Here is a 130,225-nt window from a genome sequence, read left to right as displayed (position 1 = left end):
GTTTAAAGACCAAAGCACAACTGATCAGCTTTAGCTCACTGCATTAGGGCACAGTCCCACCCCAATAAGATTGCAGTACTCTTCTCTTAGAAGCTATTTAGCATGAAGATAACACTCCCCAATGACTCCCATCTGGAGCACAGAGAAAGGTGATAGGCAATTCCTAGCGTGTAAATTGGTGCTCCGTTTTAGTTTGTCACTTTAGTCCACAGAAAGCAATTCATTACAGCCTTTTGAGATGGTTAGCATGGAGATGACAGCTTGAGTCAAAAGGCAGACAAAAACAGAGAGCAGGGAGACAGTATGAAGGGAAATTGAAGAAAAGAGGCAAGGTCCTTTTACGATGTGCATAAAAACAAAAGATGGAGGGACTGTGAGCTGATGCTGTGAAATTAATACATAGTCAATGTGTAAATGCAGAAGGGGGCTCTGAGTTGGAGGACAGTGAGAAACTCAAGCCAGAAGTTTGAGACCACAAGAGACAGAATCAGCATAGAAAGCTTGTTACAAGTGTGGGAATATTCCGAGATGCTGGAAAACAGGTGGTGGGATGGGGATGGAGAAGCACAGCTTGTAACAGGGATCTTGCAGAAACTCCACATCAACAAGTGGCTGATTAGGCTGGAGATTAGGAGGAGGACCTTAAGCTTTTGTATTTGCTTCATGCTCCTGTTGGAATTGTTAAAATTATGACAGGTGAAGAAATTCCGGGGCCTTTGAAAGTACCTCTTAATAAGATCACTGGGTTTGGCCAAAAGTGGTATGTAGAAATATAATAATGCATTGAGCAATACTGTATGCCTCACCTAGGAGGGGAAAATCATAAAATTAAATTAAAACACCCTACTGCCCCACCCCCTTAATTTTCAGAAGCTGGACCCTTTTCTCTGAGTTCTTCATTCAAAACCGTTGTTATAAGACATTAGCTGAGAAAAACTACAAATAGACCTTAGGAACCAGCACATCCCTGCTCAGACAGAGCCCTTGGGAGCCTTAAAAATAATAAGTCTTGACTTGTCCAGAGGGATGTGCCTATGTGGCTCAGCAAGCAACTAATATTCCTCATGTGTTGTAATATCTATTTTGCCATGCCTGATAGGGCTGCTTTGGCTGAGACAAAATGGGACACTGTGGTGCATAACAATAAAAAGTAAGTAGGTCATCTGTAGACCTCAAAATGCAAGGCTGTTGTCATTAATGGAAAAAAATAACAACAATTACAAGATGCAAGCTAGCACATTTCACGCCAACAGTGTTAGCAAGAGCTACTCCTTCTCTCTTTGGAGCCCCAAAAAGAGAGTACGTGGACTCAACTTCCATGCATTTTGGGAGCAAAGGTAATTTGAACCACCAAGCAAGTCTGTGAAGGCTGGGAGAGGACAGAAAATGGTTGACCTGCTCATGGCAGGTAAATGATTAACGTGCAGCAGAGGAAAGGCAGCATGAAGGAGACAGCTGTAACCTGCATACACAAAGAAAGCAGAGACACACAGGAAGTCAGAAGCATTTAAATTGTAAAAGAGGGAGTTAGCAGCAAACTGGTTTTCTCAGAGCTTAGCACGCGAAAGCTGCACATGAGATTTCCTGTAAAATTAAGTCATATATTAGGTTGTCTACATTCACTATCCAAGAACAGCACAAGAGGGGAATGAATGTAGACACTGGAGACAGCTCTCCAGATTATACAAGATGCTGAAGACTTAACTCATGGTCTACACTGGAGAACTGAAGAACTGTGCTCGCCATGAATACTGCTAACCAATGCTTTTCCTTATTTTGTAGCCTTACTGGAATCCAAATAGCTCAGATGCTACTCTCCTACTGACTAAAGGATGTTTAGACTGTCGTTCCATTGATGAGACTGTTTTAAGACCCCTTTTGGTGTCTTTGAAGCCTGAAAGGCTTATCAGCAGAATGACAGGAGCCACTCCCTAGTGCACCAACAGTGTTGGGAACTTTAGCTGAAATAGTAACAGTTGTAACCAAACACCGTAGTGATTCAAAGAACACCAGCAGATTATCTGTGCCTGTCTTGACGAGATGCAAACATACCCAAAACCTGTTTGCACGCTTTGCTTCCTGGAAAATATCTGTTTTGCATGTGCACCTGTACAGGTGTTCTGAGTCACAAGTGTAAAACTTGTCCCAGGCCAGCTCAGTTGAAAATGGCCTATATTCCACAGCTGTAAGAGCACAGCGTGTTTGGCATCTGGACTGGAGACAAAAGGGCCCTCTGTGGCCCTTCTCATTTTCCAGTTGGAGTTACTTTCAGACTTTTGCTTACCACTTATTGCAGAAAAAAGATTTAATCATCTGCGCCAGAACAGTGTCTTCTGTGTAACTGAGGCATTCCTGAAAATTTCTCTGCCTAGGTCTCTTCTGGAGATCCATGCATGGGTCCTTGTGTAATGCTGGCAGTGACCTTCCAGGAGCAGTTTCCAAACAGAAGAGAAATTCACAGAATCGCAGAATGGTTGGAGTTGGAGATCATCTAGTTCAGCCCACCTGCTCAAGCAGGTTCACCTAGAGTACCTCCTCAGGTATGTATCATCACTTTTGCCTTGGCACAAGGCAAGGACAGAGTCTCACTCATCTGCCTATGTATAACCTGAGTTGTGTAAAGAGGTTTTCCTCTTCTCTCTCTGTGGACATGCAATGCAGGTAGCTGTACAGAAACAAGTAGCTGTTTCTGGTTTTGCATGGTTTCTTGACAGCATGGACCCACCACAAGCTACTGCAGTATTGTCAAGTCAGCTCTATTTCAACAGTTGCATGTTTACCTACATTTTGAGCTCCAGTTTTGCTGTTTGAACAGCAGTGAATTTGATAAATTTTTGCAAATGTGACAAAGCTATTCAGACAGGAAACTTTCCATATAAACCCACCTATCTCAGGCAACAGCATTAAAATCATTAGGTCCTTACCATAAAAAATTGTTTTACCATCATACAGCTGAGACTAGTGATAGGCTGGAGTGAAGAAAAGTGCTCTAAAAGTAGGGTGAGAAATCGCTCCTGCAAAAGTAGCAGCAATAATCATTAAGTGTATGAAAAAGGTTTTTAAAGGGAATGTTGTACAGAGGTAGTGTCATGGTGTCAGATGTATGATATACATACAAGATACATATCTACATTCTAATTTATATACTTCAACAATAAAAAATTCTTCACTTATGTATTTGTTTTTCTAGAAACATTTGCTAAAAATCTTTCATTATCATACTTCTGTATATAGAAATGTGGACACCCAATGGCTTTCCTTCATTAAAGGACGCACTGTGCAAGTCTGCAGTTACATCCATAACCTATTAGAGTCACAGGAACCCATCTTGCCCACAGCCTCACAGTGCATGTTCAGATGGCGCAGATGTCCTGCAAAGTAGTGATGACAGTCATGAAGAAAACATTGTAGAGTTCTGTTTTAATGTAAAGAGTGATGCCAGTTCTGTTTTAATGTAAAGAGTGATGATCAGTAAAAAGGCCATTTATGTTCCTCTTTAGAGTGACAGTGGAAGCAGGCACCAACCAAAGCAGTTAAATCACGTAGCTGCATGGCAAGATTTTAGAAGGACTAACCTGAAGCATCTTATTTTTTTTTTCCCTAGGACAGGCTACAGTCTTCCAGTCCTTACAAATTATGAGCTGAAACTGTGCAGGAGAGATAGCAAAAAAGGCATATGTGTTCAAACAAAACTTTTGGAGTAAGCTGAGAAAAAATTTCTTATAGAGATACTATCCTTATGGAAATCTGACTAGGACTGCAGGCTCACAGCTTGATCTTTTTCCTGTATTCCTTTGGGGAAACATTGTTTTTAAGGAAACAGAGTTCTACCAGAAAATATACTCCATTGTCTCAAGAGTTTCATTTCTAAAGAAAACTGATATCATTAAGGCCCTAAATGCTGGCTATATGCTGTACCCCAAAGAAGAATGGTCACGGACAAAAGTAGCTGAACAAGCCTTAGTTTTTTCTGACTTTGGAGCAAGTTCATTGATTCAGACAATTTTCATAAACTTTGTAATAATTATCAGCAAAAATTTGCCAAGAGTTGGAGTTATTGTATATTTTGATCCAGAAGAATGGCTGAAAATAATATTAAGTGATACACCTTCATCCTGTGTAAGAAAGATCAATAAGAGTTGAATGAAAAAACAGTTCTGGCATTTCTTAAACACCTAACTCTACAGCTGCAGCAAATCACACTTCCCTGGCAAGAAGTGCAGCAGTGGATGCGCTGAGTCTCTCTAGTCAGTTATGCATCGTCCCAGTGCACAAGCTAGGAAGATCACAGCTCTGTTACACACCAGGCTGGTCCTTTCAGCGCTCTGCCCAGAGGGGATGATGCATATTCCACCTCATGGTGTTGTTACCCAAACAACTTTACCCCGAACTTTACCTTCCTGCTCCGTTCTGCCCATGGTCTTTCCCTTCCTCTTGGCTGACAAGTTCATGGCATAGAAACAGGCATCAAGAATATGATCCTTTCTTGCGTCTTCTCTCTTTGGTACCTTCTACATTCTCTCCAAGGGGTAGCAGAGAGCCTACAGTTTGAGTTTTAGGACTTCAACAAAACAAAGTGAAAATAAAATTCCACGTGCAAATAGCTAACCTTGCTCAGCAGTTCTTATTCAGTTACAAAAGTCTATCCCTAGCCCTTTCCAAACAAAAAATTCCAATCCTTTCTACACACTCCTGACCACCTAGCACAGACATGCTTACACATCAGTAACCTTTCCTCCATAAGGAAGAAGGCAAACAGTCTTAGAATATAACAGAAACTTTTATTCAAAGCATTATTCATTGTATCCCTCCTTTTTTTACCTGTACGATCAATTCTGACACTTTCACAGGAAGCACCTGAGCCACCACCACACACCAGCAAGACAACACATGCCTTCCCATTGTGATTAAAGTTCTCCTTCGAAAGCAGGACACAGGCTTACAATACTATCACAACAGTGCAAATAAACATACTTAAACTCCTTTTATTCTTCCCAGCTCAAGTATCTGTAGTAGCACAACCACAGCAACAGCAAACTCAGAGCAAGAAACTAAAGCTTCCTTGAGGGCTGAGCAAACACTGTTCAGACTGGCAGGCCTGACAAAGCTGGGCTGTACTTAATTGACACCATGGCAAGAGTGGAGGAAAGATGAGAGGAGCTGACCCCATGAGGTTATTGAACAGTTGCTTGGGCTGTTATTGGGCTATGCCTCACCTCCTTTTGGGGATTTTACAAGCCTGGTTTTATTAGTACGTCATGGAAAAAGCCCTGGCTCTTGCAGGCCAACACAGAGGTGTTTTTATTGCCATACTACCCTTGGCCTCCCAGACAGCCATGAGAGTGTCTTTTAAGCAGGTGCTACTAACAGGAAGCACTACTGCTGACACAGATGTGACATGTTTACAGAGATGGGCTAAGTAGTTTAATTTTTTTACAAAGTGCTTGAAATTCCTTTATTACTACTTACCACAAATGTCTTTTGCAACAGTTGAAAACAATGAGTTTTTTACAGATAAAGATGTCTTCTTTATGTTTTTAAAGGAGGGCAGCAGAGCTATCAGTGGTGCTCAAGGCAAGGCTTAAATATATGAATAGTAATGTGACTGGATAAATACATTCTGTCTTGGAGAATCTGCTCTGAAGCCTAAAACGTTCCATGAAGGAGTCTAAGGTTAGTATGCATGGAAGGTGGGGAAAACCCCACTGAACAAACTAGTGAAACTTGCAGTCTGAACTCAGTGAACAAAACGATTTCTTCCAAAAATTATCACTACCTTCCTATTGCAGTTGAGAAATTAGAATTGCCAGTGAGGGACTTTAAATGCAACATGGCATGTTGTTGCTACCGGGTATATCCTGGGTCTACATTCCCACTGAGGACACTCTCTCAGGCAGAGTGCTGTCACCTTCAACAGCTGCATCTGGTGACATGTTAGGCACTGCATGGAACAGCTTTATATATTACACTGTGCCTTGTAGTAGGTGCTGTCATTCTTCCCTCCTGCTATTTCTTCACTCTTGGGGCTGAAAATTTAAATAGGTCAAGAGTAAAAGGTGGAAGTGGGAATGTGGCTTCACATTAGATGGCAGAGTGCTATTTGACTCTTATGTGTAGGTGGGAGCTGAGAAAAAAAATCCTTTGAAGTGTACTTGTTTTCATATCTCCACCCATTTTGACATGCCTTTACACTCACTCTAGGATAGCCACAGGCAAAGTAATGAGTTATAGGAACAGCTTGAACAGAGATTGGCTGAGATTAATGCAACTCTTTACAGTATGTTGAATCTTATTTAAAAATCCCAGAGTTTAAGCTTACACTTCCTTGGTTGTTACTGTTCAATGAATTGTTATTTCTGTGTTAGTCTCCAGAATGTTACTGTGGAATAATACATAGTCTGATGTTCTTTAGATGGAGAAATTTTGGGGTCTAAATCTTCAGTGAAATTTGCAAGACTCATAGATTGCAAGATTTGCAAGATTCATAGATCAGCTTTGGATCTGAGGTACTGTTTTCTCTGTGCATGTGACACCCACAAACACACAAACTGTTGATTTTAGACAGAGCATAGGAAGAATTATATATTCTTAGAAGCCAATAGTTCATCTTCAAAGCTTAACCACTGGAAAGAAGAAAACTACTAACTGAAGTTACTGGGTCTTTTTTCTGATTCTAACATGGCTTCTCAAGTATTTCTAAAGAACATTCTGACACTTGCTCACCACTCTTTTTCCTTCCTGAAAACTATTGCCTTATCCAGAGATTTATCATGGTTGAGGTAAACTGTTAATATATTCATTGTGCTCACTTTTTCTACTGGGAGATGCAGTAAGAGGACAGAACGGAAATTTTAAACTTATATCAAGATTTTCAGATATATTCTTCTCTTCTAGGCTGCTCTTTGGTTGATCTTGGTCTTTATTGTTTCTAGTGAGTTCTACACACACAAAAAAAATCTCAAAAGCTATAAAAGCTCATACATACGAATGCAGCTGAAATCCTTCTTGGCATATATCGTGTCATTGTGACACAAAGAAAGGACTAAATTTCTTACTATTGCTTACTGTTCTCTCTTACCATTTTTAAGGCAGCTTGTCTCTTTATCATGTACTCAAGATGAGGAAAAAGAAGTTACCCCCAAGCATCTTTGTTTCATCTGGTGGCAGTATTTACTTCTACAAAGCCATACAGGAATTAGTGCTGTCAGGACATGCCCCCTAATCCTTCTGGTCTAAGATTCTGCAAATCACAGAGAATACTGAAGTAAATAATCTTACATACTACCAGTCAATGTAATAACAAAAACAACAGAAACCCAACTGAAAATAAAATAATTGAGAAAAGCCAACATCGTTCCCTTTCTCCCACTCTTTTTTATGCTTGTGAGCTGGGTTAGTTCTTGTCCCAGGATGTTTGGTCTTTGGTTCTGCTAGAGGATCTAGACACTTTCAAATCACAAATGAATTTATAATAAAACTAATTATTTCTATTTTTAAGGCAGAAGTTGAAAAGCCATTTGAAATTTCACTTGAATTCCTAAAAGCAAAGGAATTTCATGTTCTACTCTGCTTTATACTTTTTCTTTAAGAAAAGTTTAGCTAATTCCATCTAAATGGTGAAATAGCTTCTACTGTGATTTTATGGTGAGATAGAAACAAATATTTCAATATCGCTACAAATGGACTAAGCAAAAATGCCGTGTAGGAAACCTCTCACTGACATTGGAAACTGCTTTTGATCACCTTGTATAAAGGAAAGCTCCAAATTCTGTTAATCTTATAAGGATATCCAGGTAAAGTTGTGAAGTTTTGAGCATTTAGACCATGTCTGGCCCCCAGATTTAACATGAGTTTAGATACCTTATGGAAAACTACCAGTGCTATACCACTGAGTTTTCTTATCCGAAGCATATTGTGTGCTCTGAAGCAGTAATTTCAGAGCTTTGCTTTTCCAGCTGCATGTGTGCATCATTCTCTCTAAAAAGCCTTGTTTTGTTTGATGTTCCCCTCCTGGGACTGATCTTCTGTATTCATCATTTTTTCCTCTGTGCACAAGCACATGTGCAACCCTCCTCTCTTCCACTCTTAATATGCCCAAGCCCCTCTGAAAGCTCCCTAGAAAGCTTCATCAAAATAAAAATCTCCAAGAAATAGTGCCACTGAAAGACAGGTTCTTACACTTGCTTGCTCACAGTTAGAGGAATTGGTGGCTCCCCATGCAGGCATACAATATTAGCTTGTATTTATATTTTCCACGTAGGATCTGAGCTTGTCTTCCTGTCACCCTGTTAAACATGAACAAGCTATTGAAGCACTAATAGGTAAGTTTCAGAATGCAGCAGACTGGAGTCAAGTGTCAAGGAAAGGCATGCGTTTCCACAGATGCTTTAATGGTTAATCTTTAACAGTTAAAAGGCTTTTAGATTATTGTTCCTAAGAAAACACCTTGTCTTTCTGAACAGGATACAAAGAAAGGTGGAGTGGATGAGAATGTTCTAAGTAATATCAAAGAGACAGAAAAACGGGAGAGGAATAACCTGACTAGACAAAGCAGGGGAGTTTCTCTACAAACTTCTTCCATTGTGCTGGACTTGTTTGTAGGACTCTGCCACGACACACCAGGATTTTCATGCCTGGAAAGTAAAGAAGCAATCCAGTTCTGCACCAGGGCTTTCCTTCTTGCCACCTGAGGAGAGGCGAGGCTAAGTTAATTTGAACTGTTTTGAACCATCTCACCTGATTGCCCAGGACATCCCTGTGCCTGTGTGGCCTGTCTTTAACTTTACAGCTGTGAGGGGCTCCGACGCTGCAGACGCTGGTGGCTGCCATGGTGCAGCCCAGGCAGGCAGGGGTGGTAGAGACACACACAAGGCTCCTTCTCCTCACTGTCCCTGACTTTGTTATCTCTGGTAACATCTTTGTCTTCTTGAATAGATAATAGCTCTAAGCGGGATAACATTGGGTGGTTTTAGAATAATGCAGCATACCTACTTACTTGCAGATTTCCACAGAGTCCAATCAATGAAAAGTTCTCTGCTTTGTGTACCATGAGCTCAGATTTTATCAGACTTGGGAGAACTGTTATTTTCCTCAAAGCAGTTTTGACAACAGGTTTTAATAAAGTTAATCATCTCTATCAAGGCACCGTAATGCAAGGTACCTTAGATATCACCTGTATTTCTTGGTTAATTATTCTGTAATAATTTAGAATACACACGTGGATGTAATAAAACACCATGGTTTTTTTTTTTGCTAATGTTAGTCAAAGCTTTACATCCTATATTAGAACATTCATATGTTTAATATATCTATGTTATAGTATGGAGTGACGCGAGTCCTGATGCAATGAAGGGATTAAAGCTCTAGGATAGTAGAACGGATGAGGAGTGGATGATGTGAAGGTGTAATCTTTGTCAGCTATGGTCAGTTGTCCATTTTCTGGGTTAATGATGGGCTGAGACACCCAGGACGATGGGACAGCAGGAGATGTAGCTGAATGCAGAATGCAGAAACATCTCATTAATATTTAAGAGATAATAATAAATAAATGTCTGACTCATTTCCTAAAGACATAGTGACAGAAGTGAATCTTGAAATCTGATAAGGGTGAAAAGTTATAATCTGCATAGACCATCTTGGAATAAGATAGCAAAAAGGGTGGAGATAATTGCTAGAACAGTAAACGAAACAAGTTTATGTAGGCAGGCTAGGTAAGACTTATGAAATGTACCGAAGAGAAAAAAAAGTCCTTTAAAGAGCAGGTGATATGTTGGGAGAATAAAAGTGAGGGTAAAAAGGTAAAAAAGTGAAGGTAAAAAGAAGGTAAAAAGCAAAGGTAAGAAAATAGATAGATCTTAGCACAAGAGCTGCCTCAAAATTTGTGGCACATTTCATTGAATAGGCAGAATGGAAACGTGGGAGTAAGTGAAGAGGAAACTATCAAGATGGGAGGTGAGGGAAAATTACTGGACTCTGTACACAAGAGAAGAAAAAGCTAAACCAGATTTTATGAAGTGTTAAAGTGTTATACAGGAAAAAGTGGTAAAATCTCAACACTGGATGGAGCAGAGCTTGCAACTCTGTATCATGGAGGCTGCTGGTCTTAGATAATGGTGACAAGACGCAAGGCAGTGAGAAAATTTTAGGAGAAATTAAGTACTTCAGCTTGGATTAATGAAATAGAATTTAAGAAGTGATGAGGGGAAAGGCAGAAATGTGAATTTGAGTAAAGAAAGATGATCTACAAATGAGGATAAACAATGGAGGTGGCAGCCATTTTATATCGCATAAAGTTATAAAACTAAGAAATACAGCAGTTATTAATGGTACTATATTAATAGTACTGCTGCTGATTTTCAAAAATTTCTGCAATACTTCGGCTACACATTTATTTAACCAAGTCTCTTTTTAGATAAACCAGAACTTGAACATTTATATGATCACTTTTTCTAATGACTGTAAGATTTTAAGAAGCTGAAGGTGACTAGGAAAAAATATGATTAACATGTGTCAGTTGTAAAATGAAAACAAAATTTAAATGCCAGGTTTTCAAAACAACTCTTTTCTACTGACTTAAATGAACAAATGCTGCAAGTGTGGCAAATAATGAGCTGCTTCTTCATAGAAAAATATTGCACTGGGTCCAAGTGAGTTAATAAGCAGCTAATGTTATTCCAGAAACTGGATAAGGTTATGAAAAAGCTAACCAAGCCTCACTCTCCTTTTCCTTATTCTGTGGGTACAGTTCTGTTCTAACATAGCCAAATGACTTTCAGATCAAAACTCTCATGACTTGCTCAAAACACTGTCTGAACTGAGAAACCACTGTTTGCACCTATGTATAGCCATGCCAGCCAAATGGAAACGGAGAAAAAAGGGGAGGACAGGCCAAAGGACTGCCCAGCACTGCTGGGTGATAATTCAAAATGAAACAGAACCACCAAACTTAAGCAGAAGAGCTTGATGAATAATACTGTCTGAATAAAACATTGAGGACTTCAGTGTGGAGACAGGCCATGATTAAGTCCTGGCTTGGAGAGCTGTGTGTGGGTGTGGCTCTGTGCAGCAGAGAAAGGAGATGCAAATTAACAGCAATGATTACAAACAGCCTGCTGGGGAGAGAGGAAGAGGAGGCAGGAGCTGGGGACCATGAAAGATTTGTATTTAGTTAAGCCTGGGTAAAGCAATGGAGATAGAGGGTTGATGGAGCAGTGGGAAAGCCTTTGCTTTCACACCTCCTGCGCACTGGCCCATGTGGAGCAGGACCTTCACCTCAGGGTTTAGCAGACCAAGGTGCCACAGAAGTGAGCACTGGCCTTGCTGATGCACCATGGAGGATTGTCAAACACGTGCACCCTGCACTTCTCAGGGCACAAGCAGGGCTCTGCCTTCCCTTCTGTAAACTAGAATGGCTCCTTTGTTTCCTCTATTTTCATTTTTCTCGTGCCTGTCAAACTTCATGCTTGGGCAGTCTTGTGAACTACTGGATCACTTTCCACCCTTTGTTTTGCATCATTTTTCTTCTCTATCAGGAAAAAAAAAAAAAAAAAACTTTGCTGGCACAGTTTAGAAGGCCCCTGGAATGCATAATAAGCCTTCCTACTGACACAAGATGTACCAATGAGACCTTGTATATGTTTACTGCACACAGAGCAAGTCTCCTGAAGGACTAAAACCTACAATCCAACACAGGGGAATTCTGGTAAGCAGCAATATAATTCTTATACCCAAGAGTTCTGCAGGTCTCACAGGTATCTTCATTTAATATAGTAACCCATCACTGAGTCTTATTTAAATTACTTTGATATACTTCATTAGTCAGCCTAAACTTTAGTAGTTATCCATAGTGGCAGAACAGGATGAGGCAGCTGTTTCAAACGTTAATTTAGGCCCACAGGTATATTAGCTGTCTGCAAAACAATTAAATGTTCTGGAAGCTTTCTTTACAAGCAATGATGAATTGCATTCAGATGGCAAAGTTCCATGCAACTCTAGAGATGAACTTTTTTTCCTCGGGAAACAATTTATGAACTACTCTGAGAATGTGCAATACACTCCAAGTAAGTGCCAAATGTGACCATTTCCCACAGAAGATGTGCAGAACAACTGCTTGGTATAAGGTTCTTGTTGCACTAGTAGCAGTGCAAAACCACCGAACAGCATCAGAACATTTGGATACTTAAAATGCTTAGCTTCAATTCACACAGGCCCCAATGCATGATTCAGGTACAAACACATGTTGTTTGGGCCATATGCTCCACCTGAAAGCACAGATGATGGGCTAAAGAAAGGAGCTTCATTCAAATCTACTAAAGTCCCAAAAAATATTTTTTGTGTTTGCTAGCATGAGAACCATAATCAGCTGATTTTCAGAGGTGCTACAGAACAGTGTAGGAGGTGATAGCAACAGTAATTAACTGTTGAGCAACACAAGACACTCCCTACGGACTGCCACAGAACATGAGAACTTGATATTCTTACCATACACCTACTGTTTGCTCTCTCTTTTATCACAGCAAACACGGGCTCCCCAAACTGCTGCATTCACTGTGCCCTGTTGACACAGCATATCTACAGAAAATAGGAAAGAAGCGTATTAACACACTAACAAGGTATTCTTGCCGTAGGTGAATGGATGCAGCATCCCAGCAAGGTCCATCAGCCTGTGGTGAGGTTGCTCATGTAAGAGAGAGTTAACATCTCTGCATTTTGCTGCTGCCTTGCAGAACAGACGTATCCCAAGTCGGAGGAAAAGATTATATTTTTTTCTCTTTCTTTTTCAAAGGTTACCCTCCCTTTCTTCAATTGGTGCTGGCAGACTGAAATCCACTATACAGAGCAAGATATATTCATGTAGATGAAAGTAAAACATTGCAGGTAGGCATTAATATCATAGCTACAGTTCTTTCAGAGGCCATCCTGAACTACCAAAGCAGAGGATTAAGAGTCAGCTTTAAATTTTAAATACAAATGGAACTGGCTGGCTACCAAATGTAAGTCTATTCTTGCCAATGATCTCCAGCAAGAGCATAATATCTTTCTTCATTTATTATGAATGTTTTTGGAACTTTTCTAAAAATATTATTCCAAATTTTCTATAGGATGTTTTAACAATTCTAAGACCTGTAACTAATATGAAGCAAGTATCCTGTTAAATAAATAAATGCTTTGCAGTCAATAGAAAAGGAAAATGTTCAGTACCTTTCAAAAGTGGCTGCTGAGAACAGCAAAAAAATGTTTTAATAACCTCTCACTTCTCTGCCTCTCACATTAATCTATTTTGTATAAAACAAAGGCAAATTATTTTTGTTGTTGAATAAATTATCCCACTCTTGCTTAAACTCTAGATTACAAACATATGGTTGTAAAAATAACTGTTTGGACTGATTTAAATGGATTTTAATCTCCAGTTTGGCATGAGGAAAATTACTGTAAAACCTGTTGGGGATCACAAATGCATCTCTGTCCCACAGCTGTGAGAAAAGGGTGGCTTTGTAATCTTCCAAGTGTACAGACTGAAAGTCTCCTTCTTAGCACAAAGCTAAAATGCATAACTAAAAGCGTCCTCATTTCTTTCTGCCTTAATTTGAAAGCAAATGGTGATAAAATGAAAATACAGAACAATGCTGTATGACTGTGCAATTAAAAAATTCTTTCATATGTAAACAGAAAGCTTCCTTAATAGCCTAAAATATTTTTTTCCAGTCTCTTGGGCTTGGTGGAATTTGGCAGGACTGGAGGTGGTTAAGGGTTGCCAGCATGGTGGATGACATCAGTTAGCTGTCATCTGTGCAGAACATGTGGGCTGGTGGGTAAAGCTGACTGCACAGCACACAGATACAATTAGAAGGGATGAAGCTGTGGGGAGTAGATGTGCACCTGCCTGAATTCCTGGCCACTCAGTCATCCCTTTTTATCCTTCATCCCACTTTTTTAATAAAATAGAATAAAACAAAACCGAGAGGAGGATGAAAGGAATTATGTTCTTTTCATAACTCAGTTTTAACTACACAAAATAACTTTATTTATATGTTTGACATACTTTTATTTAGTCGGGTATTATAAACACTAGCTGCTGTCCACTGAAACAAATATACTGCCTTTAAGAATGTCTCTCAGGTGTCAAAACCTCAGGACACATGGCTGAGGCTAAGCACATGGCCAATACTCAAGCTCTTTTTCTTTATAGACTACTTTAACCATGTCAATTCCTACATTTTACATGCCAAAAATACACAGCTGGACACTTCCCACAGTTTAACTGGTATGCCCATAACTTCACTATGTATCTCATACTTTACTTGTACTAAGCTAACAGTAGGATTATCTGGTCATTGTGGCAGATCCTAGGCCGATGTGCACCAAAGAGCTTACCATTCTCAACTGTATGCACTAGAGCTTCACTTACATTAAAAATGAGGTAGGAATAAAACCAAGAACTACCTTCCAATGGTGCCAAAGCACTGGCATTTTAAATTTATTTTTATGTTCTGTGTACCTATATATATGTGTCTTTTTATATGTAGCTCTGTAACTCCATTCAAGGTAGGATAAGGACTATAACACAAGGGTAAAGGAAAAAATGAAATAGTCAGTTCTTCTAATGTTCCCAAATGTAAGAATTTTTCAGCTTTACAATGGCAGGAGTCTTAAACTCTGAGCCCTAAGGTGTCTGAGCATATGAGGAACTGATTTTTCATTAGAGAAACCCAGATGTTTTATGCAGTGAGAAGCATGGCCTGACTATAAATCCAAACAGTGCAAAAAAAGAAAAAAAATAGTGGCAAACAAATCCCTACATTTTCACTCTTGCCAGTCTGTGTCTAAGAATCAGTTTCTTGGGGACAGAGAAAAGGGCAAAGTGAGGTAGGCACATGGTATTAACTTTTTTGTCCCAATACTTCAGAGTTAACCATACTTATATTCTTCCAGGTCTGCGTATAGGAGGAAAACCAGGTTATTGCCTGGATGTCTCAACACCAGATTCTTTCTGAGCATCATAACCTAGACATAAATAATCAAAGTCCTATTTTACTGTCCCTACAGAACTCAACTTTCACTCAGCTGAAGGAAGCTTGTCTTAGGCTCTCTGGATTTCTTCAGCTGGGCTGGCTTAGACTGACTCCCACCTCCATTGTTTCCTTAGGCCAGAATGGAAAGGAAATTCTTTGATCTCATGTAAGAACAAAGACATTCTTTTCCATCTTTTGGTACTTGCTGTATCAAGCTCAAATAAAAATCTCTTTCTTGGCAGGAAAAGCAAGTCTTCTAAGCAATAGTCAGTTCCTGAAACAGCCTGAAAAGATGAAAGCACTTCTCTATGTATTCTGATAGAGGATGACTCCTAAATCCCAGTACCACTACCTTGATTGGTGCAGTCCCTTCCAGCTTAACTTCTCTCTTTAAACTCAACTTTGTTACTGTTTTTAACAGGAACTTAGTATCCAGCTATCAGCCACATACCTCCCAAGTGAATAACATTATTTCAACATGAATACAGCACCCCTTTTGACACCTGACCAGATTTTCAGATGTGGTGTGGGTTTGTTGTTTTTTGTGGGGTTTTTTTTGTTTGTTCGTTTTTTTCTGACAAAAGGATGGGAATTGCAATTAAGTCTATACTAACCTACTTCCTGCATTTCTGTCTTTAAAAGAGCTCTGACACTAAGAAAATAAATGCTATAAGGATAGAAGCAGAATAAGTGAAAATGAAGGGGAAGACTCAGATTTAATTATCTCATTTAACTTACTCACAGGCAAGAGATGCATAGTTGTAACTGTCACCATTGGCTTAGTACTTGGAACTGACAGCCCATATCTTGTACAGATATTAGAATATGGAAGCACAATGAATTAATTCCAAAATGCATAATCATAGAATACACACTATGCAAAGATTAAATTATTATATTTTGTTTATTTGCACAATATTTTTTTCCTCTTGTCTGAATTTGTGGTCCTAATATCTGCTCTGTTTTGGAAGGAATTTTTCCTTTATAGAGCTGCACCTATATTTGATGGGCACCTCTAACTCTGCTCTCTGATGGATGACTATACTATTTCTGAAGCACACACTAGTGATTGAAATGAGACAATAACCCCACAAAGCTCCTCCCTTTCAAAACAGAAAAGTCATTATGACCACAAATTCTGATTAAAACAGTTTTTAAGAGCTATGTGTGATATTTTTAACTTGAAATGTGATACAGTTTCTGCCTTGTACTGTGCTTCAAGCCTGTTTCTGTCCAGGAATTCTTCATGCTGGCTAGGGAAGTGCAAGAGATTCATAAATCGAACATGCTAACAAAAACTCTAAACTAGCTTCCTACTATTAACTTTCTGGGACAGACTCAGATAGCAGTTGATGGGGTCACCATATAAGAATTTTAATAGACGATCCCAGCTATACCTCTTTCTGAACTTAATACTGCATTTATGAAGAATGTTATGCAATACTGAAAATGCAAAGAACAGGTAAAAAAATCCTGTTGTCTCCCACACCACATAAGCGCTTGAAAATGGACACAGTCTGCTCCATCTAGACATGGATAAAAATAAGCCGGAAGTATCCCTGAGCTAGTCCTCCTTTAGGCAAAATTCTCTGTATCATGAAATGAAGATATTATCTCCTTACGTATTAATTATACCAGAAACAATGCAATATTATTGGTCCCAAGGGCTTTTATTTTTCCTTTAACAGCTGTTCAACACTGAATAAAGTATATCAATGCATAAGTGTAAGTATAAAAAGTCAGTGAGTCTGAAAAAGTAATCCTTTAGATTTAACTGCAACAGTGAAGAAAGAACACAGGGAACAGTGGAAACTTATTTCCAAAGGATCTTGCTCTCATAGAACTTTACCAAAAATCCAGTTGCAATAAATCCAACAATATCCAATTCTGTAGACAAAGTCCATGAACACAGTGTCTGAATGTCAATTTTATATCAGCACATAATTGAAATTCAGCTTTCATCATCACTGCTGCTCCATGCGTCTTCATATGCTGGATTTAAATGCTGTTGAGGCAGAGACTAAAGAAAATAAAAATTCTCTCAGTGGTTTGCTTAATTAAAAATACTAAAATACTAAAAATACTAAAAACAAATAAACTACTATATGTGGCCAAACTATTGTGTGTCTCACTGGTGCTGCATTTTTTCAATCATTTCTTGGGCCATTTCACTGATTACAGACAGGATAAATTATAAAAAGAAATAGTACTTTAAATAAAATTTAACAAAAAAAATATCTGGAGCAGTGACCAGAAGTTTCACAAATGTCTGGTGTAACATGTAACAGTTTGATATTACTATGTATGTTTTGTATCACTGGTTTTAAACCATAATTTCTGTAATTTCCCTAGCCTGGCACTGCCTCAAAAAGTAGTCCTGGCTTCTAACTGCATCCAACAACTATTTCTCACCTTAGCCCCCTAGGGTCAAGCTACAGGGTTTGTGCCGCTATGGAGTACACTGAATCACAGTTTTTGACTTGGAGTAAAATTATTTTCTTGTTTACTTCCATCCTAAGTTCAGATTCTAGTCATTAAGGCACTCAAATGACTGTTCCACCACATGAGAGGGAGCAGGAACTGGTGGGCTGTGGACAGCAGAACCCCTTCTCTCAGAGGCAGTGCTCATCTACAGTGTTTGTAAAAAGCAGCTGTAGCTTAACAGATTTTGGAACAATGGTACATCTTACATACCTCCAGCATGTCAAATTTAAAGGGGTGGTACTATTCAGAGCTGGGTAAATGACCCTGTTGCTGTGGGTTTGTTTTTCAGACTAAGAAAAAGCAATTCACACATCAAAATTCTCAGTTACATTAAAAATATTAATTTCAGGTAAACCGAACACATTTTGGATTTAGAGTATTTAATGTTTGAAATTACTTTTTTCTGCTTTGCTTAAGTGTATGATAGTTTTCAAATCAGCTGTCTTACCACGGAAATGTTACAAAAATTTTATGCCTCTTATCATTTCCCCATCCAAAATGCAATATTTCAGAAATTTTTAAAATGGAATTTTTGCATGCTATCAACCAAAACATTAACATATCCTGATTTTTTTAACATTAAGACAGTCTGGCAGACTCTGATTCTGTGAATGGTTTCGTAAAATAATTTTGGTTGGAAGAGACTCTCAGGATCATCAACCTGAACCAAACTCTAGCACTAAACCATGTCCCTAAGAACCTCATCTAAATGCCTTTCGAACATCCCCAGCAATAGTTGTAGACAGTGATAAGGTCTCCCCTCAGCCTCCTTTTCTCCAGGCTGAACAGCCCCAGTTCCCTCAGCTGCTCCTCATCAGACTTGTGCTCCAGACCCCCCACCAGCTTCGTCACCCTCTCAATATTGGGGCCAGTTCTGTTTAACATTTTTATCAGTGATCTGGAAGATGGGATTGAGTGCACCCTTAGCAAGTTTGCAGATGACACCAAGTTGGGTGGGAGTTTTCATCTGCTAGAGGGTAGGAAGGCCATACAGAGGGATCTGGACTGACTGGATCCCTGGGCTGAGACCAATTGTATGAGGTCTAACAAGGCCAAGTGCCGGATCCTGCACTTGGGTCGCAACAACCCCAGGCAGCGCTACAGGCTCGGGGAAGAGTGGCTGGAAAGCTGCCTGGCAGAGAGGGATCTGGGGGTGTTGACTGACAGTGGCTGAATATGAGCCAGTCGTGTGTCCAGGTTAAAATCTAGAAATCTAGAATTTTTCCCCCCTTCAAGCTGTTCATTGATATTTTTTTTTTTCTTTTTTTCTTTTTTTTTTTACTCAGCTCTAATACCAAGAAAAAATAAATTACTCTCTTGGAAAACAATGTTACATATGATCTTCCCTGTAACAGCCTGAATATTTTGCCTCAGACACTAAAATAAGATAGATTAGAATAGTCTTTATTATATTTCTGCATCAAAAATATTTGGGTATGAAACGTGGCATCCCTCATCTCACTGTTTAATACAGAGTACATTATAAACAATTTAAAATACAATCTTTGGTATCCTTCCTACTCTAAAATAGCATAAACTACAGAAAGCAGTACAGAAATTAAGGGAAATGAAATAAAAGTTTAAAGACTGATAGCCAAATGACAATTTTAATTGAAAAGCTACAAGTCTGCAAAAGATTTTACAAGACTATGAGAGAAAACATCCTCTTGAAACCCCACACAATCAAAAGATTGCACAGAAACAATAGATTATTCTCCTTTTAATCAGGAAGTTACAAATTTTGATGGTGAAACACATACTTAATATTTAATTCCTATGACACTCCCCCAAGCATTACAGCCATAAAAAGTATAGTTCAAACTCCTAAGTTCATTACCTTTTCAGAAATGTCATCAGGAACTGACTCTCGAAGAGATGGTATCCATGCAAGGATATTGCAGTCTTTGCTACCACTATAAAGTTCCTTTAAAACAGCAAGCAAAAATTACTTTTACATAAATTTCCTGAATACAGTGTTGGAAAAAAACCCTGTATTAAATATTTATTTTAAAATGAAGGGGAATATACAATTTCTAATTTGTACTATAATCTTGATAATCGGTACTTCAAATGACATGCCAAAACAAAAGAAGTTTTTATATTTTTCCCAGATTGCTCACCAAAACAGCACCACCCACTTTTAAATGAACTTTATTACTTGAGATTTTTTTGTCATGTCTCTTGAAACAACGTGTATGGTAACAGTTAGGAAGCTTAAGAGATTAATTACATCCAAGGGAGAAGAAAAAAGGGGGAAAAAAAAGGAAAAAAAAATTTTGACTAAAAAATACAAATCAACTCAAAAGCACCTAGTTACACATGTTAGAAGAGTGCATAAGTATGGAGCAAAGGCATATTAGGTCAATGTAGTTTCAGTATGCCTAGGGAGGGAAAAGAAAAAAGAAAGAACAATTTGAAGCCTGCATCCTGTTGGGAAGGCAGAGATCAGAAAGAAAATTTGTTATTTTTAATAAAAATAACTCTGTTTATTATGGTAATGACTAAAGACTGAGATCCTATTGTGCAAGGCACCCTGCAAACACATGGAAGCAAACGCCTCTACACCAAATAGCTAACAGTCAAATACAGCTTAGTTTTCTTAGTTCTTTATTAAAGGAAACACAGAGTTCTCTGCCACTTTAAACTAAGGAAATTTTAGTAATAAGAAACACTGCACCATCTTTGCAGTAAATTTTGCACTAATACTTCTATTTTCCAGAGTTCCACTTACATGAACATTCATGAAAATACTCTCATATGCTTTCAATCTTGAATCATACTTCTGCATATTATATGCCATGTCTCACAACACTTGAGTTTTGCTGTGTGTGTAAACTTCTTGAGTGAAACACATAAAGTACTTTTCTGTATTCAGGCTGACAGTATGAAAGCCTTGCTTTAAGTACATCGGTTTTTACACTAAACTAGCAACTCCGTGCACATTATTAATATGCTGATTTAACATAAGCTAAATAAATTATTACAGTTCTGTCTTTGCAGAAAGTCTCCTGTATTACGTATCCTTAATTCTAGAACTGCATGAGTTATGCTGACAGTGCAGGAACTTAATGCCTAATTCCTATAAATACCCATTTATGTGGGTAATCTTATTCAAGAGAGTTGACATTTTTGTAGAACTGGTCCCATGCATGAAGTTATTCAGGCGTAAAACACACACAAGGTTAGAGTTCATATCCTCATGAGAGAGGAAACACCCTTCTCATCTTGCTTAAAAGAAGACAGGTCAAAGTTACACCAAGGTATAGGTCCCACTTCATCCTGTCAGCAGTACTCTACTCAGGCCTCCTGCCTTTGACAGGATAAAGACTATCACTAGAACTTTAAAACCTCCCATGCTTGCCAAAGAGTGGCTGGAAAGCTGCCTGGCAGAAAAGGACCTGGGGGTGTTGATCAACAGGTGGCTGAACATGAGACAGCAGTGTGCCCAGGTGGCCAGAAATGCCAACAGCATCCTGGCTTGTATCAGGAATAGTGTGGCCAGCAGGACCAGGGAAGTGACCGATCCCTGTACTCAGCACTGGTGAGGTTGCACCTCAAATCCTGTGTTCAGTTTTGGGCCCCTCACTACAAGAAAGACATTGAGGTGCTGGAGAGAGTGCAGAGAAAGGCAACAAAACTGGTGAAGGGTATGGAACACAAGTCTGATGAGGAGCAGCTGAGGGAACTGGGGCTGTTTAGCCTCGAGAAAAGGAGCCTGAGGGGAGACCTTATCGCTGTCTACAACTACCTGAAAGGAGGTTGTGGCACAGAGCGTGTTGGTTTCTTCTCCCCAGTAAAAAAGGATTGGACAAATGGCAAGGCCTGAAGTTGTGCCAGGGCTTGTTTAGATTGGATATTAGGAAAAAATTATTCACAGAGAGAGTTGTCAAGCATTAGAACAGACTGTCCAGGGAAGTGTTTGAGTCATCATCCCTGGAGGTGTTTAGAAGATGTGTACATGTGCTGCTTATGGACATGGTTTAGTGGCAGACTTGGTAGCGTTAGGTTACTGATTGGACTTGACGATCTTAAAGGTCTTTTTCAACCTAAATGATTCTATGATTGTGTGAAAATCTGTCCTTGTGAGCAATGTCATGGTGACATCAGTATACTTCCACTTAATCTTTATTGTCACTTGTCTCACTTTCTGATCCTGGCATTGCAAGATCTCCAGTTCATATCCACTGCATTAAGTAATACTTACAATTAATTATTACAATTTGAAATGGTGACTCATACCTTAAGTCAGTCAAAAGAACAGCCAGTGTGCTCCATGCCTGTTTATGCAACAGTATAGGACATACACATACACTGTACTACAAACATACTCGATGCATGTTTATGGTACAATATATGGAAATATTATGCTTTAAGACTCTGAGGACAGATTGCAAATATAACTTGATTTAACTTTTAGTTATCTTTACTTATTAGACTGCCACTGGATTTGCCAAATACCTTTGCAAATGTCACTGTAATTTCTTGAACAATAGAAGTAGGTATAATTTAAAGCAAAATTGCCTCCTGATGCATACCTAATATTTATTACATGTTATTTGTGCATGGTGCTTTACTCCAGTTCTTTTTCTGAAAGAGAAGTGCAGTTCTCATTTGTTTACTTAAATTATTTTAAGCAGCTAATAGGGCACAATGGTATCTAGCATATTAAATCCAACAGTAAACATCATCTAAGACATTGCACAATGAAGATTTCCCCTTCCACACCATCCTTGAAATCGCTGACCTCCTATGAAATCAATGGCTCTTTAAAAAGGATCAAATTCTGCAGTTCTTACTATTCAGGCAGACTAACATCTTATTAATAAGTTTACATATATATAATGGATACATAATATAGTGGATTTTTTGGGTCTAGTCTCTGGACCTCAAAAGGCATATATACACAAATCAATGAAATCTCACACCACTCCGTGGAGACAGCTCCACAAAATATCTCAAACACAAAAGGTATTCCACACAAACTTGCTCATTAATTTGGGCCTCATAAGAACAAAGACTAATATAATTGGACTGCAAATAGCTAGTTGTTTGGGTATCAGTAATCATATTTGATTACACGGTTCTGAGCAAACAGAAGACACTTCTCACCTCAAATATTACTACATAATTGGTACAAAGCTGAAGTTACTTTTAGAGCCTATTTCAGCTATGAGGTGAAACAAAGATAGTGGTTAAAATACAGTTAATGAACAGAAAGAATGTGAGGGACTGGCAGCAGCCAAAATCAATCAGAAGTTTCAAACACAGAAAAAAATAGTAGGAAATTCTAATGACCAAATTTGGAGATGGGTAGGACAAAAATCACTCAGTGGGGTTAAAGACAGCAGAAAGTTTAGAAGACCGTTAACATGAAAAAACTCTTAACAACAGAGACTCACTACTAGATGGAAATGGTATAAACTCTGAAGAAAAGACGTAGACCTTTTTTCATATGAAGATAGTGTATTAATTTCAAATGTTCTAATAAGTAAGAAAAATGTTAGAAAGCCATCTGCTACACATTTCACCAGTAGATCCATACCTACACATCAGAGCGACTTCAAAGAGTTGTCTAAGAAAACTTCCAGCTTGCTTGAGTTAATGATGTTTTAATACATATTGACATACTATGAAGTTGAAAGTGAGCTAATATGCCACTCATTCAGGAAAAAAAAAAAATGTGGAATGATACAGATTCAAATGAACTAACTGACAAGGGAAACAAGGTGATTAAATGATTAAGGGATTAAATGATTCAGGTACCGTAGAGTCAAGATGTAGGAATATAAAAAAATGTCAACACAGTTTGCAATAAAGCAGGTTTGGCAAGCAAAACTGATTTTATTTACAACTAGTAACTGAAAATATAAAAGCATGGCTCTGAATAATTTTTTAACATATGGATTTAATATTGATTGCAAGAGCAAAATACAACAGATTTTACAGATAACTGCATTCTCAGAAAAGGAGTGTTAACTGGGAAATCATCACTTCTACTGGTAATATATGAAGACTAATGAATGTAATGTACTTAATTGTTTCAAGCCAGAAGGAGCAATTTGGAAATACAGGTATGAAAACAGTCAAAATAACACTACCACTCCCTTTGATGTTGACACACTAACTATAGTAATGTTATTCCAGAGTAACAATTTAATGCAACTAAACACAGAACATTTAAAGAAAAAACTAATCCAGTCACACTTCTAGAATACAGAACTGAACTGTGGAAGAGGATGATTCTGGAAAAGAATCAGAAATTGCAACAGATAAACAAATGAAGTTGTTGCCAACATAAATCTATAGCTACAGTGACTGATGCAGTTATTGGTGTGCATGCTCACGCAAGTGATCCTTTTCTAAGGATCTTAAAAGCCAAGACAGAGACATTCTAAACAGGTATGCATTTCCAGGGCTGGAAAACATGTTTTACAATGAAATGTAATGAGACTCACCTCTTCAGCTTTTCAAAAAGAACACCAAAAATGACTTAATATAAACACACTAGCATTTTTGTTTGGAAACTATTCTTAAAAACACCATAGCTTTTTAAGCTAGTGAAGAATAGCCCAGAAAAGATGTGCCTTAGTTATAATGTGAGTATTCCACCTTTCAGCGGATCTCGTATCTCACTGCCTATTCATGCCATAACTGCTTTCCAGGTCTAGCAAGGCATATTAGCTTGGGCTCTAATTGCCTCATCCCTAATGTGACAAAAATTTCAGTGAAGTCCATCTCAGTGATAAGGAAACATTGTTTCAGAAAAAGTTACTGGACTCAAAGCAAGAGCTACCGGATTAACTTCTATGATGTATTGTATGAGAAGACATGAAAGATATCCACATGCCCCTTTTGCATCAAATACTTCTCCCTGAAATATTTCTCCCTGAAATTTCAGAAACAAAAGATGAGAAAGGATGAGCTGGAACATGAAGTACAACCCTCAACACCCGAGGGCAACTCTGTTACAGCTTTAAAATCCACACTAACATCCACTGTGCCCTTGCCACACCACAAGCTGTAAGAACAATCTGTTGTAAAGTACCTCATAACAAATTAAGCTTTGTTATCCTTAAGTCCTTTATTGCAAGAGAAAAACATACCATAGGGGGAGAAAAAAAAAAGAATTAAAAAGGCAGAGGAAAAGTAAAAAAGACTGTCAATATCCTGAGTCCTTGTAATGCTATGGTATTTCTTAGGTGAAATGTTCTCAAATTAATTTTAAAAAGCTCATTATGTTCTCAACCCTTCATATAAACTGTCCATACATCCAGTGATTGCTTTAACTACAGGCATTTGAACAAGATCACCTTAGCAAAGTACTTGAGAGGTTTCTCAGTACCAATAGAAACACTAATGCACTTTGCCTAAATGCACTTCACATTCTTTCTTACTGTGATTAGTCTTGGGTATCTCAGAGAAAGACAAATGCCTCCTCTTCAGTCTTACAGAACACATGCAAAAGCCTTAATGCATAAAATTTATTAATGACAATATAAACCAAAAACTTACTGTAGGTATATCGAAAGGTTACCTATGTAAGATGAAATGAATAGTGGAAGGCACCCAATATAGAAGGAGCCATCCCCAGAATGTGAGCAAAATTATCTTGCTTGACACATGGGCCACAAAATTCCCTCTTACATCAAGACCTTTGATTAAAGCACATCCCTGAAAAGTTAATACTTTTTCTGCAAACAGTTTGACAATCTGTATAAATATTCCAGGTTGTCTGGAATATTGTTTGTACATAGCTTACCTGAAAATTAGGTTGAAATACACAGCAGTAGACAGTGCTATAATGCCCTCGAAGCATAGTGATCAGTTCTCCTGTGAAAACTGTATAAACAGCAATGGTGCTACCATATGGTACAAAGGCAAACTCTGGATTACAGCCACAGGAGATGGTGAATTTGAGTCCTTTTCTGCTTTCATTACAGACTTTCCCATAATTCACCTGTAAAATGAAGGATTATGCAGTTAACAGCTAACTAAAACTACAGGAAATAATTTTATCTAAAAAGATCAATTTCATTTCTTCTTTAATACCTAGTAAAATTAATTGTAAGCTTCCCAATGTGAATACAACTTTTGAGATTTCCAGTTACAGATGCCTATCAAGGAATAATTTTTCTGTTCATTTAAGTTCAGTCTCCTTAATATTAACTTTAGGAAAGGAAAATAAAGACATGCCTAGAAATCAGCAGTTCCACACAGTAAAAGAATTTGCACAGGCTGTTGTTCCATGCCAGATTTACAGTGAGCACCTAAGTTATCTCTGAAATCAGAACTTAAGAATTATCACCTTAAACATTTTCCTAGATGATCCAACATAATATTTTTAATACTTGAGAGAAAATTATTAAAAGAACTCCTTACACACAACAGTATACAGCTATAAATCACAGAATCATTCAGGCTGGAAGGGACCTTCAAACCTCATCTAGTCCAACCCAGCTGCAATGAGCAGGGACATCTTCAGCTGGATCAGTTCGCTCAGAGCCCCATCCAGCCTGGCCTTGACTGTCTCCAGGGATGGGGCATCTACCACCTCTCTGGGCAACCTGTGCCAGTGTTTCACCACCCTCATTGTAAAAAAATTCTTCCTTATCTCTAGTCTAAATCTACTCTCTTTTAGTTTAAAACGGTTAGCCTTTGTCATATTGCAACAGGCTCTACTAAAAAGTCTGTCCCCATCTTTGATATAGGCCCCTTTTACGTACTGAACAGCTGCAGTAAGGTCTTCCCAGAGCCTTCTCCAGGCTGAAAAACCCCAACTCTCCCAAACTGTCCTCACAGGAGAGGTGTTTCAGACCTCTGATCATTTTTGTGGCCTCCTCTGTGCCCTCTTCAACATGTCCATGTCTTTCCTGTACTGAGGGCTCCAGAGCTGGACACAGAACTGCAGGTGGGGTCTCACCAGAGCAGAGTAGAGGGGCAGAATCACCTCTCTCGACCTGCTGGCCACGCTCCTTTTGATGCAGCCCAAGATACAACTGGCTTTCTGGGCTGCAAGCTCATATTGCCAGTTCATGTCCAGCTTTCAATTTACCATTGCCCCCAAGTCCTTCCCCATAGGGCTGCTCTCAGTCCCTTCATCTCCCAGCCTGTATTGATACTGGGCATTGCCCTGGCCCAGGTGTAGGATCTTGCACTTGGCTTTATTGAACCTGGTGAGTTCGAAGTTTGAGGCAAATATAAGTATCAGTCAGCATAAGCCAGGCAAGGAAGAAGACTACTTGTTGCTCTATTTTTGAAGTATGATGTTTCATAACAAAGAGCACTTATGTAAGAAAAGTACAATATAAAGCAGAAAATCTCTCTCAATCATCATCAAAATGTATGCAAAGAGTTTGATTAGCATACAAGTAGGTTGATATTTTTCGTATTGAAAGGATATTTTCATGAGATGTGGAGTTCATGTAATGTCCTTTGTGGATACACTGCTCATTTTAGAAAGACAGTGTTTGTAAACATTGACTGTTATAAGTCCTATTAATGCCAGTTGTTTTAAGAAGCATATTTCTGTGCTGATAAAGAGCAATTAAACTACTTCCCAGAGTATGTGAGCTGTAACAACAACAATTCCCAAGCCAGAACACTACTCATAACAAAGGCATGCACAATGAAAAGGAGGAATGAAAGCTGGGAAAATTATATGGATATACTCCGTAAAAATGTTCCTGCTTGATAGAGGAACAATGAAAAGGAAAGGATGCTGCCAAATCAAGAACGAAATAAAGGTCTTAAAAGCTGACTTTGTCCTTTAAGCACCCAGACAAACAAAAAACTGGCTTCCCTGTTTGATTATTCTTATACTCCAGACTTTCTACTCCTCTTTGTGATATATGTGCACAACTCCAACATTCATTTCTCTTACTAACTCAAACAATCCACTAGGCCTCAAATTTGTCTAATTGCTCAAAAAGATTCACATGCATACCTTAGTTTCTCTACCTTTGGAGAGCCACAGAAAGAAATTATGGAGATCAAAAGGACTGGCCAGTTGGGGAAATAAACAGACTATAGTGTGAACTTGTATTACCTGTACATGTGTTTGTCTGCTGGTGCCTTAAAATTACTTTAAGCAATACCTCTGGGCAACATGTGAAAATACAGTACTCTGGACAATATAATTCTGGACTTGAAAAAGCACGGCAGGATCAAGCTATTCCACACCAAATACAAAGAACTGCAAAATAGCCTATGAAACAAGTCAATGAACTAACAGGCACAGAAAAACAAATAACAGTGATCCAGCTGGTGGTAGTAGAGTGAACAAACTGTATTATCTACTTTGGTGATGGTAATACAAAGACAGAAATATGTCTGTATATAAGTTCTGAGAACAAGCTGGCAAATATGAGTAGTGTGGAGACAGCAAGGTCCTTTCATTTATATGTCTATAAGTAATTGGTTTTGCTGTGTTTTGAAACTAAGCAGCCAAAGTAAAATACTTCTAAGGTAGACTAAAATGTCTTCCTTTCCTGATAGCAATGACAGACCATAATCACCACTATCTAAATTTTCATGGAAAATGACTGACTTAGTATGTCCCTCTTTCAAAAACAACACAGGAAACATTTCCTTTACTGAGCAGAAAATTAAAACAGGAACCTTCAGCAAAAAAAAAGGCATAGAAAGGACTGGAGCAGCAGTAGAGATTTAATTCCCTCATTTGCCCCCAACACCCCAATTTGATTGCAAGGTAAATGTAAGGGGATTGATATATTTTTTAACACTGTTGTACAACTCCACAAGAGAGATTTCACAAAAACACAAGAAAAGTTGTAAGAAAGCCAGGAAGTCCATCAGTGAAACTCTCAGGTAGGGAAAAGTACTCTGTGGATAACACACAGACAGCTAATAGTTAAAAAAAAATTCTACCAAAAGTCACTGCATATTAAGGTTTTCATTACCGTCTGCAATGTTTTCAGCCATGGTCACAAATTAATGAATTTAAAGTCACCATATCCAATCTTTAGGTACAGGCTACTTCATACTGTCCTTTATAACAAGTAGAAACAAGAAGAGAAATCTGGAAAAAAAATGCTCACTAAATCTTAAATGATGAGATAAAGCAGCTATATCCTTTATAAAAATGAATAAATATCCAAAGTCCTAATGACAATTACACGAATTATAACCCTTCTAAAAGTATGCAAAATAAAAACATAACCAAATATCCCTGAGAACTTACTAATGTGTTTTCTCCAGTGGAGCTGTTCCAGAGTCGCATCCGATCATCTGTGCCAATGGTCAACAGATGAAGTCCATCATGTGTGTAGCATAGACCATTAACTCTCCCATTGTGAGCAGTGTTTGCTGTCAGGAAAAAGAGCTTTTTCAGATTTCTACAGAATAATCACTGTTTTGTATACATATTTTTATTTCAATGTATAGCACTGAAACTGCTGTTTATATGGTAACATATCCGTAAATTAATGATTTAACTCTCAGTTTATAAAAGCATCTGGCTGGCAACTGGTCACCAGCACAGTTCCTCATGGCTCAATTCTAAGGCCAGTCCCATTCAATATATTTACCAATGATCTAGATGCAGGAATCGAATGCACCATTAGCAAGTTTGCAGATGATACCAAACTGGGAGGTGCTGTAGACCCTCTTGGGGGACAAGGTGGGATAGATGGGAGCACCGGGCAATGATTAATGGGATGAAATTTGACAAGTTGTGTTCCTCAGGTGTAGATATTGGGATTGGCACTGTTTAATATCTTCATTGGAGACATGGACAGTGGGATTGAGTGCACTTTCAGCAAGTCTACTGATGACAACAAGCTGAGTTGTTGACACACCTGAGGGATGGGATACCATCCAGAGGGACCTGGACAATTTCAAAAGGTGGGCCCATGTGAACCTCAGGAGTTCAGCAAGGCCAAGTGCAAGGTTCTGCATCTGGTTCAGGGCAATTCAAAGCATAAATACCGGCTGGCTAGAAAATGGGCTGAGAGCAGCCCTGAGGAGAAGGCCTCAGGGGTTTTGGTTGATGAAAAGCTCAATGAGACCTGGCAACGTTGACATCACTAGAAAACTTCCTAGCCCAGTATTGCCCTCGGACTACTATCCATTCCTGGTCTTCCAAGTGGGTGGTGATGAAGCTGCAACCCATAGTCCAAGGGCAATCAAAAGAGACTTCAGGGCTTTGGGATGGTTGGTAAGGGAATCGGGAGCACAGGTTATTCTCTCCTCTCTTCTTCCAGTTGTGGACAGTGACATTAGAAGAAAGAGATGGATGCAGTCAATTAATACATGGCTCTGTGGCTTGTGTCACTGTCACAATTTGCGGTATTTTTGATAATGGGATGGTTTACACAGCACAGTTTGCTGGTGTTGGATGGGACTCACCTTTCTCAAACAGGTCTTTGAGGGTCTTTGCTCATGAGCTAGTGGGGCTCATTGACAGGGCCTTAAACTACACATGCTGGGGGAGGGGGGATGATATCAGGCTTGCCCATGACAACCTGTGGGACAAGATGCGAGGAGAAATGGGTGGGATACTAGTGAGTACCCTCAGCCGGTGGCTCTGAGACACACTGGCCACACTGAAACACACTTGAAGCCTTATGCTCCTGAGATAATACAAGCCAACAGGAAACCAGCAGCAAAATACTTCAAAATAATTAAGGGACCTTCCTCTGAGAACGAGACACAGCCAACAGCCCAGCTGAAGTACCTCTACATGAATGCACACAGCATGGGCAACAAACAGGAAGAGCTGGAAGACACCCTGTGGCTAGAAGGCTACGACCTCATGGCCATTGCTGAGACTTGGTGGGACAGATGCCATGACTGGAGTGCAGTGATCGATGGCTACAGGCTGTTCAGAAGGGACAGGCAGCCCAATCGGGGGAGGCTACTGATGAAGCCTTCTTACTCCAGCTACAGGAGGCATCACACTTGCAGGCTCTTGTCCTGCTGGGGGACTTCAACCACCCTGACATCTGCTGGAAAAGTGGCATTGTGAGCTGCAGGCAATCCAGGAGACTCCTGGAATGCACTGAGGATAACTTCTAGGCCAGGTAAGAGACAGCCCTACCAGGGGGGATGTGACACTGCACCTGATGGTCACCCGTACAAGTGAGCTAATCAGTGATCTGCATTTTAGGAAAGTCAACTTCCAGCTCTTCAAGGAGTTAGTGAACAGGACCCCTGGGAAACTGCCCTCAGGGACAAGGAAGCAGAACAGAGCTGGCAGAGCTTTAAGGACACGTTCCATTGAGTGCAAGAGCTCCCAATCCCCAGGTGTAAGAAAAGGGGTAAGGAGGGCAAGAGGCCGGCATGGTTGAGTCGAGACCTGGTGGACAAACTAAAGGGCAAGAAGGAAACGCACAGGCAGTGGCAGCAGGGACAGGGACCCTGGAAAAAGCACAGGAACACTGCCTGGTTGTGCAGAGATGCGGTCAGGAGGCCAAGGCACAGCTGGAGCTGAACTTGGCAAGGAATGCAAACAATAACAAGGGCTTCTACAGGTAGGTCAGCCAGAACAGGAAGGTGAGAGGTAGCGTAGCCCCCCTGATGAGCAAGACTGGTGAACTGGTAACAATGGATGAGGAGAAGGCGGAGCACTCAGCAACTTCTTTGCCAAAGTCTTCATGGGCAAGCCCTCTTCCCACACCTCTCAAGTGGATAAACTGCAAGAGGGGACTGTGGGAGCAAAGTCCCTTCCACATTAGCGAGGATCAGATCTGTGACCACTCATGGAGCCTGAACATACATAGATCTATGGGACCTGAGGAGATGCATCCAGGAGTCCTGAGGGAATTGGCTGACATAGTTGCCAAGCCACTCTCCATGATATTTGAGAAATTGTAACTGGAAAAAGGGAAACATTGCACCTATTTTTAAAAAGGGTAGAAAGGAGGACCCCAGGAACTACCAACCTGTCAGCCTCACCTCTGTGAGCCAAGATGATTAGGGGTCTGCAGTATCTTTCTTGTGAGGAAGGAGCTGGGTCTGCTCAGCCTGGAGAAGAGAAGACTGAGAGGTGACCTTATTTATGTTTAAAAATACCTCAAGGGTTGGTGTCAAGAGGATGGAACCAGACTCTTCTCAGTGGTGCCCAATGACAGGATGACAGTCAGCGGGCACAGACTGAAGCATAGGAGGTTCCATCTGAATATGAGGAGAAACTTCTTTACTTTGAGATAACAGGCTGCCCAGAGAGGCTGTGGAGTCTCCTTCTCTGGAGATATTTAAAACACACTTGGACACATTCCTCTGCGATCTGCTGTAGGTGAACCTGCTTCAGCAGGTGGGTTGGACTAGATGATCTCTAGAGGTCCCTGCCAACACTAATCATTCTGTGATTCTGCACCTGAAAAGATCATGGAACAGATAATCTTAGAAGCTATGCTAAGGCACATGGAGGATAGGAGGTGTTCCAAGACAGCGCATGGCTTCACCAAGGGCAAGTCCTGCCTGACCAGCAGAGTCTATGATGGAGTAACTACATCAGTGAACAAAGGTAAGGCTACGCATGTCGTGTATCTGGACTTCCACAAAGCCTTTGACACAGTCCCCAACAACATCCTTCTCTCTAAATTGGAGAGATATGGATTTGATTGGTGGACTGTTCAGCAGATGAGGAACTGGCTGGATGGTCGCACCCAGAGAGTAGTGGTGAATGACCCAATGTCTGGATGGACACTGGTAACAAGTGGTGTCCCTCAGGGGTCCATATTGTGACCAGCACTATCTTCATCAGTGATACAGACATTGGGGTTGAGTGCATCCTCAGCAAGTTCATGAATGACACCAAACTGAATGGTGCAGCTGATGCACCTCAGGGATGGGATGCCATCCAGAGGGACATTGACAAGTTCAGGAAGTGGGCCCATGCAACCCTCACCAGGTTCAAAAAGGCCAAGTGCAAGGTCCTGCACCTGGGTTGGGGCAACCCCCAGTATCAATAAAAGCTGGGGGATGAAGGGATTGAGAGCAGCCCTGTGGAGAAGGACTTGGGGTTACTGGTGGACTGAAAGCTGAACATGAGCTGGCAATGTGAGCTTGCAGCCCAGAAAGCCAGTTGTATCTTGGGCTGCATCAAAAGGAGCATGGCCAGCAGGTCAAGAGAGGTGATTCTGCCCCTCTACTCTGCTCTGGTGAGACCCCACCTGCAGTTCTGTGTCCAGCTCTGGAGCCCTCAGTACAGGAAAGACATGGACCTGTTGGAGAGGATCCAGAGGGGGCCACAAAAATGATCAGAGGGCTGCAACACCTCTCCTGTGAGGACAGGCTGAGCGAGTTTGGGCTGTTCAGCTTGGAAAAGAGACGGTTCTGGCCTTTCAGTACTTAAAAAGAGACTATAACAAAGATGGAGACAGACCTTGTTGCAGAGCCAGTTACGAGAGGACAAGGTAAAATGGTTTTAAACTAAAAGAGGGGAGATTCAGGCTAGACATCAGGAAAAAACTTTTTACAATGAGGGTGGTGAAACACTGGCACAGGTTGCCCAGAGAGGTGGTAGATGCCCCATCCCTGGAGACATTCAGGGCCAGGCTGGATGGGGCTCTAGCAACTTGATCCAGTTGAAGATGTCCCTGCTTATTGCAGCTGGATTGGACTAGATGTCCTTTGAAAGTCCCTTCCAACCCAAACTGTTGTATGATTTTATGATTAAAACAGATACTTACTGCTACTTCACATCTGCTAACTGTACATTTTGGAAAATTAGTTTGTCTTTAGAGAGATTTGCATGTATTTTTCTACATGCAATATAAGTTGCACATAACAAGTCAGTCTGACACACACGTAGCTTCAATCACTATGATTTATGCTATGCAAATCCTTTTGTTCAGAGCCATGAGACATAGTTTATAACTTGTGACTGAATTCCAAATACTATATATTCCTACCTCAGAGCAGTGACTGTTCAATTATTTTTGACCCAGTAAAATTTAATATCTTTTGTCCAGAATTGACCAAAATTCATGAACCATAATTTAAAGTTCAGAAGCTTCCCTTTAAATTATTGGTTTGTTGTTGTTGTTGTCGTCATCTTTTTTTGTGTGGGTTTTTTTTTGGTATGGAAATGTGACCTGGAGATACATTAAAATGTCAATGTTTTCACTAATAACAACCGATACAAGGCAGCATTAATGCATTCGACTGTAGTGAAACATATATTTAAATTCAGAGGAAGCTAAATTACACATAATCATAAACTTATACTCTATTGTATACTTTATGCAGTATAAAAGCAATATAATTGATTTTATGGCACCATGTATGTGAAAATATTCTAGAGGCTTGAATTGGAAGCACGGCTAATTTAAACAGGCAAACAAATGCGCTTTTGTGTGTTTCGTTTGTGTTGCCTTTGTTTTTAAAGGAGGGTAGTTAACTACTGGAATAGCTTATGAAGTGATTGCTTCTTATACGAAGCCTGATCTACATTTTTTGGGGAAAACATTTAGAACAGATACAATGCTGTTGCCAAGGAGATCTCTCTAATTGAGATCCCAAACCACAAACACTGTCTCTACAACCGAAATAACTGAATAAATTCAACGGCCTACGTTATGCAGTTGGTAACAACTGGATTATCGCTACTCTCCTTGCTCATGTTATTAATAGTATTCAACACATTCATGAACTATAAGAATGCTTTTGATTATGTATAGATTACCAACAGTTATATTCTGTATTACCTGCCTCAGAAGATGCTTTGGACTTTTCTCCATTGTGCTGATCAAGCGTAGTCAGACATCCAGATGCTCTCCTCACATCCCATAATTTTACTCTGTTGTCAGCACTAAGAAAAACAGATTTGCATACATTGGGGAAATTGTCTGCACCTTGGTTCAATAACTGTCTTTAGCCAACCCTCCAGGAACTCACCCTGGTCCAGCCACTATTCAGAACCACTCGTCATGCAATTACATTCAAGCCAACAGAATTTCACGAAAAGATTTTTCAGACAGACTTCAGACATTCAACTACATGAATCAATAAATATAACTGGTAGACTACAGGCACAAAAGAATGAATCTTTGTCTACAATAAAATACACTTGCCTCTTTGACTACAACATAACACTCTTGCATACATACACAGACTAGAAATAAACTTGCTAGTTCTTCTGTTGATTAAACTGTAGCTACAGAGTCCAGCATTGTCTAATGGTTGCCTGGGAACTTAAGCTCTTGCTATCACAGATCTACAGTATGACTGGTGCACAAATTGGCTATGTACACATAGGCTGGATAGGTCTATACACTCAGTTGTCATACAGTGCTATGGCAGAAACATGGAGAGCTTGCTTCTTCCGTAGGAACTCACTGGCTTTGCCTACATTACCGGGGTGGCACAAGGAGGGAAATACCAAGGTTCAGGCTGCTGTCATTCATTCTGGTTCCCAGGCTGTGTGCTCATGCTTTGCTCACACTGTGCCTTTGCCAGCAACAAAAGCAATGGTAACTGTTGGTACTAGGTATGCGCTGCACATGCTTAGAAGGCAACATCACAGGCAGCGCATTTTGTATAGCACCTTGATGTGCAGCTTGATTTGAGCATTCCAGTAGTATACTTCTATGTGCACCACAAGACTCTTAGGTATAGATTGCAGGTAAATTCACAGAAAAGACCACTTCCCACGCACTAAGTCACCAGTGTAGATATATTTAGTTACACTATTTAGATAGTTCCCAGCAACTTAACTGACCTTTCAAGGGAAACAAAACAAACCAACAAACAAACAAAAAACCCCAACAAGAACAAAACCAAAACCCACAAAAAACCCTCCCAAAAATAAATCACTTTTCACCCCAGCTAAACAAAACCAACTGTATCTCTTTGTTCTACAGCTGGAACATATACCCAAACTGATTCTTAGAAAAGCAGTCTTCTAACTGAAGTACTACATGCTTTTTCCTGTGTGTTCTCAAGTCAGATCAGTGCAATAATATCAGAAATATAGATAGTATACATATACCAACTGATCAAAGCAAAACCAACTGTTATTCCCTATGTCCTGGTTTTGTTAAAAACAAGACCAGATTCTCTTTTAGTGAATTTTCCTTTCAGCTAAGTTCTTCCAAGTAACAGCACTTTTCTGAGTTTGGCTGCTTGTTTTTGCAGACGGCAGCTGATAACATAGCAATGGTACGCAAAATATTGATAAAAATGCACGTCCTGTAAGTAAGAGGGGCGTATTTGGAAGGAGGCGAACAGAACAGGTGACCAAAACTGACCAACTTAGTATTCCATCCCATATATATCATACACCCTATAAAAGTGGGAGATCACGAGTGTCTCTCCCTCTTCGACCATGGCCGGCATCTGATGGGGACCCTGCCTGTCGTGCCTGCAACCTGAGACCTGTTTCCAGACCCTGAATCCAGTTCCAGTTTGCTGCAGAGTCCAGCCCAGGAGTTCCAGGTGCCTGCCCTGCATCATTGAGCTGTGCCAGGAAATTCAAGATTGGTTTTGTATATTTTGTATTATTTTCTCTACTTTATTAGTAGCATTAGTAGAGCATTTTTAACTTTTTTCCAACTTGCAAGTCTCTCTATCTCTTTGCCTCTCTTTTCATTGTATTGCCTTTTCCTTGGTGGGGAGGGCTGGGGGTGGCGGAAGAGGGGGTTAACAGAGAGCACCTGCCACAGTTTATTGTCACTCTGCATTAAATGATGACACCTTACCTATTCTGCACCTGACAAAACTAATGACTAATTTGTTCTTCTGTGCTCCCCTCCACTACAGATTGATTCTGTTAACTTCCAAGTGGTACTCCACCTGAGTATGCTGACAACACATTACTTTGGTGCAAACAAATATTCTAAGACTGTGAACAGAGATATTGTGAGGTTTGAGCTGACTATAAAGTAAGCAACAAACTGCAAATAGTTCACTGAAATATTCTTAACAAAGGCATAGAAAGAGCTTCCTTATTATAAAAGCCTATAGTTGTCCATTTTTGATGATGCAGTTTCTATTGGCTAAACTTTTCTAGCCAGCTCTAATGAGCAAAAAATAGTTTATAACCTTCTCTAATGCCTAAAACTGAAGTGTGTGAAGGACCCTCAGAAAACGTTACTTCTCTGACTGTTCCGATCTCCTGCCAAAAATATGGAAGAGACAAGCATCATACAGAGAAACTGGAAATAATATGTTTCATAGGCAAGCCACACAAAACCCAGAAAATATATTTTTCCCTCCCCTGAAATGAACACAAGCAAACATACAGTTGTCTTAGAAAACAGTCACATCTCCTGATACACAAGATTAGTCCAGATTCTCTTTTTAGCAGTACCCGTCAGTTTCTCCTCACTACCACTTAATTATCTCAGTATTGACAGTTCTTGCACATATTTGTCTTAGCAGATGGCAAAACTGAATTATGTTATCAGGAACTATTCATCCATCTATAGCACTGAATTAAGTAATGAAGCCATATGAAACAGTTTTGACATGCAATTATTGTAAGACAACATGACAACATAGGTAGACACATGTTTATACTTATATGACTTTGAAGCAAAATGTTTACGGAGACATGGTAAGTCAATATTTAATAAAATTTGCTGCTACTTCTTTGATAGAAAACAAGGGAACAATTTTTCATTTGCTAAAACAAGTCACACTGTTTGAAAATTTCACAAGTATGTTGATAGTTTCAGAAGCTTGGTATCAGAAATCAAGGGTATGCAATTCTGATATCAACTTACTCAAATTTCACTCTCAACTTAGGAAACGGACAATCCTCTCTGCAATTCAAATGAAAAAATCTGCTAACCATGAAACTAAAAACAGAAATAGCACACTATAATCAAAAGCTAACATATGCAAAAGTTATAGGAAAGCCAAGAGGATTTTTTAGACTGAAAGTGATTGGAAGGAAGAAAAAAAAAAAAAAGAGGAGGCCTGAGAATATCAATATATTAATACAATCCATACTCACCAAATCACTGTAGCTTGGAAAGTTATTACTGTTAGCTAAGCTACCAGAATTATACTCTCTGGCATGAATAAGCATGATTAACCAGGATGGTACTTCGTGGTAAAAGTATTTTACTTTGTTACAAAACAGATCAGCAACACGTACACTAATAAACAGTAAGAAATTAGTATCTCTACAATGCTCTATCACTTTCCTATACCTTTAAATGCAACCGCTATTTCAAAATTCTGTACAATCTTCCTATAAAATAAGCATCACTTGGAGAGCTTTCCAGGCTTAGTTTTTCGAGGCAAAATGTAAAAAAACTGTGAAGAGATTAAAGTAAATTATGAAGATTAACTTCAAAACTGCATTTGAATTGTAAAAAAAATATGCATAATGAATGTATTCAATTTTACCATCAGACATTTTTAGTGCATATAACTGTCCACCAACATCTCTACCTTGCTGTTGCCAGAATATACTCGTGACGTGGAGACCAAGATACTGCCAGTACTTCTTGCCTGTGACCTAAAAATTTTATGAAAAAACTTATATGATTTTCTAGGAAAATACTGGATGTAAAAAACTAAAAGTAAAAGCAAGACTTAATTCTACAGGATCCACCAATCCACAACAATTATCTAAATTGTAATATGAATTTGAATTATGTGAAAATGTATTATTTTGGACTAGAGGTTAACTGTCTTTCTTCCGGTTGCTTGAGTGGAATTGCAGTGAGCTGAAAGTGAAATAGAGTATTACATGTCTATACCTTCTGATAACCAAGATAGTTTTATCAATGCAAAACACATTATATAATAGTACAGCTACAGCTACTGAGTTTAAATACTGTTATTAGATTTTGTGTTAGCACTGGTGTTCCCACACACAGAAGGAACTTTCCATTTCTTTTTTTCAAATCCTTTCAAAATGTTTGAGATGCCCATTGTAGTTGATTCAGTTCAGAAGAACTTACTGGCTTAAGCTCTGCATCTCACGAAAGCACAGAGGCTGCTTTTAGACTTGAGCTGGCCTTCGCTTGAACACATGTATATAGAGTCATACTCCAAAAGTAAATAGTAAAAAGAGAGACATTATGGGCAAATTCTCATTAAATGCAAAAAGTAATCTATTATGCAACAACAGACCCCTGTGTTTACTGAATTAGGTAAATGCAAAGGACTAGAAGCCACCCTTCTACAGAAAGTAGTACATTACATGTTATATAGAAACTTCTAAACAAATCGATGCAAGCACCTCCACACAATATTTTGTTGAAAATAGCCAAAGTTGTTGTTTTTTTTTTTTTAAAAAAAAAGGCAGCATCCCATATTCAATTTCCATGAACACAAAAACATCTACACTGTACTAGGTAATAAATAGTAATCACTATTGATTAGGTCATGAAAATGCTCAAACATCTGTAATAACTGTTCATTAATTAATATTTGTATTCTCCAATTCATTAGCACTAGACTAACACTCCGAAGAATCTTTTGCCACTGTGTAACTTCCACAATGGCAATAAATAAATTAGTCATGATACTTACAAAGAACACATTGTATACAGTGTTTCTTTACAGGACTTGTTTTACTCAAAGTAGTTATTGTTTAACATTTATGTTTCAGACTAAAAAGTACCCTGCAGAATGTGAGAACAGGATCCAGACTTCAAGTCACAGAGCTGTACTTGGGGGCTTTTGGTACCAACTGTAACAAGAGAAACAAAAGACAGTTAAAAAAAACCCTGAGCATTTGAGAGAACAACAACAACAACAAAATCTTGGCGATGACGAAGAAATAGAAGTGTTAGCTGCATAACAGTTCATTTAGTCAAAGCAATGCATTCTATTAACAGATTTTCATTTTTAGTCCAAGTAAACTTGCCATATAACAAACAAAATTTAGAAACTGAGGTAAACAGGACAGTACTTAAGAAATTTAAATATCTCCTCTTGAAATATTTTTTTCTAAACATAGTTCAATTGTTTACATGTAAGTATCACGCATTTCCTCCCCTCAATTTACACAATTTACTATGTTTGGATCTAATAACCTTCAAATGATAATTTATGTAATGAAAGATAACCTAATTATAGCTAACAATTTTTATCTAGAAGAGCTGATTGATGTATTATTTCAGAAGAACAAGTGTGATATTCTTATTGACATCATCGGACTAATCCATCATACCAATGAGCTTCTACCTTATGAAGAATCAAAGTATGTAAAATTAAAACAGGTGAGGGAAAAATCTCCTACTGATTATTACTTGCCTTTTACTATAACCCTAAAATGCATTGGAATTTCTTAAAAACACATACATACCTGCTATTAAACAATGCTTTGTGGCAACTGGAGACATGTGATGGCTATAGACTGTTCCCTCAAAGTGAAATACATCTGCAGCCTGACAATAAGAAGATAAAATAAATCACAGCACCGAGTATGTTGTCAGAATGCAAATATCATTAAGTATTTTTTCAAGTAACCACTACAAATGAGACTAATACAAATATTGCTATTTGCATATTAACAATAACTCTCCTGCTTAGAAACCAGATCATGAAAACATCACAAACTAAATGTCTGTTTCCAACACTAGAAAAACTATTCCAGAGCTCAAAGATAACACAAAAGAAAGACCAAGAAAAGTGGCTAATCAGAAGCATGAATGGAAATTATTTACAAATTATAAAAAATTTGAAAAGCCACCAAGAAAAAACAGCAAACAAGAATGTTGTAATTTGGAAATAGAAGTCAACAGGAGACACCTAGACTAAATTTAGAAGCCCCTCGTCATTCACAAATATCACATAACTATCTGCAATTCCTCAAAAACAAAACAACCCACCAGACAATATTATTAGCTCTCTTGTGAGTGATAACAATTAATGAAATATAATATTGACTAATCAGTGCAATTACTTTCAGGAACAATTGCTTTTGTTGTCTTATTCTAAAATATTCTATAAATAAAAAACCCCAAACTTAAAACTAAGTTGTCTGTATTTTCAAATACACCATTTGGTGACAGAACAGGTCAAACAATAACCTTCATATGAACACAGTGTCTTTTAAGTGATGCTTACAGAACCATCTGTAAAAGGAATTGAGCTTTGCATTTACGAGATCTAGTAACTGCAAACACAACTTCATGTCTCACACAAAAAAAAAGTCAAAATTTATTTTTATTTTGTCCCTAGGATGGGAAACCCCCTTTTTTTTTTTTTTTTTAATTCTTTCACTATGCATGAAACAACATTCAAATAGCATCAGTGTAAATCCATTAATACATGTGTGCTGGAGACAAGATAAATGCAGTCCAGAATTCATAGTTCAACAACTGGATGCAAGGATTAGTGAGTCAAAGCAACATTAAATCCTACAGAATCTTTTTACTTTAATAAAGCCAGTTACATTGGTTAGCATTTTCTCAATGGTTTTCCTCATTCTCCGAGAATTTTTAGAAATGCTGTCTATAGTGCTTATGACAGCAGAATTTTGGACCTAATGATGCTGAACGTCAAGACCACCCATGCTTCAAAAGCAGTGTTTAGGCCTTGGTTACTAAAAATAATTAGCCCTGCTGTACACTACCATTACAGCCAACAATCCCCAGGAACAAACTTCAGATCACTCCTTGGTAGACAAGTTTACACAGCATAAATTCAAACAACTCTATTCTTGTTCACTGCAAAAGCACAAAGGAATTGTCCCAAGGGTTTCAAGCTCTCATACAGTTTAGATATTCACATCTTCAGAAACAGACAGGTACAAACCAAGGTATACATGGATGCCAGAACCACGGCACCCTCTTCTGCACCCACAGTTCTAGCCATCAGCTGTTTTTCATCCTTCTGGATGCTTGGTCCTGTTGAGCTCTGGGTGAACTGCCGATGTGGAATGAATAATACGTATACAAAGAAGCCTGCAAGCTGTAGAAGTTCTCTCTTACTTGTAAAGTTTGTGTGTCCCATATTTTCAAGGTTTTATCAAATGAGCTTGATGTAAACATGCCAGTGTCATGAGGATACCACTGGACTGTCTCCACACTAAATCTATGTACATCAGGATGGCTCCTGAAATCAAGGGAAAGATTCCAGTGGTTAGCGTCTTTATGATCTTCTTATAATTGTCTTGATATTCAACAACAAGTCAAAAACAGAGTTTAAACACTTTTTCTTTTAATTTGTAATGAAGTTTTCAAGAAGAACTAGGTGTTTTGATATCTCAATTCTCAATCAATCAACAATTACTGTGAAGAGCTGTCATTTCAAGAAACTATGGGTTAAGACACTCAATCTGAGGCATAAAAGGCACTAAAGGCTTTTGAAATGTTTAAATTCTAATGTTTAAAGATCTAATGCTTAAAGTAAGGGCCTAACACTACAAACCATTCACGCTTGTGGAATCACAGTCTTAGAAATGTATCCACTGAACAATACAATCACATATACAGGTCAAAAAAAATACACGATTATTAGCTAATAATTACAGCTGCACAGTCAGTGGAAATTCATGTATACTGAAGTGACCAGGTAGCAGTGGACTGAGTTACTGAGCTAATTACTTTCACATTCAGAAATGAAGGAGGAAGAGCAATATGAAACTTTAAACTCAGTTATGCATAGTAACAGAATGCAATATAATTAATAATACATTAACAGAGGTTGGAAGACAGGACATGAGAGCCAATCTTGACAGTTCCAGGACACAACTCAACCAACCAAGCTCTGAACTGATACCTAAAATCAGTAATCAGAAATAAGTCTATATGAATATGGCTTATAGATTTTAGGCATTTACTAAGTTAATAAGGTTCAAAGATGTTAGGTGTTAGGCACTTGTAACATTAAGTAACAAGAAAGGTATTTAAGATAAGCAGGAGAAGGTTAGGAGACAATGCACTTGCTCCTGGAAGATAAGGTGGTAAGACCAGTGTAGAGTCCAGCTTGAGATGGGTTACTACTATCTCTGCAGTTTCAAGCCGAAAAACAAAGGGACTGTGCTTGCCCAGAACCTGGGGTCAAGCAGCAGACAGCTTGAGAAAGACTTCTTACTTCATCCGAGAACCCTCAAAAGACCACCAACATATTGAACTACATATGTGCAAGGGACGTTTACATGTGCTAAGTATTTCCAAGAAGTGCAATGAATATGTATGATCAGTGTGGATATAACCTGTGCCTGGGAATTGTTCAGGGCCCCCCTTTGGCAAAAACTATTACCATGGGAACCAACAGGTCAATAAAAGGTGCCTGCTTCTAAAATTGATTTGGTTTTAAAAGTTTCTTCAACTAGCTGATTTATGGTATCAGAACAATACAGGTCATTTCACATGCCTGCTAGTCCACTCATACTTGAGCTGAATCCACATGGATCCAGCTTCAGGGACCAAACCCATTCGCCCAGACTCAGAAGTACCATGCTGTTGTTGGTTAACCTTAGACAGCTACACACGACCACAGTCACTCACTCCCTCCGTCCCTGCAGTGTGATGGGGAAGAGAATCCAAATGGCAAACACAAGACGAGAAAACTTGTTGGTTGAGATAAAGACATTTTAAAAAGTAAAAAGAAACAAAATTACACAACCCACATAAAAAGGAAAAACAAGTGATGCAAAAGCAATCCCTCACCACAGCCAGACTGATGGCCAGCTAGATCCAAGCAATGGCAACCTCTGAAATCCCCCTGGCCCACAGTATGTATGGTATGGAAGGTAGAGGTCCTCCTTCCCCTCTACTCCACCCTGGTGAGACCACATCTGGAATACTGTGTCCAGTTCTGGGCCCCTCAGTTCAGGAAGGACAGGGAACTGCTGGAGAGGGTCCAGCGTAGGGCAACAAAGATGATTACGGGCGTGGAGCACCTCCCTTATGAAGCAAGGCTGAGGGAGCTGGGTCTCTTTAGTTTGGAGAAGAGGAGACTGAGGGGTGACCTTATTAATGTTTATAAATATATAATATATAAAGGGTGAGTGACACGAGGATGGAGCCAGGCTCTTCTCGGTGGCAAACAATGATATGACAAGGGGTAATGGGATCAAGCTGGAACACAAGAGGTTCCACTTAAATTTGAGAAAAAACTTCTTCTCAGTAAGGGTGACAGAACACTGGAACAGGCTGCCCAGGGGGGTTGTGGAGTCTCCTTCTCTGGAGACATTCAAAACCCGCCTGGACATGTTCCTGTGCAACCTCACCTAGGCGTTCCTGCTCCAGCAGGGGAATTGGACTAGATGATCTTTTGAGGTCCCTTCCAATCCCAAACATACTGTGATACTGTGATACTGTGATGGAATATCGATATTCATTTGGTCAATTCAGGTCAGGTATCCCGGCTGTGTTCCCTCAAAGCTTCTTGTGGATCCCCAGCCTACTCATCACAGGGGCAGAGGGAGGAATGGAAAGTGGCCTGACACTATGCAAATTCTGTTCAGCAACAGCTAATACATCAGTGTGTTATGAAGACTGATCACAAATTCAAAACATATTACCATACAAGTTACTTTGAAGAAAATTAACTCCATCCCAGACAGACGCAGTATATGTGGCTCCAACTGCAGCTAGTGAAGGGCTCACAAGCTTTCTTCACTTCAGCTCTTATCTTTGCATTGTTTTCTCAAGTGCCCTGGCTTCCAAACCATAACTATTGCAGTGGTATAATTGTGTAGACACAGATGCAAATCTTCTGTATAGATCTGGCACTATACCTAAAGCTAATAAACCTCCCTGCTTGAGTCGCTAGAAGGCACATAAACCAGCACTGACAATGTCAAGTGAGAGGTACTGAGCAACTACTGAGCTTAGTTTAATAATTCCTGCATTGCTCATCTCTGAGGCATATGCTGGAGCAGCCTGTTAGTTTGCCATGGTGCTAAAAAACAACTGTTTTGTGCACTTATCCTGCATTGGAGTCAAGCTAAAAATCTTCAGTACCTGCAGTGCCAGGAAATCAAGACTGACTCACTGTGAACTTGCTCCTGCAAAGGCATCTGTATGCACTGTGCATAAAAATGTGAGCACAAGGAACTAATTATCCTGGTACAATGCATGTAAGTTCGCAACACTGGACTGTGTTCAGCACTGCACTGGAGCAATCAGTTCTGCCATTATCCAGGGGGCTGAGGAATGAATGGAAAAACTCTTGGGTAGCTCTGAAGGAATCACCTTTGATTCATAAAGGCTTAGCAGGGGTCACATGCCATTCAGCCTGCCATCAGGTTTTGGGGATATATGTTATTCTCAGTTCATTCTATATGCAGTAGTTTCCCCCATTACCCAGAATAACCTAATCTCTTCTACCAAAGAAAAACGCAGAATTAATTCTATGGATAGTAAGGTCACTACCATTCATTATTCCTAGACAGGTTTTGAGTAGAGGAGACTACCTTATACACAGCATCAGTTATATATTATCTAGAAGGTGACATTGTTCAGTTACTCTCAAATGGCAGTTTTTGCCACAGGACACCGTGGACCTTATAAAACCATAAGTGGAACAAGTTCTTGGTTTTTGTAATAGTTGCCCTAAATTCTAGATAAGAAACACTGGGTAAATGACAGACTATCACCAGCAATTATCTCCTCTAATGTTTTGAACTACCGGACCCTCAGCAGTCCCAGTTCAGTCAATTCAGAAACAGCCTTAAAGGTTTTCTACCAAATGCCTACCCTTCAAGCAGCTTTGAGAGCAGAATTGTTTGTGCCCTGCAAACCTGGAACACAGGCAAACTTTTCCAAGGCACTCAAAGACATGAGCCAGATAGTCACATGGGAAGTATTTCTTACTGGTAATTACAAAATTAATTTATGATGTCAGGAACTCTGCATGAATAATATCCCAATAGCTGAAGCTATATCTGTAGCTGTTAGCTAGAATAAGTATCTAAAACATACTAGGAAGCTACAGGAATACTGAGAATAAATAACTGAGGCAAAAAACCTATTATGTTTACTTTAAGTGATAATAAGGCTAAAATTTAGAAAACTGTTTTACACAAAATCAGATTCTACTAGTATGATTTATGCCTCTACTCAACTGATAAGAAATAAACTATGCATCTACACAAAATCAGATTCTACTAGTATGATTTATGCCTCTACTCAACTGATAAGAAATAAAATATGCATCTACACAAATTAATACCTACTCAAGAAAAAAACCTACCAACTAACTACACTCATAAACAAAATTTTCAAGTATGAAATACTTCTACTGACCTAACTGAAGTTAACAATGGCATGATTTTAGCACAGATTTGCCAGTTTTTATGTGTCTTCGCAGCACGTATTTCTTCAGTTTGCTACATCTGTTCCAGAATTAATTTTGTTTTTGAAATTTGGGGATGTACAGTCATTACTTGTTCTTAGTTATGATTTTAATTAGTTTTGTTAAAGAAGTCCTATCCATCAACACTTACCAAATGTAGCTTACTTGCAGTAGATTCTGTTCCTACGCGTTTGTTTTGATGCATGGTATATCACACTCTCTCTTTCTTGTGGTCCAAGATACCATTTAAGCCTTTTATTGTTAAAAAACTTTTTTGTTATTGTGAATCTTACTTATGAAGGCCTTGGACCTCAAATAATTTGAAGACTGGGGAAAAACTAAGGGGAAAATGTAACTACTAATCTTTTATGTAGTAGGATGTATGTTGGTACGTGCCTCAGATTAAGTCCTAGCCTACCAGATAACCTTACCATGTAAATACAAGGAAAAAAACAGTTGTTGCTAGAAGACTTAATACCCATAGCAGACAAATTTATACTGTCTGCAAGAAAAACCTGACAAATCAATACAGGCTTTTAGTTGTTGTGTAGATTACACACAGTAAATACACTGTTCTTCAGAAAAATATGACACAATTTTGTCAGTAACATTTCTGTTTTCATTCAAACATGTTCTTAAGAAGTTTTGTATTACCTCAGAACCTGCTGAGTTACTTGGTTAACTTAAAACAGCAATTAGTAAAACTAGAAGAAGGGAGAAGGAAAATAAAACCAACAACTTCAAATCTATATTAATTTTTTTTTCCAATCAGATGAACAGGATTATGCAAACATTATTTTCCTTTTGCTTAAACACATAATTTTTCAAAGAGATATATATCATGTATATATACTTGTGGGATACATGGAATATTTCTACAACAGTCCCAAAATTACTTTTTCATAGTTACTGGCACAGAGTTTGCAAATTTTAACATGAAAAAATAACAAAATTCACAGGTGAGGAACTGTGACCTGGAAGAGGGTTGGAGGTCTTTTTTGTGTTAAAAAATGAAATTGGAGTACTAAGTCTGACTTTTCTGTGTGGTCTACAGCAACACAAGCTGTTACGTATATCGTAACTGTTAGACAATCAAGAAAAAACAATTAGCTCCTGCTACTTAGTAAATGGCAGAAATACTCACAAAGTTTTTGTTTGTTTGTTTGATTGATTTTTTCATAAAGCCAAATACGATAATGAATCATGCTAGCCTTCAATGATTTCTGGCACTATTTCCTACAGTCTTTTTATCCTAGAAATAAGAATGCACATTAATTTGTGAGTTTAATGCTAGTCACATAAGAGATACCAATGTGAACTTCTAATATAATTTTTTACTACCTACCTTCCCACAGAACAAAGTGCTTTACACGTGTAACTTGGTTTTCTGCTCAGGTTTTCAAGGTCATAAAGCACTATAACACCATCTGACCCACCGGATAACATGCTGAAAGTGTTAATAAAGCACACAAGTTACAACACTCATTATCTCAACATTGTTGATAGAACTGACTGTTCAGCAAGAAAATAAACCCATAATACCAAAACACAGTGAAGTTCTCATACACATTTTTACCAAATAAAGTATATACTTACTATCTTCCCTCAACAGGCTCAATATCAAGGGTGTTGACACCACTTCCATGTATCCTTTCAACATCTCTATCTTTATTTAATTCCAAACTTAGAACCCTAAAAACAGTAACAACACACACAAAAAAAGAAAAACAGATACATGAACAACAAGAACAGAATTGCAGAATGTTACTATGTAGCTCTGAATAACTCAAACTGCAGTTTCACTCTTCATCAACGCATTTAACCCATTCCTGTTACTTTTTGCAAAACTAGACTTGCAGACATGATACAGGGCTGGAAATAACTCCTGTGAAGCTGGCAGAAAAAAAATATTTTACTCTCTAAGTTGTTTGGAAAGTAAGAGAGAAATAAATAAGTAAAATTAGCTCAAAGAAATACTAAAACTGCATTTGGGAGTCAACATGTGAAACAAAAAGCAGAATGTATTAGACAACACCAATTAAAAGGAACTTTAAGAAGCAGTTGTTGTAGCTGCAACTTAGAAACTCCATCATGTATCATCCTTCCAAGCTTCATCTTACTTGGAACTATAGACACCTTGTGGACAGATTAATGTAGTTTAACAAATTACAGTGTTTCCTTTAAAGAAACAATACTGTGTTTTCTGTAACATTAAATAAAACCACGACAGGGAGGAGGGAGCCTCTGCCGGGGAGCCCGAGAGCTCCCAGCTTCCCCCACTGCGGCTCCCCGCGCCCGGAGCGCACAGCGGGGCAGCGGCAGGGCAGAGCTCGGCTCTCCGGGACGGAGCGGCAGCGAGGGCAGTCCCGGGCTCCACATCAGGCCGGCCCGGCCTGGGCCTGGAGCGGGCGCCCCGCAGCGCGGGGCCAGGGGCTGCAGCCACCGCCTCGCCGGCCTGCGGTGGCCGCCCCAGGGCCTCCCCGCTCCGCAAGACCCCGCGCTGGGCCCGGCTCCCCATCGGCCCTCGCTACCTCCGGGTGGACTCGGCCCGGCGCAGCCGCACTGGATCGTCGATCCCGGCCTGACGGGCCGAAATGAAACCCAGCATGTCTGCCCCACGGAGCCACCGGCCGCCGCTCCGCCATCTTAGGCCAGGATTGGCTCGGGGCTGCCCGACTGCCACCAATGGTGAGCGGCGTTGCTGGCATGCCGGTGGCCCGTGGGCGGGGTCGGGCACACGCCGGGGCGCAGGTGCGCGCGGGGCGGGGCGGGGCCGGGCCGGGCCGGTTGGCGGCGACCTTGTCCGCGGGATGAGCGCGGCCTGGCGGGCCCTGCGCGCGCTGCGCCTGCGGCTCCTCGGGCCCGACAAGGAGCTGGTGGGCACCGACCAGTTCGGCAACAAGTACTTCCGGGTGCCGCAGCACGAGACCCGCGCAGGTAGGCCGGGCGGGGGCGGCGGGGCTCGGCGGGCCGGCGGCAGCTGGAGCCGAGCGCGCGCACGGAGCGGTGTCTGCCCGCGGCGTCTGCCGCCGCTGCGGGGACCCCGGCGGAGCGCGGCTGGTGCCCGTGTTGCTGCTGCCCGCGGTCAGCCAGGCGGTTTGGCGGGGGCGGCGGCTGTCCGGTGGCGAAGATGGGAGGCTTGTAAGCGGAGGAAGGGTCGCGGCTGCCGGGGGTCGCTGGGTGGGCCCGTTCTGTGCGGCTCGTTTGTTCCTCATGAGGCCGGTGCTCTAGCGCAAGGAAAAACCCACGGCTGTCATCACCAGACTTCAGAGCGGAGACATCACTCTGTAGTAGGAAGGCAGCAATAAGCAAACTGACTCTTCTTAATAATTTAGAGCACTTTTGGATAAGTTTTTAAATTATTTCCTGTGTGTATGTTTGCTCACTGCTGAGGAAGAACAGCCTTCTAGGTTACTGCCTTGTGTTCCAGGAGTCTGGATGCTATTATAGCATGTTCTCACATCATTCGTTGCGGATGCTGCTGTTACCCTGCGTATTTATGTATAATTTATGGAGGGTTGCTTCCCTGGAGGAGTCTGAGTGCACATGGTACAGTATGTTGCAGTACTCTTTCCTCTCCCCGCTAAGGCTTGTTTCTCTGCTGTGCTCCACATGTTTTGTGTGACCACATCAGCTAGAGCACCCCCAGATTTGGAGACTTTCTACCCGAGTACAATGAGAAACAGAAAGTTTGAGGCTGTGCAGTCGCCTAAGTCAGTGCCATTCCTAAAAGGAAGGGGCACACACCTTCCATTCAGAAACATGTGATGTCTTCTGGAGTTGTTTTGCCTTAAGAGCTGTTCTCTTGATCTATTTTGATGTGCAACTTCACAAATACCTGCCAGTGACTTAAAGCAGGTCTGCTCAAACAAGTGTCCCGAAGGGCAATGTGCATGCCCTTTCATCAGCAGCATCTTTTTCCTCTGAGTTAATATCACAGTGTAACATTTCCAGGCTTTCTCCATCTTGCTTTCATCTTTTCGTCTTCTCATTGTTGTGGTTCATGGTGACTTTGAGGGCTGTACAAAAGACTGTGTCTTCCAGCATACAGGAAGCAGCAAAAACTACAGTGTGGTTTCTTGTGTGTCACTACTTCAGTGTCATTCCGTATTTACCACTGAAAATGACTTTTTTTATCAGAAATGCTCTCAGAGTTTTTCTTGATATTTAAATGATCTAAAGAAACCTAATCCGTTAGCAGAATGAAAGAACTCTGAATGAAGTAGGCAAGACTTCCCCACAGGAAAAAGAAATCAATGGTGATTTTTTTTTTCATTAGAGTGTTCAAACATGGCATTTTATTCTGTTGATTTGGTCTTTATTACATTAATTGATGGAACTCTAGTGTTAGAATCAGACGCCCTTGACTGTGAGTTGCGGAATGTAACAATCATTAAAGAGGGAGGGCCCTGCCTTGTCCTTGACAAGGGTTTAGAATAGAAATACGTGGAGCCTATGGTGCAAAGAATTAATGTTCATTTCTGTCAGATGTGAGTTGCTCTCTCCTACACTCAGTCCACAGTCCAAAATGCTCTTGGATCCTGGAGCTTTGTCCACATTAGTAATGAGCGGTAGGAGCAGGTCAGTGGATCCAAGTGGCTGATGCTGAGTTTTCTCATACCTCCATCACATGTGATTCAGAAAGATTACTTCAGACTAAATTTAGCCTGTTTCCCAGGATTGAATGTCTACAATACATGTAGTTGGAAGTTCTCAAAAAGGTAAATGCTGGAGGAGTGGCCTTCACATTTCCTTAGCACCTAATATCCTGTTAATTTTTGAAATGTTTTGTGAGGATTGCTTCTTAAAAAAATCAAGTTGTGCACACAGAAAATGTTTTGACATCCAAATCAGCACATGGTAGATAGAGGCACCACAGGATTCACTGCAAAACCTCGCATGCTCTGAATTGCATTGCTGCTGTAGACAGTCTCACAAATATTCTAAAATGTAGGCTGTCCAGGTCAAACTCAAGATGTAGCAACCATTACCTGTTTGTAGTCACAGAAAAGTTGTCTTGCATTCCTGATTTTGACTGTCTCTGAATAACTAGCTTAGTGAAAGAAGAACTGGTGACCCGAATGTATTTCATCGTGGTGTAGGGAATTATGGTAGAGATGAGATAGAAGAGATAGCTTGCAAGTGTGACATAGTTCTGCTGGGTGAATATGGTTTGGAGATGAAGGGAAGGAAAATGTAAAACTGGAACTCTTTGAATCTGATGGTGTTAATTTTCTTGAAAGAGAGAAAGTGAATGTTGAAAGTCCCTACACTGTAAGAATAAGAAGTTAGTAGATTCAGTAAAGAAAGTAATTGCTAGAAATAGGAATTAGGAGGAATTTAAGTGTCGAAAGAGAGGGGAAAGACCCTGAAAGAGGAACCATTCTGCCCACAGGAATACAAAAGAATTCAGAATTAGAGTAATTTTCTCAAAAGATAGGCCTTTACAGATGGTGGGACTGAAGGTACACTGTGTAATGTTTATCAGGGACTTTTATTTTCAAGTAAGAAGAAACTATAATCCCCAAGTCAAGTCAAACCTTCAGCACTATGTTGAGGTTTGCTCATTTGTAAGAAAAGATAACTGTATTTAATGACATTCTGCAAGTGTTATGTTTAAAAGATTATCTTAAAGGGCTGGTGCTGATTAAATAGTACAACTGCACTGTGCTTGTCATGAGAGGTCCACCTGGATGGAACACGGAAGATGGGAACAGACAGTCTGGTAGTGGTGATTGATGACTCATTTCATTATCTCAGATGAGTATTTTGCTAAGCAGACTAGATTAACCAATGTAATGCATTTATTTTTCTCGTATAACATGCTGTCAGGGCATTGCCATAGCTTTGCTACGTGATGAATTGTTCTTGCTGCAGAACGTGGAGTGATACTTAAAATGTTCTTATTTTTTTAATTGCAAAACAAATTCCTCACACAATTAATGCATTTATTGCAACAAACTATATCTTACAGGAAATGGCTTATTCCATTTTCCTTTGAAAATACTTTATAAGGACTCTTAATAACCAGTTTATTAAAAAATGCAGGAAGATAAGAAGCACTAAATATTAAGATCTGGTATATATTTTTTTCTAAAGGCTGATTAATGGGCAGCTTATATTTAAACTTTTTCAATATCGTCATTTGTACTGTCATCTATTGTAGCGATCAAGAGTTAAAACTAGCACTCCATGGAATACAAGCATATGCAAGCTTTTATAAGAACAGTAGGTCGACAGCAAAAGGTTAGTTTCTTTAAAAGATGATGTATCAGTGCCAAAACCATGGTTCAAGTTTTAAACTTCCCTTTGGCAAAGCAGCAGACTCAGATTTGACTTGTTTTGGAGTTGCAGCCTACCAGGAGCATCTGGAAAAAGCCCAAAGTGTTCTGTATCTGTAGGTTTTTATGTGTTGAATAAACTCTGTGTTCAGGGGTGTATGTGGCCTCAGCCTCTGATAAGAGCTTTGAGCAGGAAACTGCCAAGCTAAACACCTTTCTCAGTATTCCTGTAAATACCATCTTAAACAAAAGTGGCATTACCAAGTCTCAGTTGTAAATTTTGTTGCTAATAACTGAGTGTAAGCACTGACTTCCATGGAAAACCTTTTGTTTATCTGAAATGCCTACTTGGGTTCACATAAAAGGCCTGTTTCTTGTGGACTTTTTTCCTCCAGAAACCTGAAGTGTGCAAATAAGAAAGAATCTACATGAAGATACTAATTGCTCAATTGCCTGAGACACGTAGGATGTCAGAAATCTTACTGAATCCAGACTTCAATAGAAATAGATAAATTTTAGTGGAAGTTAGAAAAAATTACAGTTCTGTTGAGATAAAGGAATCCTCTGGGATTGTAGCTACTTGTTTTCTGTTTTAGATAGCGGCATATTCCCTTTCTGTGCATCAGAAGTGAGGAATGGAATTTCAGTTTTTCCCACAGTTTGCTATAAAGTAAAATTTTATGTCAAAGACTAGACTGAAAAATTCCTGTAATGCTTTGTGGTGAACAGGATAGAGTGGAAGGAACACCACCTTATCTCCACTTCTGAGGTGGAGCTCCGTTTTTCTTTCGGCTTAGAATATTACTTTTCTCACTAGCAGGAATGAAGTCTGAGGAAGAGGCAGAAGCTGATTCCGATTGTATGAAGCATTCATAAACTGATTATCAGGTGTTGCAGATAATTCTCCAGAAAATTGGTGAACACACACACACACACACACACACACACACACACACGTTTTACAAGGTAGTTTTTCAAGTGTTGGTGGAAAACTAGTAAACTTGTCTTAGTTTACATGTCTAGCTTTAAGATACTTAGGAAACACAGAATTTGAATTTTGGTTAATGAATATGAAACCAAATTTTAAAAGATTCTGTTAGTTCAGATATGGAAATAAGTGTAATGAGAAAGCATTCCTTTTCACATAGGGAGTTTTTATCCAGATACACATTTGCATCCAGTGATAGCTGGTGGCTACGAGTTTGTTCGGATGGGGGCACCATTGTTTCAGAAACAGTGCATGATTGCAGCTTGCCTAATGTTCCTTTTGGGTGAGACTGCAGAACAGAGAAACCTAGCTCTAAAATAATTGTGTGTTTGTGTGTTTGTACAAAAATAAAACTTGCATTGCGGACTGCCAACTTCTAGGACAATAATTCTGAAATGACAAAATAGGTCCTCAGTCTGGGTGATGCGTTATGCAACAAAGCAATTACACTGCAAAATGCTCACTGCAGATTATAAAAGCATTAATATTTGAAAAACAGTGTTTAGGTGCAGTTACAAGTTTTTCCTTCAGCTGCCAAAAGTGAATTGACAACTGGCATGGTATATTAATCTTGCTGACTTGAAAACTTGGAATGGCAGTAAGTAGTCATATGGACAGGAAGTAACTTGCATGTTATCTGTTGACATGGCCAGGTTTGATCTTCAGTGTGTGTATTGATATTAAAGTGGAATGCTAATCTTGTTGAATTTTACCTACCAGTGTTAAGTTTTACATGCTGTACATTTTTTGCTTTTAATTATTGTGGTTTTGGTTTGAGAACCTGCTTTGACTCTTTCAGTAGAGGTGGGGGGAGGTGTGATGATTTTGTTTTTTTTGAGGTCTGTTTGATGGCCAAAAATCAAATAGTAAAAAATATATCTTCTTAGTTTCCTTGTGTTAATAGCTTTCTTTTTACTGTATATAGAGAATGGAGCAATAAATTGCTGGCTAGATGTGTGTTTTTAATAGCTGGAAAATAGCATATTTGATTTTGTAAATCCTGCTGACTTAAACAGCTGCCAGCTGCGGAGTGCAGAATATCAGCCCTTTTGGTAGTTGTTGCAATCATGTTTCTTTAGGCATGTCTTTTCTAGGAGTTAAAATAACTTCAGGGTACCTGGGCTGTCTTGTTGAAGTTCCTTGCACTTTGTTTTCTTGCCTGTATCTCCAAAAGTGGTGTGACTCACCACTGCCTTGTAAGTTGTCACAGGTGAGCCTGTTACAGGTTCTCAGTGACGAGAGAACGACAGCTGCCCCAGAAATAGAGCTTATGAAACTGTGAGCAGATTTGCCCATATTTCATCCTTGGAACGTAAGAGTTATGAGTTTTGCAAACATGATCATTATATCAATCAGGATTGTTTGCCTATCATCATACCTGCTCTATGGCTAAATTCTGTCGCTTTTAGTTTCATTATCCTGAAATACAAGGAGACTTTAACTTATTTTTCTGGTTCAAAATGAGGGAAAAAAATGGTCATTAATATATATAAGTACAGGTCACCTCCTCTATATAAAGCTTTAGGGTTTGAAATTATAGTGGCAAACTAAAGAACAGTAATAGGCTTGAAGTATGTCTGTTGGTGGTACAGGAAACATTTTCTAGTATGTCTGTGTAATTAATTTGAACTCATTATTTGGATGAATTTGAATTAACACGTTTATAAATACTGTCCAAATGCTTTGTTAATTGTGATTGTCATATGAAAATTTTCAATGTGTGCTTTTGTTGGTACCTTATTTGGTGTATCTTGGTGTATCTTGGTTTATTGCTGTAAAATAAGACTAGAAAGACAAAGCACTTAAATAAAAGCGGAGAGCCTACATTATTATTTTTTAAAATAAGATAGAATAGAAGGGTAAAGAGCTGAACAAAAGAGTGCAGTTGAGAAACTGTAGTAAAAGAGAGGTTAAATAAAAGGAACTGAAGAAGGCTGGCATGCTACCCTGTGGGCCACTGTAACCTTTTCAGTTTCTCCTGAAGAACAGACAAGGTGGTAAGGAATTAGGTTTGACTTCTGCTTTGTACAATAGTATTTTTGTGTTCTTTACAGATCTTTCAAATACCAAATAAAGTTTCTGTCCTAAGAGGCTTGGTAGTTTTAAGGTCAGATGTACAGAGATAAGAGCTTCTTTGCTTTGAGGACAGGGAATAATCAGTTTTATGCTCTGCCTCTGGGTACAGGAATTACACAGAAAGGAGGAACGCTTAAAAATGAGTGTGACAAGTTGAGGAAATGGAAATGATGACATAGGAAGGTAAGATCTCAGCTTCTAGGTATTCATATTTGTAGCTATGTGCATATGAAACTGAAGGTGTTATCATTTCACCCTTGAAGTGAAGGATGATTTTGGCTAAACTTTTCTGTCTAGGTCATCTCGAGGCACCACCAGGGGGAATTATAGTCTGTATGAAATCTGCTTCTGATCAGGAGAGGCCAAAGAAAGGATGCATTCTGGCAGACTTCTGCAGGTGGTAGTCAGTGCTGTAGGAGTTGATAGGGTCACAAGCTTTGGAACTTACGAAGCATGTGGACTGATTGATGTTTTATACCTGTAAGAGGGATGTTGAACTCAGGGATGGGGAAAAGTTGGTCCATACAACTACAACTGGGAAGTTTGAATGGAAATATATATAGCGCTGTGCAGCAGCATGACCCCTGCAATGCCTGGGGAGTACCCTGAAGATATAAGCCACATCTTATTTTAATCTGGCAGAATTAATGCCCTTGAAAAGGGCTTAAATCTGGTCACCAATATCCAGTCGGAAAGTGAAAATGGATGTCAGTGAGAATGGCATTGCATCAGCCAAAAATGTTATTGATTGTTACAGTTAATAGAGAGAATGGGAGAGAACAGTTATATAAGGGTCCATTGCTCGCATGTCATCAGTATTTCTACAGGGATGTTGTTTGGAAGCATATTGGAAGAAAATGCCTGTTTGGTAAATATGTGCTTCTACATTAGTAGCCTGTATACATTGACCTGAGTCTAATTTCAGCAGAACTTCCTATAATGCAGAATTTCCAAACATCATATTTTTTAAAGCAGCTTAGACTTCCCACACCCACAAAAGTGGGAATATATATTCCTGTTAGTCATTTCTTCTCTGTCAGAAGGTGGCAAAAAGGTCCAGGACATAAATTGAGGCTTTTCTTCCAGTGCTGTGGAGTAACTGTTTATTTTCTACTGAGGAATCTTAAATTAAGATGATCTAATGAGGTAGCTTATAATGGCAGAACACTACTGGAATTTCCTAGCCTCACAGTCTTGCCCACTTCTTTTTTTGGTTTTATCCATAAACATGATTTGTATTTTTTTCTACTTTTTGCTTAGTGTATAGCAGTGGCTCATTACTATCATCAATAATACTAAAATTTAACAGTTGTAACAGGAAGATACTATGTAGTGAAGAATTTAAAATAAAGTAGTTGAGCTCAGTTGCTCCTTCATATTTTGTTGTGTGGAAAATTTAACGTATCTCACACTTCCATTTGGTCAGAAATACTCCTTGTCATGTTTTGCTGTCTGTGTCGGGATGTACCACTGCAAAGGCTGACAGCAGCCAGGGTGAGGTTCCACCTGAAATGGGAGGAATTCATTCAGGAGCATAGTTCATGTTTGATTAGTATAAAGATTAATCATGTAGGTTGATAATCAAATCTCCCACTGCAGTGTTCAAACTTAAATGAGCTGAATTGTTGGTGTTGTTTCTGTCAAAGTATGGAGCATAAGAGAGGAACTGAACATTTTTTTAAATTCAGTACCATCAGTACAATAAAATAGTGCTCAGAGAAGACTTCCTTTTGTAGCCTGCCTGCTCCTTCTGGACACTGCGTGGTTAGGAATTGAGCAGGGGGGTAGTAATGTTCCCAGTCATGCAGAGTGGCAAAATCTATGGCTTCCAGTGGGATTGCAGGCAGTTTCCTGAAGCAGATCCATCCAGCAAGAGGGTACTGAAAGAACACTTGTTTTGCTTCTGTAACCAAACTAATAACAAAAGATTTATTTTTCTTTTTTTCTTAGGAAATGACAAATTTGGAAGACAGAGCTTACAGTGTGTGTGGAAAGAACATGAGCAAATTATTAATGAAAAGACCTTGTAATTTAAAAAAACTTCAAAAATAATTGCTTGAGATAAGCCATGTTTTTGGTGGTTCTTGTGAGGATTTTATTCCATGTTTCTGTTTGCTTGGTTCCTGGATCACTACTTCACTTCAGGTCATCTTGCGTTAGGTGTTGTCTCATTGGTGGTCCTGTGCCCTCACTCAAGGTAGTCTTTCCTGCTACTTTTTCTGACCAGCATGAGGCCAGGGCACAGTGAGTTCAGTGTTAGTTTAATTTAGTTGTGTCTAAAAGCTTTTATCATTTCCCTATCAACAAGCATTCATTCTGTGTTTAAAGAAATGAAAAAAAAAAAAAAAATTAGTGACAAAGAGCTTCATGCTACATGAACTGTGAAATGTTCAGGTCGAGCAAGAGAGATGTGGTTATTACAAGGAAACTCCACAAAGACTGCTTCAAAACTTTGGCTGAAGAGGTGTTACTGATTAGCATTCAGATTTTGTGTACTCGTACTGGAGAAGTGGTGATTTTTTTTAATATACCAGTTAGAAATTGAAATATTGAATGCTGGTGCGTATAGTCATCATGATATTGAACCAACTGAAAATTATTTTAAACTTCAGGTGAACTGATCTTTTAGAAGCTTTAAAAAAGTTTGTTCTGATGTAAACAGCCTCTAATTGTGAGACTATTAATGTTTCAGCTAGTGGTATGACTTTCATAAGAATATGTAATATATCTTTTTCTGGTTTTAGTGAGTCAAGAAACGTTAGTTAATAAATGATAACTTGAGTGTGGCCAACCCATCTGTTATGCTTTCTTTTTTACTGTATCAGACTTTGAAAAAATGGACTTGGACTGTTTTTCCTTAAGAAATGAGAAGAAACTGATTCTATTGAAGTAAATGACAGAACCTCTGTTGCCTTCCAGAATTCCACCTCTCTTTTTGCCATTCTTGCAAGAATACCTACTGAGAGTTCTGTATGTAAATGTCTGTTTCATTTAATGTATGTGGCATGTGTTGGATTTTGAAATTTCAGTCATCTCAAGTCAAAAAGACAAATCGTGTAAGCCCTTTTCTGAGCCAGACCTGGAAAATAGACATCTCCGTGATTTGGGTCTGACCCAGATATATAATGGCATGGGATAGATTCCAGAAAACTGGAGCCAGGATCTCCTGTGAAAGTAAAGGTGAAGTGGGTTGACTCAGTTGATTCATGCAAGTTTGCCATTGCTGAAAGGGAAAGATCTTGTTCTTTCTTTACCTTCTCTCCCTCAAGCTGGTGGTGGCACTCATGAGACCTATTGCTGCACTGGTTTAACTCAACACAGTAGAAAAAAGTCAGCAAGTGGTCCCATGAGCTATAAAGCCAAGGCAAAGGTGGAATGTGGAACCTCTGAGCTAGCAGTGGGGTTTGAAGGTTGGTGACTATGGGTGGGGTAACCTGAGAGATGTGCCAGGGGAACACATCCCACCTTCTACAAGCAGTGTTTTTATAGGATTACTTATGAGATTCTGATGTTTTTTCGTGTGTGTTAGAACAAAACACGGATCTTTTATATGAGAAAGAAATGGTGGTATTTGCTGAAATACGAAGTTTAGTGTCATTTGTTGTTATGATCACAGGTTTTTGACAGGTACATTAAACATTTTTCCAGTCCTGGAATAAGCTGTTTTAACCCTGTCACCAGAAGAGAAGATTGCCAAATTGAGGTTTTTAGCAGATTTTATAGGAAGTTTCTCCCACTGGAATCTCTGCTAATATTTGACTTACTTTCAGCTGGAGCAAAGGTCTGTATGGTCTGTGAGACTTCTGAAAAGCTCCTGGTCAGTGCCAGGCCAGGGTGTTCCTCTGGAAGGAGGAAATAGGTATGAAGCCCCAGTTTCTTTGGGGGCCATATTAATTTTTAGACTTTTGCAACAGCCACAGTATTCCCCAATGTGATTAAGTCTGTCTCCTCTGAAAGGGGATTATAGGCAGACTCTCAAAGGGATATGATTGACTGTTTGGTTTCTGCTGTTCCAATGTGCAACAAGGCAGTTCAGTGCAGTCCATATCTCTGACCCTTGTCTCTTCTGTGTCTTCTGGGTGTTCACATCTTTGTCTCAGTAAAAGAAAGGTGGCTATTCCAAGTCAGAGTTAGAGGCCTTGAATGCCTAACCATAACAGCCTACCGGAATAGCCTCAGTGTATTAGAAATCCAGCAAGAAAAGTGCTAGTTGCATAACTCACATAGTTGCATGGCCAGTTGTGGTATATTTGGTATTTTGCTTTAATAACGTTGAGTCAGCTGGTGAGCAGGCAATTCAAATAAGGCACAAACATGGGTCACTCAAGCAGCCTGGAGCCAGTTGCAGTCACACTTTCAAAAGAAAGAGAGCTTCAACCAGTAACACATCCTGACCTCCTGAGTGAGTGACAGCTGTGCACAGTCTGGCAATCTGGTTTTTATGAATTGTAACTTTGTCTGTGTGTCTCAAAGCTTGTAGTAAGACTATGTGTAGTAACCTTTTGTAAGAAGGATAGTCATAAAAGTATCTTCTAGTAATGCATTTGTAGATTATTAAAGTATACAAGAAATCAGGACTTTTAATATTCGTAATACAAATTACTGTCTCATGACCCAAAAAATACTCAGCATTGAATTATACCACATGGTTGCATAGCTGTAAATATTCTTAGTTTACCATGGGAGTACCTCATCACAAGTGTAATTCTGGGGGAGGGATGGAGAAGGGTCAAATAGCCATGTTGTACTACGCGAGGGAAGATGAAGCTGTCTAAGATACTATTATGCTGGATGTCCATATCTAAAGAATGATCTAAGTTTTCACTCTGTATGTCTGCTGCTATGAAGATCTTGCTGCAGTGGATAGTGGGCTTTACCATGAAGAACAGTAGGAAGATGCAGGTGTGCTTTCCTGAATTTCCCACCTTACCAGCCTCTCAGATAAGAAGAATGAATCGGACAGTGTGTGAAGATGGAAACTGATCGTCAAGGATTTGTGTTAGCTATTCCTTGCTAAAATTTATTAATCTGTTCTGATGGAAAACCTGTTACATTGAATGCTTTTATTTTGACTCAAAACATTTATAAAATCTTCTGCAACCTGAAAAAGTTTATTTCAGTTGTCCTTACTTAAAAGTTTGGAATAGCAAGGCATTTATATAGTAATTGATAGTTTCAGATGGCTTACCAACATACACATACTTTTACTTATGCAAGTTGAATACATTTGGTGCTCTGGGTTGGGGCAAATTTTTATAGCTTGGTCACTATTCTTTAGAAAGGAATGTAATAGAAATCCTGGTACAGTCAAGACAAGCTCCTTTGTCTTGATTGTCAGAGACAGTGATTAAAATACACCAACTTGCAGATTCTGTCCTCTTTTGAGCTGAAAGGGATTGTGTTCTCTCCCTCAGGTCTTCTTGGATCACTGTAGATGTATTACCCTGGGTGCAGATTTCACGAAGGAAATCTTTCTATGGTAGGAAGATATGGCATAATGTGAAGCAGAAGTACGGGTAGCTAAATGTAAATTAAGAATTATGTGGGAGTAAATCATGTGAGCTAGAAGAAACTGATAATCTGTGATAGTTGCACAGTGGAAGCCAAAGGCAGTTAAATGTGATGCTTTGCTCTGTTCAGATGTATAAAGTGTAAATGCAGGCCTTCTTTATAGGTGTGTGTGTGAAGGAAATAAATTTTATATAAATTTCTTTAAAAATGTTTGTATTTGTCATTTTTCTGTTGGCAGGCATATCTTGAGAGCAGTATGGCTTCAGTGGCTGGCTTCCTGGCTGGCCTGGCAGAACAGATGTATTAAACAGTCTTAAGAAAATACTGTTAGGCATTATTTGACACTAAATTACAGCTATGAGGTCATATGTTCTGCATATTGATCAGGTGTGGATTTATATAGGCTGCTAAGTGAATTATAAGCATCTTTACTCTTGTGCTGACATTGCCCAGTGTAATGCAAGAGCAGTGATGATTCCTGGTCATTGTTTCTGGCAGCCCCCTTTGCTGTATATCTCTACCCTTCAAGTGCTTTAAAAAGAAGTCAGGAAATATTGAATACTTAATTTGTTCCTTACTACAGTTTCATTATTTGCAGAGACCTGTTTTCTTTCTCCCATGTTCTACAAAACAAATCTTAAGAAGAAGCACTTCTTTCTGAAACTGGAAAAATGCAAAAGAATTACATGAGGAGAAGAATGAAGTTCAGTTGCTGTGTGGTGAAATATGCTTGGTTATTTCAAATTATTGACTTTACAGGAGGAAAATAGCCTGCTGTAAAGCTACTTCAGAATTTCCTTTAATACTGGGCAAAGAGCAACACCCATCTCCATACTTTTATGTTATCTTTCTGGCTATTGCAGCACCATTTCTCCCATCCATGTAGTTTAAATTTATTTTCAGATATTGTTTTTTTGGTTGGTTTTTTTTTTTTTTTTTGGTAAGTGTATTATGCTTATGAGCTACAAGCCATTGCATTTCTGAATACCTCCTGTCTAGCCAAGTGTCCTGGTTTTGTTACAAACAAGACAAGTTTCTCTTTTAGTGAATTTTCCTTTCAGCTAAAGTCTTCTTAGTAACTGCACTTTTCTAAAGTAGGATACGTTTTGGTAGACATAGCAATGGAATGCAAGGGCGCTGATAAGGATGCAGGTCCCGTAAGCAAGAGAGGCGAGGAGGGGTGAACTGAGCAGGTGACTAAAACTGACCAACTAAGTATTCCATCCCATTCATGTGATACCTTATATAAAAGTGGGAGATCATGACAATCTCGTCCCTTTTTCTCTTCTTCAACTATGGCTGACATCAGAAGACCCTGCTTGCCGTCCCTGGCAACTGAGGCCTAGTGACAGACTTTGCATCCTTGAATCCAGTTCCGGTTGGCTGCAGGGTCCAACCCAGGATTTCTGGGTGCCGGCCCTACAGCTGCCAGAGTAATTCTCATTTGCTGACTTTCAAGATTGATTTTGTATATTTTGTATTATTTTCTACATTTTATTAGTAGCATTAGTAAAACATTTTAAACTTTTTCCCAACTCTCTCACTTTTTGTCCTTCTTTGCCCTCCTATACTTAGTGGAGAGTGGTGGCTAAGGGAGGTAGGAGGGGAGAGGAGGTTAACAAAGCATCTGCCATGGTTTATTGTCGCCCTGCAATCAAACCTTGACACCAAGGCAGCAGAAAAGAAGTTTAGGTTAATTGATACAGACCATATGTGATAGGAGTCAATCTGTTTCAGGCTATAGAAAGACAAAGGAATCATAGAATAATTTTGGTTGGAAGAGACCCTCAAGACCATCAAGTCCAACCATAACCTAACTCTAGCACTAAGCTGTGTCCCTAAGAACCTCATCTATGTGTCTTTTAAACACCTCCAGGATGGTGACTCCACCACTTCCCTGGGCAGCCCGTTCCAATGCCTGACAACCCTTTCCGTGAAGAAATTTTTCCTAATATTCAATCTGAACCTTCCCTGGGTGCAACTTGAGGCCATTTCCTCTTGTCCTATCAGAGAAGGGGACAGTTTGCAGAGGAGTTTGGAAATAAGTAGCTCGTAGCTAGAGTGAAAAATAAAAATTATGTGGAGGGTCTAAAGACAGAATGGAAGTGCTCACACTTTCTGACTAGAAAAGCAATTTTTGCAGCAGTATTATAAATTCATGAGGAGGGTGGGATGCATATGTCATGTCAAGAGAAAGTGATGTCATAGTAACTGAGCCTGGATGTGAGATTTAGCAGTGTGGAAAATCAGGGAAGTTTTATTGAAAAAATCGTAAGTAGAAAGAACCTGTACATTTGAGAGAGATCCTGAGTATAGAGACAAGAGAGGTCTAATTCTAAATATCAGGAAGAAAGGAGAAGCGTGATGGCATTCTTCATCATGATTGTGAAGGAAGGAAGGAGAATAAGATCTGATTTAGACATGCTGATTTTAATATAAAGGTCAGGCATCTATTTGGAGGTGTCAGTCTTGAAATTCTTAGAAGAATTTGGTCTTGTATGTGATGGGTGAACCCTGACTAACCTTGAAACACCTGTGGAGGCTCTTTAGTAGTAATTTGTATCATAAACAAGCAGGGAGAGATTGGTATTATGCTATGGCATTCTGTACTACAAAATACTTGTCTGAAGGGTGTTGTGTTGCAATGATTGCAGTGTCTCCGGAAGTGAAATACAGAAAAAGAAGAGGGGATCAAGGACAGCCAGTGCCAGGAGGCACTGGCCTTGTAAGATAATTATTAGTTACATATTTCTGAGAGCAGCTGTTAGAACAATTGCTGCAAATCCTGTGCACTGGAGTATTCTAGCTCATCTTGCTGTTCAAACTGCTGACGCATCAGAAGAGGCTGGAAGCCAATGAAGTGGCATAAAAGAGAAAATATAACTATAGCAAGAAGGGGTATGGTGGGCGTGTTTTGAAAGCAGTATTGTTGACAGACTATATAGAGGAAGAAATATCATGAAAGACGAAACAAGTGTACATTGGAGATAAGGTGATAGGATCAAATCAGCGATTTTCCATTGTAATGACTATAGTTAGAAAGAAATGGATTTAGAGAGACTGAAAAGGTAAAAAAGCACTTATCAGTGGGACATTAAATGTTGGATGGTGATAGTTTTTTAGGGTTTAGTACATTTATAACTGCTGTTTGAAGGAATAAAATAGTTCAGAGAAGGGGAAGAGAATAAAAATGTGTAATATGCATTTGAGATTTAGGAGAGTCTTACTCTGCAGAGATTTTTGTTTTTTTTCCTCCACCAGATATGGAACGCATATTTTTTCCTCACATTAATGCTTGTTGTTTCTTCAACATTTAGTTTGAAGTATTGCATAAATGTGTAATGTGACGTAATAATGTCAATTTAATCTCTGCAGCATTCAATGCATTGTTTTTTGGGATGTGCACCTGCTGCTTAGAAGGGAGTAGCTTTCAGCTTAATTTGAATTATTTTAAGTATTGGTCCAGTTAACAAAAAGTGAGACACTCCATCTGTTCAGTTGTCATGTAGGAGAATGTTTTATCTCTGAAGCACTTTATCATATCTAAAATTGACAGCATAATATGTTGATATTATTATTATTATTATTATTATTATTATTATTATTATTATTATTATTATTATTATTATTATTATTATTATTATTATTATTTCACACTTCCCCAGGTGGCTCTTGGTACAGTTTTTATTAAAAAGAAGCAATTCTCTACTTTAAATCTCAATCAATGAGGTTTTTTTCTGTCATTTCTGTGGCGCTGCAGTGGCCAGGCAGGTTATGATAGGCACGCAGTACTCACTAGATTTTCCATTTCCTCCTCACACCCTCAAGCTGTGAAGGGTATGGCAACCACTGTGCTTAATTTTAGTAACAATTCAAAAGCAGCAGTAACACTTTACCCCTTTATGAGTACCCTGTTAATCACTAAGTAGTTAGCGTCCTGCAGAAGAAAGGGCATGTGTTCCTTTTCCTTAAGGTGGCGTTGTAAGGCATGTTCCGTGGCTGGCCTTCTGTTGTACTGGAGGAGAACACAGATGTGAAGCTGATATTTCTGTGAATTTAGAAAGTTTTGCATTCTCAGATCGAAGTTTTTTTATTTCCAGAATGTTGTTTTATTGTGAGCCTTCTCAAAAGAGGTTAGAATTTATTTCCCAAGGGTTATTGGCAGACTGGAACTTTCATGTTACTGTAGTTGAAGTTCACACCGTAGGTTAAATGACATCACTATTTAATAATTTTTAAACATTAGCACTTTAAAATGTTGATGATACCTTGAAATATGATGTAATAGAAGACCCCATAACTACTAAGTGAAATCGAAGGTGTTTATAGGAGGTAGTTTCTAGGCTAGAGTTTATAGTCTGTGTGAATAAAATGACAAGCAGTTGGACTGACACTGGCATAATGGAGTTCTGATGCATCTTGTAAATGAGGGAGTGAGGATACAAAGATTCAGAAGTGTTTCTGTAATGTATTGAGCTATTTCAGCTGTTAACTGAAATTTCTCTGAAATTCTGTGAGATGAGATTCTAGAATGCATTGACTATGTATTCAAGCCTGTGACAAGATACGTAGCTGTAGTCCAACTAGATGAACTAAACTGAGGAGAAAAGAGGGCACTAAAATAGAATGAGCGTAGTAAAAAATGTTGGCCTTGCTAATTAGGAAAAGATACAGTGTAAGAAGCCAGCCAAAATATAAAGAGGAACCTGGAGCTGGCTCAAAAGAAAAGATGCTACTGGGGGTGCATCTGAAAATTGGCAATAAGTGTGGATGAGTGATAAACTGCTGAAGATGTATGAGGACTAAAGCATAGTAATTCTGCGTGAAGAAAAATAAAGTGTTACTTACTATAAGGTGGGAGGGAGAATACAAAATGTTTAAAATGCACAATAGAAACTGCACATTAGAATATTTGGATTAGTTTTTTTCAAGTATGAAAAACACTGAAGACCTAACAAAGAGTATGTCTACACCTGACAAGCAACAAAATAGTAGGCTTAAAGGAAAGTAATTGATAGTTTCCTCTGTATCAATATTGATAAGTATTTAGATAAAATACTTAAACGTTGTTTAATAGGTGATAAAGAAAATAGAATGGAGACAAAATTGTTAGAAGATGGCTTGTCTGATGGATGTATGGATTCTGATGTTGAATTAGTCCGACATTTCAGTTATGACTGTGTATCATCCATGGGCCATCCTTATGTGAAATGTTTTACCCTTTTCATGGCCACCTTCCCAAAAAAGAAGGTGGATCTCACATCCTTCCCTCCTTTTCTGTTCCCAGTGTGTGGAAAGCCTTGAACAGAAGAATCCATACTAGGAAGTCCCATATTCCTATTTTCCTTTCCAGTGCTTTCCTTTCTGTACTTTTTCATCAGGGCAGTACTCTGAGCCTACAATTTGTGATGCAGATTAGAAAAGCAACTCCATTTAGAGAGTCTTTAACATCTGTGTGTTTGCTGTCAAATGCCAAATCCTATGAGATTCATGCACTCCTGGGAGGGAGGTTTGTGTAGAGGAGGTACAGTGTCATTTGAAGCAACTGGAAATATTTTTCTGGCGGTGGTGTTTGTTGGTGGGTCTTTGTTTTGTTTTTCTTCTCTCCATGAAGAGAAATGCAAGAAGAACAGAAGGGTGTTTGGGCTAATCTTTGAAGTAGCAAGTGAAAGAAAACGAGGTTTGTGAAACAACCACTGAAACTTGTGCTGCTTCTGGGAGGGACTAGGAATGCAGTTGTAAATATTACTGAGCACAGAAGGCTAGGATTTCATGACAGATACCTAAAATTTAAGTTTAGTGCTTGTCTTGTTACATCAGAGCTGTGCAGGACTCTGCTGTTGTACACTCAGCCTATTCAGGATATTTTTTATGATTGTAAATCTTATTGTTGATCTACTTATTGATGGCAAATATTTGAAAATTAGATTGAATGTGTAGTATCATAGAAAAAGGATAATATGTGCCTGATTATGCATTAACTAGCATGGCCTGACTCCAGATGAGGCTTTCACAACTATCATAAATAATGATATTGGATATCACTGAGCAACATGATTATTTAGATTGCTTTGCGAAGAGTGCAACAGTTCTGGAACACAAGCATTCCAGAAATATGCACACAAATCAGTATTATGCTGAGAAATATTTTTGAGAAACTAGAGATTGACCATGTTTTCTTTTAAAAGATAAACCTTGTGTATATTGGAGTGATGACATGTTATTATAGATGACATTATCCAAGCAATGCTTATAGAATTCTAGAAATATTTTGGTCTTTTTTTGGAAGGATAAAATAAGCCTTTCCATTCGCTTTTTATTTTCAGTAGGGCTTTACTTGATTAATGTGGCAATTTTTCTCTATGGATCCAGCAGCTGATGGAAGCACTCTGTGTTTACTTGTCCCTCATGGGCAACAGAAAAGGAGAGGCCATTGGAAGAAATAAAAGCAGAAGGGAGATGAAAATGCAAGCACATAAGAATCAAGCGATCTCTAGAAGAACAGATAGTTTTCAAGTTGTAATGTTGTTTATTTTCTCCATTCTTGCTGGTGTCCAAGTGCTTCTCCCCAAGCTCTTCCTGAGAGCATCAAGTACAAGGACATCCCACTGGACAACTTGCTGCTGTTGCAGTGTGAAGCTCTTTGTGTATCACTCCCGTCCTTACCTGTTAACATGCTATAAACAATTGAGATCACGTAGGAAGTTTGAAAGCTAATTTTCCCAGAGAGGGCATATCTTTTATGCCATATGGTGGTGAATTAACTGACAGTCCTGCAGTAACAGGTATTTAACTGCTGTATATTTTCTGTTTTGAAAACTATTTATTATGTGCATCACAAGGTGTAATTAAAATTCATATCAATTTTTAAGGAGATGCTTTTAGTGTTTTATAAGTGGATTACCTTACTTAGATTGTCATGTTACAAAATACCTTTGATCAGAAAGTAATTGACAATTACAAAAACCAAAAAGCAGAATCAAGCCTTTTTGTTTATTTTTATTATGCATTTCACTTTGGGCTTTGCTTGCTGCTAATGTTGTCAATTATTATGTTGTATTTTAAAACAAAAATCAGCTTCAGAATGTGGTAGTGCTGCCATAATTTCTAAGCAAATCCATGTTAGATGTCTTGCCATTTACAAACTTTTCCAGTTGCCTTTGGAAGAAGGTGAGAAAAAGGAAATCTTCATGAACTTCTGCACATCTGTGTGTGAGGTGTTATTAAAAGCAAAGCTATATCAACTGTTTAATATTTTTGGCTATTGAGTAGAAAAGCCAAGGAAAATACTGGGGTAATGTTTTAGCTATGATTGTTAAAAGACATGAGCAAGGCAAAGTTTGTAGATAGAAGGCAATTTTTTTATTAAAACAACCAATGATATTTTCAGAAAAAATAGACTGACTTTTGAGCCCCAAAACATATCTTCAGTTCTGAGTCAGAAGTATTTTGATTATAAATATGTGAGTTTGGGGACATGTGGAAAGAGGACAACGCAATCTGCAGGTGGTATACCTTAATGCCATAAAAATTACAATTTTTGTTTATTGTAACGCTCAGAACACCTTGCCAAAATGTAAGTTTAGTGTCACCTTAGGCTTATCTGACTTGTGACGTTACTACTTGATGCAGTTTTTTTTTATATCCACAGATGACTGAATGCCCTCACTGGCACAATTTATTACATAACATAAAATTCCAAAACTGTTCTGCTCAGGATTAGTGCTCTTTTCAAGTGCGTAAGTTTACTGTTCTTTTTAAAGATATGTATGTAATTGGTATGCTAACAACTTTCACAGCTCTATTGGAAGGAAAAAACAAATCACACTTGTTGAGTAGCTGTAAGTATGGTACCAGAAGGTGGCACTGAAGAAATATGTAGCACGTCTTAGATTTTTGTGGAATCGCATTTATTTGATTTGTACTACACTGAGGGGTTTTTTTTTGTGCAGCTCTGTGTTTCTTATTACTGCTGTTTTCAATTTTCACTTTCTTGCCTAAGTTTTAAATTACTTTGATGTTTTCAGTTTTGGTTTGGAAGCCTGGAAGTCAGGATGTCAGAGTCCCCACAGAAACTGGAAAGTTCTGCACTTTCATGTACTTGGTGGAAGTTTATCAGCTCCCTTCAGAAGTGCTTCAACACTCTGCATTTAATAAGGCTTCATAGCCTAGAACTTGAAAGAGATGGATAAAATGGAAGCGATTGTTTTTGAGAAGTCAAGTTGAAGTTTTGAAATAGTGTGAGACAAAGGTAAATGCTGAAACTGAACAGGAGCAAGTGTCCAGTGATGGTGAATTTATGCAGTTAGGATGGAATCTTGGTGCCTCTCCTTCATGTGTATTACAATGAGCTCTATCAGTAGTACTCTGGATATTTTGTGAAATAGAACCAAATTTTCTTGTTATGCCTCCCTTCCTTTCTGGCAGGCTCCACAGATAAATGTAACTAAATAATCTCATATTCAATAAGCTGTTATAATGAAAGCTATTGTATTGCATTCAGTAATTACCATTCTTGCCATCTACCCTAGCAGAATCTTCAGCTATACTCAGGTGCTAAAGCTTGTGACAGAAAATTGTATGTGTTTCTGAACATTTGCTTTAATATATAAAATTACTGGCATTAAGAGATTGGTGTGTGCTTTTGTTTTGCTGCTAAAGCTAATAAATACATGACCATGGGAAACTGAAATCAAGTCCCAGCATTATTGGATCTGGGGTGTTGTGACTCAATGAAGCAAAACCAGAGATCTGTTGAAATAATGTTTTGAGCAAAGTTGGGTTTTTTTGGTCATGCTGAGCAGGGAACTTGCGTTCTAATAATAGCAAGTTTATAAGGGTCAGTTTAAAAAGCATGGTTTGAGAGGGAGCCCTGTAGTTTTCTCTGAGTGACTCACCCCTCTGTCCTGCTTATTTGCTGGAGCATAAGATTTCACCTAACTAGTGGAAGTTCCATCCACAGCTGCATGCCAGCATTCTTTCCTTGGGCCTCTTCTTAAGACAAAACTGATTTTTCACATAGACTAGTTCTCTCACTTTTGTTTTTTTTGTTGTTTTTTTTTTTTTATAAGTAAGCCATACTTAAGGTTAAAAAAATAGTCAGGGGAATTGTATAGATCAGCTAGTTTTGAGAGTCTGGAAATATGATCAACTCTCAGGCCATTCCAGTTCACACAAGAGAATGAAGTGCAGTTAACCAACAGGGAGTGGGGGCACCTTCACCAAATAGTGATAAAACCTCAGCACATGGAGTCTTCTTCAAGGGAATTATTCTGTAGCTGCTCATTTCTAAGGTTTCTTTCTTTGTTCGGAGAATTAACTGGAAATTTGGTGTATGAAAAAAGAATTTATCCCATTGAATTCTTCTGTAAACTGAAAGACAGTCTCGTGTTTTGGAATATGGTATTTGCATTGAAACATCCAGAACAGAATAATTCTTTTCAATGTGAGTAAAGTACGTTCAGTAAGCCCCCCACCCACTCCACCACACATATTTATTTCTGGAGAGAAGAAAACAAATAGAAAGACAGCCAGTACATAACTACATGTATAGATATATTGTCATTATCAGTGAATTTATCTTTGTGAATAGTATTTTTATATATGAAAATGAGAAGAGAAGAATATGTAATAAACAGACTATTTAGTTTGCTTGCAAATTGGAAAACATAGTATTGTTTTACATATTTCATGGTAGTGTCTACACAAGAGAGAAACAAATGCTTTTTTAAAGCAAAATACTTGAGCTGCTGTAATATACCTGATAGGCTGCTTGTGCTTTCTAAGCTACTGTAACAAGCAGTAATTCAATCAGAAATTGTGTTTTGCTTTATTGTATTCAGACAACAGCAAACTGTTCAAAACTGGACTAAGTTTCAATTTTAGTCATTTACATGTTTTTTTTTCTGTCAACATTTAAGTCAAGATATAGAATAAACAAGCTGTCTTTGTGAACTGTACTTGTTGTCCTTGAATGTTACCCATTTTGACACTGTAAGAAATAATTTGAGTTTTAGTACAGCTAATTTCTGGGGTTTTATCATTGCAAAATACTGTAAAATTAATAGTAGGTTCAAATAACTGATTTGAGAGCATTTGGAATGTATTGAAGGCCTTTCTGTTTTATTCTACTACTAAAAATAATAGAAAATTTTATTTTTCTGTAAAAGAAAAAAACGGTTATTTTTCATGGGTTATTATTTAACCCTTTCAATGGCAGAGAGAGATAATGAGGGGAAAAATGACTCATCTCAAGCTGGTAGGCACTATATCTAGGCTAGCTCTATTTTAGTTCAGCTCAAATTTGAACATGATAAAATTGCAGGAATTTACAATTCAAAGTGTGTTTCATCAGGGAGAAATCCACAGATTGTTTTGACACTCAGTTAGAAATGCAGCATGAAGATGGACGTCTCATGAAATTTGCAGCTGCTGATTGAATTTATATTTCCATAAAGGCCATCAACAGTAGCAGCCTGCAGGGAAAGTGGGTGAAAAATGACAAAAATTGTGAGGCTAGCATTTTTTTTCTCAGTCTTATAGTAGCAAATTACTTGTAATAAGGTCGTACACTGACCAGGATTAAAGAAAAATGTAGGCAGCCAGAAGGGAATGATTTCTCAGTTTAGTTGATTTAAACTAAAAATGTCTGAATTTGATATTTAAATATATGTTTAGTCATCTGTATCGTGTGTAAAATGCAACAGAAAATCAAGTGTCCTTAAACTGAAAAATAAGACTCTTACTGGTAATCAGAGAAAGTTTATCATACAGGTAATTTGATTTTATAATAAATTCCCAGGACAGAAAGTGAATGATATTGAAATGTGCAGAATTAGGTCGTCTTTATTAGGGCTGAAAATCCCATCTCATCTCTGGCATGCTCCTGCTCATTCATTCACACACACAGATAGGAGAGGATGTGTAAGATCTTAATTTATTTTTCTCAGTAACAACTTTAATTGCAATGTTAATTTAAAAAAACAAACTTGCATTCACAAAACCAGGTCCATGTTGTCAAAACAATTAGTAAGAAATGTCGTTGAGACAAATGGTATAATAAAATTGGACCCCTTTATCTTTTGTTTTGAAGGTTTTGTATATGACTGTTTAAGTTTTCATGGAAGGAATGGGGCAGGGAGGGAAGGTTAAATCTTTTTGAAGTATCTTCTTTATTTTGGCAGAACCAGAATAATAATTACAATTATTGAGAGATCTAACTCCAGGAACACCTTGAGACTATGAGAAGGTTTAATGTGTAGTTGTTTTCTTTCATCGCTGTGTTAGAGATTTATGCACACAACTCCCATAGCATAGCAAGGCAGCTGTACCCACCTTGTTGTGTTCAGAAGCCTTTTCCTCATAGTAGTCTGCATCTGTGCCATCCTATGCTGCAGTTAATTCATGCCTTGCAAGCTAAGGGATGTAAAAAAAAAAATCGTGGTCAGTAGACACTTAAATTTTCCAGAGACTGCTAAGAGAGTTCTCTGTAGCTGGACATGGCAGATTGTGCTTTAGCATGATGAGACACAAGTCACGTGTAGTCTTGATATCAAGTAAGGTTTCTTAATATATAGAGACATTCAAGAATGAAAGAGCTTGTGTGACATAGACACGGGTATCACTTATCTTAGCTGCTCAAACCAGGAAGAAATGAGTTAAAATCCTAATAAGATTAATTGAATAACATTGGAATAATGAGAATCTCTATGATTGTCATTATTTCTGAGCGTTTACATTTTAGAGATTAAATTGGTAAAGTTTAGTAAAGTAACAACCTCTGATTTTACTTCTAAAAAGCAAATATAGCTTAGGAACCTACAAGTTCTTGACATACCTGGAAATGAAATTATTTGATTGTAGAGTTCTTAAGTATCACAGCTTGTTCTTTCAGTGGTCATAAACTCGTGTGTATCAAACACTTGTATTATGGTTATTGGAAGCTATACAAGTCTAAAGATTGCAGTCCAAAGGCAGTCTGTCTTCTTTTCTTTCACTGGTATCAGCATAAATGCTTTCACATAGAAACTTTTATATGTACTTACTGGCTACAGCAGTTGCACTTGGTGCTTTAGCTTCTAGTAACAGCAAAATACTCTAAAATCAATGGGCATGCAAGTTATTTAAATACTTGATAATTAAGTACTTACATACTGTGAAAGCACATAAACATCAGTATTTGCTGTTTAGTCTAAAATTTGCTTAGTTGAGCTGGAACTGTGGAAGTAGAAAGCAGGAAAAACTGTTAAGTGGGGTCTGCATGTTGTTTTTTTTCATGTGTATTTGTTTTTCTAACTTGCAAAGTGACCACAGAAACTCTTGAGATTTGAGTAGAAAAATAAATTCATTAATTGACTGAGGTCTAAAAAGCTTTGTGTTTCAAGTAGTCCTTGGTCCATGCTGTTCCAGTTTGTCCTTCTCCTGCTCAAAGTAGCTTTGAAAGCAGATCCAACATTGCTGCAGTACCTTGGCCATGTGAAGACCACTCTGAGCTCACCAAAACTAGCTAAAATGTACTATTTTGCCCAGAGTTGATGTTACTGGAAAATGCCCTAACTGATGGGTACGCACCGGTCAGCTTAAAGAAACAAACTTTTGAAGCAGAGGTTTAAAATTGACCTAGATACACCTTCTCGTATGTTCTCAAATGCTCTATTTTGGAATATACAAATAGTGAAAGTGAAGCTTCAGAGGATAATTTTGTAATTTTTATGATAAAATTAGTAGCATATATATAAATTGTAGGATAAAGAATAATTTTTAATGCTTTTAAAAGAAGTGTCTCTAGGATATGCATATGCCTGAAATGAATAATGTAACTTGAAGTACAAGTTACTTTAGCTAATGTTTTCTTCGGAAGTTGCACTCTTGTGTTGACTGTTGGAGAAATACATGAGCATTCTCCCCTATACTCTGCAATGAAAAGCAAACACAATAAAATAGCAGTGGTAGTATTCTTTAATCCTTCGAGTGCTATGCACCCTATGAGCTGTAATTGTGTTCAGGCCTTGTATAAGACTGAATTTTCTTTGCAAATCTAAAACATGTAATCCTTTTGTAAAATCTATTAAAACGCACCAAAAATAGAAATAGCATTAGCTCCTTGAGAATGTATGTGCAGTTAGCTATAATAATTCCATTTATTCTCAAAAAAAAAAAAGAGATGGTAAATAAACATTTGCAAATGATGCATAATTGAAATATAATTAATCATCCAAACCAGACTAATATTGCTGTGTTGGGTCATATTGCTTAATTGATGTTCTCCACAGCTGTAACTTTCTTTTAATTTCGTTTACAATTGTACCCTTCCGGTTATTTGCCCATTTCTCTTCCCTGCATGTCTGCCTTTTGGTTTATCTTCCTACACTGTGTTTTTATTTAGAGAATACAAGTTATTGTACACTTTGTCTGCTTGCTAAACTTGTTTTATACATGCTAAGTTCCCATTTTAAGCCATTTTCCATACATTTACAGAAAATATTCAGCACTTCATTTCTGCATTTATTCACATTTTGACAGTAATTGGTGTAAAACTGTTTCTTGAATCTGATAGACCAAACCAAACCAAAAGCACAGTTGGGAGAAAGCTTCCACGTGCCAGAGTACACAGCATCCACCAGCTCTCCAAGGAAGTGGCATTTGTACTAGTATCATTTACACTTTTCTTGCAAAAAGGATGTAATGTTGTGTATTTCTCGTAAGCTTGCTGTAGATTCATTCACAAAAGAGTGGTTCTTTGTGAAGGTGCAGTATCTGTTGGGCTTCATGTGGCTTTGATGAGGTAGAGAGCACAAGGCCATCCAGAGAGCAGGGAACAGGAGCCGGTGTTGGTGCGTCCTGCTGCTGGATGGAGAGAACTCAGAGACTAGAATGGCAATGGGCACCTGGCAGAGGGTTTTTAAACATCTGTCCACTGAAGGAACTTGCTTCTCAGACAAACTGCAATAAAAGGTATTTTTACTTGAGTTAACCACCACGGTCTCAGGCTTTCAAAATGTGAGGTTTGTGTGAAGATATATAAAAGCCCTGGGCTCTGATCCCTCAGGAAGTTACATGTTCAGTGTTTTCAGATTATTGCATTTGTCATTCCTAAAAAGAAAATACAGAACACAGGGTGCTTTTTTTTCATATATTTATGACACAGATGTAGGTGAATACATGCTGACTGTTCAGCAGCTCATAATTGTTCATAGCATTCTCATTTTATTGGAATAAATTATCTAGTTATAGTATCCTTTCTGGCTAACTTGAATGTCCTGTAATGACAAAAATATGAAAAAATATGAATACAAAATGTCGAGTTACATACAGAGTGAGAAACTGAGACCCCCCAAAATTAGAATGAGTCAGTTCAATTTAACTTTGTCCTTAGAAAGAGAAAACAGGAAACAGTGCAGTTCAAGTAGAGGACAGTTTTCACATACTTATAATATAATGGATGGGATCAGATATGAATGCCAAACCAGACTTCTGTCCTGGAGAGTTTTCAGACTGAACTTGCAAGGTTACTTTCAGTAAGTTTAATATCACTTTCCATTGCTTTTAGTGTAAATAATAGTGTCACTTTTTTGGTCTTTGTGAAAGTAAGATATTTCTTAGTATATATGAGCCCTAGTGAGTCATTGTATACGTTGTATACTGGTTGCTTGTCTTCCTCTGAAACAATTTGGAATAGCTGTATTAATACAGTTATTCAGACTTCTAGTTCTGTCTTCCTGTTCTCTCCCTGTTGGGTTTAAAATACATATTTTTAATTTGTGTATGGGATTGGCTTCCTACTCCCAGTGTGGCATGGAGTCTTATGTTCTGTTTGTGTATTGTTGATGTACTTAAGTTTGTATGCAGTTGTCTGCTTACTCAATTGTAACATTTAAAATGTAGTGAATTTTGGCCTTGTTTTACTCGCTGCTCTTGGCTGGAGCTAAGGGTTTGGCGATTGTCATGGAAAGCAGCGAGAGGGGTTATTATTTATTTGCTTGTGTGGCTGTAGAGGAGATACTGTAGAACATTTGGATCCAGAGAACTCCATGGTTTCTGTATCTTCTATTATATTTAAGGCTAGATCTAATCTTATTGCTTGGAAGGAATCTGTCATGTCTCAGAATGAATATCCACATTTTTTTTTTAAATCCCTTTAGCCCTAAACACTCCGACAAAATATTCTGTTTATCAGAGAGAGAGGTTGTGTCTTTCTTACTGCTTATTAACTACCCTTCTTTGACAATAGTGTGAATTTTTTCTTCCTCCTTTCAGCAACGCAGGCTATCAGAGATAACAAACAGTATGTTTTGATCCTTGTCCATAACCTAGGTTTCTAAGGTACTGGCATGGTATTTGTAATGGTACCTGTATCCTCAGAACAGTGATGATGTCCACATCCTCAAGAACAATGACAGAAGAGATTATTTCTAAGATAAAAGCATTTGTCAGAATTCTAGACAAATAGACATGGACCATGTAAACAAGGAACAAACTCAACCTAGCAGTTGATGTCAGTAATTGCAGTATTTTAATCAAGTGACTCCTCTAACACCAGATTCAGTGAACTAACACCTCAGACGTTAGTTTAGGTGCATCTATATGAGCTGGTGCCATGTCTTTGAATTGCTACATAGATGTTAACCCAGACCACACAAGATGGCTCTTATGGATTTATACTGAAAAAACATCTTCTGGCCTACTGAAAACCAAGAGCCCCCTCAGCCCAAAGACTGTATTTTGTGGCCATCTTGGGTTGAGTTCACGATTACTGTGCAGAAGGATTTTAAAGCAATATGCAGCAACAACAGAAGGAGTGTATGAGAATTATTCTGTGAGCTCTAACATGGAGTTATACTACCACACTGGGGATAAGCAAAGCTTTTCTCCTTCCCCTTGCAAATGTTTTAATCAGAAGTTTTACCACAGTTGTCTTCACATGTGACTATATACCAAAAACATTGATTTCCATGTGGTGTTATGTTTCCATGGTGGTGTTATGTTCCTGATGCATTTACATCTATGTGTGTATGCATATACATGTGTTTTTAAAATTTCATCTCTGAGGTGATTTCATTCTGAGAAGGGCAAAGTGATGCTGGCACACACAGTGCATGGTTTTCACTGAATATTTTGCAAGCTTGCAGAAGTTTCTTTCTTGAGTGATTTGAATAGTGCCTTTATTCTTGTACAAATAGTTTATACATCATATTTCTGGCTATGGCTTGGTACCATTAGACTCAGTAGAAAGCTCATTGACTTCGTGCATGTGTGTGTTTTGGCTTTATTTATCATAAAAATACTAGATTGTTCTTTGTAGATTCCCCTCTGCCAAGAGCAAAATAAAAAGTGATTTCTTCCATTAATGATTTGCTAGAATATTCTCTAGACTTTTTGAGGATGTTTGTAGAACAGAAGTAGATGATTTAAATATCATATTGTATATTTTTTTTGAAAATTTGAGCTTACAGCAACAGAAGTTGTTTTAATTTAGAAAAAATACTTGTTTATACTTAAGCAAACAGTTAAGAGACAACTAAATACAGTTGGCTGTAATCCAGATAGAAATTGTTGAGCTTGTGGCAGTTGGAGCAATCAGGCAGTAATATGGTTTGTAATTTAAAGAGGCCAGTTTGAAAGAGAAAGTGGACACCTTTATGTTAGTGCTTGGAATTTCTTGATTCTCCAATTATTAATTTAAAGTTACTTCTGGGAGGCTATTCCTGCTAACTCTTGCTTTAAGTTTGAATTAAAAAACATTCTGAAGATCACCTTAAAGGACTTTGTTCTAAACTGTACTGAGTTCTTTCTGTAACGGTGACCTTACTAACAACGATATTGTACTGTGTTGTTGGTCTTAGTAAACTGCATGGAGTGAGCAGTGATTTCAGTGACGTTTGCTGTTGTAGATCACCTTAAGGGAAACAGAGAATGAAATAGTTACTAGCACTGCACATCATATAATTAGTTTACTCCTCCTGGTGTTTTTTCCTGTTACTGGTTGCATCATTATTAGAATATTTGTTCCATCACCAGTTTTGGAAATTACGGCTTGGTGTATCAATAAGCCTTACAACCCAGGTGTGTGTGTATTTGTTTTCTGTTCAAAGAAACAGCTTCCAGACAAATTTTTGTATGACTTGTTTGTCACCGTGACAGATGTGTGCAGAGCAGAGTCCAAGAGCTAGAAGTCTTCAAAATAATAGTAAAGCCATACAAGTAGGAAAGTGGAGGGATATGTGGGCATTTAAGAAGGAAAAAAATCCAAAGTTGGTGGTGTTTTCATTTTTAACCTGTTATTCATATTTTAACTACAGTAAATGCATTTTTAAACTTGCAGGTGTTTGTTTGTTTGTTTTTTATTTTTTTCCCTGCAAACCCTGTCCCACCACAGTACTTTCTGGCCGGTTGTGTAGGTATTATTCCGAAATCTCACTGGTCTGTGCTATGTCTTTACTATCAGCACTTGGACTGAGTAACTTTTCCTTTGAACATTACTGTTATCTAGTTATCTATACTACACATGTTATGTTTCTGAAATTTTTCTTCTTCTGAAAGCGTAAGTAGGCAATGGGGTAATAGAAAATACATATCTATATATAGGTATGTGTATACATTCAGTATATCAGTGACTGGATACATACAATGGAGTGGTTAAGTAAAAATGTGATTACTGTGAACTAATGACCCACACAAGCATAGGCTGTTTGATTTAAAAGGGAAAAAAAATCTTCAATTTGTGCCAAACTGGAAAATTTTAATATACGTAACTGGTTTTAACCGCAAGATGGAACCAAATTGTAGCCCCATACCCTCTGCAGGTCTGACAGGTGTTACAAAAGTGAAGAAACAGATATTCCTTTGGAAAGAAAATAGTACCTGCAAACAACTCTATAGACTTAAATATATTGTTGATAAGAGGTAAATAAAAATAGCAAAATCAAAGCATGATTTTTGACCCTGTGTGCCTGGTACTTACAGCTTTTTTGACATGTTCATTCAGCACTTATCAACTGTAATACTTCTGATCTTGCATGACTATAAAACTGGAAATTGCTGATCCTGGTTCTTTTGAGGTTAATGGAAATCAGAACCATAGAACAAAGTAGCTTATTGTCTCACTTGCTGCTGTTAAAAGTTGAAATGAGTTTCTAATATGATTTTATAAAGCATAATGAGTTCTAAATGACTTCAAGTGTATGAATTATTGGAGAAAATATAACTACATATGTGAGTGATAGGTGTTAGGTGCATCTGTGTTAACCACCGGGACTTTGTTGTGGAACTATAACTTGTTTTCTAGGCTTGTAGAAATTTAGAAAATAATTCATTAAGTCATTTGCTAACCCTTCACATATCACTTACTGCTTCCCTTGCTGGCTTTGGCTTCACCTTTTCTTATGCCAGCAGGCTGTCCAACTTCTGTTAAACACTTCTATTTTCAGGCTTTTATACAAATTCACTTCTATCATCACACACTGACTTTCAGGTAGACTGAGACAGAAAGGCTTAGAGAAAATATGTACAGTAAGTTTCACTTGCTGAAAGATCTGACCATTACTTAGGCTTCTTGGCCATTTTTCCTACTTGTAACTCCTGCAAAGCTGCAAATTTTGGCTGCTTCAGTGTTTTGTGTAAATTATGTTGTATCTGAGTAGCCTGTCTGAATATTCTGTGCATCTGTTAAGTTCTTTCTAAAGTAATCTGCTTTTTGTTTTATGAGTTGTTACCTGTTATTCTTTGGATATGTTGTGTTTTATGTAATTCCAACCTGAAGTATTAATAGTTCTTCCATGTCTCTAAGATCTAGTGGTCACATGAAAATTAGGTTAGTTGGTAAATAGTGGTTCTTACATTGGTATTTGTAATTGCTTCATATGTATATGCCTACAAGTGAAGTTTCTTGACTTGCAATAGCAAAGACCACGGTATTTATTTTAAAACATGGGAACGAATTAATGTATATAAGGCAAAATAGTCAATATCTTTAGCCTGAAAAAACACTTATCTAAACTGTAAACGGTTTTAATTATGTCTGAAGAGCCCTCAGTGTGATCTTCACTAGAGAAGTCTACTTAAATTGTCTGTTGTGGTCTGCCAAAAGAAACCTAAGGGACAAGGCAAATCAGACAGTTGAAGTTAATTAGTGCCATGTGTGCATCACAAATGCAGAGAAGCTTAAAACCCAGTGTGGTGATTCTTCAAAACAACATTTTTCTGAAATAGTTTTCTGAGTTTGTCTCTACAACGTGATTTGACTGTGGAATCTGGATAATGAATTTTTTTCTTGTGTCCTATGAAAGCTTGCAGCAGAATGAAAAGTGCTGTATTTTGTAAAAAGTATTTAGTTAAAGATGTTTTATTGGGGAATGTATAGAGATACATCAGTCACAAGTAGTGGTAGCAGTTAGAAAAATACCCTTATTTGTTATTCCTGCGTGTCAGTTTACTCAGACTGGTCTGCCTGTGTAGGACTCTAATTATGGGCAGTTTTTTAAAAGGTCCTGTGCTAACAGTAAAATCTAGTGACTTTCCAACAATGAAGATGAATGTTAATTCTGAAACTTACTAGGATTTGACCTAATTAGATAGGTCTGGAGCTTTTCTGGAAGTCTTCTGTATGGGAAGAAAGTAATTCTGCATTTTTGTTTTGCTATATGGTTAAAGAATATGAGGAATGGATTAATCCATGGTCTTGCTGTAAGGAAATTATTTTAAAGCAAGTGTATGGCATATAATACCTTTGCCATATAGGAACTGTGTACTTATAAAACAAATAAGTGTAAACCATACATCTTTCAACACTGATTAAAGATATCCAATCTTGAAGATGAAAGTATGCTACACTTTGCATGATGGCATATCTTTGAAACAGTAAAAATGCTGTGTTACTTAAAAATTAAAATAAAAGCTACTTACAAAAGGAATTGCAGTTTCTATACAAGTTCTTATTTTACTGTATTAAATACTTAATAATGAACAGTAGTATGCAGTTTAGCTATTAACCAGAGATGGATGAATTGTAACTCCTGGCTGCTTTTAGTTTTAAAACAACTTTGAAATACTTGTTGAAAGCATACAGAAGGAATAAAGTGCATTAATCACATCATTATGAAAGAAAATATCTTCTGTAGATATTTCTTGGTGTTTCCACAAAACATCAAATTTCTCCATATCAGCCTCCCAGGAAAAGAGAAAGCTGGAGAAAAAGCTGAGATAATGTTGTTAGGTTTCTTTCCCTCTGAGGGACAGGGGACTTGCACACCATTCCAGTACCTGCTAATTTAAAAAGCACGTTAAAATACTCTTTCATAAGTGACAGCTTACATGGTTAAGAATATATTTTTATTTGAATCTTAAATATACGCTGTGTGTTCCTCTGTACAGCAGCATGGTATCTGACAGTCAGTCTGCTGTGTGCTGCCTCATCAATTGTACCTTAATTCTTCCTCTTTGGCAGTAGTAGAATATGTGGGTAGGATATAAACCCAGATTCTCCACATTGGCTCACTTTTCAGTAGACTGGATGTTCTCTATCAGAGAGCTACCTCCTGCTTGTTTAGTTCGTGTTCCTGTGGGGTTTTGGTTGGCTGATTGGTTGTTTTTTTGTTTTGTTTTGTTTTTAAACGAAGAAAATATTTAGTTTGCAATCACACGTGGAAAGGCTCACGCGCGCAGAGCAGTTCCCGGTGCCTGAAGGTGCTTTGTCCTGACCCTGTTGCAAAGGCAAACACTGAACTGTTGGTGCTGGTTTTTGGCTGGAGAACAGCATCAAGTTTCTGCTCCCTCACCAGCGATGGTGTGGAAGATACGTGGGTGAAGAAAAAAACAGTTGATAGAAAACTGATGGACAGTTCTTCAGAGAAACATTCTCAAAGGGAGGGTGGATAACTTGCGTTGAAATATATTTGTCATTAATAATCCAAGTCAACTGTAGAACAGTGCAGGCTTTTGTTAAAATTACCGAAACACATAGCATTGCAGATTGATATCTAGATGGTAACAATTTTCTCAGTATTTTATTCCTTCGTTTTTATCCTGTAGACATCATTGCACTTGTGTAAGTGCAGTTGTTTCAAAACAATGACATAATTAGCAATTTAAATATTATATAGAAACATATTTTAACTGGTTTTTTTTTGTTGCTGTTGTTGCTATAGGGCAGATTATACCTGAAAGAAGATTTGTAGAAGCAGTAAATCGTCAAGCATACCAGTATGAAATGGGCGACTTTCCAATAGAATGGGAAGGTAAATACTGAAAATTTTGTTTTTATTTTAAGATAATTTTGCCATTGAATGTAGATTAAATATTTTTATTGAAAAGATTGACTATGTGAATAGCTGTCTGTTATCTTTCAGCTTCAATAATGCAGGCTTCTGTTTAACTGTATAGTCATTATGAATTATTAAAGTTACCCTTTACAAGTAGGATAAATGATGTTTAGGAAAACAGTTCGTAATAAAAATGTAAATAAAACTTGTATAATCCTGACTTTTTCATATTAAATGTGAAAATATTTGTGCCTGAGGGGAATCTGATTGAATAACCAAAACTAAATGTGTTAACTTCCTAGTTATGCCTTCACTGTAGTGTTAATTTGTAGGTCATTTGAATTATTGGTGGCACAGTGTTGGAGCTTTTTTTTTTTTTTAATGGTGGTATTTGATTTCCTATACTCTTCCTTGCACAGCCTTGTAGGGAGTTGGAGGACATGTTAATAATTAATTGTTCTTTCTTACTGCTACTGATGAAAATTTTGTCTGAAAATTTGAGACATAGAAATTCAGGGAAGTCAGAGAAGTTCCTTAGGATTAGCTGAGCAGCCCTTGGAGAAAGAGAGAAAGCAGAGAGAGTTGTTTCTTGAGGTTGTAGGAGCCTGAGCCAAGACTGGGGTTAAATGTGGCTTAAAAATACAGGACTCTATAGCATAAACGAGGAACCACTGAAATAGTACATAGAGTCTACCCGTCATTCACCATGCCTTTTTTGGAGAGTAGTATGTAGGCATCTCCCAGAAGTTGGTAGGGTTAAAGCAAACAAACTTCTTTATTTTAAGCAGTATGTAGTTACATTGTGGAATTTCTTGTCATTGAATATTCTTCTAACTGGAAGTTCGCATGAGTTTCAAATAATTAGTGGAAGAAAAGTCTTTCTCATATACAGATATCACAGTGGATTAATTTGTCAGTGAGCTGCAAATTAGTGGAGGCTACAGTGTGTTTTGAGGAAATATTGCAATATAAGTTTCTTTACCTCATTCTCTCTCCCTTACACTCACTGGTGGCCCCTGAAAGAGAAGATACTGAGCTAAGAGAAAACTTTGGTGCCATTAAAGTTCTCCTGGAGTCAGTAGAGAAATATCAAATGTTCCCATCTTGCATTTTTTGATTGTTGTTACACTGATTCCTTTGTTTTTGTTTTTCTTGGTCATCAACTAAGGCTAGTATAAACAGCTAAAAGCTTCTCAAAGATGTGTCAACCTTCTTAGCACCACTTGCCAACTGTGGCAAAACTATAGTACCAACAACTTCTGTCTTCTACCGCTGTAGTACCTACAGTTGGCTGGCAAGTCTTAATCTATTAACTCCTATTTAGTCAGGCTTGTCCTGACTAAATCATCTGGTGCTTGAATGGGTATCTACCTAATCCCACTTTCTGAAGGTCTGCTTCCTCATCCAAAAGTTCTCCACCCACTGCTGGTCATCTTAGGTCTGTGTTACTGTTGTGCAGTCACTCTGCACCGTAGACACTGCGAAGCACGTATAGAGCCTCAGGTAACTCTGCTCTGCGCTGTTGATGAATTCTCACCTAAGACCTGCTGCTACCTTTTCAGAGTAGGAAAAATGCAATCCAGTAGTCTCTACCTGCACTCGTTTGGAATTAACAGGAAACAACATGGACAGTCAGACTGTCTCAGGTGGGTGTGGGCTAATCACCGTTTCACAAAGGGCCTTAGGGTGGTTCAACCAACTTGCTATATGAACTTGTTCCTTAAGACTGCTGTAGTCAGAATAGCACTAATAAGCCTCCTCTAATATCGCTCTTCAGAAACCTTAGCACAAATCCATGCAACTTGACAGTGTGGTGCATGGGAGGGTACAGCTTTTTGGAAGGATGCTTTTAGCAAGCACACCAGTACAGGGACCTTGGAATCAAGGGTGAGGTGCCCTGCAGTATGAACTTGCCCAAAAAGGTGCAGCTGCCAGACCTGAGATGCACTTGTGCAAGTCAAAGCATCTTATTCAGGTTTGTTTAGAAGAAGAAAAGGCAATTGGGTAGTCTCATTTGTATGAGCTGCATTTACACTTTTAACACTTATCTTCCCCATTTTGTAACTGCGTTTTTTTTTTCTTCGTGATTTTTGTCAGCACCAAGTAGAAAGAAATCACAGAGAAAGGAACATTTACATTATGCAGATAGGTAACAGTCATTTAATCTTAACTACTGAATTACACTAGAAAGAGAAACAAAATGTGCATATTTTTTTCCCTTATGCAGTCCTTAAGCAGAATGGGTATGTAGTGCATGTTTCTGAAAGATAAAGTGTAGGAATTCCACAAAAAAGGTTAACCTGTATCTTTTTGTCCAATGCCAATTTAAACAGTCTTTTGGAAGTATAACATAATTGTAAAAAGCCCAAACTGGCACTTCTGCTGAGGATATAGAGGCTGTTCAAAGAAGTGTTGCACCTTTGCTGTGTACTGGGAAGTGAACTGGAGATGTTGGATGCTCTGAAGTTCAGTTCATCATTATTTCTTTTCTGCCTCCTGTAAAATGAAGAATTCTCAATGAGTAAGAAATGGGAAAGAATAGAAAGAGTAGAGAGTTCAAATAATACTACAGAAGCCAGTTATCTGCGTGGGAAGCTTAATACAAGGTTTTTAGACACACTTTCCTGAAAGACTCGTTACAATTCGGTCCCTATTCTGTCGTCTTTAAGATTTGTCTAGAATTTTCCCAGGCCCGCAAGTCCTGTGGTGAACTTTGCCTCTGTATCTTCTGACCAGACTCTTGAAAACTTCCCAATGCATTCTTTCTGGGGGTGTTCACTTTAAAATTTGTGCTGTTGTGGATGCTGATCATTCTAGCAAATGGTCTGAGACTTTGCAGAAGGATTTCTAAAATAACTTGCTGTTTTCTCTGAACAGTGAAAGATGAATATAAGGGTAGAAGTGCGGCGATTAGAAATGGCACACACCGGGACGCAGGCAAAGATGCACACACAGGCAGAGATCTTGTTCAGGAAGGAGCGCAGAGTCAGGCAGAGCAGAGAGCTGAGCCAGGCCCAGGCCTTTATTAGCCATTGACAGTTTATAGGATTTACAGATACGGGTATGGACTAAGATGTTACATAAGATGTTTTTCCAATAATTGTTACTATAAACACAGCACACTCACGTTTGTTTGTTTCAGTTACATTCCCACTCGTTCACAGACCAGGCCCAAGGACATTCACACATCAGACATACAGGGGCCGTTTTCCAACCCGGGATACCATTCTCACTGGCCTGGGCTATCACTTCTTACATTCATAAAAAACATACTTCTGTATAATCTGTCCAATGCTCTTTAGCTGAAACTGCTCTTCCCACATAGAAGGCTGGATAGTAGTTCGTCTGTTTTCTCTTTTTTTTTTTTTTTTTAAAATTTTATTTTAATTTTTACTTTTAGCGTTCTAAATCCTCTCTACTGGGCACATGCTTAGATCTCCTCTCCAGGGGCCCTCTCTCCAAATCCTGTGTATGCCCTTTGACATCTGCAGCTCCTCCACTTCAGTTTTGGCTGGTTCAGCAATAGCAGTCTCCTTGCCTAGCCTTCTCAGGCTTTTCATTTTTAGGACTGTGCTGCTGCCTCTGGTGCCTTATTTCCTCTCCTTTTTCTTGGGCAACCTGCAGACTCAGTTTTTCACTTGTGGATAATCCTTATCGGCCACCTGATTTAAGAGCAGTCATCCCAGCACCCTTTCCCTCTCCTTGTTTCCCAACATCACGCTGTGTGACTTGAAAAGAAACCTCTTGTGACGGAACGGAATAAAAGTACTATGCCTGGAAATATTTAAGGGCATGGGTTGTCTGAGGAGAACCTGCACAAAACCAGGAACAAAGCAGTGTTGTAGGAGTAGGCTGTAGTGAAATTTGAAGGGGATCTGAGTTACGTTTCATTGTATAGCTAAGACATTCAGCCTGGACAGCTGGTAAACTAAGGGCCTGATTTTGCGCTGTGCTTATCAAGTTCTGAACATATAATAAGGTAACTGAGACCAAGTAGAAGGCTGTAAAGCAAGTAGATAAACGAGTCATCCAGATTTCAGACTCAGTCTGTGTGCAGGCTGTTTCTCAGACTCCAAAGAGGATGTTTATGTATTAGTCCTGAGAGTTTACTGAACAGATGGTTGAGGGCTTACTCCTGATGGGTTTGTCTGGAATTTTTCTCCTGAAGATGTTAGTTTTAAGTGCTCCACAGGATTAAATTTCATAAATTCTCAGGCTTGTGAATTTTGCAAAAGTTATCAATGTCCTTTAAGGCTTTTGTAAAACTGAAACATACTTAATATTAGAAGAATAGAATCCTAATCCCTTGTGTTCTCCATCATCTTAGTATTAGCTATTTGTACACATAAAATTGAGTTGATTTTCATTTTAAAAATCCAAGTATGTTTCCTTTTGCATTGTAGTTTTGAATTTAGAGTGTAATCCATATGCACAATACAAATATTACCTGTTCTTTTGTTTAGCTGAAATCTCTTTTATTTCACCACAAGGTGGGAGTGCATACTTTTATTTTCCCTGGGCAATTTGGACGCACACAACAGATAATGTTTCTGTAATGTTAGTTCTGAATGTTCACCTGCTGTAGAAAGTGTGATTTATCTCCTCAGAACGTGTCAATAGTGCTCCTGAGAGGAGATCAGTAATTTTACGTACCTATAGAGATGCATGAGATTGTATGCTTCATGCAGCATTTTATTGCCTCTTTTTCTTTTTTTTTTTTTTATTTTCTTGGTAACATTTAGTGATTAATGACAGTCTTAATTTGCATGCTCACTTTTACACCCATTACAGTGCATTATGTGCGGGTAGGAGTCTTAAAGTTCAATGAAAATCTCATGCATACTAATGAGAATGCAAATGAGTGCAGATAAAAGAATGCAAGGGTCTCAAGGTAGGAAATGTCCAGCTATCTTGCAGGTTTCCTTTTAGACAGAAGTAGTATCACAATGAGTACAGGATGCAGGAGGTGCCATCCAAATAAAATTAGAAGAAGCAGCATAATTAGTGTGAAATGGAGGCAGTGATTCATTTTGCCAAAGCTTTTGGGGGCAGGGAAGCACATTTTGGTTGCCCTCAGTACATACATGTCACCTTCTATACTTTACCAGGTTTAAAACATCTTGGCTGACAATGGTGAGAGCATTTTGTTTTGTTAGCATAGGGAATAGGAGTGTTCATGTGGAAATCTTCTCCAGCTATGACTATCACTGGACACTTTTTTATTAAATGTGTGTGTGTGTGCATATAGTGTTCAAATAATATGTAATAAAGCACCTACCAACTTTATTTCCATGAACAAATATCTAACTGTAGTATAAATGTGCTCAGTAATTTAAATCTGCATTAACCAAAAGTGTAAGGGAGATTCCTAAGGTAGGAGAGCTATTCCATTGCTACATTGTATACACCAACTCTATTTTTAAAAGAGAATGCAAAATGTCTTCATTTCAAGATATCATTTACTTGGATTTTATGAAAATTAGTGCTAACTCAGTCATAAATCACTGGTTATATTTTTGGATACATTCATTCTTCATTTAATTGTTACCATTAATTTCTCTTATTCCTGAGTTTTGAGGTGTTGATGTTTTTTTGAACTATGTGTTGGATGCTCAAAATGTTGTTGATACTTTAGAAAAAAATGACTTTAAAAAACCCAGACTTTTAAAGTTTTCTGTCTGAAAAAGAACCACCTGAAAATTGGTGGGGATTAAAAGTATTAGAGTCCTCCCTGCTTTCTGCCCAAAGACAGAGGAGTGGTCAGGTGAGTGATTAGGAAAATGGATTGCTTTTGAAAGACTGATAAAACTATTAGAAGCTAAAGTACAATATACTACAATACTTAAGATTATGTTTACTTTACTTTTAATCTTTTAAAGTATCTTGAGCTCTGCTTTATGTAGAATATTTCAGAAATTGATTTGCACACAGGGCATATTAAATATATTAAAGCTAACTAACTTCATCATATGGCTATGAAGATATTTTAGTAAATTTTGTTACTGTATTTCTCCCTCAGCTACATGGCAGTGAAGGAATCTTTCATTAAATAATGATTTTCTAATGCACCTCATTAGGGTTGTTAAAATTAATTTACCTGTAGTAATTTGGAAAATGGTATCCAATCTTTGTGTCAGCAAGTTTTATTTAGGGTTAAACTGAAAAAGATTTGTAGTCCTGACATTTATTAGAAGGAAGGAAGGTTGATAGCTCCTATAAAACCATGCATTTAAATCCTTGTTACAGCTAGAAAGAAAAATAGCATAATGTTATACTGTGTGCATTATTTGCCTATTTAAAGAGATACAGTCTGATAATGGAATGTTTGATATGAGAAATCTTTGTAAATTAAGGATTGTTTTGTTGCTTTTGAATGCTGATACTAATTGAGATCTATTAATGAATGAAGATGTGTTGTGTAATCCTCCTTGCTTCACAGCCTCCGCTCACAAGGCTTGTGTCATTGTATTACCCTTCACTGCCTATGGCTTGCAAAACTGAGGCAGATAATTAAATGATAAAATATTTTAATAGAAGTATTCCACTCATCTGAAAATCATTAATCAAACAACTGTCTAGAAGTTCTATCTGCTAATGAAAGAGAATCTGTTGTAATGGTTATATTTAAGCAGCAATTTTGTAGGATTTCGGATTTTGAGAACTTTTCTTTAAGGATCAGTGATTGTAATCAGTTGAAGTTAAAATGCAGCTGGTGTTTAAAGAAAATACTGGCAATTTCCAAAAAAATGGAGGAATTTTTAGGTGCTGAGAACTGTAGAATTGAAACTAGGGGTCTGGTACTTCCATGTGACAGAAGCAAGGCAGGGCAGGGCAGAAGATGATACTTTGTTTAAATTAATCTCTTAAATTTTGAAGGTTTAAAACATATTTTTTTGCCAAATACTTTAAACTACTCCTTTTCCTTTTTTTCCTCCACCTATATCTTTTATTGGTTAATGACTAATATACATACTTCACTATATGTATATCTCTCCCCCTTTCTTGCTCTTCTGGATGATGTTGGAACTGTTATTAAGTACGAACAAAGATGACTTCTGTCAGGAGGAAAGGCCTGCGTGCTCTGATTTTCTCTGATATCATTGTTGGTCCTTTTACTAAGAGTATCTGCAAGGCTGCCAGCTGAGAAGTGCCAGTCTCAGTCATTTCAGTTTAGACTCTGATCTTGCCAGTTTGTTTGGTTTTTTAATCCTCATAAAATTTAAATGTTTGAAAGAGCTGCAGATACATAGAAAATATTTTCTAGCTCTACAGATTTAATATAAAGTGATTTAGTTGTCTTTTGGATTATCTTAGTGGGCTGGTTTTCTTTCCACTAACATAGAACTTTTGCAAAAAGGGTGATGCTGTCTGTTCTGTGCTCTGTTGCTTCTTCATAATGGCAAATTTGGGTGCAATCCTTGTTAGGACTGAAAGACCTCTGAGAAGAGCTGGCAGGGACTGCTTTTACGAAAAGATGCTTGAAATGGTATTTTAAAGAACACATCTTCAGAAAGTATTACCTGATAGACAAGAACCAAAAGCAATACCTTGGTTTGTATCATTACCATTAGCCTTGAGTTAAGGGTGTTGGCCTTGCCATCATGGCTGAATTCCAAGCTATGTGCTGCCATTTTGCCTCCCTTAATTCCACTCTTATGTTAATTAGAAGCTTTTCCTCCTGAAACCGGCTTCGTAATATTGCTGAAGCAGAGTGGTATTAGTGTTTCACCCTATGTGTAATTGCATTTTCACTAGTGAGGTGACATTATAGCTCTGTGCAGCTCTTAGTGTTTTGACTCACTGACTCATTCCCCAGGTCCCCTCAAAATGCAGCACAGATGGTATTAGAAAATTAAAATTTGGAATAGTTCCTTCTTAAGGCATTTCTGAAACTTTATAGACAGCTACAGGTCAGACCATAAATTTGACTGGGTGATAATGAAAATGTCATTTCTGCTGTAATTTTCAGGCACAGTACAAAAGTCCTAATTATCCAAACAAACATACAAAAGAACATTTTGCCATCTCTCAGCACTTGGAACTGGCTTTCCTTATGTTCGTCCTTCTGTTCATTACTGGCCACTTGTATTCTGCTACTCAGTCATGTGAAACATATGAGCAGAAAAGTCTACCAAATATACCACCCACTACCTACCAGTTGTGTGGATTGAAAAGGCATGAAAAAATGCTATGGTAGTGGTACTTTGGAAGAGTGATAGATATTGCCGTATCTAAACAGTGCCTGTACTAGTTGGAGCTATCTCTAGTTCATGGGCCAAATGAAGCGAGACCCCATGGAGTGCTGCTTCTGTCTGCGACAAGGTCTCTGTATCGTTCACCATCAGTGTCTGCAGGAGGAGCGGGCATAAGTCTGTTGATTTTGGTTTATCATGGAAGACCTGAGCCACAGTACGGTTGTTGTTACCACAGTTTTCATTCCCCTGCTGTCTGTCCCAGCATGAACTGAGCCTTCCCTCAGGCCGGCGCCTCCCGCTCCATGCGCAGCCGCATGATGTGGTGCGGTCGGGGCTCTGCAGCCCCTCAGCCAGATTTGGGGCTGTGAAGGCACTCTGGTTGGCTCCAACATGAACAGGTTTTCAGATTTAACAGTGCCTAAAGCATGTAAACACACTCCTTTTCTCCAGAGTGCTTCAAGGCTTTTCATGCTTTTCAGCAGTCATCATTTTCTCATGATGGCGCTCAGCTCTGTATAGCAAACTCAACAGCAGGCCTAGGCCATGAGCCCTGCTTTTTAAGCCAGGGTGGTATGTAGACTGTGCCCAAGCTCTCCTCACAGAGATGATATTCTCCCCACCCCCTCCTTCTATGAAGACTTGAGACTATTGACATGGGAAATAACATCTTGGGTCTTTATATTTTGAGGAATAAGATTATGGCTTGCCAGTTTGTTGGAAATTTTATTAATTTGTTTTATAAACATTTGCTTTCTGTTACAAATTCATCACAAGTTTGAGTTTTGATACTATCTGTGATCTTCAAAATAATCCATTTGATTTTTATTTCCTTTGCAGCATGGATAAGAAAAAAAAGAAAGGATCCACCCACTATTGAGGTGAGAGAAATGAAGTGTCCTTAAATTTTCAATTGTTGTAGTTAAACAACAAAACTTAATTCGTAGTGAGCTCATCTGTCCGGTAGTTTGTCACCATCAGAGGAGAATTTAGTATGTTGCTTGCTTAATTGATGAAATTATACACAGACTAGATATCTAACACTTAGGAAAAACAAATGGAAATCTAAACTTCAGTGTTCTTTAGTTTTTATTTTTATTTACTTGAATACTTTAAGACGATCTGCGTAGATCCTTTAAGATAATTGTGGCCATTCAAAAGTTTCTTTAATTAAACAAATTCTGAAATTACTGCTACGAATTTTTAAAATAGGTCCTCTATGTATTAATGCTTTTTTTTTTCCCCCATGGTAGTTGACTTTAAAATGCAGGTTTCAAATCCGGTTGCCAGCAGATTCATCAGTACAGGAGAACAAATTTCACTAACACTCTACGGTGCTAATGAGATGAAGGAGTTGCAGGCATGACTTTTTCCATAAGTGGTTCCTAATGGAATGAAGTAGGGAACTATCCCACAGTATTTCATGCTGATGAGCGCGTGCAGAGTGGAACGAGTTTGGCTGTTGATCTGTGTGTACGGACACACACACACATACCCTGCTTGCCCTGGATTTGTATTACAAGCTGCTAAGCACGAGCTAGGAGCGAGTCAGGAGGTGAGGCATGGCTTACTGCAGAAGATTCGAACTGATACCTAGGGAGGCAGATACTTGACTTGCATCAGCAGGAGTAACTGTGTCGAGTTCAGTGAAGCTGTGTTGCCATGCTCTAACTGAAGATTTGGTCATTGAGATCTTCTGGAATATACTGATTTGTGAAAAGTTGTCCTGCCTGCCTGTGTATTAAGATGACCTAGAGAAGCTTGTCAGCTGGTGTTTACAAGCCCTAACTCGTTAAAATAAGCTCCCACACAACTTAGAGCATTTCAACTAATTCCCTCTGCCTCTGTTTCACACTTGCCACTGAGTTTGTAGGGATAATCAGGCCTATAATACACACATAAGTGGAAGAAGTGTAAGTTAAATTTATCCTCAAAGCTTTTTAGGACTTAAAATAAAGAAACACACTTTTAATCAACATTAGGGAAGTATTAAATGTGAATTTTTTTTTTATTTTATATTTTTTTTTGTGTGTGGTTGTTCTCCTTACCCTAGTTGTTTATGTACAAGTGGTACTACAGCAGTTGTTCTGTCTAAGCTTGAACTGATCTCCCTTTTATTAGATCTGGCTCATACTAACTATATATGTACAACTTTCATTGTTGAAATTACCAGCTTGTGATACTTGAAGATGGAGGTGTTGCACGTCTCTTGTACTATTATTTCCATGAGCTAGACTGCCATGATAATTGTGTGCAGATAAACTTGCTTTAGAGGACATGGGCAGATTTGAGTTTGAAATTGGTATAATAAAGCCCCTCCTGGTGCTGGAGGTGTTGGTTCCATTTCAAAACGGGGAGCAAGGAGTCTGCACAGGTGAGAGAACTGTGGCTCAACAGCATTCTAAATACTTTACTTTCCAGAAAAAGCAATTTATGGGAATGAAAGATTATTGGGAATAATGATGCATTCAGAGTTACAGGACTGCTTATATCTTCAGTTTGATGAGGTAGTGGATCTGAAAAATAATTTAGCAGCTAGATACTTTACCTGCAGGGCTGTGCATTGACCTTATCAGAGCAGAAGTTATATAAGAGGAATTTCAAAAGTCGGTATCATTTCTTTCAAGTAATCCCTAAGTTCTTTTTTTCCTGTGTAAAAGTAGGTAGTTCAAATATATGTAAGTTAAAAATTTGTGTTAGTATTTTGAAAATAATACTGCAGTCACAATTTTAATATGTGATAATGTAGTTTATGTTTTTTTTTCTGTATTAGTTTAGGGTAAGATCTACTTTTGTCGTGATTTTAAACTGTTATACCACAAACCCTTATACTACAATATCATTATAAATATAATTATGCCAGTGAAGTACATATAGAATACTGTTTGGTCCCTGTTTGCAGGACGGATTTGCTTTAGTATTTTAGCCACATAAACTTTACTGGCTGCTATTCTGTATTGTATTCCCTTTTTGACAGTAATGCTGATATGGTAAACTGCTGTTTGACAGCTATGAAATGAGGGACTGTTTGTGGCTATATTTCATTTTGAAACTATATAACAAATCTCTTTGTTCTTTCACATATTTCTCATGAGACTAGACTATTTCTTAAAAAGGAGGCAAAGCCCACAAATTTTACATTTCTGGAGCTGTGCCTATCTTCCTACCTTTGTGGTCTATAAAACCGCTTTATTTTGGATGGTTTTCCTTTTTTTCCTGTCCTTTGACACATCTTCCCCAACACTGGACCCTTTTAAGATTCAACTGGACAGGCTGCTGGGCCATCTTGTCTAGACCGTGCTTTTGCCAAGAAAGATTGGACCAGATGATAATTGTGATCCCTTCCAACCTGCTGTTCTATGATATTAAATGACATATGTCAAACTTTATTAAAATTTCTTTTCCCCTTCTATGCTCTGTTTTCTTACAATCCCTCTTAAGTATTTTATGTTTTGGGTGTTGTTTTTTTTTTATATTTGTCAATCTTGTATTTTATTCAGATGTCGGCTGTGGATGATAGAGGTTTCCAGACTGCTCATGCCATCAAGTCTCATGATGACCTCTATGGTCAGGCTTTAACTGAAAATATTTGAGAGATATGGTTTCACCAATCAGCTAGATCTTACTGATCTTACTGGTAGCACTGATGACCACATTTTGGAAACCAGTGGTTTGGTGAATACTGTAGGCCAACACAATGTGATTCATAATCGTCATGACATGTCAGTGAGAATTAAGGTAACTTGTGCTTTCTTATAGCTAGGTCACGGCACCAGCCAAGTCTGTTGATTATGTTCTTAAGACTTGCTAATGTTTTGGGTTCGGGCCATTCTTTCTTCCACAAACACCTGACAGATTATTTGTTTCTTTTCACTATAAAGCTTTCATTTTCCTACAGAAAAAATCGATTTTCATCTCTTTTTCTGTAGATTATTTTGTGAGTGTATGGAAGAATACTCCAGAGACTTTCCAAGACAGCTTGTTCAGTGTTAAGTGTTTCACATACCCAACAACTTCTTTCCTTCCTCTGCACCCACCACTTTTTCTTCATTTTTGGAGCAAGTCATTTAGACTTCTGCCTATTGGGCTGGTCATAACCCAAGAATGCTGCTCATCACCTTGGTTATTTCTAATCTGAGCAGTAAGGTAAAGCATGATAGTGGTCTAGAAACCTTGGGTTTTAAGAGCCAGCTTCTGGGATACTGGAAACAGTTGGTTGCCTTTTGATTTCATTACAGCTTGAAATATACCAAGTCCCATTTTCAACTTGGTTATGATGAGGGTGATAACTTTGCAAATTAATGCAGATCAAGTAATTTTTCTTATCTTTTGCTTGAACATATTCTGTTCCTTTGGTAGTCAGGGAGTCCATCATGATAGAGAATTTTGGATCATGTCTGCATCCAGTGTAAGCACACATACATATACACATGCTGCTTTATAGCAGTTGAGAATCTGAGCTTGTGTATGTATGCTTTTGCATTAGTATAGCGTTCTGTCATCTCTGCCTTTATATATATATTGTATATGGTCATTACCTTTATTCCTCTGCAGTTGCAAATTATATTTTAACAAACTTAACAAATTATGAATGATTAAGTAGACTATCACATTTCTTTATTATGTATATAGGAAACTAGATGCATGCAGCGTGTTTTTGGTGAAATAGGACATGTACCCATGTCTAGAGAGCTTACAGTTTTAAATTCCTGCAAATGCTTCAAAGGCTACAAGTATTGAAATATTTTTAATCAAATGCTATTTTGTGGAAGCAGATTTAATAATTTATCACTTTACATGCAGATTAGTTTACTCGCTAAGTATTAATGTTGTCAGAATTTCAATAATCTTGTCAGAGTTTTCAGTACTCTTAGAAATAAGGAGGGGGGTCAGCAGAGCTGCTACCTTGGACTTCCGAAGGGCAGACTTTGGCCTGTTTAGGAGGCTGGCTGGCAGAGTCCCTTGGGAGGCTGCTCTGAAGGAGAAGGGAGTCCAGGAATGTTGGTCTCTCTTCAAGAAGGAAGTCTTAGAGGTGCAGGAGGAGGCTGTCCCCATGTGCTGGAAGATGAGCTGACAGGGAAAAAGACTGGCCTGGCTGAATAGAGAGCATTGGGTGGAGCTCATGAAAAAAAAAAACAAAAAACAAAAAAAAACCTTTGGAAGAAGGGGCAGGCTACTCAGGTGAGCTACAAGGGTGTTGTGAGGTTATGCAGGGAGAAAACTAGTTGGCCAAAGCTCAACTGGAACTTAATATGGCTACTGCTGTAAAAGACAATAAAAATGCAGTCCTGGCTAATCAGGGAGGTCCCAGTTGACTGGAGGTTGGAAACGTGATGACCATTTACAAGAAGGGCCAGAAGGAGGATGTGGGGAACTACAGACCTGTCAGTCTGACCTCTCTGCCAGGGAAGGTTATGGAGCAGATGATCTTGAGTGCCATCACATAGCACGTGCAGAACAGCTATGTGATCAGGCCCACACAGCATGGGTTTATGAAAGGCAGGTCCTGCTTGACCAACCTCATCTTCTTCTACAAGGTGACCCGCTTAGTAGATGAGGGAAAGGCTGTGGATGTTGTCTACCTGGACTTCAGTAAAGCCTTTGACACCATATCTCACAGCATTCTGCTGGAGAAGCTGCAGCTCATGGCCTGGATGGGTGGATTCTACGATGGATAAAGAACTGGCCCCAAAGAGTTGTGAACAGAGCCAAATCCAGTTGGCGGGCAGTCACGAGTGGTGCTCCCCAGGGCTCAGTATTGGGGCCAGTTCTGTTTAATCTCTTTATCAATGATCTGGAAGATGGGATTGAGTGCACCCTGAGTAAGTTTGCAGATGTCACGAAGTTGGGTGCGAGTGTTGATCTGCGGGAGGGTAGGAAGGCCATACAGAAGGATCTGAACAAGCTGGATAGTTGGGCTGAGGCCAATTGTATGAGGTTCAACAAGGCCAAGTGCCGGGTCCTGTACTTGGGTCCCAACAAACCCAGGCAGCACTACAGGCTCGGGGAAGAGTGGCTGGAAAGCTGCCTGGCAGAGAGGGATCTGGGGGTGTTGATTGACAGCGGCTGAACATGAGCCAACAGTGTGCCCAGGTGGCCAAAAAGGCCAACAGCATTCTGGCTTGTATCAGGAGTAGTGTGGCCAGCAGGACTAGAGAAGTGATTGTGCCACTGTACTCGCTGCTGGTGAGGCCCCAACTTGAATCCTGTGTTCAGCTTCGGGCCCCTCATCATAAGGACATTGAGGGACTAGAGAGAGTGCAGAGAAAGACAACAAAGCTGGTGAGGGGTCTGGAGCACAAGTCTGATGGGAGCGGCTGAGGGAGCTGGGGCTGTTCAGCCTGGAGAAAAGGAGGCTGAGGGGAGACCTTATTGCTGTCTGCAACTACCTGAAAGGAGGTTGTAGCATGGAGGGTGTTGGTCTCTTCTCTCAAGTAGCAAGTGATAAGGACAAGAGGAAATGGCCTCAAGTTGTGCCAGGGGAGGTTTAGATTGGATATTACAAAGCATCTCTTCACGGAAGGGGTTGTCAAGCGTTGGAACAGGCTGCCCAGGGGAGTGGCAGAGACACCATCCCTGGAGGTGTTTAAAAGATGTGTAGGTGAGGTTCTTAGGGACATAGTTTAGTGGTGGACTTGGCAGTGTTAGGTTGACAGTTGGACTTGATCTTAAAGGTCTTTTCCAACCTAAACAATTATTTGATTCTGTGTGTCAGACTTTGCACACCTCAGTTGCAACGGAAAGAAAAAATCCTCTTGGGAGGCGGAGGGAAAATTCTTCTCTTCAGGACTCATTTTTTGGGGCTTATGTTGCTTTTCCATTGTGAAAGTGGAACTCCACAAATTTAAGTGGCGTTAAACACTGTAACACTCACAGGACTGCTGTGAGTATGTCTCACTTTTGTGAATTTCCAGCAAAGTTCTGCTGTTAAGAACTTTGTGAGACTTCTCAGCACTTTGTTGATAGGCAGATTTGCATGGCATTCACAAATTTTGCTGTGTCCTATATCTCCTGTTTTCATTCATTTAATTTAAAAAATGCTTGATTTTAAATCTGAGATAGCATTATGTGAATGCATTAAAAATACTAATGAAAAAAAATGTTATTTTCTGCTGATACAGCTAATCGAGATGGTGGCTGGATGCATAAGATACTTGTAAGCTTTGCCTTTTTCAACAGACTATCTACCTTTCTGTCTGTCTCTCATCTTTATTCAATCAGTGCGCATGTAACACACAGCCAGATTTTCCCACACACAGGTAGGGGGAGTCATATAAAAATTTGGTTTAATATGTTGTATCTAGGACACATTGATTCTTCGGCTTCTAAACCTAGAAGGAACTAAGAGGCATATTTTTTAGGGTGTAGCAAACCTTAAAAATATCAGGCATATTGTGATTTTTTTAAGCCTTTGTGTGCCTAACTTCCATTTGATTTCTTTAGTACTTCTAATTTCAGAGGGCATCAGATTTGTAGGGGCCTTTAAAGAATTCTGTTGTTTGTAACACAAGGTACCTGAATGTATTTAGAAATCTAACCCTTTTTTTCCCCTTCACAGACCTTGTAGCTACACATTACTACTGCCCATGTTCTGAGGTTCAGGAGTATCTGAATAGCCTGGCATTGTTTATGGCCTTGTCTGTAGAATGGAGCAGAAATGAAGTTACAGACTGTCTTGGTGTGATAGAAAATACATGAGGAAAAACCATATAAGGTTCTCGTGGCAGTGCCTAGAGAAACGGGTGTGGAGAGGAATGTGGTTTATCTCTGAATCTGCCAATGTGATATCCTGCAGTTGCCAGATGTGAACCTATAGTAACGCTGCTCTGTGAACACAGATCTCGGTACTATACCTCACATTGTTAATCTCGACACTGCTTTCTCTGTAGTGCCCACAGGACTGCACAGCTACAAGTATTCTCAGTTTGAACTGAAACCTCACTGTTGCCTTGTATGCATGTGTATGTATGTTAATATTTCATGGGAAGTGAAGTAGAATTGCATGTTCCTTTAATTAGTATCAAGAGCCTGAAAGCAGTTTGAAATAGAAAACCACAGTAAATGAGTGCTTTTCTCATGCATTATGTACTTGTCATGCAGTAATAAATCTCAGTCGTTTGTGAATTGCACAGTTGGATAGAAGGTGAAATGTTAAAAACAGAAACTTTTTGTGACAGCTCCTGTCTTCTTTCAGACTATTTCTATCATTTCCATAATTGTCTGTTTTGACAGCCTCCTTGTCAAGCAAGCAAAAATGCACTTCAGTGAGTTGTAATAAGCATGAGGTTTCAATGATTGTTTTTACTGCTATCTACTCCCTCCCAGAATAATACATCAAAATTACATTGTTTGGTTGCCACAATGTGTACCCACTTTTCCCATTTATTTGATATTAAGTATTATTTATTTGAGAGATTGTATGATCAAAACTAGCTTCAGCCATGGAGATTAGTTTATGTAGAATATACATTTCTTTAACCACAATGGGATGCAGTTTAGAAAAATTATTTGTTTGACACTGTTGGGATTGCACGGTACAGTTTTGTTCCTGTCTTCTTTCAGATGCTTCAGTTGAGAAGTTTTAAAATGAGAACTCTGACATGGAGATTGCACATTCTTGCATAGAGAACAGGGCTTAGCAAATGAGTATAATATTTTGCTCCTGAAGCCACAAAAAGCTGCAGAATATGATTTACAGTTCTAGGAAATGCTGTTGAAAAGCACAGGGATAAACATATCTGAGAAAAATATTTTCCATTGTTGTTTTCCAGGATCACAACCAGGACTGAAAATTTGGGACAAATTTGAATTATATGACTTGCACTGAACGACATTTTGCATAGAAAATTGTGCATTATTCCAGAGAGGATTATTACTCAGTGTGAAAGGGCAGTAAAATTTGACAATATAAAAAGCTGAGCTACAAAGGTCTAAATAGAAGGGGGTGGTCAGGGTAAAAAAAACAGGAGCTTGAAGAAGTTCTTATTTTTTAGAGTTTTTCCCTCTTATTCACTCTAACTTTCTCTTCAGGTGTGAAACAGCCTTGGCAGGTGCTTGTCGGCCTCGACAGAAGGAGTATGGAGGCACCAGTTTGTCACATTACACAGTTTGCCTGTGCTGCAGGTCCCAAGGCTGTAGGGCAGAGCTGCTGCTGCTCTGCTGCTCCTCTCTGTGTGGGAGGGAGGCCACGGAGCGTTGGCTCCATCTCCTAACTCAGTGTCAGCACAACTGAACGGGGGTGGAGGGAGAAGTAACATGTACCAGGAAAAGGGCTGGTACAGGCTACGTCATCCGTAGAGTAAGGGGAAAGCAAGGACCACACTGGGACTGAGTCACAGCTGCAGTTCCTTGTTTGCTCTGTGGGCATCAAGGCTGTGTGTTGCCCTTTATTCAGGGCAGAGTGCGGTGGTGCCGGGCTAGCTTGTGATTTTTTGCTGCTTCTACACAGTTTAATCTGTGATCTTGGACATATATATAGTTCTGTACAAAAGTCTTCGCAGTATTATAAAAATAATTCAGGCACAAACCCTTACTGACTCCATGTGTTGTCAACATGCTTTGCATTCCAGTGTCTGTGCCTTTTCTTGTCATTTTGCTGCTCATTACATGTTCTTACCAAATAGCATGTGTGCTACACTGTGGTGCCCTAGAGACTGTTGTCAACTCATTCCGGAAATTCTGTGTTTCAGAAGTAGCAATATAGTAACTCAGTAATAGTTGGCATTACTTCTCTGTAGGTTTGATTTAACAAAAAAACCCACTGTGAGTTAGAATTAGTATTTAGTTGATTTAGCTCGGTAGAAAATATGATATTAGCACTGTATTGAAACCTAAATATTGGACCGTCATCAAAACATGTATTTGTACTTACATTTGTGATCAATATCTTGGTTTAACACTTACACTTTAATTATGGAGTGCTTTAAATCTTAATTGCAATTTTTGTGCTGTTACTGGTTGATTCCAAATAATGAGTGCACCTTTCATTTACAGGATTAGGAACTCAAAATGCACAAACAGCCTTCATCTGGAATGAGCTGTAAAGGTCCTGAGGAGTTATCTTTCCCTTAAAACAGAATGGAAGTCAGAGCTTCCTATTTCAAACACCTGTGGTACCACTGGAGGTGCATTTCTGTATCTGTTTATGTTTAAGGGGTTGTTGCAGGTTGCAAGCAAAAATAGCTGTTCTAAACCAGCAGCTATGTTAATTTAGTAGTTTGTTCGGATTATTTGTCTGATTTATGGTTGAAGGTCAAAAAGGCTATTTTACGAAGCCTAGACAATGAGAGATGCCATCAATTGTGATGTATCCAACAAAGATCTTTCAGATCAGTTTACTTCTGAATTTTGCAGGGTTCATCCCTGCAAAAAATCACATTGAGTGCATAGGACACAATCCATATTGTAGAATTGCAGCTGATCAGAGATCTGTTTGAAAACAAAACCTGGAAAAAGCAAATCTTACATTGATTTGACTAATGTTGGAAGTCGATTGCCCAAAGATATTTTGCAGGTATGTTCTTCACAAAATTAGCGGTCAGTTGGCTCACTGTTTGATTTAAATAGGTATTTTAGCAAAGCTAGATAAACCTTTTGAAATCGAACTGCTCCTCTGTTTTTGCCGTGTCCTGACACAGCCCTTCATTTACCACATAATTTTTTATTCCCAGCCTGGTGCTGCTGAGCTCATGCTTAGTTGCTGAGTTAACAAGACCTGCCCTGGATCAGAACATTCAATGCTTCCCAGTGATGAGGTGTTCCCTCTGCCTCCTACTCTTGAAATATGATGTAATATCAGATTATTTGATCTTGCCTATTTAACTTGCCAAACTGGAAAATTGAGTTTAGCTAACCAGTTCGGTGATATTATGAGAACAGGTGAATTGGCTTAACTTCAAGGACTTTGGTGGACTTCCAGTGAAGAAAAACTTCTGATGTCTTGAATTGTCATACAACAATCAAACAGATTTTTTTCCTTTCCATTTGTCATTTTTTAAAATTTTCGCTAACTTTTACATAAGAGATTTTAACAGGCAGAGTTCAAAGTTCAAGTTCATTCATGATTAAACATTAACTATTCAAACTAGACACCAAAATGCAAGTATTCAATGAATATGTAGTGTCTGGACAGTTCAACGTTAATCCATCCAGATGTTTCTCAAATAACAGTTAATGCTATTCAAATAACAAGAAGTCATGAGTGTTTCAACATGTGTGATTAAGATAACTTAGGAAGCTGGAATAGTTTCTAAGAGAACATAAAGAAGCTATTTCTTTTTAATTTAATCGAAATACAAAGCCATCTGAAATTAAATGTGATGTCTTGCTCAGAATTAATAGTACATAAAACCTGTGTATTTATAGGTTTGGGTATAGTGTCTTTAGAAAATCATCTGAAAAGAACAAAACTAAAACAAGCACCAGTTTGTTAAAAAACCTTTAAACAGTCCCTCTTGGACATTGTTACATTGGTATTCTATGTCTAGCCCCCTGCATCCCTAGAACGACTTGTTCACAAGTTTGAGTGTCCCTTTGCCTTTAGGAGACTGAAGATGCTCCGTGAGAGGCAAGTGGTGTTATAACCAATGGGTGGCTTGAGGACTGAGTGGGAAACAGTAAAGAAGTAAGGGGAGGGGGAGGAGGAGTTACCGAGGCTGTGGGGTTCAGGAGGTGCTGCAGGATAGAAAGGGTGAAATACAGACATTTGCCTCTGGAGAAGACGAGCACGGAGTGTTCACAAGATTAGTAGTCACTACTGGGCAAGACCCCAGCTGAAGGAATAAGCAAATCCAGAGAAACCTCCTTTGTTTTGGATTATGACATTTTCCCACCAGGAGGAACTAATTTTATTTATTCTGTAAGGCTACTCATTTATTTAGAAAAGGGAAAGCAGCAACAATATCTGTTCCTTTAGGAGTGAAAGAACACTGCATTCCAAATCTTCAGCCTCCAAAGCAGGTCTTCCAGTACAGCCTGCTAGGCACTGAAAGTTCTTTGGCTAGAGACAAACTTCTAGATTTTTCTCTTTCTATGGAGCAGAGGTGAATGCAGTTTCCAAGCAGCAGAGGATGCTTGGTGATACACCTCAGCTGCTGGAGTTAAGTGAGAGCTTTAAACAAAAATACAGTTTGCAAGAGAAGTGCGTGCCAGTGACATGAAATACAGCATGATCCCGTTTGCAGCAACGCGCCTGGAAAACAGCAGCATGTCTTAGGCTATGTTGCCCCCATGACCAGCCAACACTCATTATTTGTTCATGCAGCTCTTAACCACTACTAAGATGTCAGGATACACAGAAGTCATCACTTTGTGGATTAAAAGCAGCTGCCTCAAACTCCACATAGGGGACACTTTGACATTTCCTAATAATAATGTTAGGTTCTTCAAGAAAACCTTAGAGATCGCTTCTTTAAGCTCTGCCTTTCTACGAAGGGAAGACACGCAGCTGCAATCATTAGAAGCATGAAACGCCTCATAGAGCTTACAGTAATCACCAAAGCGGGACAAGTAGTTACCTGCAGTGAGTGAAATTTCTTCTTTTACATCCCACCTAAAAGTAAACTATAGAATATGTAGTTGGACTGACTTCTTGCTTCATCACGCGTATCTTGATCCAAATGCTGGGAGCTGGTGCATTTCAAGGTGAAATCTACATATAGGGATTTCAGCTGGCATAAAACGTGGCTGGATGTCTTCAGGCATTTTTCAGTTTTGCAGCATAATCCAAATCTTTAGATTTCTCTTTTAATAAAAATTATAAAAGGCATTTCTAATACTCTTTAGATGCCATGTGCCTCCTGAGAACTGCAGGTTCAAAAGGCTTATATAATTTATTTGTATAAAGACAGTATTGGAATAACAAACTAGACCTTAGAAACCTGGTAGATTGTGTGTTATCTGTGTTGAGTAGAAAGATTTTGTATTTCCCCTGAAGGTCAGAGCATGTTACATATTCATATTTTTAAATTGTGTGTTTTGGGGGGGGCAATTTATAGCGATCCTAGCTGTTTTAGAAAATATTTTAATTCATCTTGGAGAAGGAGAGAAGATAAATGTTCTGAACCTTTAGCTCCCTGTCACTGTTTACAGTGTATCAAACACTAAATGATTGGGTTGCAATGGAGCCCTGAAGTGATAATGTGGTGGTATGCAGGTGAGTTGGAAGAGCCTGTGGTGTCATGCAGATTTACAGACTACTTGTGATGGGTAGAAAAGCCCAGCAGATGTTGGCTTCTCTACCACTGTTCATCAGGTGATAGGAAGCCCTTTTGAGGATGGCTGGGGAGGACCCTTTCTAACACTCACCGTATTTAATTGCAGTGAGCCATGCAGATAAACTGAAGCCAAATTTGGACAATCAGTTATAAAGATCTTGCACAATCCTAGTGTGTTTTAAGAATAATTCCTTCCATAAGTATGCATGCAATAGTAAATTAAAATTTACATTTTGAACCAAGTTGATTATTATATTCAAATTTGGAACTACTGGGATCTTTTATTTAAATGCCTGTAATAGCAGGGAAACTTCATTTTGATAACTGCTTCAAATTGCAGTGACTATGGTAACTGAACCAATAGTATAATACTTAGAAATAGAATCACAAAGTTTAAAACAAAAAAGTATATGTTCTATTAAGAATTGAGAATGACATATTTGCTAAGGATAATATTAGAAACAGGAAGGACACAGTGCCTGTGGGAGAATTCTACAGAACAAACTTGCCAGTATCAAAGGACAAGATGCTTATGCCAAGAAAACTCATCTATTTTGACCCGATTTTTCTAACACACCAGTTGACACAAGATGCCTGATTCACATTTTCTTTAGTTTGAGCACAGGAACCCTGATTTCCTTGTACATGTTAGTGACATGAGTTTAATGCATAAAGTGGATGTGTGCTGATTCTTTGAACTTGAAACATTTTTGTCTTGGTGTGGATTGTATAGATGATTCTGAACAAGTCCAATCATTTTTTTTTTTTCCGTGTTGGCTTAACAGGATCATTCCTCATGCTTTTTTCAATATTAACCTGGTTATTTCACTAGATTGCAACTATACTTTGGCCAGGGAAAGCTGATTAAAAGAGTCTTACCGAGTCTGAAAAACAGACAACAATTATACATCAGTGTTTAAAATGGACTTGGAGCATTTGGAATCTAGTTACAGCTGCCATTACCAGACTCAGATAACTTCGTTAAAGAAATAACTGAAAAAAAGTTAGTAAGTAGCTGTTCACAGTAAATGAATTACATTTGTATTTTAATAAATCATTTCATGTTGTTTTAGCTGAAACTATTTTGCAGTCTTCAGATATCACAAATGTATATGACCTTGTTTCTTTGTAGTGGGGTAACACAAGCACCATAGGAGTAATCCCCTTGAAATCAATAAGGTCATGGTAGATGTATAGACACATGAGAAACAGGGATGGAATTGAGAGATGTTATAATGAGGTTTTGCTATACTGACTGTTGAAAATTTGACCTTGTTAAGCTTGGTAATATTTTTATTTAAGTATGGGAGAATTTTGTCCCTCCCCTGCTTCAGTTTGCAAAGTCATTTTTGGGCTGATTGTGTATTTTCATGCTGTTTACATATGTGAAGTGTTTTGCCTCTGCTTTGTGCATCTGTGAATTTAAGTATACAGGCAATTAAGGACTCAGAAAAAGGTGTTAGTTTTCATTATATCTCCAAGATGTTTTTCTTTAAATACTGCCTTTTAAAATGTTCTTAAATGTTCACATACTTGCTATGTGATCTCTTGGCAGTATCACATGTATTCTAATGCCATTACTACAATACTGTCATGGCTTTCTACTGAGAGACACGTGTACTGGTCTAGTTTCTCTGTAGATCTGCCATATACTTGTAATCCAGAGAAAGCTGTTCAGCCTTATTCCTCCTGTATCCCAGTCTAAATGCAAATATTAGCAGCTTCCTTGTTGCATGGTTTTGATTACAGTTAAGTTGTATTTCGCTTCAAAATGTTACAAAAATTCGTATTACCTTTCAGCTTTTGTTTCTCATACTGTTAGCAGAATTTGCAAATCATTTTTTTAACAGGAAACATATGCTAACAGATAAAAAACAAACAGTATTTTTCAAGGCTTTTTTTAATATTTACTTTAGGAGTTGTGTTTTCCTCTGAACAAGATTGCAAGGTCTACAAACAGCTGTTTTTTTATTATACCTGTGGACAAGCCAGTAATTGCACTTGCTTCAACTAATAGCTTCAGCGTCTCTCAGTGGAAGCAGCCAAATCCCAGTTCAGGTCCCCTTTGTTAGTGATCTTCCAGCTTTTGTCTGTACCCAACCATGTTTCAGTACATAGCTTCATAAAGTTGAATCAGCAAGTTGTATGAGCCTTCTCTGAGTACACGGCCTGGGTGGGTCTTTGGCCTTGCAGTTAGATGGTGGCATCAGATAGTTGCTTCAGTTTATCAGTGGTGGAGGTAAACCTTGGAAAGTAGATCACTTTTATTTGTATTTTTTACCTGTACAGAGGCAATAGGTATGATTTTACACCCTTTATGGATGCATTATGTTTATTTTAGCTAACACAGCTGGTAGGTACGTGGAGTTAACACACAGCTTACCTAAGCTTGATGTCCTCACCACAGTGCCCAGTTCTTGGATGGCCAGGGAAGCACCAGCTGAGAATCTGCTGGCCTCCTCTGCTGGGACCATGCTGGTCTTTGGCCTTGCTGAGCTGTCCTCAGAGTTTTCTGGGGCAGGATTTCCCTCAGGGAGTTTTATGCTTCCCTCACCTTCCCCAGTGTTTTTTCTCCTGAGTTACTAGTACCATCTCAGTAGTTTCAGTTCTGTCCTGGCTATTTTTTATTTATTATTGTACTTATTTATTAATCTTGCATGGCTTCAGCTTAGGCAATAGCAGAGTCAAGGCTGCATACTTGGCTGCTCCCAAAACTGCAGCCAGGGGCACACAGATACCTAATGTCATAGGCTTAGTGAGCTACAGGAAGAAATGCAAGTGACAAATAGCTACATAGTAGCAAGTCCTATATAGAATACAATATAAAAGGTAGCCTTGTTTTTAATACATTTTCACATTTGTTGATTACTGTTCTTTATTTTCATTTTTGATTCAATATAATAGCGAAACTGAGACACCACGTTGCAATTTTACTTCAACAGCATGATCAAAACATTAAGAACATTTTAAACTAGGGCTGAATTGCAGTTGCAGAAACAGTTAATTTTGCCACGTTATTTTACCTATGTACATTAAAATGTGGATTATAAAATTAAGAATGATGACAGCTTAAAATGTTTTATTTCAACACTGAGTATTGCATTTATTTCTGATTTATCTAATTACCTTTCTCTGTGTTCTTAGGAGATTCTTAGGAATGAAAATTATAGAGAAGAAATGAAACAGAAAATCAAAGATGTAGCCGAAAAGGATAAGCTGCTTCAGGCCAAGGAATACAAGGAGGGACTTGTTGCCAAACCAGTTCATACTCAAATTAAAGGCCACGCATCAGCCCCTTACTATGGGAAGAAAGAGCCTTCACAAGATCCAGCAAGCACTGCGAGTACCTTTCAGCCAGGCTCCTGGATGCCACCAGACAGTGAGAGTAGTCATAATAAATAAACAATTGTACAGGTATTCATATGGATAAATATTGTAATAGACAACACAAATAGCTGCTCTATGTAAGCAATAAAGTAATACTGAAGCAGTTTCATTTATTTTTGTAGAACTTTTCAAATAGGTTTAATCATGACAAACAGCTGTAGAACATTTGGCTTTAGTGAAAAACAGCATGTCTGTCTTAGTGGGTTTTTTTCAACAGTTGCTGTTCATCAGTTACTCATGACATCATAGGTAGGTTTTCTAGCTAACTTTTCTTCTTTTATTTTTCTTTTGTGTAATAAATTTTAATCAGTGCACTTAAATTTTCCCAAACCTAGGCATCAGTTTAAGATAGTTCTTTGGAATGTTTGTTAATGTCCTTGGCAGTGCCACTGTGCTTTCCTCTGGTGTGTGGATGAAAAAGTTGATTTCATTAAGAGAAGTCACTGTGACACTACACTGACTATGCACTGTATTAATTTTACAAAACATTATTTAACTTAGTTTTAAAAAACCAACGTATTTGAGTTACACTTAATTTGCAGTCAGCAGTATACACAGGATAAAATCAGGCTGAGTTAAACTACATATAACTACTGTAACAGAGGTGAGAAGCACTTGGTGAACTGCTGGAAAATAACACAGGGTTTGGGACAAGTGGCTGCCATTAATATTTAAAAAAATGAATTTGTTTTTATTTCTGGTGTGTGCAGAGACTTTCCTAAATGATCACATCTGTTTGGCCATAGTTTAGATACATAAAATGTGCAGATTCTATGCTTAGAGCTGATGTTTGAGAACTTCAAGTCAAAATAAAGATCACACAATCTTTTGAAAAAAGTATCAAATTTATTTGTGCAGTACATCCTTCATCATTTCTCCTCCATGTCTTTTAAGATATGTAGGTATCAAAGGTGGAACATGTACACATTTGACAACACTTGAGAAAAAAACATGGAGACTTGATCCCATGTGTTTTAAAAATGACAAAATATCATATTCTAATGCTGTTTGCTTTGACCAACAATATTGAAAATCTTCACATTTACTTTAAGTCATTTCAGTTAGGCTCCCCACTTCTCATCCCCTTTGGTATAAGACAGCTCTATAGGTTTCCACATTTGAACACTGGTATTATTTTAAGCTTTTATTTTTAAATATAGTGAAGGACAAGTTGCTAGAAAGCACAAGCCTGTGCTGCCGTTTACAAAGATGCTGGGTCTGAAAACTTGATGTCTGCTACAAGCTCTTGAGAACTAGACTATTAATAAAAATTAGGCTTTGAAAAATTAACCACTTGTTAGAAAAACATGAATTGGAATCAAGGTTAAATAATTTTGGCATATTTACAACACAATCCCCATTTGGACTTTTTCCAGTATGCTAGTATTTTGCAGCCTGGAAGGCAGCAGTTTCAAGGGCCATGAGAACAAAGATCCCACCTAAACCCAGGAGGTCCTAAATCAAAGGTAGCCAGAAGGTTAGCAAGTAGGACAGCACACACATCCTCCTCCTGTACTCCCCCCACAGCCACCTGCTATGGGTCACTGGCACACAGCACACTAGGCCACCTGGGCCTTTGGTCTCACCCTGTTTATGACTATTTTTTGAAGCATAAAAAGTTTCTGAAGACAGAAACAACTTAGTTACAGGTGGAGTGTTCAGGTGATTGTTAGGGGAAAACCAAAAAACATAGTGTATCTTGTAAAACATGGGTGGCTTCACACTAATGAAGGAAATAAGAACAATCCATCAGTTTTCTAGAATCGGGGCTGAATTTCAAGACCATTGATGGCTGGTAGTTCACGAAACAGGAAAATCCAAATTTGGCTCTGTATGCAGACAAGCCCCACCACCAAAGATACTGCAGCAGCCGCTGTGGGCATGCAGCTGAATGAGCGCCACAGGGCCATGCACAGCATCCTTAAAGGAAATCAGCAAGGTATTGCTACCTAACTCTGAAGCTCTGCTGAAGGTATACCAAAACTTGCCCTTCTGTAATCCAGTTTACTGTTCACATTTTCCCCAAAATTTGACAGTTTTAAGACACTTGTTAAGTCATAGCTTAGCTAAGGAAAAAAAATAATCTACCTCTAGAGCCACCCAACAGATTGATTTTTAATTGAACATGCAAATTTAAAAAAGCAACCTGCACTGAAACACAAATGGTAGATTAAATGATTGTAACAAGTGTCACTTGGGCAAACAAAAATCAGCTCAGCAGAAAAAAATACATTTAAGGGATTAAATTTCCTACTTCAAGAAATAACCAGATCAAGTATCAAAGGACAGTTACAACACAAAATGTACAGGAGTTTCATTTTTAAAGTAGATTCTTTGCATAAGGAAGGGCTTTTTGACTTTCCCACTTAATCCTTCTTTGTTCGTTTGGCTTTTGCAATATTCTCTTGGCGTTTCTGTTTCTTCTTTTGCTCTCGCTCCCTGGCCTCAATCATTTTTGCAAGCTTCCATGAAAGTGCTGCACTGATTATGAACAACGGTGTAAGGGCCAAAATCACTGTAGTAAGGAAGCCATATGGGTCCTTTGCAGCCCACTCCACAATGTATTCAGCCCAAGCCTTAATATCAAACATTTTTTCTGGTTTTTATATTGGGAAAACCCTATGGAATAACAAAACAAAATTTTTGAGTATTCAGAAAAATAAAAGCACACATACACGGCAATTACTATTTTAATATGTCAGCATCTTTCATTATTAAAGACCAAGCTCTTTTTTGCTAGAAAAGTACAGCATAGTATGCGAAAGTAAACATAACACAAAGTGCTGACCGTAAAGTACAGTTTACAAAATAATTAAGCATTTCATCCAACAGAGCTTCAGATACTACAAATAAGAAATTGCTACGTGGGAAAAAAAGTTAGGTCTGTGCTGCTTTGGAATAGAGCCGAGTAGGTTTATGTTTCTATAGCTTTTACTTAGGAGCTGGGGCAGCGCTTTAAGTAGTGAACTGGCCATAGTCGGTAATTCAAAATCAACGTACAAGCTGTGTCGGCAGCAGCACGGCCGCGCCCACCAGAGGCGCGGAGCCGCTGGGCCCGGCGCAGCAGCCGCCAGCCGGACGCTGTCCCCGCCTCCCGCCGGCGCGGCCCCTCGCCCTGTCCCCCCGGCCCCCCCCGGTAACGGCCGGCCGCGCGGCCCGCCCCGCCCCGCCCCCTCCCAACGGCCGCGCTGTGGAGGCCGCCGCGCCGCCCTCACCTGCGGCGGGGGGCCCAGCACCACCTCGGGCACCCTCCGGGCCTGCCGAGCGACGGAAGGGTGGCGCCGAGGTCCCTGCGGAGAGAAGACACAGCCCGTGAGGGAAAGGCGCCCAGCGCGGCCCGGCCCCGGCAGCGCTCGCCTCCGCCCGGCACAGGTCGCGCTGCTCGCGGAGGGGCGGAGGACGGCGGCAGGCAAGCATCGCCGGGGCTGGGAGGCTGTGTTGTGTTGTGTCGTGCCGCCTCCCCTCACGTCCCTCCCGCCCGCCGCCCCTCGTCCCCTGCCACTGCCCCACGGTACCGTAGCCCTGGAGGGAGCCGGCCGGCCGAGCGGAAACAGGAAGGAGGTGCCCAGCCCAGCCCATGCCGGCCTGGCGCGCAGGAGGCAGAGCCCGCCCGTCGTCAGACGTCAGGGCGGGGCGGGGCGGTGCCACGCGCAGACACCAGGGTTGGGCCTTGTCGGAGCGGCCCCGCCCCGCTGGGCGGAGTTTCAGCTGACAGGCCCGGCGCGAGGTGCCGCGAGTGCCGCCGGGGCGGGCGGGGCTTGTTCCTCATTGGGAAAACGCCGTAGCGGGGAAAAGGCGTTTCCGTGGTGCCTGAGCGGGCGTGTCACGCTGCAAAGCCTCCCTGGCGAGGCCGGTGGCGGGACGCGGCTCGTGCACTGTGACAGTCCGGCAGCGACTGGTGACCCACTCGGGCCGCCGCGAGGTCGGGACCCCGTGGCCCGCGCCCGCGTCATCCCTTTTCTCCCGCGTCTCCCTTTTCTCTGCGGTTACGGTGCCGCTCAGGTGCGTGGTGCCGCCGGGATGCAGAGCGCAAGCGACCTGTAGCTTGGTGAGATGCCGCCTGTGTCCCGTGCCCCTTTGGGACACGCTGACCCGCCGCAGTGGCCGCTCTCGGTGACTGGCTGCGCGGCACCGCGCGGTCCCCGGGGCCCCGGCGCCCTGCGACAGCTGCTGTCAGAGCGGTGGTTGTGGCACTGCTGCCCACTGAGCTGACCTCAGCAAAAACACACGGCTGATCTCAGTATAACCTGAGCGACTGTTACAGCCTTTAACCTTCTCATACTGAGAATTCAGGGTTCGAGATTTTGTTTTATGTGTCTTGCACTGTCCCTTCTCCCTTTTGACACACGGGTGTGCATGCACACACTGATGTGAATAAAAACTTTGTTGTTTTCAAAGCAAAGTTAAGCATAGATTAGGGTATTATCTTACTACGTGAAAAGATCTTGCAATCACTTGAATTGTATTGATCAATTCAGGAGTCACTTCCTCTGTAGCATAACAGCAAATGCCATGAGGTCATTCTACTTCTGTATGACTTTTCTTTACATGTATATTTATATTTTTAAAGGGCAGCAATCGAGGAAATACATATAGTTTTTTCAATGAGAGGGTCACTGACAAGATGTCTAATTTAAAATGCTTTAGATAGAGCATGTTGAATGCAATTTTGTGCTATGTGCAAATTTTCATTATTTTTGCATTCTTATTGAAGACCTGCCTGTAGTGTTCTGGCTCTTGTGATATCTTTTAAGAAGAAGAAGGAGAAGAAGAAGGAGGAGAAGGAGAAGGAAGAAGAGACCTGGAAGAGACCCACAACAATCATCTAGTCCAACTGCCTGACCAAAAATTAAAGCATGTGATTAGAAGCATTGTCCAAATGCCTCTTAAACACTAACAGGCTTTCGGCATCAACTACCTCTCCAGGAAGCCCGTTCCAGTGTTTGACCACCCTCTTGGTAAAGAAATGCTTCCTAATGTCCGGTCCAAACCTCCCCTGCTGCAGATTTGAACCATTCCTATGTGTCCCTTCACTGGATTCCAGGCAGAAGAGCTCAGCACCTCCCTCTCTATGTCCCCTGCTTAGGAAGCTGCACAGAGCAATGATGTTGCCCTCTCCAACCTAGACAAGCCAGAGTACTCAGCTACTCCTCATAGGACATTACTTCCAGCCTTTCACCAGTTTTGTTGCTGTCTTCCAGATACATTCAAGTAGGTGCAGAATCCAGCATTTGTTCCTGGTAAAATTCATGCCATTTATGATTGCCCAATGCTCCAAACTATCTAGATCTCTCTGCAAGGCATTTTGTCCCTCAACACCACCTCCCAGTTTGGTATCATCAGCAAACTTGCTAATGGTGTGTTCAACTCCTGCATCCAGGTCATTAATATATTGAACAGGACTGATCCCAGACTTGAACCCTGAGGAACAGCACTGGTGACTGGTCACCAGGCAGATGTAGCCCCGTTCACTACAACACTTTGAGTCCTGCCCTTCAGCCAGTTCTTCATCCCGCACACTGTGAACCTGCTCATCCCACAGCTGGACAGTTTGTCCAGAAGGATGCTGTGAGAGACAGTATCAAAAGCCTCCTAAGTTCTTTCCAACTCAGGACATTCTGTGATTCTATGATAACTGAGAAGAGTCAGGCTCCATCTTCTTTGTGCCCCTCTCCTCCCTTGAACATCAGTTATTTGTACAAATTGATAAGATTCCTCTGAACCTTCTCTTCTTCAGGCTAAACAGTCTCAGATCTTTCACCCTTTCTTCATATGGCAGATGCTCCAAGCCCCCAGTCATCTTTATTGACAGCTGCTGGACTTGCTTTGGTCTCCTCATCTCTCTTGTACAGGGGAGCCTAGAACTGGACGAAACACTCCAGGTATCCAACTTGGTCATCAACACATTACTTTTTGTAGAAGGCTTATTAATAAAGAATTAGAAAAAAAGCACTTATCAAGACTAATAACTTCTACTAGGAACTCTTACACCTTATTTTTCAACAGTAACTGTTGTCATCTACCAGTTCTTTAGCTGCAATAAACCTTATATTGTAAGCATTTTTTTTTTTTTTTTTGCTTACAGCATTTCTTTTGCTTAAAAAAAAAAGAGTTTTTTTCTCAAAAACTGTGTTGGGTAATATGCACCTTTCCTAAATCTGTGATTCATATCTTCCTCTTTCATTAAAAATGCTGTAAATTATTAAAAGCTAAATAACTTTTAAAAGAACAGAAAAATAATGATTATTGGAAATTTTTAAAGATTTTACTGGGTGTCCCAGAATAAAAGAAGTAAATGACATAGTCTAAAAAACCCTTTTAGAGGGAAAAATAAAACATCTTATTCTGAAGTAGTAGTTATAAAGAAAGCAAAAAACGATCAATAATTCATATTCTAAAGCAGAATGTAGGAATTGCAGAAAGGTTGTAAGAGAAGTTAGTACAGGAGGACAAGCTTATAGCTGGCAGAGTGAAGGATAACCAAGAGTTTTGATTATATTCTCTTCTAATAAAAGAATTTGTCCAGGAACAGTTGAAATGTTCAGTAAATATTTATGATGTACATCTGGAGAATGATCTTGTTTATGGCTTAATATGTGCATCCACTTATAAAAGGATAGGTCAAGTTTACACATCTCAAAAGGACTCTTTCCAGGGAAAGAATGGTTCTACGAAGAGGCTATTTTGAAGAAATTTCGTTGCCAGAATCAAACAGGAGGTAGAAAAGTTATCCCAGGGGATTTCCTATATTTCATGTTTAATGAATATTCTGTTTAATTGAAACAGGTGCTTCCAGCAACAATGAATGCCAGTTGATGGTGGCACCTTAAGAAAATTTTTGCTTCCAACTAGAAAATGTAATTTTATCACTATTGTTTCTGAAACAGTCTTAGTCAATAGTATTTTACGTTGCATAATGATCCTTCAGACTAAGGCACAGGATGTTTTTGCTTTTTTGTTTCTTTTTATTTCCCAGCAATACTGGATTTCCTCTAGCTTGGATTATGAGGTAGGTGTTCATGTTCTTTGTCACATCTTCCCAAGGTATTTGTTGTGTTATTTTACACAGTGTATAATGTTTGCTGGAGAAGGCCAATGGAACTGGTGTCCTTTTGAAGGGAAGTGTTTCATAATACGGTTGAACACTACAATTCAGCTGAACCTTTATAGCACATGAATACTGAATTACCTACATCTCAAGACATTTCATTACATACATTTCAGCCTAACGTGACACAATGCTCTTGATTCTAAGACTTGCCAGTAAACTGTGATTAACAAAGAAACACCTGCATATCTAGGACTATTTCTTCCATTTTCTTGATTTCTCTCCTTGAATTTTATGCTTTTTCCTCCAATTCGCTTCTCAAAAGGGAAGCTTTTTCCTCCCTGCTGCCATCATGCATACATTACAGGAGGCAACGTGTTGTCTCCAAGGAAAGCTTTTGTTTCATCAAAAACATCAGGGAAGTATTCAAAAAAACAGAGGGCACACTTTTTCGTGCTCTGATCACAGTATCACAGTATCACAGTATGTTTGGGATTGGAAGGGACCTCAAAAGATCCTCTAGTCCAATCCCCCTGCTGGAGCAGGAACGCCTAGGTGAGGTCGCACAGGAACATGTCCAGGCGGGTTTTGAATGTCTCCAGAGAAGGAGACTCCACAACTTCCCTGGGCAGCCTGTTCCAGTGCTCTGTCACCCTTACTGAGAAGAAGTTTCTTCTCAAATTTAAGTGGAACCTTTTGTGTTCCAGCTTGATCCCATTACCCCTTGTCCTATCATTGTTTGCCACCAAGAAGAGCCTGGCTCCATCCTCATGGCACTCATGCTTTATATATTTATAAACATTAATAAGGTCACCCCTCAGTCTCCTCCAAACTAAAGAGACCCAGCTCCCTCAGCCTTTCCTCATAAGGGAGGTGCTCCACTCCCTTAATCATCTTCGTTGCCCTACGCTGGACCCTCTCCAGCAGTTCCCTGTCCTTCTTGAACTGAGATGCCCAGAACTGGACACAATATTCCAGATGTGGTCTCACCAGGGCGGAGTAGAGGGGAAGGAGGACCTCTCTCGATCTACTAACCACCCCCCTTGTAATACACCCCAGGATGCCATTAGCCTTCCTGGCCACAAGGGCACAGTGCTGGCTCATGGTCATCCTGTTGTCCACCAGGACCCCTAGGTCCCTTTCCCCTACACTGCTCTCTAATATGTAATCTCCCAACCTATACTGGAACCTGGAGTTGTTCCTGCCCAGATGCAGGACTCTACACTTTCCCTTGTTAAATTTCATTAGGTTATTCCCCACCCAACTCTCCAGCCTGTCCAGGTCCCGCTGGATGGCAGCACAGCCTTCTGGCATGTCAGCCACTCCTCCCAACTTGGTGTCATCAGCAAACTTGCTGATAGTACACTCAATTCCCTCGTCCAAATCGTTAATGAATATATTGAATAATATTGGCCCCAGCACTGACCCCTGAGGCACTCCACTAGATACTGGCCTCCAACTAGACTCCGCACCATTGACTACCACTCTCTGGCTTCTCTCCCTAAGCCAGTTTGCAACCCACCTCACTACTCTATTGTCTAGACCACACCTCCTCAGCTGTGAGGATGCTGTGGGAGACTGTGTCAAAGGCTTTATTGAAGTCAAGGTAGACCACATCCACCGCTCTGCCATCATCCATCCACCTTGTTACATTCTCATAAAAGGCTATGATGTTGGTCAAGCATGACCTACCCTTGGTAAAGCCATGCTGACTGCCCCTAATAACCCTCTTATCCTTGATATGCCTTGAGATGGCACCAAGTACAAGCTGTTCCATTACTTTCCCAGGGACAGAGGTGAGGCTGACCGGTCTATAATTACCCGGGTCCTCCTTCTTGCCCTTTTTGAAGACTGGAGTGACATTTGCTTTCCTCCAATCCTCGGGCACCTCTCCCGTTTCCCAAGACTTGGCAAAGATGATGGAGAGCGGTCCAGCAATGACTTCAGCCATCTCCCTCAGCACCCGCGGATGCATCCCATCTGGACCCATGGATTTATGGATGTCCAGGCTATTTAATTGCTCCCTAACCCAGTCCTCATCGACTAAAGCAAACTCCTCCATTGACCTGGCTTCATCCGGGGTCTCAGGGGTACGGGGCTCCCCAGGACAGCCTCCAGCAGAGTAGACAGAGACAAAGAAGGCATTCAGTAATTCTGCCTTCTCTGTATCTTCTGCCACCAGGGCACCCACCCCATTCACCAGTGGGCCTACATTGCCTCTGGTATCAGTTTTATCTGCTATGTATTTGAAAAAGTTCTTTTTGCTGTCCTTGACCCCTCTCGCCAGCTGTAATTCTAAGGAGGCCTTGGTTATCCTAGCTGCCTTCCTACATCCTCTAACAGCAGCCTTATATTCCTCCCAAGTGGCCAGCCCCTGCTTCCATAAACACCTGTAAACTCTCCTCTTCTGCTTGAGCATACCCAACAGATCCCTATTCAACCACGCAGGCCTCCTGGTTCCCTTCCTTGACTTCCTACGTGTGGGGATGCTCTGATCCTGAGCGTGGAAGAAGCAATCTCTGAATGCCACCCAGCTATCTTGGGCCCCTTTTCCTTCAAGCAGTCTTGCCCATGGGATTTCCCCCAGCAATTGCTTGAAAAGGCCAAAGTCAGCCCTGCTGAAGTCCAGGGTTGCAATTCTACTTCATATTCTGATCAAGAACATTTTTCACATTAGTCACAGTCCTTTTCAGGGCAGGGAGAGGCTAGGCCTCTCGTTTTCATTCTTAAAACATTTTGAACTAAACAAGAATGTTTATACTCTGAAGTTTAACTGCTCTGTGCTTGTTCTGTTTTTCTAATTACTCAAACATTTCCGCTGGAAATTTTGCTCTCTCCATTTTGGTATGGAGAACAGAAAGACCTGTGGTTCTGGTGGTTCCCACAAACTGCCCCAATGATTGCATTGCACACTCCAGCAGTGGAAAGAACAGCCCTCAGACTCCTTTGTTAGATGAAGGATATTCATGAGTGCTGGACCAGTTCTGTCTTGCTGATGTTGGTGTCAGATTTACCATTGACTTAATTGGAAGGAGAATCAAGCTCACAGAAATGACAGTGAGAAGCACAATGCAAATTTATACCTACAAAACCATTGTTTACGTCAGTCTAGGAGAGGTAAGTACTGAATTGTTTGGCTTTTTGGAAGCTGATACTTGATTTTGCACCAGTAGAGGATATGCAGAAGAAAAATAAATTGAAGGCAGAGGAGAGGGCTGTTCGAGTTGTTTGGAGATGATTGCCTATACTGAATTTGCATGTTGGGCAAGTGCTTAACAAAATGCCTCTACCTCAGGGAGCTAATAAATTGAAAAAAATACATATGACAAAGGCAAGTAAAACACCTATAGGAGGACTTCCTTGCCTTGTACTTTCCTCAAAAAGCACAGAATAGTTGTATCCCAGTCCCCTGTGTCAGGGATTCAGATTCAATGCCTTAATGCTAGCAGTGGCTGACAGGGCAGGAGATAGTCTCAGGTGTTCTTTACTATCCTTAACATTGTGGTAGTGACAGACAAGTATGAACCAGCTTTAGTGTAACTGAGGGTTGGGCCGCCCCAATGGTAGGTTTGTTGCTTCTTTCATAGGACATGCCGATATTAATTTACAAACAGATCTGTAAACCACAGCTGGAAAAAAAAATTGTTTAAGTTAAATATCTTCACTTTGCTGCCATGTGGTAGAATTTGGGACCTTACTGGTTATTTGCCCTTTGGAGAGAAATCAGTAACGTGATGTTTGGATATCCTCCAAGTACAAATTCTACATTTACACTGTATATGTCCTTCCTGAGGGGTGCTGATAAGTCACACCCAAATAATTCTGTTTTATCAGGAATCCTCACTCCTGATTGCAGTTGGTTCCCTGGAAACAACTTTTAACAAGACTATAGCTTTCTACCAGTTCTAGACTGTGCAAAAGTTCACTCCGAAGAGTCTGCATTATAAATAAAACCTAAATGAACCATTGTGCTACATGGTTGTCTCTTACGCTGTGTTTAACATCTTTCACCCTAAGTTGAGGATGCTTTAAAAACGTATTGAACACAATACAGTAAAAGCGAATGTAATAATGTAATGATTTAATGAAATTGTATCAGGTCCTTTAAAAATACTTTTTACTATCTGTCATTTGGTTCTTTGAAATGTTGGCCAGTTCACTAATGTGGTCAGTAAATATGGAAAAGAACGTGAGATTCTGGCATTTGCCTTTTGCATGAGGGTGAATCACTTTGTTTACCACCTCTGAAAAATTTTCTTTTAGGCAGATTGCACTTTGATCTTGTTTGTACTTATTATATATTTGATGTCCAATTCAGAAACTTCTTTGACTGCAGCTGAGCCAGGAGTTCTTCCTTGGCCTCACTTCTCTGCTAACTGGGGCAGTCTATAGTGAGAATGGTATATAACGGTGTGCACTGATGTATTGTTAACTCTAATTTTAATGATGCACAAGGTAGGAAATTTAAAACTTATTTTCAGAGATGTTTCTTCCGTAGTTTTTCACTTTTACGCCCTGACAGGGCATTGAATTGCATAATCCCAAAACATCAGGCACCAAAATGTAATACGATGCAATCAAAACTGAACTGCACTGTTGTCTGTAATAAGCCATACAGATATATCAATGTATATGCATATAAATATATGTATATATACACATATATTTGTACACATACATGTATATATAAACACACAGAATAGCGTTCTGTCATACTATATTTGGGAATATGTGTCGTACATTCATGTAGTATAAAGGAATACTTAACAGTAATGTTTATCACTGCTATCTTTAAAGGCACTTGGGATTATGGTACGTGAACACCAAAAGAATTAGATTTAATGCTTGTGAAGAACATGGAAAAATAAGAGGGAACTTTATAAACGCAATTCTTAGTTACACCAAGGCTGCATTAAGATGGGCCTAATCATATCTAGATTTATGTTTGCTTTAATGCCCTTGTATTTTGTCTAAGTGATACAAAGGGACCATAATGTGGATATGGCTGTCTTTGTTGTTAGTCTTATTGTACTTATGTTAAAGTTTTTTTCTGCTTTTGGTTTTAGTTTGAAGGGAGATTTGTATATAGCTATTTATTACTTGTTTGGTTAACAATTATAGTAGAAATGCAATGCATTAAATAACCTCACAGATTGCTGAAACTAGATATAGCTCAGACCACTTCAGTTCTCAGACCACTTTAGTATTATTCTAGCATTATCGTGTGAATCTTTCTCAGTTATGAATTGTGCTGTTTAAGAATATTACTGACCAAAATTCCTTCAACCATTGCATTTTACTTTTTCTCATAAAAAAATAATGGACAATAGAGTGGAATTACTTCTTTTTACAGTCTACATTTCTTTTTATTTATTGATTTGATTTCTGCAGCACCAATTTGATTTCTTGGTGTATAAGGGTACGTTAGTGTATCTTTAAATCACTTGTGAACCTTTCAATAGCAGAAACCAGCCAGAGCAGCAGCATGCCCCTAGCTATATCTTGCATGTTTGTGTATTATTTAGTAAGTGAGGTTATTTGGGACTCAATTACACCACATAGTTTCTTCACACTGTTTTTGTTGTGGAACAAGCAAAAGACATGCATAATGGCCCACAGTTCTATGTACATTTCAGCATTTAGCATACTGAAAGCCTACAAGGTTTCAGTAAATACTTTGGTTCATCAGAATTTCCAACTGTGAATGCTCCTATTTACATATTTTCCCACAAAAAAATAAAGACACTCTAGGGAGAAGTGTTATGAAACCCCACCTACATTGTTCTTTGTATTTCCAGACCTTCCATCTCTCAAGCCTCATCCTCTTTGAACGCCTGCAAGATAAGAGGGACTATGTAGCATGCCTGGAATGTTTCTAAATCCAGGGACTTGTAGACCAAAGAGGGAATCAGATTCCAGAGCCCAGGGCCTCACATGGGGAGTACTCTGTTATTCCTTAACTCCCAAATAGTTTGGAAGGCCTCTGATTTGGGGCTTTCTAACTGTTGTGATAACATACAAGAAAAATAAAGAAGAAAATAAAGAATATGTAGTTGCTTTGTCTAAGTATTGGTTAGCAGCTGTAATTCTGAAGGCTAGAAGTTTTTTCTCTTTAAACATAATTGCTTCTTCACAGAGAATGTATATTTAATATGACTAAATTTTCTGCTTATTAAATATAGCTAGTTAAACTCTGTGTTTAAAGAGGAGAATTCTAAACAAAATAGGAGTCTATGTAAAAACATGAAGTGCCCATCTCAGAGAGAGTGTGGCATTTTCTATTATTTGCACGAGATTTACTCTTTGTAGAGCAGATAATGCAGTGGTAAGAGCCATGTGTTTGCCCTGTATGTTGATCCAATACTGCAGATGTGTGCAGAGACTGCAGGAGATGCAGGTTTCTTTGTGGACTTGATTGTGGTATCACATTTCTTACACCCATTTCCTCTTCCCTAATAGATATAGTTAGAATGTAGAATTTCCACTTTTACATAAACGTTTTATAAACCAAACAATTACCTGGGTTCAGGGCAAATACACTTTGCATTAAGCAGGAATTGAGAGGAGTAAAATTTGGGACAGTTTTTATCTAGGTCAATTTAAAGAAGGTATACTGAATTTCATTTTTCATCTTTTTATTAGCTGTGCATTCTTCCATATGAAAGACCATGTACCACTACTACCAGTGAGTCAAAGTATTTTTATTTGTAAAATCCTCAGTGGAAGCTATAAGATCTCCTTTCCTGGATTAGATTGACACCAGATTTTTATCAACAAAACAGCTGTATAGTTGGAAGTCACCTGTTTGTTGCTCTTAGTGTAAAACAAAGTGTGATAAGCATTATAGAGTAAGTCCATTTATGGACACTCATATTGTGTAAACAGGTTTTCCAGTTTACATTGTTTGCTCCAAAGCGAATTAAAGACATAAAAGCTCAGTTTTGCCTTGGACATTAAGAAATTTGATGCTGCCATGGCTACTCAGTTCTTTGACAAATTGTTGTCAAATGAACTGTTTATTTTTGTGTCAGGCTGGCTCTCTCACCCATTTCGCTGCTATATAGACAAATGCCAACCCAGCTGAAGGAACAGGACCTATGTGCCAGCATTCTCCCATACACACACCACTGATTCGCTTTCCTTGAGTCAGAGAAGTTCTTCAGACACACACATTTCCACCTGCCAGGGCATGGGGAAAGTGCAGTGAGTAGAAAGAGCTGCCAGTGTTGGTAGCCGCTGACTGTTGCATTTGTTTGTAGTGTCCACCTACATCATCAGTAACCAAGTTATGGAATTTGTCTGCCATACAGCAGAATCATATCAGGCCTTCTGGATCCAGGTCCTTTTGGGGAAGAAATAGGATATGATTCTCTTGGAGAGTAAGAGTAAAATATAGCAATTTACAAAACTGTAAATCAAGATTTTGAAATTTTGGCCCATGGGATATCTCTAGACTTCAGAGCACATCAACAAGATCTGTCTCCAACAGCTGCCAATCCTTAGGACAGACCTAGGTTGTAGTGTCACCCACCAAGCCTTTTGAAAAGCTTCTAGAAACTACCATTTGAATTGGCTCTGCTAAGCATCATGATATCTACTACCTCACTTTTCAGCTGTTCCAAGCAAACGGATGGTGCTATCAGAATATTGTGGACGTCAGAGAAGTCTGCTCAAGCAGGGGTCCCCAACATCTTTTTCTTCTACATACAGCTGGGAATCAATCACTTGCATTTTGGTGCTGTGCTGGAAAACAGCTGTGCTCTGAGTGATCAGCTCCGTTCACTCATTTACACTGTGCACGCTGTTAAGCATTTTGTCTGCATGGACTTCTCTCTCGAGCTCCTGGAACTGTATCCTCCAGGTAAGGATGAGACTCCTTCCAGAAAGAAAGAACTGTTCTGTCCCTAATGCTCTCCTGTCCCATCCTCACCCAGAATCATATCACTTTCCCGGAAGCTTTTATACCTGCCTCTTCCTCTACTTCATGCACTGGATTTTTTCTTTTTCTCTGCTTCTAATTCACCTACATCTTTTACAAGTGTTGGTGAAAGGATTCGTCTTGCCTACCTGCCACAACTGAGCCCTAATACCTCATCACAGCTGCTAGAAAGAAGTGCTAATTTAAGGGTGAAATTTATCTGACCCAACTCAGGTGTTCAGTTTGGGATAAGATGAAGAGTAACCCTAGAAATGCCTACTTCTTTCTGCAGTAATATCAAAGGGACTTAATATGAGTAGATCATCCATAAACATCTACTTACAGTTCGGTTAATCCCAACTATATGTGTTGCTCCTCTCCTCCTTCTTCTCATGCTGTATCATAATAGCCCTCTCACCCAGAAATTACGTGACTCCTCCTCATCACTCCAGAATTGTACATGGGTGCCTCAAGCACACATGCTCTTCAAACGCATACCTTGAAAACTGGTATAGCAGTCTCACAGCAAAGAGCACGGCATGCAGAAGACATTTTTCCTCCAATGTAAAATTAATTTGAACTGCATAGTTTTCAGGACTATCCCAGGCTTTCTTTTCACACTGCATAAATAGTATTATCATTAGTAAAACAGATTCTCTCCTTGCCTTCAGAAAGAAACACAATTTTATGTTTCAGTGTTTTGTATTTAAGTATAAATTTTGATATTTCCTTTGCCTGCCACTTTCCAGAATGACATCGTGCTTACTGGATTGTAACATTAACTACTTAGTGTTGCCGAAACAGCTTTGAAAGCAATTTATAAACCAGAAAGTAACATCCGGGAGCCTTTATAAATACACAAGAGGATCTTTTCATTACATCTGGAAATTAAAAGCGTTTGTTTTGAGATCATATGGCAATTTTTAACATGCATGCTGGGTTAACATCTTTGTCTATAGTAAAAATACCAAAAAGCAAATAAAAATTTATGATATAAAAAGACATCTTAGTTTTCTTCGAATAAAAACAGTTTTATGAATAGCAACATTGTGTGTATGAACATCTATATGAATTTAAGTTATTGTCCATCACATAAAGGAGAATAGTCTGGTCTCTCAAGTCAGTGCTGTCCCACATAACAATAAAATCAGGTAGAGGATACTGCAGCATCCTGGCAACAGAATCTCCTTGGAGTTATATGATGAGGAGGTGGGATTTGTGCTCTCATGCATATCTATGAAGCAGTGCACATGGCAAGACCTTTACCAGCTAAAGGAACATCAGGGTCCCTGTCAAATTGCTTTTCTTATCACTCGTGCTTTAGCAGTACAACTCCTTCCTGAGTCCCATTTCCATTATTCAGGCCCCTCACAGGCCTCCCTGTGCTGTTGTGACCTGCAGAAGAGAATTGCGAAAGTGATGAATGACCCACAGCTGCAAACTGGGATGCACAGGGCACTCGTGCTCTGGCTTGCACTCTTCCCATATTCATTTCACAGAAAGTGTGTGTGTGCATCATTTATGAAATTCTTTGTGTTAGGTGTGAGCACTGTAGAAGTTAAAAGGCAGAAATTAACAAATAAGCTGGCAACATTTTCGAGAATCTCTCTGAGACTCTCCTATCTTCTACCTTCTCACTCAGCCTCTTGTCCAAAAGCAAGGAAGCACATAGGTCCAGAGTCTGTGCATAAGAGCTGCTGTGCTCCACATGGAGGAAGTGTTTCTGTATACTGTGTAATGCTTTTTAAGTATTTCTGCAGGTGCTTGAGTCTTCTTTTTTTTTTTTTTGAAGTCAGCAACTTGTCTCCAAATATCCCTGAGGTAGCCCAGCGAGACTCTGTAAGTAATTCTTGTTCCTAGTGTCTATAATGCTTATATAACAAAATCACATATTTCCTTTAGGCTTTGAAAATAACTGTTTTCATTTTCACTTTGTTTGGTACTTGCATGCATACATGTCTAAAATGTTGTGGACGTCCCCTGGGGCTGGGTACAAGTGGACTGAAGGGGATAGCTCTCACCTTTGGTAGTAAACCATGACCAATTTTTGTTCTGCTGTGCCATGCTTTTACCTATTCATAAGAAAAAAAAAAATAAAAAGAAACTGACTTTATTTCTGCTGTCCTAGACTGGACTAAAGATAGCTCTTTGTTGTATCCATTTAACTTGGTTGCAGTCATCTTACCTAACATGGAGTGAAAATGTTAAGAGGTAAGCATATGAGAATCTGACAAAACTCTTATCTTTCTTCATGCATGCAACAACTTTTCTATTTAAGCCATGTTTGGACATGCAAGATGTTTACTTTAAGAAAACCGAATGCCTGTTTTCTGTTGAGCATGAGTAAAGATTTGTGAAGAGAATTCCACTTTAGTGATTAAAATATGATCATATGTTTATATAAGAACAACCTACCCATTTATTTGTAGTTTTAAAATCATGCAATGGTGACTAACCACATGATTCAGTGCACTTAAAAGTCAGTGGAAGAACGTCTATTAAATTCAGTGAGCGCGGGATCAATTAGTGCTGTGAACCTCCATTTTGGGACTTGGTCTGATTTATGCTTAGATACATTAATGGATATAGATGTCTTCCTGTGTTCACAAGTGTGATACTTCAGCACTTTAAAGAAAATACACTAATGCAAAAGGACATTCTCTCCTGCACTAAATGAAGTTATGTTAATATTTACTTTGAACAACTGTTTGCTTAGTGCAGCTAATGTGGAGTACAGTCTACTTTGTCCACAGAATGACATTTCCAAGTGCTGAGTAAATGGCTAAGGAATTATAAAATTAGTTGTTCAAAATTTAGCCAAAGGGATGATGCATTTCTACAGAACTGTGTGTATATTCCAGATATCAAGTAGTTTCTATTTCATTGCTCAAGTGTAATAAACCAATTGTAAACAGACGCGTTGCAAGATTTTTTCCCCCTAATTTTTTAAGAAAAGTATTGCATTATGCCTTTTTATATACTTTTTATTAAAGTCATATTGAACAGGAAGCACTGAAATAAGCCCTCTCTGAGATTGTTGATACTGTTTATACAGTACTTTCCATGCACAAAAATACAGTTATGAATCCAGGAGTGAGCACACAAAGAAAATGACCTGTTAGAGTTTTTTTTTCTATTTCTCCATGTTTATTTTATAACATACTACACTTCTATTTATAGGCTAATTTTTCATGGCACAAGCTGCCTTGTTTTTGTGCGGCTTTCTTGCCTATAGAAATCTGGTTCTTCTCTGCCTACAGTCCTACTACTTTATTAATTTAATTTCTCAGCTTTCTTTTGGATGTGAAATAATTCTAGACATGTGACTGATGCAGGCCACTTTCAGGTGATGAAGGTTATTGTTGCTGAATGCACTGTAGTCAGTAAATAAATAATTACTGTGATTTCAGTTAGATGCTCCTAATGATGCCCTGATATGGTTGCACATCACATTATCAATGTTCAGAATAATATTTAGATGTTAATCTTTAATATTAGCCAAGTACAATCAGTTATATATAAAGCATGAATTTTGGGATATTGGTATATATTTGGGAGCAGGGCCCATATTTTGTTCATATTATCAGATTATAGGAAGGTTATGGGAGTATAACCACATAGCACTGGATTTAATTATTGGTCATAGTTCGTGTTTCAGTCAAAAACTCTGCTTGTAAAATATTTGTTGTATTAAGAAGCAGAATTAATGTGACTGAATTGGTTACCGCTATTGCTGCTATCACTGAGCTGATGGATTTTTTATAATTAGTTGCTGTCAGATGTAGCTTGGTGCTTCTTGTGTTCTTCTTCAGGTAGTCTTTCAATCTGAAATGTATGGCAAAGAAAAAGAAACGCTATCTTTCAGCACCTGTTAGCTGTAAATATGAGTTCATGTTTAACATCTACCCTCCTTTTCCTACTGCCATACTGACATATCTATCTCCATGGGGATGTCATGGTGAAATACCGGTTGGTCTATACCTACCACATCTAAGTTAACTCAGGCACAGGGAACAACCTTTTACAGTTTAGCCTGAGAATTCTGAGCCTCAGTGTGCTGCTACTGCATACAGACAATGGATGAAATCTTGGCTTCAGTACACACGGGTGCCAAAGATCGTGCTGCCTTCTTCAGCATATCTGGGATGTCTCTAGTACCTGAAGCAGTAGTCCCCCCGAAAGGGCTGGCTGTTCTGCAGTGGCACTGGCAGAGCAGCAGCTACCCAACCACAAGCCTGTTCCTCCCAGGTGATGAGCTGGAAGCAGCAACTCCTGTTGGGCTCTGACAAGGGGCACTGATTGAGGAGTGCTGTTTCAGGGTACAAGGAGCAGCAGCACAGCTGGAGTGAAACTCCAGCTGTCCACCAGGTGCTGGGAGGTGCGACCAGCATGTGAAGCAAGTGTGTACCACCCACACTGTGCTGCAGCAGCAGGTGTGGTAGCTCGTGCAGCAGGGTGCAGAGGTTGTCACCCCTTGCTTGTTAGACCACCTCACCTATTGGCAGTCTCCCAAACTGCAGCTTAGCACAGTCTCCTCCAGACAGAGAGCTTGTCCCAAAAAGACTGTGGTGACCCAGACAGAGGGCCTGCCCCAAACCATGGCTGTTCAGGTCTCTGGCTGCAGGGAGTGCCAGAGCCTGCTGCTGCTGCTGGGGGAGGGAGGCAGCATTCCACCTGCGTGAGGTGTGAGCAGGTGCAAGATCTGCTCAGCATGGTGGTGAAACTTAGGGAGGAGGTCGAGAGACTGAGGACCATCAGGGAGTGTGCAAAGGAGATCTACTGGTGGAGTAACTCCCTGGTGTGCCAACCAGAAAGGCCCCAGGGAGATACTCCCCAAAATGTGATGGACCCCCTGCCCTGTCCGGCAAAGTGGGGAGACCCGGGACAGCCCCTGCTCCATCACTGTCAGGCAGAGGTAGGGGACCAGAAAGATGAAGAGGGTTAGAAGCAAGTTCCAGTTCAGCGCTGTGGGCAACTCCCCTCCCTACCTGCTTTGCCTCCCCAGGTGCCCCTCCATAATAGGTTTGGGGCCCTGGATCTTGAAGGAGAGGTAGGTGAGGATGTGGTGCAAGGCCCGCCTACAAGGTCACATAGGAAGAGGCAGTTGACTCCACAACTCAAGACTGCCTTCGATAAGAAAGGAAGAAGGGTCATTGTAGTAGGCAATTCCCTTCTGAGAGGGACAGAGGGCCCGATATGCAGAGTTGACCCTCATCGTAGGGAAGTTTGCAGTACCTGAAGCCCGGATCAGGGATATCACCAGGACACTCCCCAACCTGGTGCACTCGACAGACTACTACCCACTGCTGATCTTCCAGACAGGTGGGGAGGAAGCTGCATCCCGTAATCTGAGGGGAATGAAGAAAGATTTCAAGGCCTTGGGATGGTTGGTGAAAGAGTCTGGGGTGCAAGTGATTTTCGCTTCCCTCCTTCCATTTTTGGGTGCCAGTGTGGGATGGAGTAGAAGAATTCAGTCCATAAATGGCTGGCTACAAGACTGGTGCTACAGACATGGCCTCGTATTTTTTGATAATGGCTGTTTTTATAAGACATCAGTCCAGACAGTGATACATGGGAAAGGTTTATCTCGCAGGGTCAAAAGGATGCTGGGGCAGGAATTAGCAGGGCTCATTTGGAGAGCTTTAAACTAGATTTGAAGGGGGATGGGGTTGTAGCTGAGCTTGCACAAGTGAGGCAGCACTCTAGAACTGATGAAGACCGGGAGGCCTCCCATCCCCCTAGGGTGAAATCAGAATGCTCAGCTCCCTCCCTGAAATGCCTGTACACCAATGCACGCAGAATGGCAAATAAGCACGAGGAGTTAGAAACCTGTGTTCGGTCAGGAGATTATGATCTGGTGGCAGTTACAGACACATGGTGGGACAGCTCACATGACAGAAATGTGGTCATGAATGGCTATGTTCTTCTCAGGAAAGACAGGCCAGCAAGGTGACGTGGTGGAGTTACTCTTTATGTGAGAGAGCAACTACAATGTACTGAGTAGTGTCCAGGCACGGATGAGGAGCGAGTTGAGAGTCTGTGGGTGAGAATCAAGGGGCAGGCTGGCAGGGGTGATACTGTTGTGGATGTCTATTACAGGCCACCAGATAAGGATGAGGAAGCTGGCAAAGCATCCTACAGGCAGCTGAGAGCAGCCTCACAGTCACAGGCCCTGTTTGTCGTGGGGGATTTTAACTACGCTGATGTTTGCTGGAAGGACTACTCAGCCAGCCAGCCACAGTCCGGGAGATTCCTCCAGTGCATTTCTGATAACTTCCTGATGGAAACGATGGATGAGTCAACTAGGAGAGGAGTGCTGCTGGACTTCATCCTCACTAACAAGGAGGGTCTGGTTGAAGCAGTAAAGTTTGAGGGCTGCCTCGGCTGCAGTGACCATGAGATAGCGGAATTCAGGATCTCATGTGACAGGAACAGAATACCAAGCAGAATCACAAACCTGGACTTCAGTAGGGCCAACTTTGGCCTTTTCAAGCAATTGGTAGGGGAAATCCCATGGGAAAGGTTACTTGAAGGTAAAAGGGCCTAAGATAGTTGGTTAGTGTTCAGGGACTACTTCTTCCAAGCTCAGGATCAGAGCATCCTGACACGTAGGAAGTCAAGGAAGGGAGCCAGGAGACCTGTTTGGTTAAACAGGGATCTGCTGGGCAAATGCAAGTGGAAGAGGAGAGTCTACAGATCATAGGAGGAGAGTGTGGCCACTTGAGAAGAATATAAGGCTGTTGTCAGAGGATGCAGGGAGGCAACTAGGAAAGCTAAGGCCTCCTTAGAATTAAACCTTGCAAGAGGGATCAAGGACAACTGAAATAGCTTCCTCAAATACATGGCAGATAAAACTAACGCTAGAGGCAATGTAGGCCCACTGGTGAATGAGGTGGGTGCCTTGGTGAACAGAAGATACAGAGAAGGCAGAGTTACTGAATGCCGCCTTTGTCTCTGCTCACACTGCTGGAGGCTGTCCTGAGGGGCCCCGTACCCCTGAGGCCCCAGAGGAAGTCAGGACAATGGAGGAGTTTGCCTTAGTTGATGAGGACTGGGTTAGGGACCAATTAGGCAATCTGGACATCCATAAATCCATGGGTCTGGATGGGATGCACCTGTGGGTGCTGAGGGAGCTGGCTGAAGTCGTTGCTAGGCCACTCTCCATCATCTTTGCTAAGTCGTGGGGAACAGGTGCCTGAGGACTGGAGGAAAGCAGATATCACTCCAGTCTTCAAAGAGAGCAAGAAGGAGGGCCCGAGTAACTACAGACTGGTCAGCCTCACCTCCATCCCTGCAAAGGTGATGGAACAACTTATCCTTGGTGCCAACTCAAGGCATATCAAGGGTCATTAGGGGCAGTCAGCATGGCTTCACCAAGGGAAGCAAAGTGGTGGATGTGGTCTATCTTGATTTCAGTAAAGCATTTGGCACAGTCTCTCACAGCATCCTCACAGCTAAACTGAGGAAGTGTGGACTGGATGATCAGGTAGTGAGGTGGACTGTGAACTGGCTGAAGGGAAGAAGCCAGAGAGTTGTGGTCAATGGGGCAGAGTCTAGTTGGAGGCCTGTATCTAGTGGAGTGCCTCAAGGATCAGTACTGGGACCAGTACTATTTAATATATTCATCAATGTCTTGGATGAGGGAATAGAGTGCACTGTCAGCAAGTTTTCTGATGACACCAAACTGGAAGGAGTGGCTGACATGCCAGAAGTCTGTGCTGCCATCCAGCGAGACCTGGACAGGCTGGAGAGTTGGGTGGGGAAGAATTTAATGAAATATAACAAGGGAAAGTGTAGAGTCTTTCATCTGGGTAGGAACACCCTCAGGTTCCAGTATAAGTTGGGGAACGACCTATTAGAGAGCAGTGTAGGGGAAAGGGACCTGGGAGTCCTGGTGGACAGCAGGATGACCATGAGCCAGAACTGTGTCCTTGTGTCCAGGAAGGCCAATGGCACCCTGAGGTGTATTAGAAGGGGTTGGTTAGTAGGTTGAGAGAGATTCTCCTCCCCCTCTACTCTGCCCTGGTGAGACCACATCTGGAATATTGTGTCCAGTTCTGGGCCCCTCAGTTCAAGAACGACAGGGAACTGCTGGAGAGAGTCCAGTGCAGGTTAACAAAGATGATGAAGGGAGTGGAGCATCTCCCTTATGAGGAAAGGCTGAGGGAGCTGTGTGTCTAGGAGAGGAGACTGAGGGGTGACCTTATTAATGTTTATAAATATGTAAAGGGTGAGTGTCACAAGGATGGAGCCAGGCTCTTCTCAGTGACAACCAATGATAGGACAAGGGGTAATGGGTACAAACTGGAACACAGGAGATTCCACTTAAATATGAGAAGAAACTTCTTCACAGTGAGGGTGCCAGAGCACTGGAACAGGCTGCTCAGAGAGGTTGTAGACTGTCCTTCTCTGGAGACATTCAAAACCTGCCTGGACACATTCTTGTGTAACCTTGCCTAGGTGTTCCTGCTCTGGCAGGTGAATTGGACTAGATGATCATTCGAGGTCCCTTCCAATACCTAACATTCTGTGATTCTGTGATTCTGTGAAACTAAAAGTGATAGGCCTGGTTTCAACATACAGTATTGATTGAAAATTACTATACAGTGGTTGTATTTCAATTAAATTGAAATTGAAACAAATACATGTGTTCAACAACATTAATAAGAAGGGAAGTGTCAATGA

At 39.4% G+C, this 130,225-nt stretch overlaps 3 protein-coding genes across 3 annotated transcripts; 1 reads left to right on the top strand and 2 right to left on the bottom strand.

Moving 5' to 3' along the window:
* Positions 1-15,815: 15,815 nt before the first annotated feature.
* ERCC8 (ERCC excision repair 8, CSA ubiquitin ligase complex subunit) lies at positions 15,816-48,370 on the bottom strand. Its single transcript, XM_082074611.1, has 12 exons — positions 48,203-48,370; positions 47,268-47,363; positions 47,017-47,118; positions 41,357-41,480; positions 39,727-39,808; positions 39,040-39,108; positions 37,860-37,926; positions 34,166-34,269; positions 28,696-28,820; positions 25,255-25,452; positions 19,333-19,419; positions 15,816-17,031 (listed from the first exon to the last, which is right to left on the bottom strand). The coding sequence occupies exons 1-12, from the start codon at positions 48,277-48,279 to the stop codon at positions 16,963-16,965; spliced, it is 1,200 nt and encodes a 399-aa protein (XP_081930737.1). The 5' UTR covers positions 48,280-48,370; the 3' UTR covers positions 15,816-16,962.
* A 44-nt stretch (positions 48,371-48,414) lies between these two features.
* NDUFAF2 (NADH:ubiquinone oxidoreductase complex assembly factor 2) lies at positions 48,415-107,392 on the top strand. The gene is made up of 4 exons (XM_082074609.1): positions 48,415-48,608; positions 81,668-81,757; positions 90,814-90,854; positions 106,332-107,392. Exons 1-4 carry the CDS (start codon positions 48,482-48,484, stop codon positions 106,587-106,589), a joined length of 516 nt encoding a protein of 171 aa, XP_081930735.1. The 5' UTR covers positions 48,415-48,481; the 3' UTR covers positions 106,590-107,392.
* Positions 107,393-108,665: 1,273 nt separating this feature from the next.
* Positions 108,666-110,196, bottom strand: SMIM15 (small integral membrane protein 15). Its single transcript, XM_082074610.1, has 3 exons — positions 110,090-110,196; positions 109,790-109,864; positions 108,666-109,193 (listed from the first exon to the last, which is right to left on the bottom strand). Exon 3 carries the CDS (start codon positions 109,163-109,165, stop codon positions 108,941-108,943), a length of 225 nt encoding a protein of 74 aa, XP_081930736.1. The 5' UTR covers positions 109,166-109,193; positions 109,790-109,864; positions 110,090-110,196; the 3' UTR covers positions 108,666-108,940.
* Positions 110,197-130,225: the final 20,029 nt, after the last annotated feature.

Source organism: Streptopelia decaocto (genome assembly GCF_964273445.1).
Source record: "Streptopelia decaocto genome assembly, chromosome: Z".
In the NCBI taxonomy this organism is placed as follows: Eukaryota; Metazoa; Chordata; class Aves; order Columbiformes; family Columbidae; genus Streptopelia; species Streptopelia decaocto.
Note: the sequence above shows the minus strand (reverse complement) of the source record. Positions and strands in the feature narration are given on the sequence as shown.

What these genes read in the sequence shown, in the direction of transcription:
- SMIM15 (XM_082074610.1), bottom strand. Translation starts at nt 109,165, where the DNA reads ATGTTTGATATTAAGGCTTGGGCTGAATACATTGTGGAGTGGGCTGCA.
- NDUFAF2 (XM_082074609.1), top strand. Translation starts at nt 48,482, where the DNA reads ATGAGCGCGGCCTGGCGGGCCCTGCGCGCGCTGCGCCTGCGGCTCCTC. An exon ending in CTTTCCAATAGAATGGGAAG is followed by an intron (nt 81,758 to 90,813) that starts GTAAATACTGAA and finishes TTTCCTTTGCAG; the next exon opens with CATGGATAAGAAAAAAAAGA. An exon ending in AGGATCCACCCACTATTGAG is followed by an intron (nt 90,855 to 106,331) that starts GTGAGAGAAATG and finishes CTGTGTTCTTAG; the next exon opens with GAGATTCTTAGGAATGAAAA.
- ERCC8 (XM_082074611.1), bottom strand. Translation starts at nt 48,279, where the DNA reads ATGCTGGGTTTCATTTCGGCCCGTCAGGCCGGGATCGACGATCCAGTG. An exon ending in TATATTCTGGCAACAGCAAG is followed by an intron (nt 34,270 to 37,859) that starts GTAGAGATGTTG and finishes TGTTTTTCTTAG; the next exon opens with TGCTGACAACAGAGTAAAAT. An exon ending in CTGATGACATTTCTGAAAAG is followed by an intron (nt 17,032 to 19,332) that starts GTAATGAACTTA and finishes TATTTTCTTTAG; the next exon opens with TCTCTGCCTCAACAGCATTT.